This window comes from Loxodonta africana, chromosome 2, assembly GCF_030014295.1.
Source record: "Loxodonta africana isolate mLoxAfr1 chromosome 2, mLoxAfr1.hap2, whole genome shotgun sequence".
Taxonomy (NCBI): domain Eukaryota; kingdom Metazoa; phylum Chordata; class Mammalia; order Proboscidea; family Elephantidae; genus Loxodonta; species Loxodonta africana.
In genome coordinates, this window is record NC_087343.1 from 59,365,952 (window position 1) to 59,493,706 (window position 127,755).

Here is a 127,755-nt window from a genome sequence, read left to right on the forward strand (position 1 = left end):
TCCACCAGCTTGAGCGCAGAAGAACTAGATGGTGCCTAGCTACCACCACCGAGGTCTCTGACAGGGCTCATAATAGAGGGTCCTAGACAGAGTGGGAGAAAAATGTTGAAAAAAGTTCACATTCACAAAAAAAAGACCAGACTTACTGGTCTGACAGAGAACTAGAGGAAGTCTTGAGACTGGGGCCCCCGTACACTCTGCTACCTCAGAACTGGAGCCACTCCCAAAGTCCACCTTTCAGCCAAAGATTATACAGGCCTATAAAACAAACAATAACACACATGAGGAATGTGCTTCTTAGTTCAGTCAAGTATATGAGACCAAGTGGGCAACAGCTGCCTAAAGGCAAAGATGAGAAGGCAGGAAGGGACAAGAAAACTGGACAAGTGGACACATTGCAGGGATTTTAACCAATGTCACAATTTGTGTATAAATTTTTGAACGAGAAACTAATTTGCTCTGTAAACTTTCATCTAAATTACAATTAAAAAAAAAAACAAAAACTATTGGCTCAGGAAAGTTACAGTAAGCCTAACTGCGCCATAGGGTTTCCAAGGAGCTGCTGGTGGATTTGAACTGCCGACCTTTTGGTTGCCAATCAAGCCTTTAACCACTGCGCCACCAGGTCTTCATAGTAATGAAACCTAAAGTAAAATTCCCAGGTTCCTACCAGTCTGACCAAAAAGGGAAGCATGATTATACTACTGATCTTGCATTGGGTACTGGTTCATCATGGCAAAAACAAGACCCCAAACTGATTTTTGGCTCTACGTTTGAGAAGATTGTGTCAGGGATTGCAGGGGCTTTGGTGCAGCGTCCTTGAGTATTTCAATTGACAACTTTCTCAAACATCATTATTATTAAAAGCAGAAAAGCTCCTCTTATTATTTCTTAAATCAAGTCTCAAAAAAAAAAAAAAAGATAATTTCCTTAAAGGAGTTCATGATTCTACCTTAAATAAAACCAAGAATTAAACTTTAAAAAGAAAAAGAGAATTAAACATTTATCCTTTGAATTGGGAATAAGGGTTGTCTTTTTTTTAAAACTCAGAAAGGACAGAAACCAGAGGAAACAACAGATTTGATCACAAAAAATATTAGTTGTCTGTAGAAAAAGAGTGAACGGGCATGGGAAAATATTACTATAACCATAGTGGATTATCTACCTTATATCCTTTACATGTGGATTTGTAGGAATACTTATAGACTAATGGTCAAATGGCACAAACAGATCAAAAAGGAAAGTTCCACTAATAAAAATATGTGAAATATTTAACATATACTCTAAAATCTCATTTCTGGGAAAGGATAAATGAACGAAGGCGTTTGCATTGTTATTTGTGAAAACTTTGTGTCTTAATTTTCTCTTCCAGCATTTATAGACCACTCCTGTCTCATTTTTTCCATTTTCTCAAAGAGCTCCCTGGTCATAGCCATCCCGATTGCTTTTTAAAATTTTTTGAATTTGCTTGTTTTGTCAAATTAGCATTATAGCATTGCTGAACTGAATGTAAAAAAAGAAAATACATAATCCCATCACCATTATAAACTAATTGTAAATGTACTTGTGTTCAATTACATTCTTCGTCTCTAGGTATAGATTTGAATGATTTCCTTGAAAATTATCAAAGTAACAGATACACATATGATTAGAAAATAAAATTTTATAGAAGAATGTATAAGAGAGAGCAACAGCCCTCCCCCTACCTTTACAAATTGCCATCTCACATCCCAGAATCAAATGCCTGTAACTGTTTCTGGTGATTACTGTCATATATTCTGTTTTTTGACTGATCAAGTTTAGACATCTGTTAACTTTCTGCTATATGATAGATGATTTAACTCACTTCCTTGGTAACTTTAATATAGTTAGAAGTGTACTTTGTGAGATGATGATAAAGGCACCCTTTTCCTTCAATTTCTCTTTCTACGTCTAATTTTCTACATTTACATTTCCAAAGTTGACAATATTTGCATTCTGTTCTGTCACCATGAAGTCTCACTTGTTACATCTACAGGTTGATTATAAAATTGTTTGCTGCATGGGCCAATTAACATGATCTGATTAGTTTTCTTTTACTGTTTTTCCAATTTTATGACCAATGTGTTTCAAAGGAGAACTTTACGTGTCACGGTCAAATGAAAGTTCCTCAAAACTATTCCACATGCGAGTTTGCGTCAAATTTGAACCATGATCTTTCTGAGCAATTTGTTTGCTCTAAGTTTGCCTTTTTTTCCTGCTGGGAGAAGAAACATATGCCTTTAGCACCAGATTACCTTTCGAGGTTCAAAGTTAATGTTCTCAGGAAACTTCTGTGATCTTAAGGGATTCCAAAATATGTTGATACTCTTAAATTTTATAATGATCCTGAAATAATAATCCTGGGCAACACTTGGGGTAATTGAAAGTTTGTCTCCTTTTGGTCCTCGGAGTATTTTTGCATTAGTATTTCTACTCTGACACATGTTGCCATGAATCAGAGTTGGCTGGGCAACTGTTTGAGAGAAGGCAGCTCTTCATTTTGTTTGTGTGGGCTTTATAAATTTTAAATGTGTTGAAAACGTGGAACCTACTGAAGTTTTTTCAATTATCTGCCGAAGGACCTATTAAAATTTGTAAAGACTTGCTAGCCAGCATGCCGCTGTGGTCGGCAGTAGCAGTTTTTTGCTCAACGTCGGCTTTATATCCCTCCCCACTGCGTCTTGCGCGAGACTGTGCACCTTGTGCCTCGTTTGTAAACAGTTAGGACAGGGAGAGAGGAAGGGCGCAGTCTTTCACCCTCTGGAAGAGAAGCGAACCTTGGCAGTCAAGCGGCTGCTCTCGGCTGTGGCCGCTGTGAAGCTGCACGTCCGGGGACGCAGGTCTCGCCCGCGTCCAAACTACAGAGGTTGCTCCCAGAGGGCGGCCCTGACCTGGGAGTTATTCCGCCCTCCAGGACCTGGCGGCCCTTACTCCGGAGACGAGAATAACAGCGAGGGCTCGGAGAGACTCGACCCTGTGCGCGAGAGTCCGCGGGGTCGGAGCGGGAGGCTGCTCCTGTGGGACAGGACGAGCGGCGGTACCCAGGTGAGTGGCGCTGTAGGGAGGAGCGCGCCTGGCTCTCTGCCTTTCGAATTGCAATGCCTAATCTTTTGAAGTCACGTAAATTATAGACCCAACTTTTACATCGAGTTTCAGGAGATTTATCAACCTCTCCGGAACCCATTCATAGATGGTGGTGCTATTAGGAACTCCACGTCAAGAGGGAACTGGAACAACGAATTTAGCGTTTGGAGACACTGTGGATGCCGGAAATTGAAGTAAACAAGTGAGATTTGTCACAGAGTATGAGAGCTTGCGGTTCAGATAAACTAATTTCTTTACCTTAGCAATTCATTAATTGGTTTGCTGTAATTTAGGGGTGATTATCAAGCCGTAACGTAGGGCATCTGGAATTTTCTAGTAGGGATTTTGTGTATGAGAATTCCTTGAAAATTTGTTGTCTCCATCGGGTAGTGTTTTCTAGATTTCGAGTCTTGTGTTGGTGAATTTTTTCCCCCATCACTCAGGAAAAATAACTTTTTCCTCCCGTTTTGAAAATATGAACACAGTAATTATCCCAAAGTCTTAAATATATCTATTTTAACTTGATTTTCGTTTTTTTGCCGGGTGTGGGGGGGAGTGTTTGAGGTAACCATGTGGGGGCATTAAAAAATTCTCAAGAGAAATCTAAACACTGTAAAATAATAGGACATTTTGTATGTGTAGGAGGAGAAGCTCCTGTATAGCAAGCTGGGCATGATGTTTCATAATTAGTTGGAGTAGCCTTAACATTGGCCTTATTTGCTGACTTGTGTGGTGCCTAGCTTATTAATGATATGCTCTAGGCTTCAGTTTGCTTATGTATAAAAGGGCAGTTAACTAGATATTTCTCCACATTGCTTTCCAGTGAGGAAGCCCTAATATTACCATACGGTGCATGTGGTTACAATAAAATATTTTTGAACTACGCATCAATAAAGAACAATGAGGAATCTGTGGAACATTTCATAACGTGGAGGAATCTGGAAGGCATTATGCTGAGTGAAATTAGTCAGTTGCAGAAGGACAAATATTGTATGAGACCACTATTATAAGAACTCAAGAAATAGTTTAAATAGAGAAGAAAATATTCTTTGATGGTTACGAGAGTGGCGAGGGAGGGAGCGAAAGGAGTATTCACTAATTAGATAGTAGACAAGAACTGTTTTAAGTGAAGGGAAAGACAAGACAATACGGGTGAGGTGAGCACAACTGGACTAAACCAAAAGCAAAGAAGTTTCCTGAATAAACTGAACACTTCGAAGGCCAGAATAGCAGGGGTGGGGGTCTGGGGACCATGGTTTCAGGGGACATCTAGGTCAATTGGCATAATAAAATCTATTAAGGAAACATTCTGCATCCCACTCTGGTGAGTGGCATCTGGGGTCTTAAATGCTAGCAAGTGGCCATCTAAGTTGCATCAATTGGAATCAACCCACCTGGAGCAAAGGAGAATGAAGAACACCAAAAACACAAGGTAATTATGAGCCCAAGAGACAGAAAAGGCCATATAAACCAGAGATTACATCAGCCTGGGACCAGAAGAACTAGATGGTGCCTGGCTACAACCAATGGCTGCCCTGACAGGGAACACAACAGAAATCCCTGATGGAGCAGGAGAACAGTGGGATGCAGACCTCAAATTCTCACAAAAAGACCAGACTGAATGGTCTAACTGACACTAGAAGGGCCCTGGAAGTCATGGTCCCCAGACCTTCTGTTAGCCCAAGACTGGAACCATCCCCAAAGCCAACTCTTCAGACAGGGATTGGACTGGACTATAAGATTGAAAATGATAGTGGTGAGGAGTGAGCTTCTTGGCTCAAGTAGACCCATGAGACTGTGTGGGCAGCTCCTGTCTGGAGGGGAGATGAGAAGGCAGAGGGGGACAGAAGCTGGCTGAATGGATATAGGAATACAGGGTGGAGAGAAGGAGTGCGCTGTCTCGGGGGAGAGTAACTAGGAGCAGATAGCAAGGTGTATATAGGTTTTTGTGTGAAAGTGTGACTAGATTTGTAAACTTTCACTTAAAGCACAATAAAAATTTAAAAAAAATTTTTTTTTTTTTTGAGAGGCAGCCCTATAGAATGCAGGGTATCAGCTGAATGCTGGTGCACTTGTATTTTAATGCTCAAGTCTTACTCTGGTATTGCATTGGTTGTTCTATCAGTGTTAAATAGACACTTGGTTCTTTTCTTAAAAAAAAAAATACTGTGTTTTAGGTGAAAATTTACACAGGAAATTAGATTCTCATTCATCAATTCATATACCAATTTTTCCATGATCTTGGTTGCAATCCCTGCCATGTGTCTGCACTCTAACCATTTCCACCCCACCAGCCCTGTTTCCATCCATCCAGTTTCCCTGCCACTCCTTGTCTTCTCATTTTTGCTTTTGGGTAAATATTGTCTGTTTGGTCTCATATAGTTGATTGTTCAAAGAAGCACATTCTTCACAGGTGTTACTTATTTTATAGGCCAGTCTATTATTTGGCTGATAGGTGACCTCCGGCAGTGGCTTCAGTTCCAGGTTAAAAGGGTCCCTTAGGGCGATAGTCCTCAGGATTCCTGTAGCCACTGTCAGTCTGGTAACTCTGGTCTTTTTTATGAATTTGAGTTTTGTTCTACATTTTTCTCCCATTCTGATTGAGACCTTCTGTTGTGTCCCTTGGCAGAATGGTCGGTGGTGGTAGCCAGGCACCAATCTAATTCTTCTGGCCTCAGGCTAGAAGAGGCTGTGGCTCATGTAGGCCGTTGGTCCTTTGGACTAATTTCTTCCTTGAGTCTTTGGTTTCCTTCACTCTCCTTTGCTCCAGTTGGGAATAGACCTATAGTTGTGTCTTAGAATGGTGCTCACAAGCTTTAAAGAACCCAGACAGTACTCACCAAACTAGGATATAGAACATTGTTTTTTATGAACTAAATTGTGCCAATTGACCTAGTTGCCCCACAAGACTGTGGCCCTAAGCCTTCAAACCCAGTAAGTCAATCCCAAAAGGTATTTGGATATATCTAGGACATATTCCTAGTTGTGCCCCCCATGTGCTTTATTGTATATATGAATACATGCATACAAACATGTGTATACATATGCCTACAAATATATCTATGTATGTACACACATGCACTTGCATATGCCTTCCCACACCGATACACATACATATCTACCTATGTAACAACTCACATATTTTTGGCTTGTTATTGCTGTTGCTGCAAAGATTGTATATGTCATAGCATTTACTGTAGTTGCCCTTTATCCTTGTGTGCCTCTCAGTGTCTTCATGGGTCTGCCCTTCAGGTATCGATCACCTGTCCACATTGGTTACTGTTAAGATAGATGTGCTTCTCCCAGCCCACATGATCAGTGCCTTCAGAGCCGATGACACTGCTGCTGCTGCTGTGCCATGTGGTGGCAGGTTTTGTTTTGTTTTATTTCCCAAGGCTTAGAGGCCCTGTTCCTAAGGTCTGACCACCCTAGGTGTACCCTGTAGCTGTGCCTTTGAATCATGGCCAATGAGAGTGGCACAGGCCTCCAAACCTCTTAGAACCTACAAATCCTTGACCTCGCCCCAGTCTTAGGGTGGGCTGGGGTGGGGTGGGAGATTTCTCCCTCTTACCCTCTGCTTCCCTTCAGGCACTCCCTTCTCTCCTTCCTGAGTTATCTCTTCCGTGAATCTGGTTTGTCCCCAAAGACTGGAAGAGTCATTGACTTTAAGCGAATGTTTCTACCCAGAGCATATCTCTGAGGCAAAGAAGTAACAAGGATCCTGACTTCTTGCTTATAATGGGGAGGAGGGAAAACATTAATGTCTCAAAATTATCCAATTGGACAAGGTGTAAAGACAAAAACCCGTTAGACACCGTTTCAATATTGCTATTGCACTACGCTGTTAATGCTCTCCTTACTTAAATTTCTGCTTTCCTTGGCAGCCTGATCTCCTGAAGGATTGCTTTATACTTACACCTTCCCGCTTTTTGCTCATCTTAAGGTTGTCTGTGAAAGTGCTAAAGTGTTGGAAACATCCTTTTTCTACTTACTCTCAGCTTGCATTGCTCTAATTACTGCTGCGTGCAGCTGAGTTAATGCTGTTAGTTTCTCCAAGCAAAAGATCATCTGACCTGCAGAGGTAGCAATTCTTAGCCTTACCTTTTAACTCTTAATTACTGACAGATTATTTTAACAAAATGGAAAGATATTCTTAACTTTCTTAAGAACAACCCACCCTCCTTTCAACTGTCACCTCTATGACTTTGCTTTTCATTTAGAAATCTAAGGCCTTTTGGGTGAGGTTCACAAAAATATATTTACAAGATTTATCTATGGAACATTTTATTGCAAAGCAAATAAATATAAGAATTTAAACAATAAATAATTATAAACTTAAAAATTGTATTGTAGACAGAATCAAGCATTTATCTAGATGAATTCAGTTTTTGTCATCAGTCAAGGGAACACTAATTTTTATCAGCACACTCATCTCCTCATACTATCCTCTGAGATATAGTAATTGTCATTCCCTTTACCCAAAATACTCTTACTCCGTGAAGCCACTTTCTCTCTTCTTCCAAAATTCAGTTTGAGACCCATCACTCAATGACAGCTTTCCCTACTAGCTCACCTTAATGTAAGTATCGTATCACATTCTGCTTTGAGATGGTCTTTTGTGAGAAGAGACTGTGTAGTACCAGACATACATTTAATATGTGGGCGCACAATAAATGCTTGCTGGTCGATCATGCCAGAATCCCCCTGGTGTATATACTCATGCTACATTCTACTCCCTGCCAAAGGCATAGCTCCTAACATTTGTGCCTAGAGAGAAAGTGGAGGGAAGGACAACATGTGACCAGAGAAGGAAGCTCAGGTATCACAGAAAATGTATCTGACAGTAGAGAGGAAGCAATGTAAAATGTAATGATGAATTTTAGGTATGACTGCTGTTTGCCAATCTGATTTTGAGAAAATACCCTGCAATTCCAGGTCTTTAGAGCTAAAACATAGATTCTGTCCTACAAGGAACTCAGTTGTGGTATATCATCTCTAATACTCTGGGGAGGACTAGAGCTTGTCTCTGAACAATGCATATATCTCTTTTAATATTTACTTTTAAAATGTTTTCATTGTAGATGTTTCTTGTATAAGAGTTTGTCCTGTATCTCTCATTCATTTATGCATTCATGCATCCATTCATCCTGTCATGTGTCAGTGTGCTGGTCACTGAGGATACAAAGATGGGTAAAGTACAGTCCTAGCCCTCAAGCCTAGTGATGGAGCTAGACAAGCAGATATTTATTTTTTCTTAGATTTGTAAATTTATTAAATATAGATTTAAAGTTATTTTTAAAAATAACACAAAAGCAGGAATTTAAATGTATAAAACAAAAAAAAATCTCAGAACTTCTAAAGCAAGACTAAATCAAGAAGGTATAAAAGAAAAAAGTTGAAGTATTTAATAATATAAAAATGAAAACATTTCAAATAGAAAAATGTTTTATATGGAAAACCATACCATTATAAAAGTTAGTAGTATATAGATGATGATTGAGAACTTGCAGGAAGAGTGTGTAGAGAGGGCTGAGAAGGTGGTCCGGGACAAAACCCTGAAGGGGGTCAACATTTAGTGAATGGATAGAGTGGAGGCCTACAAAGAGAACTGAGGGGTAACCAGAGAGACAAATGCTGTGGGAAACACAGTAATGCATCTCCATCTCTACTTAAAAACTATCAAGGACTTATTTCATGATGCAAGAGGGAATATTTTAGGCAACATGATTTAGTTAACAGGTGGAATTCCTACTGGTTCTTAACTGCATGTTTTAAAAAATAAACCCTATTGTATACCTCTGGAATCAGACTTTCAAGAGGTTGGACCTGGGTATTTGGGGAAGAAGTCTTAGATGATTCTGATCAGCACCCCTCATTAAGAACCACATTTGCAGACGGGACCAGCTACATAGTTTGTGGGCTTAGTGCAAAATGAAAACGTGGGGTTGTTGTTAAAAAATTAAGAATTTCAAGACAGCAACAGCAAGGTATTAAATCAAACAGAGGACCCTTCTGAGTGTGGGACTCTGTGCAATGCCACTGCACAGGTCACCTGCCCTGTTTGTAGAAGATGAACAGGTAAGAAATAGAAAGTTGTGAAGTAATTGACCAAAAACAAAGATTCATTTATTAAAAATTGAAACCAAAAAAACCAATTACTTTCCCAGTACAATTTACAGAAAGTAAAATTAGACCAAATCTTCTTGGCCATGTGGGATACACAGATGACTGGCACTATCTTCTATATACCAAAGATATTAGTCAAGGAGGGGCACCTACTATGTGCTATTCAGAGCATTGGAATGGGGTCAGATTTTTATGTTAATCAAGAGTAGACTAAACAAAGTTAAGAAGCATGACTATAGAAGATGTATAAATTTAATAGGAATTTGTCAAGCGATTTGTAAGGCGTATACACTGATACATTCATTCATTCAACAAATATTTATGGAGTGCTGTTTTTTTTTTTTTTTTTTTTTAAATATACTGCCAAATGCCAATCTGCACAAAAATATGGCAGGCTTTCTCCAGTATCTTGAGAACTCCCCGTAGATGCTTTATTTTTGGGCGTAGCATGTTAGTCAATGCCTGAGAAAGGAGGGGGCAGAAGCAGCATTGGGGAGAGGGAGAAATCTAACTGAGGTGCAGGCCTGACAAAACTGGAGAGTCTGCATTTCTAACCAGGTTCCTAGTTAATACCAATCCAGCTGATCCGTGAACCATACTTAAAAAAAAATTATGAAGCCAATACAATAATTTTTATTGGAGACTACGTAGGAGAAAGGCAATGTAATTTGTATGATGGTAAATATGTATATAAAGACATTTGCATTTCAACATTTTTTACATGTACAATTTAGTGACTTTAATTAGTTTCAGCATGTTTCACAACAATCACCACTATCATTTTCCAAATTTTTCCATCACACTTCACAGAAACTCAGCGCCCCTAAGGAATGATTTGCCCTTACCCCTGCCTACCACCCCTGTTATTTTTATGTTGTTAGGTGCCATCAAGTTGGTTCCAACCCATAGCGACCCTATGTACGACAAAATGAAACACTGTCCAGTCCTGCGCCATTCTCACAATTGTTGTTATGTGTGCCCCATTGTTGGAGCCACTGTGTCAGTCCATCTCATTGAGAACCTTCCTTTTTATTTTTGCTGACCCTCTGCTTTACCAAGCATGATGTCCTTCTCCGGGGACTGGTCCCTTCTGATAGCCTACCCCTGGTAACCACTAATAAACTTTTGGTCTCTATACCTTTGCCTATTGTAGATATTTCATATATGTGAGATCATACAATATTTGTCCTTTTGTGACAGACTTATTCCATTTAGCATAATGTTTTCAAGGCTCATCCATGTTGTAGCATGTATCAGGACTTCATTTCTCCTTATGGCTGAGTAATATGCCATTGTATGTATATATCCTGTTTTATTTATCCATTCATCTGTTGATGGACATTTAGGTTGTTTCCATGTTTTGACTGTTGTGAATAATGTTGCTCTGAATATTTGTGTACAAGTTTCTGTTTGCTTTCCTGCAAACAGAATTGCTGGATAATTTTGGGTAATATGGTAGTATTGGGAAACCCTGGTGGCGTAGTGGTTAAGTGCTGTGTCTGCTAACCAAAGGGTTGGCAGTTTGAATCCACCAGGCACTCCTTGGAAACTCTATGGGGCAGTTCTACTCTGTCCTATAGGGTCACTATGAGTCAGAATCGACTCGATGGCACTGGGTTTGGTTTTGGTATGGTAGTATTGTGATTAAATTTTAGAAGAATCACCAAAATGTTTTCTACAGCAGTTGCACTATTTTACAATTCTACCACCAATAGATGAGGGTTCCAATTTCTCCACATTCTTGTCAACACTTGTCGTTTTCCTTTTTTCTGATCATAGCTGTTTTAGTGGGAGCGAAGTGGTATTTCCTTGTAGTTTTGATTTCCGTTTCCCTAATGACTAATGAAATTGAGGCTATTTCATATACTTTTTGGCCATTTGTATATCTTTTTTTGGTGAAATGTCTACTCCAGTCCTTTGCCCATTTTTTGATTGGGTTGTCTTTTTGTTGCTAAGGAGTTCTTTATATATTCTGGATATTAAACTCTTATCCAATGTATGGTTTCCAAAAATTTTGTCCCAGTCTGTAGGTTGTCTCTTCACTTTGTTGATAAAGCCTTTTGATGCACAAAAGTTTTTAATTTTGATGAAGTCTAATTTGTCTGTTTTGTATTTTTATTGCTCATGAGAATCTGTTGTCAAAAAAAAAAAGGTCTTGGAGCTTAATTACTATGTTTACTTCTAAGAATTTTATGATTTTAGTTTTTGTGTTTAGGTCCTTGATCCATTTTGAGTTAATTTTTGTATATGGTGTGAGGTATGGGTCCTGCTTCATTCTTTTGCATATGGAGACCCAGTTGTCCCAGCACCGTTTCTTGATAAGACTGTTCTTTCCCCATTGAATGACTTTAGCACCTTTGTCAAAAACCAAAATTGGCCATAAATTTTTGGGTTTACTTCTGGACTCTCAATTCTGTTCCATTGGTTTATAGATCTATCACTATACCAATATCAGACTGTTTTGATTACTGTAACTTTATGTTTTGGGATTGGGAAGTATAGGTCCTCCAACTTTCTTCTTTTTCAAAACTGCTGTTGTAGATTGAATTGTGTCCTCCCAAAATATGTGTTGTAAATTCTAACCTCTATGCCTGTGGTTATAATCTTATTTGGGAATGTTATTTTTGTTAAGTACATAAAATAGGATTAGTGTAGGGTGTATTTTGTGTCAGTCTTTTTTGAGAATTAAAGAGATTAAATAAGCAAGCGAAGAGCAGAGATAGAGGAAGAGAAATGCCAAGCTACATGAAGATCTCCCAGGAGCAAAAGCTCAGAAGAAGCAAGGACCTTCCTCCAGAGCTGAGAGAGAGAGAAAGACTTCCCCTAGTGCCAGTGCCCTGAATTCGGACTTCTAACTTCCTAAACTGTGAGAAAATAAATTTCTGCTTGGTAAAGCCATCTACTGGTGATATTTTTGTTGTAGCAGCACTAGGTAACCAATACAATTGCCTTGACTATTCAGGGCCCCTTGTAGTTCCAAATGAATTTGAGGATTGGCTTTTCCATTTCTACAAAGAAGGCTGTTGGAATTTTTGTGGGGTTTGTGCTGACATGGGCCACACTTTGAATAGCAAATCGACTGGTTCTTAGCTGTTAAAACAGTGAAGGAAGACATGAACAATCACTATCTGTGTGCATGGGTTCTTTTTTTATTTAATTTGCATTTCTTTTCTTTTTTTGATTTTTATTATGCTTTAAGTGAAAGTTTACACATCAATCAGTCTCTCATACAAAACCTTATATACACCTTGCTATATACTCCTGGTTGCTCTCCCCCTAATGAGGCAGCCCATTCCTTCTCTCCACCCTGTGTTTCTGTGTCCATTCAGCCAGCTTCTGTCCCCCTCGGCCTTCACAATTCCCCTCCAGACAGGAGCTGCCCAGATAGTCTCATGTGTCTACTTGATCCAAGAAGTCCACTCCTCACCAGTATCATTTTCTGTCTTGTAGTCCAGCCCAATCCCTGTCCGAAGAGTTGGCTTTGGGAACGGTTCCAGTCTTGGGCTAACAGAAGGTCTGGGGACCACGATCTCTGGGATTGCTCTGGTCTCAGTCAGACTATTAAGACTGGTCTTTTTACTAGAATTTGGGGTCTGCATCCCACTGCTCTCCTGCTCCTTCAGGGATTCTCTGTTGTGTTCCCTGTCATGGCAGTCATCGGTTGTAGCTGGGCACCATATAGTTCTTCTGGTCTCAGGCTGATGTAGCCTTTGATTTATGTGGCCCATTCTGACTCTTGGGCTCCTACTGAAGCTTGTGTCTTTGTTATTCTTCATTCTCCTTTGCTCCAGGTGAGTTGAGACCAATTGTTGCATCTTAGGTGGCCACTTGCTAGCGTTTAAGACCCCGGACGCCACTCTCCAAAATGGGATGCAGAATGTTTTCTTAATAGTTTTTATTATGCCAATTGACCTAGATGTCTGTACATGGGTTCTTGATGGTTTCTTTTTAGTCATGATCATGTGAAACAGCCGATGGTATTTGTTAGCTATGGTTAATTAGGGAAACCCTGGTGGCATAGTGGTTAAGTGCTATGGCTGCTAACCAAAGGGTCAGCAGTTCGAATCTGCCAGGCGCTCCTTGGAAACTCTACCGGGCAGTTCTACTCTGTCCTACAGGGCCTCTATGAGTCGGAATCGACTCAACGGCACTGGGTTTGGGTTTGGGTTTGGGTTTATGGTTAATTATGTGAAAATGCCAATCATATTTTCCATTCATGAGTCTTAAAGAAGCATTTTGAAGATTTAATTAATGAGGTGAATACTTGACAGGCTTGTAGAGTTTCCCAGAAAGCATTATACCACATTAGTGCTCGGCATGGTAATATAATGGAGTTCACTCTTTAAAATTTCCTTGGAAAGTTGTTATTTGAGTCTATTATGTTTCATAAAGGAGACTTTACAGAAACCTCACTTTAAAGTGCCTCATTCACATCACCGTTCTTACGAAGTGGGATTGTGTACACAGAAGTTTTAGCACTTTACTGCAATTTTTCTTTGTTGATTTAGTGGAACCACAGCCACAATCCCTGATTAGCCTATTAAGTAAGATCTCAAGCTGTGGAGCTGGGATTGTTGCTTCTTGCAGGTTTAATGTTGGGGTGAGAATTATAGAAAGTACAACTATACAGTTTAGAGATTTATTTAAAAAAAAAATAAACCAGAATTTATCAATCTAAAGGAGTGTTATCCCTCAAGGTGTCAGTTTATGAGATCACAGATGTATTTCAAGGATATTGTAATTGCTCAAAATTCAGAAATACCAACTACCTTTTTGGATGTCCATCTCTTATATGTTTATCACCTCTTCAACTGGCCTTTCTCAGTTGGGGTTCTGTGAGACAATTAAGCCAATGTCCTAAAGTCATACATTTATATAATTTTACATTGTATGTAATATGAATTAACTTCTGCACACCTAGAATGCTAATTATGTTCCATTCTTGGTAAAATCAAATAGTCACTTAAATTGTTTTTCTGTGTTTTATACCGGGGAAGCCAGTACAACCTGTATGAGGCAAGGTCATGGTAGCTCCATGGACACATCCAAACTTCCTGAGATACTGAATTGCATGGCTGAGGGCTGTGGGGACTATGATCTCGAGGAACATCTGGCTCAGTTGGCATAACACAGTTTATAAAAAATATGTTCTACATTCTACTTTGGTGAGTAGCATCTGGGGTCTTAAAAGCCTGTGAGCGGCCATCTAGGATACTCCACTGGTCTCACCCCTTCGGGAACAAGGAAGAAAGAAAAAAAGATACAAGGGAAACATTAGTCCAAAAGGACTAATAGACCACATCTGTCATGGCCTCCACCAGACTAAGTCCAGTAAAACTAGATGGTGCCCGGCTACCACCACTGACTGCTCTGACACGGATCATAATAGAGGGTCCCGGACAGAGCTGGAGAAAAATGTAGAACAAAATTCTAACTCAAAAAGAAAGACCAGACTTGTTCGCCTGACAGAGACTGGAGAAAACTCGAGAGTATGGCCCCTGGACACCCTTTCAGCTCAGTAATGAGGTCACTCCTGAGGTTTACCCTTCAGCCAAAGATTGAATAGGTCCATGGAACAAAACAAGACTAAAAGGTGCACCAACCCTGGGGCAGGGACTGGAGGGAACAGGAAAGCTGGTAATAGGGAACCCAGGGTTGAGAAGAGAGTGTTGACATGTCGTGGGATTGTTAACCAATGTCATACAACAATGTGTGTACTAACTGTTTGATGAGAAACTAGTTTATTCTGTAAACCTTCATCTAAAGTACAATAAAAGAAAAAAATAAAAATAAAGAGTAAAAAGAAAAAAAATTATTTTCTGTATCTTGTGGTTCAGTTAAGAAACCCTGATAAGAAAAGCTACCAGTGAGTCTTATAATTTTAATAGAACGGTAGTTATTAATATGCAAATTGCTGTGTAATTAGCTCCTGCCTGGTGGTGTAGTGGTTAAGAGCTGCTGCTGATAACCAAACGGTGGCCAGTGTGAATCCACCAGGGCTCCTTGGAAACCCTATGGGGCAGTTCTACTCTGTTCTGTAGGGTTGCTAGGAGTGGGAATTGACTTGATAGCAATGGGTTTATAATTCTTAAAGCAGAAAGAGGGAGGGAGTTTTAAGAAACAGTAACATATGTAACCTCCACTTGAGCTGTGCCAGGAAAATATTCCTTGATTCAACACCATACTTCTTGTATCCTCTTGAAATAATATCAAAGAGCTGAAGTTTTCAGATGAGTTCCATAAGAAGTAGGGTTTTTTCAGCAGTGAGCGTTTGAGAATAAGAATGGATACTACGGAGCCATCCTTGTCCTCACCAGGATCTGGTCCCTAGTCTGTCTCAGTAGCTGTTCCAAAATGTTACCACTGTCCTTACACTCACACTTCTTGTCTCAGCCCCTTCCTCTTAGCAGGAGACCATTTCTCCTATTGTAATGGGGAGACAGAGCCCCATCAGGTGGAAAGGGCTCCAATCTACAAAGGAATCTATATTCAAACCCATTTTTAAATCTGAGAGGATCTCTCTTCCTCTCCAGTGATGACTCCATTTATCCTGGCTCTTGAGAACTTGCTCTATCCGGTCTCTCCCATATCTCCTCTGTCCACCTCCAGTTCCTTTCCCATGCTTCTAGGGACAAACAAATACATTCTCTTCGTGGTGTGTCTGCCATCATATCCTTTTTCTTATCCTTCATTTCAGAGTTAAGCTTTTTCAAGAGACGTGCTACTTCCCTTCTCTCACTTTCACTCGCTCCTCTTCCCACTGCGTTCCCACTCCTGCTGCCAAAACCTCACCCAACTGGCTCCAAGAAGAGAATTTTCGAACAGAAAGTGGATTCACTTTAGGAAAACTTAAGATGAAAAACTTGGATGATTTTAGTATTAGACGAAGGTATATGCTCCTAGTGTCAATAGGAAAAATGAAAATAAAACTTCAGGAAAAATTAAGAACTGTACTAGCAAGTCAGTATCCAAATAGGAAGCAAACTAAAATGTGGTGTGATTTTGAGAAACTGCTGGAGTTTAGGAAAAGAGAGCCCAATTGACTTTGATTCTTGAAGTATACTCAGTCAAGCACTACAGTTTGAGGGGCATGGATAATGTTTCTTTTTCTACTGGTACAAAACGATTTTGCTCTGTTTGTTGGTTATATAATCACAATATCATAAATGCTATTTATTGATGCTTAAGTTTTATAATAAAGCATGAAATTCATAATGTAAAACTTATAAACCCTGAAGACATAAAAGAAATAGGATGGCTGACGATTTTTGGATGTGGAGTTGGGGAGAGGAGAGGTAGAGGCAGTTTTGGATTAAAACTCTAGATCAGCACAATCCAATAGAATACAATGAGAGCCACATTAAAATGTCTTTAAAAAAGTAAAATTAATTGTAATAATATATTCTTAACCTAACAAAAATGCTATCATTTCAATATGTAATCAATACAAAATTATTAATGAGAATTTTACACTTTCTTTGTACTAAGCCTTCGAATTCCAGTGTATATTGTACACTTCTAGCACATTTCAATTTGGACCAGCCACACTTAAAGTGCTCAATAGCTGCATCTAGGTAGTGGCTACCGTATTGGATAGCATAGCTCTAGCTGCTATAAAAAAAAAAAAATAGTAAAATAAAACTGTTTTTCAAAATGTCAAAGCTTAAAAAATATGCTAAAATTAAATATAGTTAAATTCTAGATTTTCTGATTTTTTTTTCTCTCCCTCTCCCTTCCCTCCTTGTTCCCTTACCCCCTTTCATCTAAGCCTCAGGGTGCTCTAACATGTAGAGGTCAGGGAGAAGAAGAGGCCCAAGTAAAGGTGACTGAAAGAAGCACTAGGGAGGCTGGAGGAAAACCAGGGGAGCTGGTGCCATGGAAGTAGTGGTGGGCTGGACCTAGCTTGTATTGGCTCTTGAAGGCTGATTGTTAAATTTTCAGGAGTTTAGGAAGCTGGTTGTCAAGCATGGTCATTATTAAAAATTAAATTATATAAACTTACAATTAAATAATTTGTACTAAAAACAACAGTAATAAATAGTCAAAACTCATTACACCCTAATTATTTCTAATATAATAATAATAAATATTGTTTCTAATACCTGTTCTTTTGAGGTTATTTACATCTGTTATATCTGTGTGGTAGAAATACTTTATAATGGTGGGCTACTGCACATCTCTTCAACTCCTCATTCAGTGACATCACACTGGTAGTTTGAAATTGCCCATGGTGAGAATAGTTACGCTACAGAAATCAGCAAATATTAGAAATCAAGGCTTTTAAATTTTTTCTTGGGGATCCTATTGTTAAACATTTACCAGCACACCATTGCTTGGAAGTCAAGAGAAGATAGAGTATCCAAGAGAGTGTGATCAGTGCTGTTACATGCTACTAAAAGGTCAATAAGACGAGGTCTGGGAATTGATCTGGGATGTAGCCAGGTGAATTTAACAGTGATTAAAAAAAAAAAAAAGACAAATAACAGCCTTCGTGGAACTTATATTCTCTTAACTGACCACTGAATTTAGCAATAGGGATTTAGCAATAAATAGAAAAAAAATCCCTGCTTTCATTGTGTGGTCCCTGACTAACACAGTGGACGTGTTGAACCACTTGCTGCTCTTGGTGTAAACTACATTCTCTCCACCTTCCAGACTTTGTACATTCTCTGTATTTAGAATGCCTTTCCTTCGCTTCCTTATGATGCTGCTGTGTGCCTGTCTACTCATTCTTGAGGATTCAGCTCCAGTGTTTCCTTCTTTGTGCGGCCTTCTCTGAACTTCCCAGGCAACGTTAAATGATTGCCCTGAATATTCTTGTGTTTTTCTCATTCCTGTATTTTTCATATTGCTGTAGTCATTGCCCATTTCTGCATCTGCCATACTGTGAGCCCACTGACTATCAATGAGTAGGATCTTTCCATCTTTGTATCACAATCCTTGGCACATGTTGTTGTTAGGTGCTGTCGAGTCAATTCTAACTCAAAGTGACCTATGTATAACAAGTGAAACTCTGCCGGGTCCTGTGCCATCCTCACAATCATTGCTATGTTTGAGCCCATTGTTGCAGCCATTATGTCAATCCATCTGGTTGAGAGTCTTCTTTTTCACCGACCCTCTACTTTACTAAGCATGATGTCCTTCTCCAGGGACTGGTCCCTCCTGATAACATGCCCAAAGTATATGAGACAAAGTCTCGCCATCCTTGATTCCAAGGAGCATTTTGGCTGTACTTCTTCCAAGACAGACTGGTTCTTCTGGCAGTGCATGGTGTATTCAATATTCTCGGCCATAATTCGAAGGCATTCACGCTTCTGACAACCCAAACTGCCACCACCCACCACCATTGACATCAGCCATACTGCGGGCACCACCAATACCAGCACACCTCCCAAGCCGCTGTCACTACTATGTATACTGCCGCCACCATGTACACTGCAGCTACCACCTGTAAGAGCGCCACCACACATACTGCTGCCACAACTTCATTTCTGTCATGAAGACCGTATTTTCCAACTGCAGATTCTTCTTCGTTTCCAACTTTCGCTTTCCAATCACCAGTAATTATCAGTGCACGTTGATTGCATGTTTGATCAATTTCAGACTGCAGAAGTTGGTAAAAATCTTCAATTTCCTTATCTTTGGTGTTAGTGGCTGGTGTGTAATTTCGAATAATAATCGTATTAACTGGTCTTCCTTGTAGTCGTGTAGATATTATCCTTTCACTGACAGTGTTGTACTTCAGGATAGATCTTGAAATTTTTTTTTTTTGAGGATGAATGTGACACTGTTCCTCTTCAGGTTGTCGTTCCTGGCATAGTAGACCATATGATTGTCTGATTCAAAATGGCCAACACCAGTCCATTTCAGCCTGCTAACGTCTAGGATACTGATCTTCATGCACCTCATTTCATTTTTGACAACTTCGGATTTTCCTAGATTTATACTTTGTACATTCCATGTTCCCATTATTAATGGATGCTTGCAGCTGTTTCTTCTCATTTTCAGTCGTGTCACATCAGCAGATGACAGTCTGGAAAGCTTTACTCTATCCATGTCATTAAGGTGGATCTAGTTTGAGAAGGCAGCTCTTCCCCAGCCATATTTTGAGTGCCTTCCGACTTGAGCGGCCCATCTTCCAGTGCTATATCAGACAATGTTTTGCTGCTCTTCATAAGATTTTCACTGGCCAATTTTTTCGGAAGTAGATGGCCAGGTCCTCCTTCTTAGTCTGCCTTAGTCTAGAAGCTCTGCTGAAACCTGTCCACAATGGGCGACCCTGCTGGCTTATCTTCCAGTATCACAGCAATACACAAGCCTTCACAGCACAACAAACTGACAGATGCGTGGGAAGGCATGTAGTAGATGCTAATAAAAAAAAGGAGCCCTGGTGGCACAATGGTTACGTGTTAGGCTAATATCTGAAAACGGCTCTGTGGAAGAAAGACCTGGTGATCTGCTCCTGTAAAGATTACAGCTTAGAAAACTCTATGGGCAGTTCCACTCTGGGGCTGCTATGAATTGAAAATCAACTCCCCAGCACCCAGTAATGACAAGATGCCAATAAATGTTTAAAGACCAAAGGAATCAAGTAATTAATCTGGCATGTAAGATATTGAGAACTACTCCAAGGCAGAGTGACCACAGACCTACCCCCATGGAGGGGTGGTAAACGGTGTTCAGTAGAGCTGTGCTTATTTCTGTCTCTGGACCATTTGATGTCCTCTTTTCCCTTTCATCCTGTCCTTTGGTTTGAATATCTAGTCTGGATCCAGAAATAGTCAACGTGCTATATTATAAAAGAAAACTTGTTTGTTTTCTATTCAGAGGGATTCCTTATTACTAAAATTTCCTACCTGTGTCCTTTTTCCTGATCAGTTTAATTTTTGAAATTATTCATTTGCTTAGTAATTTCTATTTTATTTCCATATCCTTATAGTTTCTTAAAGCCAAATTACTCCCAAGCATCATTGTTAACTGTAATCTTCCTTCTGGGGCAAGGAAGAAAAACTGGCTCAATCTAACTCAAACGGGCAGCAGATTATTACAACAATATAACAGGCTATGCCATAGACATCCAAGGGCAGATTAATACAACAGAGCCTCATGTGTTCCCCATGGCACCTGGGAAGTTGGTTGGGTATTGAACTGTCTATCATCATGTGGACCTTCATCTTTTCTTTTCTCTCTTCTTAACATACTTCCTTTTCTTGTATATCTAAAACATGGCTGCCAGCACCCATGGCCTGATAGTCTTTTTGTTCACCACCGTCGAGCTGACTGGGTCCCACTTCCCAGGTGAGAGAACTGATGGATCAGCCTGGCCTATGAATTAGATATAACCTGGGACCCAGTCCAGCCAGGTGGGTAGTCAAGGGTTCTAGCATGGGTTCTAGGCCCCATCCCAGGTGCCAATAATGTCTGGCAATTACACACCTCTACCAGGAATATTTGTTATTTTATCATTTTGTACATTTTTTCCCCCAACAACATGTTCCGCTAAATTGTCCCTTTCTTTTAGTGACTTTTTCCATTTCCTTCAGGGAGAAATTAATGGCCCCCTTTCCCATTTCCTTAGCACTTTATACACACCTCTTTGACAGCACTTGCCACTCTGTTTTACAGCACTTTGTTTACAGATCTTTTTTCCCACTTACATTGTGAACTTTTCCTAGGGGAGGACTCCACCTTACTCAGTTTTGTTTCTGCAGTGTCACCACAGGACCTGGCATTGAGGAATGCTTGTGCAGTTGAGTTCAAAGTACATGCATTGAGTCTGTTCCCCTCCAACCTCAGTGTGACTTTGTAAAATGCAGGTAATCATCCATTCCAACCAGTTCTGTCTGATAATGTGCTGTCTAATTCTCTGTTACTCAGATCTGCCCCAGTTCTTCCTTTCCTGCTGCCACCACGTGGTTTATCTGTCATCAACATGCTCCTGCTGCCCTACATGTTCAAGTCACCCCACCCCTCAGTCCACATCAATCTTCCCTATCACATGGACATATCCAGTCATGGGTCCATTTTACATGTTTAAAATTCTTCATTTTATGATGTAACAAAATAGTCCCTAATTTTGAAAAGCCAACACTGTTACTCCCTGACTTTTTAACGCTTGACCTTTGAACTCTGCATTTAAGAATGGTTAGGTATGCATAAACTTCCTTACCCTGACCCGCCAGAGTGAACCACTGCTCTTCGGGTTTTGTTTATTGCTATAACTGTTCATTCCGGTTCTAGTAAATCTGGATCATAGACACACACACACACACACACACACACACACACACACACACACAAATAAAGCTCATTGGTCATCCTACCTCTCAGAGATACTCTGTTAACAGTTTTATTTTTTAACCCAAAAGGGATCATGCATTTCTGTAGTCCACTGTTTCCCACTTGACAACATACTGTGAACATTTTTTTGTGTTATTAAATGTTTATTTATAGCATCATTTTCATGGGAATTGAGTATGGATAAACCTGTTTACTCAAGCAGGTGCACTAATGTACTTTCTGGATTTTTTCTTTTGAATAAACTTTTTATTTGAAATAATTTTAGATTTATAGAAAAGTTGCGGAGATAGTACAGGGAATTCCTATATGGGCTTAACCCAGTTTCCCTCATTGTTAAATCTTACAGTATATTTGTCAAAACTAAGAAACTGGTATTGGTACAACTCCCAACTTTCTTCCCAGAAAAAATCACTTTCAATTCTTGTAGCCATTTTTTTCTGGGGTTTACTTCCATATTTATAAAGAATATGTGTATATTGCAATTTTTTATTTTTAAATTTTGAACATTATTAATTTCCTATAATGGAAGACAAGGATTAGCTCTCTTATCAATCCCCCACCCACTTCTCTCATGATTTTTTCCCCTCCAGTTCTCTGTCTTCTTTTTGTGGAACTGCTCGTAGTCAGATGTATGACTATTCTTCATCTCTTTGTCTTTTTTCTTTCTGTCTTACAATGTTTCCCCAATTTTGTTTTCTAACCTTAATATTTCAGCTCTTACATTTTTAATTTCCAAGATTTCTTTCTTGTTCTTTGATTATTCCTTTTTCATAGCATCCTATTAATATTTTATGGGCACAATAGTCTTCTTATTTTACTCCGAAGATTTAATTTACAGTTAAATTTTTTTTTTTTAATTCTGTTCTCTATATTGCTCCAGTGTCATGGATTGACTTGTGTCCTCCCAAAATAGGTGTCAACTTGACTAGGCCATGATTCCCAGTATGTGTAGTTGTCCTCCATTTTGTGATTTGATTATCCTTCATTTTATGATGTTCCTTGTGGCGTAGTGGTTAAGAGCTATGGCTGCTAACCAACAGGTCAGCAGTTTGAATCCAGCAGGTGCTCCTTGGAAACTCTGTGGGGCAGTTCTACTTTGTCCTATAGGGTCACTATGAGTTGGAATTGACTCGGGGGCAATGGGTAATGCCTGTGGTTATGGCCCTATTTGAGAGTGAGCTGTGCATTGTGTTACTGAGGCAGGATTAGGTCATGTTAATGGGGATTAGGGTGGGATGCAAAACTCAGGTTACTCAGGTTACCACCCCGATCTGATGTAAGGGGAGTTTCCCTGAGGTGTGGCCTGCATCACCTTTTACCTTACAAAAGATAAAAGGCAAAAGACTTGAGCAGAAACAGAGGGACCTACTACCACCAAGAAAGAAGAGCCGGGAACGAAGTGTGTCCTTTGGACTGGGGGTCCCTGCGCCAAAGATCTCCTAGACCCAGGGGAAGATTGATGCCAAGAGTTGGAGATTTCTAAGGAAAGCCAGGCTTCTCTCAAAGTTGACAGAGAAAGCCTTTTAGCTGGCCCCTAAATTTGGACTCCTAGCCCCCTAAACCTTGAGAGAATAAATTTCTGTTTGTTAAAGCTATCCGCTTGTGGTATTTCTATTATAGCAGCACTAAACAACTAAGGGAGCCCTGGTGGAGCAGTGGTTAAGAGCTCAGCTGCTAACCAAAAGGTTATCAGTTTGAGCCCACCAACTGCTCTTTGGAAATTCTATGGGGCAGTTCTACTCTGCCCCATAGGATCACTATTAGTCGGAATTGACTCGATGGCAGCGGGTTTGGTTTAGTTTTTTGGTTTAGATAACTAAGACACCCTGTTTCCTCCAAATTTTTTTTTCCTCAGTGTCGTTGGGGTGGAAGAAGTTTAGTCAATTTGGCTTTGTGGGGTTGGGAAGGGGTTAGGGGTTTGTTTCTTCTCAAATTTTCAATCAGTCTTTCTATTTTCATTTTCCAGAGGTACCTTCCTGATGTCTCAAATTCCTGAGCCTTTATGAGAGTCCAAGACATAATTATGCTTGCTTCTTGTTGGCATCTCTTTTGCAAGCATTTTCAAGCTTCAGCTTTCTCATCTTTACCAGTTCAGTTACGACATGATCCACTTTCCATTTTCTAAAAGTTTGTTGACATCTCTTATTTGCTGTTGTCTTTTTTCCTGTTCTTTTTGTTTTTGTGGCTTTTTTTTTTTTTCTTTTTTAATACTTTTCCTGGAAACCCTGGTGGCGTAGTGGTTAAGTGCTATGGCTGCTAACCAAAGGGTCGGCAGTTTGAATCTGCCAGGCGCTCCTTGGAAACTCTATGGGAGCAGTTCTACTCTGTTCTATAGGGTCGCTATGAGTCGGAATCGACTGGATGGCACTGGGTTTGGATATGAATCGACTCGATGGCACTGGGTTTGGGTATGAATCGACTCGATGGCACTGGGTTTGGGTATACTTTTCCTATAATTTTTGTGGCGTTTCCTGAGGGAGTGAAGATAAATGCATATGTTGAGTCAGGCATGTCTTAACCAGAATTGTATTTTATATGCAACACCTTTAGTCAGGTGTTACGCATATACCAAAACCAAACCCATTGCTGTTGAGTCAATTCTAACTCACAGCGACCCTATAGGACAGAGTAGAACTGCCCCAGAGGGTTTCCAAAGCTGTAAATCTTTATGGAAGCGGACGGCCACATCTTTCTCCTGAGGAGCAGCTGATGGGTTTGAACCACTGACTTCAGTTAGCGGACTAGCACTTTAACCACTGTGCCACCAGGATGCCTCATTATGTGTATGTGTTTAATATGTAGTGGTTGAAAAATGAAAAAATGCTATTTTTAGCATTGCACACCTTCCTGATCAACAAATGTCAAAGTTTAGCTATCCTACATAGTTCATCATAATGGGATTTTTAACATCTCATAACTTAGTAGGTAGAAGACTACGTCTCTTTCCTCTCCTTATTTTTGCTAAATTCTCCTACTTAGTGGACCATTGTCTGAGGAAGATGGGGAATGGGTTTAAAAAAAAAAAAAGGCAGGAAAGCATACCTTGTTCTAACGCATAGAGTGGGTTTCGTTCCTTTTGCATCATAATCTCTTCCCTACTGCGTTTATTCTTTATGATTTTGTCAGTCAGTTGCAAAAGGTTGTAAAAAGGTAAAGTCATAGTGCTTTAAGGAATCCCAGAGGTCATCTAATTTAACACTTTGATTTATAGGAAACCAAGAGTCAGACTGCCTTGGTTCAATTCCTGCCTCCACCACTTTGGCCAAGTTTCTCAGTTGTTTTAGGCTCAGTTTTCTCATCTGTAAAATGGGAATAAAAAATACTATGTATGTCCTAGGAATATTGTGAAGATTAAATGAGATGAGTGATTTAAAGTGCCTAGCAACTGTGCCTGACACATAGTAAGAACCCCATGGATTATTAGTGACCTTATTATTACTAGTGGCTGAGCCAGGGCTTCTGACTCCTAGTTCACTGTGCTTTCCTTTAGACATAAAAAAAAAATTGTAGAGTCCTTTTTAGAGTAAGCTACCATTACTTTCTTTCCTTCATCTCCTTCTTCACTGAAAGATAATTACACTTTCATGTATTTTTCCTTTCAGGCTAAAGGCACTCTCAACATTTTATCCATTATCATAGTGGCAAGGACTTCCTGGATAGAAAATGCCAATTCAAAATTTAGTCTTTTTTTAAAAGTTTTTATGCTTTTTTTTTTTTTTTTTAAATCACAATAATGTACTCAACTTCCCAGCATAAATGGTTAAGAGCCACCCTGGCTCGGGCTGGGCTTAAAAGCAGAAGAAATCCCCTAGATAACCAGAAAGGAAATATTCACACATCTTTATGTGGATAAATTAAAGTCCAGCTTGCCCTCTCCATCCTGACTTGTGCTGTAGGGGGAGGAATGCCTTGGACGAGGGTCCTTTGAACTGGCAGGACATCTGTGGGGCACCACGTAGTATGTAGAGGTGAGTGCAACATTTATTTAGAAGGGTCTAATAACTCAAACGGTTGCAAATTCAGCCTCTTTTTCTAATATGTTAGGGTCTTTTTCTGTTTCTTCGGTGAGATTCTGTGTCAAATCCTGTCACATGAATTATTCCTTTGTTAGACTGGGAGTTGACAGAGGGAATCTAATCTTGTTGGTGGTTACCGTTAAAAAATGTTGGGGGTGAGAATTATGGGGTCAGAGCTCGAGCGTTGGAGAAAATTTCTGAACATAATATATGTATCTTTCAGGAAACTCTAGGCTAGAAAAAATTAGACCTAGGAAACTCAGAGGAAAAGCCTTGTGTGTCTTGGTCTTTCACAGCAGGAAGGTAATTCACTAATAGTTACCATAGAATTTTAGAGCAAGGAGTGTAGGCTTTAGGATAAGACAGTCAAGGGTTCAAATCCTAGCTAGGCCACTTATAAACTGTATGATTTTTGGACTGATTACTTAATATCTCTGAGCATCAATTTCCATATATGTAAACTGGAGATGATAATACCAACTCTATGGAATATTAGAAACCCTGGTGGCATAGTGGTTAAGTGCTACAGCTGCTAACCAAAGGGGCGGCAGTTCGAATCCGCCAGGCACTCCTCGGAAACTCTATGGGGCAGTTCTACTCTGTCTTATAGGGTCACTATGAGTCGGAATCGACTCCACAGCACTAGGTTTGTTTTTTTTTTTAATGGGAATATTGGAAGGATAGGATATAATGTGTGTAATGTAATTAGCACTCTTTTTTTTTTTTTTTTTAATTAGCTATCACAGAAAACCTGGTGGCATAGTGGCTAAGAGTTTGGCTGCTAATCAAAAAGTTGGCAGTTTGAATCTACCAGACGCTTTTTGGAAACCCTCTAGGGCAATCCTACTTTGTGCTATACGGTCACTATCGACTCAATGGCAATGGTTTTTTTTTTTTTTTTTTCTGGGGGGGGTGGTTATTAGCTGTCACTAAGGAGCTCAGGTGGTGCAGTGGTTATGTGCTCGGCTGCTAACCAGACGGTCAGTGGTTCAAACCTATCAGCCACTCCACAGGAGAAAGATGTGGCAGTCTGCTTCTGTAAAAATTACCACCTTGGAAACCCTATGGGGCAACTCTACTCTGTCCTACAAGGTTGCTGTCAGTTGAAATCCACTCGATGGCAACAGGTTATTAGCTCTCACTATTATGTCATGATGGTGTTTTTGCTAGTTTGTTGCTGGCCATGTCAGAATGCTTTTTGTATGAAGGCAGCCCAAATGAATTTATAGACTTTGAAATTGACTGTAATTAACTGGCAGCTCTTCATTTCTTCTTGGGCAAGCACTTAATCAATTTTGTCATCCAAAAAATTAAGGACTCTGTTAGTTTATTGGAACCCTGGTGGTGCAGTGGTTAAGAGCTTGTCTGCTAAACAAAAGGTTTGCAGTTTGAATCCACCAGCCGTTCCTTGGAAACCCTATGGGGCAGTTCTCCTCTGTCTTATAGGGTCACTATGAGTTGGAATCAACTCGACGGCAATGGGTTTGGTTTTTTTTTGGTTTTATTAGTTTATTAGGCTGAAATTGACTATTAGTCTGTTTTTACTTATGAAAGTAGCAATTTCATATAATTCAAGCTAAAAAATATCTGCCCCATTTACCTCAAAGGTGACAGGTATCAAATGAGATAATACATGTGAAAGTGTTTTGTAAACATAAGGCCATTATTATTACTATTACTATTATCACTGTAGGCTCCAAATCTTTGTTTAAAAGAGAATAAGAACAGAGGGTCCTTCTAATGATGAATCAGAGTAAAGCTATAAACCAAATCCTACTGGTCTGGGAGGAATTCAGAGGGATTGAGTGAGGCTGGGAGCCCTGGTGGCTCAGTGGAATGATTCAACAGCAGTGGGTTTTGGTAGCTGGTCACCAGCTAATTCATGAGGGTGCCAGAGCTAGAATCCAGGCAGTCCCAACTTCTAGGACACCAACATCTTCAGCTACTGCAACTTTTCCAGCTTTCTTTCTGGGTATAATGTGTTGATTTTTTTTCTAAAGTTCCCCTCCTCCCACACAAGTCCAAGAGTTGAGTATTCTCACTGTAAAGGAGTCAAGAAATATTTACTATTAATTTTTTAAAGAAAAAAATTATTCTTCATTGAAAAATTAAAGTTTCCCCTTCATTTTCATACTCATTTAAATCAAAACACTTATTTTTTGAGAGAATAACTACTGCTATTGATAAACATTAGGCAGTAAAATGTAACCAACCTCTTACTGTTTCATGATGATATTTTTGTCGTTGTAGATCCAAGTTCTCCTTCTGCTTTATTACCTAAGGCATTTTCAATTAGGTAGGTATTTCAACTGGTTTGTAGATGAGAAATTTCATCCCTGTGGTTTTTGCCAGAAATGCTGCATGTGAATTCTTCTGGAATGATTTATTTTGTCGAGAATTCTTTTTTCCTATAATGATGTCAGAAGAAAACGTAACATCATTTGTTTCTTCTGCAAATGAGTTACTGCTTTTATATTTGCTTTATGTAAATATATTCCCTCCCACTTCCGAATCTCACCTAGCATGAGATGAGGAGCCAGCAGTGTTGTTTTTTTTTATTTTTGCTTTTTTTTTTAGTTAATAATTACATTCAACAGGTGATATTGGGTGTCCACCATGTTCCAAGGAGCCTTGGTGGTGCAATGGTTAAGTGCTTAGCTGCTAACTAAAAGGTGAGCGGCTTGAACTCACCAGCTGCTCCACGCAAGAAAAGACCTGGCATTCTGCTTCCGTAAAGATTTCAGCCTAGGAAACCCTATGGGACAGTTCTACTCTGTTCTGTTGGGTTGCTGTGAGTCGGAATTGACTTTACAGCACACAACAACAACAACCATGTACCAAGCACTGCCTTAACTGCTGGGACTTCAGAGATGAGTAAGAGAGGTTCTACTTTCAGGAGCTCCCTGTATATGGCAAGATGCTATCCTGTGTAACAAGTACTATAGTGGAAATACAGCCGATGTGTAGTTGTAGGGACGGGGGCACAAAGAAGGGACTGACTAATTGGTCGACTCCATCCTTTCAGAGAAGGCCAGCCTTGAGATGAGTCTAGAAGGATGGATTAATTTCCCAGGAATAGGGTGGGAAGGATATTCTGGGTGGGGGTAACTGCATGTACAAAAACAAGATAAGAAATAACATGGGTATCTTGGGAAACTATGAGTTGTTCCACTTGGCTGGTTAGCTCCAGAACTGAGGTAGAGGCCAGAGGATGCCCTCAGCTCCATACAGACTCACAGTACTTTTTTCCTGGCACATACTCTTGGCAGCTGGTGTACTTTGCATGTTACATAGTGGAGTGGATTATGGATAAAAGGAAAATTCATTGTAACTGCACATTTTTAAAACATTGACTGGGGTTGATGTAATTGTGGAGTAATTGTGAAGGAATCTATGTGACAATAGCCAAATAAACAAATAACCCTTCACTTCCCCAAGGCCTAGAATCTGTTTAATATAACTAGAAATAGAGTTATTGAAAGAGATAGGAAGCAAACTAACTCTTGACTGATGACAGTTTCAGCTGTCTCCCCAGCCTGCCTGTGGTAACTCAGGGATGATGTGGGCCTCGGCACTGTGGATATTCCCTCTACTCTGCAGTTTCGGCCTGGCAGGTAGGATGGCTTGGGTCCTTTTATGGGTCATGTGATTCCTGTTACCTTCTCTGGACAAGAATTGTTAACTTCGGAACAAAGGAACACTTGGACCATGGACATCCACAGATGGCAACGGAGAATTTGTGAACCCTCTGAATTTGTGTGTGTGTGTGTATGTGCATTATACCTGTGGCTGTGATTATCTGGCACAATGGCCTATCATATTATCAAAGGAAGATGTGACCCCCAAAAGGTTTTAGAGCAATAGTAAATGCTTCATATAAAACACACACATATATACAAAAATACAATTTTCACACTATTTGCCATAAATTCCAAGAATGTAAAGGGAAATGATGAAGCAACATATTTCTACAAGTTCCAGTTGAAGCCAATGAGCCTACTGACTGCACAGTGTCTTGCAGATCTGAGATCCATTAGTTTGATCACATCTTTTTTTTTTTTAATTAAAACCAGAGAAAAGGATAGAAGTGGGGGTTGGGCATTGATAAGGTAGATTAGATACTATGAAGTAATTGGGAGTCACCAAGAGGGCGGTAGTGACCCAGAGAGTGAAAATGTATGCCAGACCTCAGTTCTGGCATGGCCTGCCTGCAGTCAGTCTCCTGGGGTTACACCTGTGGCACTCAGGAGGTTTGTAGACAATAGGGGCAGGTAGGCTAGTGTCTCATCCTTCCATCTAACCTCTCTTGGCCAGCCCAGGAACCAAAAATTGCTACTTACACAGTCTAAATTTCTAATTATGTGCATTGTGGCTCCCATCAAATTACTATTTCTTTTCTTTTCCTATCTTTTATCTCTGTCTCCTTCTCTTCTTATCACTCTTTACAATATACCATCTCCTACATAACAGGTTCCGGTTTCTACCCCACTTCCCACCTGAAATATCCTTTCCTTGGTGTCTGCTCAGGCCTGCCCTTTTCTATTTCAAGACATTGTTCAAAACACTTTGCAACAGCACCGAGGTGATATGAACCTAGAGAGCAAAAGGGAGATTTAGAACATCTTTTTAATTTTGAAAACAAAAGGGAAATTCTCTAATGAGCAAGAACAGAGGTAATGCATACTCTCCCATTCTTTCTTAGAGGAAAGTTAATGAATATTTCGCCTTATTTCTAGAAATAAAGAAATCGCTGTGTTTTATTTGAAGGTGTGGAGAAAGTATCGATAGAAGGGAGTGACACATCTAGCCTTCAGTTCTCCATTGTTCCGAAATAAATATTTTTATTTCTGAATAATTTTAGATTTACAGAAAGGTTGCAAAGATAATACAAAGACTTCCCAAACACCTCTCACCTAGTTTTCCCCAATTGTTAGCATCGTATAATATCCTGGTATTCTTGTCAAATATAAAAAACTGATATTGGTTGATACATTACTAAAAACTAAATTCAAGACTTTATCTCACCATTTTTTTTCCACTAGTATTTTCTTTTTGCTCCAGGACCCAATTCAGGGTACATATTGCATTGAGTTGTCATGTCTCCCCAGGCTACTCTGGTTTGTGACAGTTTCTCAGTCTTCCTTTGTTTTTCATGACCTTGACAGTCTTGAGGAGTACTGGCCAAGTATCCTGTGGAATGTCCCCCAATATGGGTGCAATTAATTACTTTTTTGTGTTGCCTTTCTAGCCATGGTCTTGTAACTCCCACCCACATGATTGTGTGATAGGGTAATTGTGGCCTACCAAGGGGATTAGTTAGTTTTTCCTTAAAAGAGAGCCAATTCCAGAGCAGAGAGAGAGATCCCAGCATCAGCAAAGAAGGAGAGACCCACAGGAAAGACCCGCAGGAGACGGTGCAGTGGGCTTCCTGGCCCATGGAGCAAGAAAGCTGAGTGCCTTTGGGCAGAGACTGAGGATCAAGGAGAAGTCTATGCCTGACCCACGAATTTGGGACTTGCCAGCTTCCACAACTGCGTGAGCCATTTCCATTATACAGTTTGTGAGTTCTGTGAGACATTGCAGCGAATTAGGGAACCCAAAGACAAGAGGGAAAGTACTGAGGTGAGAGGGAGTAGTTGATGTTAGACAGGATAGAGTGATACAGCAGCTTGGAAAAGTTAGACATTTGGGACATCTTCAACCCTGTCTCAGAGGAACCAGCTTTGTACTGATCCTTATAAAATAAATTATTCGTTTACTGGGCTTGTTTGTTGCTTTTCTTGTGATTAGGCTGGGATTATGTTTTTTTGGAGAAAGTATGACAGAGGTAAAGGGCCCTTCATTGCTTTGTCACAATTTTACACATTTGTGACAGCCTTCTGATGGAGAGTTGATATTCTGGCTAGAGATTAGTTGAATTAGAGTTAAAATAGGCACACTGATTGCCTGTTTAATTACAAGGAAGAAGAGATACTGATGAGCACTGGAAATATTGATGAGTACTTGTTTTGCATATACCACAAATCTCTGTAATCCCGATATAAAGTGGCCTCTGCAAGAATACTGCTCTCTCCTGCCATATGCCAAGCAGTACCTTAAAGACAATGGCAAAACACATGTAGCCCTATAAAAATAGCCCAGGTTGAGTGGAAAATCATTTATAGAGTCACTTTCTCTTCTCCTGATACCTGGTGACACTTAGGATTCTGGAATCCAGATATTTAATTCCTATTCTGGCCTACAATGTTTAATATCTGTTAATTAAAGCTTCTGAAGGAGCTAAGGAGGAGTATTCAGGGAAAAGCAGGAAAGACCAGGATTTACTGAGGCAGGCAGGATATTTGGATTCCTGCATTCCCATATTGGTTTTTCAGCTGGCTCACTTTGGAGTCAGCCAATGCAAGATAGAGTGAGAATGAAGAAGGAAATAAAATTGGTATCCTGAGGAGGCTGTAATGAGAATAGTATAAGACCAAAGAATATTATGAGGAGACAGGGAAAGACTTCTTTTTCTGTTTGACAGGAAAAGATCAATTTTGAAATCTTGCTAAGAGTTAGTGTCATTTTTGGGTATTAGTGAAATGAAGGTTGAGGGGAAGGCTACAATATATGAATATTTGTTAGACTTGGCTGAAGGACTTAGGAAACGTGCACACACACACACGCACACACACACACACACAGAGCCTGTGTTATCTCTGAGCCCTGGAAACAGGACATGCCTGAGTTGGACAATGAGAGAGTCACTTCTCCTGGGACTTGCTGGCTGACCCTCTGGCAGGATTTTGCACATCCCATTGGCGGCGGTGAGGTGTCAAATTTGTTAATATCCTGTTTGCTGACCCAAGGATCCAGCAGTGAAGGTTTCAAGCTGTGTGTGCTCTTTAAGGAATAAGTTAATAGTCCAGCTTCTAATCTCCATGTATGTAATGTGCCGTATTGTTTGGTTCAAGTCCAGTTAACTTTTGGTCTTTTTAAGCATTTGGTTTGGAGAGCACCAGTTTGTCCTTGGTTTTTAACATGTAAAATACCAAAGATAGAAAGTTTGTGTGACAACTGCTGACAGGTGGGTGCTTCAGGTGCCCAGCTCATGTGCAAGACTCAGAGGAAGGCAGCCTCTCTGGAAAGAGCCAAAAATGTTGGGACAACATTGGAGACACTTAGCTCTCCCTCACTCTTGTCATTGACAGTGGCCCCTTTACCAATGTGGACAATACTCATTTCACTGACCAAAATGTATAAATGTATACACACATACACACACACATTTAGAGCCTTTTTAAAAATCAGAAAATCTCCAAACTTAAACAAAATAATGAATGCCACTCATCCTAGAATGCTTTACTACTGACTTCCTGTTAAAAAACAGGAGGTAACAAATTTGTAACATAGTAATATATGTGCTTTTTTGTTAACACAGTAAATACTAACAAAAAAAAAAAAAAAAAAACCTGTTGCCGACGAGTCAATTTCAACTCATAGCGACCCTATAGGACAGAGTAGAACTGTCCCCGTAGGGTTTCTAAAGAGCAGCTGATGGATTCGAACTGTTGACCTTTTGGTTAGCAGCTGAGCTTTTAACCGCTGCGCAACCTAATAATTACCTTAATTTATGTCTAATAATTACCGTAACTGATAAACAGTGACAGTGGTTCTTGATATTTGAAGGTATCTGCAACAACTGTAATGTAGTATGAAAATAACTGTGATTTTTAGTGATGACAAAGTCACAAGTACTGATATCATTATAGTTTGTTACCTACATTCACAATGGGAAGAAATTCTGCATTTCAAGGACGTAAGTTCCCGTAGAAGTTTATAGACCCTTGAATTCTACCTATGGGCTCCTTGAAGGTCCAGATTCCTTTCTAGATGGCAGTGTCTACTCTTCTTATGAAGGGATGGATACTACTGGGTGGGGAACCAGAAGGAACAAAATTGGTAAGATGGGAAAATGCAGCTAAAGATATCAGAAATTTTTTCTATTATACACATTTCTAGGGAAAAATATTGATTTGTAAGGTTTAAGTGTGGCACAGTTAAGCAATTTGTATTTTTTTCTTCTGGCCACATCATTCACTACCCAATTATCTGGAATGGTTCTGCCATTTGATGTTTTACTTAGTATTTCACTAACACTTTATATTTGCCTGGTGCTTTAATTTTGGCTTCTCAAATGTTAATTTTGAGTATGAATATAGAAAGTTTATTTTTAACTAGAAATCTAACTCTTCAAAGGTAATAATTGGAGAAATGGAATTAGATACCTTCCATAGACCTGATAAGGGAAAAGCACTTGGCTGCTAACAGAAAGGTCAGTGGTTCGAACCCACCCAGTGGCTGCACAGGAGAAAAGACCTGGTGATCTGCTCCCATAAAGATTACACCTTAACCCTGTAGGGCAGTTCTCCTCTGTCCCATAGGGCTGCTATCAGTTGGAATCGACTCGATAGCACCCAACAACAAATTATTGATACCCAAAGACAACAACAAATCAACTCAATGGTACCTAACAGCTAAACAACAAACCTAGCTTTCAATTCATCTGCTTTCATAAAAATATTCCATGGTGACAGTATCTATCATGAACTGAAATTGTTGTGTCTGTGTAATTTTTTTTTTTAGCTCTGCCACATAAGCCTGAGAACATTTCTTGCATCTTCTACTATAGGTGCAATTTAACTTGCACTTGGAGTCCAGAAAAGGAAGCCTATGACACATGGTACACAGTTTACAGAACTTGGTAAGTAGGAGAAGCTTGTGTGCTATTAGTGGGAGTAAGGAGAGGAGGCAGAGTCTCCTGGTTTGTCATGATTCAAGTCACTTATGAAGTAAAACACTTTCTCAATGACAGCTTCTGGGTGAGCTTTATGCTGCATCTGGTGGCTGGGTGACTTCTTGGTTATTTAAAGCCATACTGACAGGTCTGCAGACACAGAGTTGAGGGAAGATACAGCCACATTATGGCCTGCTCTTAGGATTGCCTGATTGGCTTAGTGACCAGTTGTAAGCATAGCAGAAAAATCTGTTTACTTACTATATTCAATTATGCTCCTTCTCTTTTCAGAAAGTGTTATAGCACAATTCATTTTTCACAGATCCAGACATAGTAAGTAGGATAAATTCAGCACCAAGAAGCAAAATTAACTCAGTCTTCCACTAATTTGCTGTGTAACCCTTGTCAAACAGTATTCTACTAGGACAGTGATTTCCAAATTTTTCACTCTCTCAAGGATCCCTTTTTATTCTAATTTATTAACAATCCTGGCCAAAAGTTAGATGTCTTAGTGAGTTTGCACAGGGATTTTTTAAAATTCTGAAAATAGCTCGTAAAGCCCATTACTTCCTTCATGCTTCCTTAGGAATAAGAGGATCCATGTCAGGAGTCATTATAAGATGATCTTTAAGTCTTTTGCTGTTTATAAAAGAGAATCTGTAGTTCCAAGTTTTTTTTTCTATACAAGATCTTTATATGTACTCTGTGTGTGTGTGTGTGTTTCATCAGTCATTATTGCATTGCTGTCAAGTCGATTCCGACTCATAGTGATGCTATAGGACAGAGTAGAACTACCCATATGGTTTCCAAGAAGTGGCTGATGGATTTGAACTGCCGAACTTTTGGTTAGCTGCTCTTAACCACTTTACTCCTCATAAATTGGTAACTGGTGTTATAAGGGAAGTATACTGTATGTTTTAGAGCAGAAGAAAGGGAAAAGCAAATAATATTCTTAACAGTATCTATATGTTAATGAGTATCTTTGTCAAAGAGATACTTTAAAACAAGGATTGGCAAACTTTTTCTGTAAAGGGCTAGGTAGTAAATATTTTAGGCTTCTCAATCCATGTAGTTTCTGTCAAAACTACACAACACTACTGTTGTAGCACACAAACTGCTATAGACAATATGTGTGACTATGTTCCAATAAAGCCTTACTTATAGATACTGAAATTTGAATTTCATGTAATTTGAACATGCCACAAAATATTCTCTTTTTTTTTTTTGCAACATTTTAGCCATGTAAAAACTGTCCTTAGCTTGTGGGTCATATAAAAACAGGAGGTGGCCATATTTGGCCTGTAGGTTACAGTTTGCTGACCCCTGCTTTAGAAATTAAGAATGATAAAGGCCCAATAACACATGGTCCAAATGATTTATCTTTTCACAGAAGTGTTAGTTCTAGGCTCCATGTTGGACAAGAAGTAGCAATAGAATGAAAATCTGGAAACCTTAATTGACTCACTTCTATTTTTCTGCTTTTTCCTTCATCTCTCTTTATGGATTGTCATTATAGTCACCAGCTGGGCATGTAGAATACCCTGGAACCATTATACCCACTTCCCGTTGATGGCCCCAGGCCTGCCTAGACTTCTTGTATTCCTAGACTGGCTTGTATTTTTGTGAGTTTATCACCTAGAATATTTCTTCCAGGTAGAATGGTAGGATTTCCCTGTGGATAGTCAAACCTGTGCTTCAGGGTTGTATCCTTTCACCATACTTACTCAATCTGTATGCTGAGCAAATAATCTGAGGAGCTGGGCTATATGAAGAAGAACATGGCATCAGGATTGGAGGAAGACTTATTAACAACCTGCATTTACGCAGATGATGCAACCTTGCTTGCTGAAAGTGAAGACAACATGAAGCACTTACTGATGAAGATCAAAGACCACAGCCTTCAGTATAGATTACACCTCAACATAAAGAAAACAAAAATCCTCATAACTGGACCAATAAACGACATCATGATAAACAGAGAAACGATTGAAGTTGTCAGGGATTTCATTTTACTTGGATCCACAATCAACATCCATGGAAGCAGGACTCAAGGAATCAAGACACATTGCACTGGGCAAATCTGCTGCAAAAGACCTCTTTAAAATCTTAAAAAGAAAAGACATCACCTTGAAGACTAAAGCATGCCTGACCCAAGCCATGGTGTTTTCGATTACCTCATAGACATGGGAAAGCTGTACAATGTATAAGGAAGACTGAAGAAGAATTGATGCTTTTGGATGATGGTGCTGGTGAAGAATACTGAATATACCATGAACTGCCAAAAGAATGAAAATCTGTCTTGGAAGAAATATAGCTAGAATGCTCCTTGGAAGCAAGGATGACAAGACTACATCTCTCGTACTTTAGACATGTTATCAGGTGGAATCAATCCCTGGAGAAGGACATCACGCTTGGTAGAGTAGAGGGTCATCGAAAAAGAGGAAGACCCACAATGAGATCAATTGACACGGTGTCTACAACAATGGGCTGAAGCATAACAATGATCATGAGGATGACACAGTACCTGGCAGTGTTTTGTTACTATGAGTCAGAACCGACTCAATGGCACCTAACAACAGTCAACCCTGAGAACATATTAGGCTGGGTCAGTGTTATGAACAAAAACCTACCGATGCTCAAGACAACAGGAATTTATATTGCCTTGGGGAAAAGAGGAGGAGTTGGGGATGCCCTCCTGGAGCGGGTGGCTTTTGAACTGAGACTTGAAGGAGATCTGCAGGTATGGGGTAGGGGAGAAAGGATATATCTCAAGGTTACATCATGGGCAAACACAAAAATGTTCAACTATAGTAACGGTAATAACAATAATAGTATTATCTCACATTTGTTAACTACTTACTAAGTGCCTGCCATTTTTTAAATAATTTTTATTGTGCTTTAACTGAAAGTTTACAAGTCAAGTCAGTCTTTCACACAAAAACCCATATACACCTTGCTACACACTCCCAATTACTCTCCCCTTAATGAGACAGCCCACTCTCTCCCTCCACTCTCTCTTTTTGTGTCCATTTCACCAGCTTCTAACCCCCTCCACCCTCTCATCTCCCCTCTAGGCAGGAGATGCCAACGTAGTGTCAAGTGTCCACCTGACCCAAAAAGCTCACTCCTCACCAGCATCCCTCTCCAACCCATTGTCCAGTCCAATCCATGTCTGAAGAGTTGGCTTTGGGAATGGTTCCTGTCCTGGGCCAACAGAAGGTCTGGGGTCCATGACCACCAGGGTCCCTCTAGTCTCAGTCAGACCATTAAGTCTGGTCTTATGAGAATTTGGGGTCTGCATCCCACTGCTCTGATGTGTTGCTGTGATGCTTGAAGCTATGCCACCAGTATTCAGACACCAGCAGGGTCACCCGTGGAGGACAGGTTTCAGCTGAGCTTCCAGACTAAGACAGACTAGGAAGAAGGACCCGGCAGTCTACTTCTGAAAAGCATTAGCCAGTGAAAACCTTATGAATAGCAGCAGAACATTGTCTGATATAGTGCTGGAAGATGAGCCCCCCAGGTTGGAAGGCACTCAAAAGATGACTGGGGGAGAGCTGCCTCCTCAAAGTGGAGTCGACCTTAATGACGTGAATGGAGTAAAGCTTTCAGGACCTTCACTTGCTGATGTGGCACGACTCAAAATGAGAAGAAACAGCTGCAAACATCCATTAATAATTGGAACCTGGAATGTACGAAGTATGAATCTAGGAAAATTGGAAATCATCAAAAATAAAATGAAACGTATAAACATTGATATCCTAGGCATTAATGAGCTGAAATGGACTGGTACTGGCCATTTTGAATTGGACAATCATATAGTCTACTATGCTGGGAATGACAGCGCGAAGAGGAATGGTGTTGCATTCATCGTCAAAAAGAACGTTTTAAGATCTATCCTGAAGAACAACACTGTCAGTGATAGGATAATATCCATATGCCTACAAGGAAGACCAGTTAATACGACTATTATTCAAATTTACATAGCAACCACTAGTGCCAAAGATGAAGAAATAGAAGATTTTTATCAGCTGCTGCAGTCTGAAATTGACCGAACATGCAATCAAGATGCATTGATAATTACTGGTGATTGGAATGGGAAAGTTGGAAACAAAGAAGAAGGACCAGTAGTTGGAAAATATGGTCTTGGTGATAGAAACAATGCTGGAGATGGAATGATAGAATTTTGCAAGACCAACGACTTCTTCATTGCAAATACCTTCTTTCACCAACATAAACGGTGACTATACACATGGACCTCACCGGATGGAACACACAGAAATCAAATTGACGACATCTGTGGAAAGAGATGATGGAAAAGGTCAATATCATCAGTCAGAACAAGGCCAGGGGCCAGCTGTGGAACTGATCATCAATTGCTCATATGCAAGCTCAAGCTGAAACTGAAGAAAATCAGAGCAAGTCCACGAGAGCCAAAATATGACCTTGAGTATATCCCACCTGAATTTAGAGACCATCTCAAGAATATATTTGACGCATTTAACACCAGTGACTGAAGACCAGATGAGTTCTGAAATGATATCAAGGACATCATCCATGAAGAAAGCAAGAGGTCACTGAAAAGACAGGAAAGAAAGAAAAGACCAAGATGGATGTCAGAGGAAACTCTGAAACTTGCTCTTGAGCGTCGAGCAGCTAAAGCAAAAGGAAGAATTGATGAAGTAAAAGAACTGAACAGAAGATTTTAAAGGGCCTCTCAAAAAGACAAAGTATTATAATGACATGTGCAAAGAGCTGGAGATGGAAAACCAAAAGGGAAGAACACGGTCGGTGTTTCTCAAGCTGAAAGGACTGAAGAAAAAATTCAAGCCTTGAGTTGCAATAGTGAAGGATTCCATGGGGAAAATATTAAACAACGCAGGAAGCATCAAAAGAAGATGGAAAGAATACACAGAGTCATTATACCAAAAAGAATTAGCCGATGTTCAACCATTTCAAGAGGTGGCATGTGATCAGGAACCGATGGTACTGAAGGAAGAAGTCCAAGGTGCTCTGAAGGCATTAGCGAAAAACAAGGCTCCAGGAATTGATGGAATACCAATTGAGATGTTTCAACAAATAGATGCAGCGTTGGAGGTGCTCACTCGTCTATGCCAAGAAATATGGAAGACAACTTCCTGGCCAACTGACTGGAAGAGATCCATATTTATGCCTCTTCCCAAGAAAGGTGATCCAACCAAATGTGGGAATTATAAAACAATATCATTAATATCGCACGCAAGCAAAATTTTGCTGAAGGTCATTCAAAAATGGCTGCAGCAGTATATCGACAGGGAACTGCCAGAAATTCAGGCCAGTTTCAGAAGAGGACGTGGAAGCAGGGATATCATTGCTGATGTCAGATGGATCCTGGCTGAAAGCAGAGAATACCAGAAGGATGTTTACCTGTGTTTTATCGACTATGCAAAGGCATTCGACTGCATGGATCGTAACAAACTATGGATAACACTGCGAAGAATGGGAATTCCAGAACACTTAATTGTGCTCATGAGGAACCTTTACGTAGATCAAGAGGCAGAAGAAGGGGATACTGATTGGTTTAAAGTCAGGAAAGGTGTGCGTCAATGTTGTATTCTTTCACCATACCTATTCAATCTGTATGCTGAACAAATAATCTGAGAAGCTAGACTACATGAAGAAGAACGGGGCGTCAGGATTGGAGGAAGACTCATTAACAACCTGTGTTATGGAGATGACACAAACTTGCTTGCTGAAAGTGAAGAGGACTTGAAGCACTTACTAATGAAGATCAAAGACCACAGCCTTCAGTATGGATTACACCTCAACATAAAGAAAACAAAAATCCTCACAACTGGACCAATGAGCAACATCATGATAAACAGAGAAAAGATTGAAGTTGTCAAGGATTTCATTTTACTTGGATCCACAATCAACAACCATGGAAGCAGCAGTCAAGAAATCAAAAGACGCATTGCATTGGATAAGTCTGCTGCAAAGGACCTCTTCAAAGTATTGAGGAGCAAAGATGTCACCCTGAAGACTAAGGTGCGCCTGACCCAAGCCATGGTATTTTCAGTCACACCATATGCATGTGAAAGCTGGACAATAAATAAGGAAGACCGAAGAAGAGTTGACGCCTTTGAATTGTGGTGTTGGTGAAGAATATGGAATATACCATGGACTGCCAAAAGAACAAACAAATCTGTCTTGGAAGAAGCATGGCCAGAATGCTCCTTAGAGGCAAGAATGGCGAGACTGCGTCTTATACACTTTGGACATGTTGTCAGGAGGGATCAGTCCCTGGAGAAGGACGTCATGATTGGCAGAGTACAGGGTCAGTGGAAAAGAGTAAGACCCTCAACAAGGTGGATTGACACAGTGGCTGCAACAATGAGCTCAAGCATAATAATGATTGTAAGGATGGCTCAGGACCGGGCAGTGTTTCGTTCTGTTTTGCATAGGGTCGCTATGAGTCGGAACCGACTTGACGGCACCTAACAACAACATCCCACTGTTCTCCTGCTCCCTCAGGGATTCTCTGTTGTGTTCCTTATCAGGGCAGTCATCGGCTGTAGCCAGGCACCATCTAGTTCTCAGGATGATGTAAGTCTCTGGTTCACATGGCAATTTCTGTCTCTTGGGCTCATAATCGCCTTGTGTCCTTGGTGTTCTTCATTTTCCTTTGATCTAGGTGGGTTGAGACCAATTGATGCATCTTAGATGGCTGCTCGCTAGCGTTTAAGACCCTGGGTGCCATTCTTCAAAGGGGGGTGCAGAATGTTTTCTTAATAGATTTTATTATGCCAATTGACTTAGATGTCCCCTTGAACCATGGTCCCCAGACCCCTGCTACGCTGGCCTTCAAAGCATTCAGTTTATTCAGGAAACTTCTTTGCTTTTCGTTTAGTCCAGTTGTGCTGACCTCGCCTGTATTGTGTGCTGTCTTTCCCTTCACGTAAAGTAGTTCTTATCTACTATCTAATTAGTGAGTGCCCCTCTCCCACCCTCCCTCCCTTCCCCCTCTCGTAACCACAAAAGAATGTTTTCTTCTCAGTTTAAACTGTTTCTCAAGTTCTTATAATAAGGTCTTATACAATATTTGTCCTTTTGCAACTGACTAATTTCACTCAGCAGAATGCCTTCCAGGTTCCTCCGTGTTATGAAATGTTTCACAGATTCCTCACTGTTCTTTATTGATGCCTAGTATTCCATTGTGTGAATATACCATAATTTATTTATCCATTCATCCATTGATGGGCACCTTGGTTGCTTCCATCTTTTTGCTATTGTAAACAGTGCTGCAATAAACATGGGTGTGCATATATCTGTTCGTGTAAAGGTTCTTATTTCTCTAGGATATATTCCAAGGAGTGGGATTGCTGGATCCTATGGTAGTTCTATTTCTAGCTTTTTAAGGAAGTGCCAAATGGATTTCCAAAGTGGTTGTACCATTTGACATTCCCACCAGCAGTGTATAAGTGTTCCAGTCTCTCCACAGCCTCTCCAACATTTACTATTTTGTGTTTTTTGGATCAATGCTAGCTAGCCCTGTTGGAGTGAAGTGAAATCTTATTATAGTTTTGATCTGCATTTCACTAATGGCTAATGATCGTGAACATTTCCTCATATATCTGTTAGCTACCTGAATGTCTTCTTTAGTGAAGTGTCTATTCATATCTTTTGCCCATTTTTTAATTGGGTCGTCTTTTTGCAGTTGAGTTTTTGCAGTATCATGTAGATTTTAGAGATCAGGTGCTGATCAGAAATGTCATAGCTAAAAACTTTTTCCCAGTCTGTGGGTAGTCTTTTTACTCTTTTGGTGAAGTCTTTGGATGAGCATAGGTGTTTGATTTTTAGGAGCTCCCAGTTATCTAGTTTTTCTTCTACATTCTTTATAATGTTTTGTATACTGTTTCTACCATGTATTAGGGCTCCTAACGTTGCCCCTATTTTTTCTTCCATGATCTTTATCATTTAGATTTTATATTTAGATCTTTGATCCATTTTGAGTTAGTTTTTGTGCATGGAGTGAGGTATAGGTCTTGTTTCATTTTTTTGCAGATGGATATCCAGTTATGCCAGCACCATGTGTTAAAAAGACTGTCTTTTTCCCATGTAACTGTTTTGGGGCCTTTGTCAAATATCAGCTGCTCATATGTGGATGGATTTATTTCTGGATTCTCAGTTCTGTTCCATTGGTCCATGTATCTGTTGTAGTACCAGTACCAGGCTGTTTTGACTACTGTGGCAGTATAATAGGTTTCAAAATCAGGTAAAGTAAGGCCTCCCACTTTGTTCCTCTTTTTCAGTAATGCCTTATTTATCCAGGGCCTCTTTCCCTTCCATATGAAGTTGATGATTTGTTTCTCCATCTCATTAAAGAATGTCCTTGGGATTTGGATCGGAATTGCATTAAATGTATAGATCGCTTTTGGTAGAATAGACATTTTTGTAATGTTAAGTCTTCCTATCCATGAGCAAGGTATGGTCTTCCACTTATGTAAGTCTCTTTTGGTTTCTTGCAGAAGTGTATTGTAGTTTTCTTTGTATAAGTCTTTTACATCTCTGCTAAGATTTATTCCTAAGTATTTTATCTTCTTGGAGGCTACAATAATGGCATTGATTTGGTGATTTCCTCTTCGATGTTCTTTTTGTCGGTGTAGAGGAATACAACTGATTTTTGTATGGTTATCTTGTATCCTAGTACTCTGCTGAACTCTTCTATTAGTTTCAGTAGTTTTCGGGAGGATTCCTTAGGGCTTTCTGTGTACAAGATCATGTCATCTGCAAATAGAGATGCTTTTACTTCTTCCTTGCCAATCTGGATGCCCTTTATATCTTTATCTAACATAATTGGTCTGGCTAGGACTTCTAGCACAATATTGAATAAGAGTGGTGATAAAGGGCATCCTTCTCTGGTTCCCGATCTCGGTGGGAATGTTTTCAGGCTGTCTCCATTTAGGGTGATGTTGGCTGTTGGCTTTGTATAAATGCTCTTTATTATGTTGAGGAATTTTCCTTCTATTCTTATTTTGTTGAGAGTTTTTATCATGAATCAGTGTTGAACTTTGTCAAATGCCTTTTCTGCATCAATTGATAAAATCATGTGATTCCTGTCTTTTGTTTTATTTATGTGGTGGATTACATTAATTGTTTTTCTAATGTTGAACCATCCCTGCATACCTGATATGAATCCCACTTGGTCATGGTGAATTATTTTTTTGATATGTTGTTGAATTCCATTGGCCAGAATTTTGTTGAGGATTTTTGCATCTACATTCATGAGGGATATAGGTCTATAATTTTCTTTTCTTGTGGTATCTTTACCTGGTTTTGGTTTCAGGGATATAGTGGCTTCATAGAATGAGTTTGTTGTATTCTGTCCTTTTCTATGCTCTGAAATACCTTTAGTAGTAGTGGTGTTAACTCTTCTCTGAAAGTCTGGTAGAAATCTGCATGAAACCGTCTGGACCAGGGCTTTTTTTTTGTTGGGAGTTTTTTGATTACCTTTTCAATGTCTTCTTTTGTTATGGGTCTATTTAGTTGTTCTACCTCTGTGTTAGTTTTGGTACGTAGTGTGTTTCTAGGAATTCATCCATTTCTTCCAGGTTTTCAAATTTGAGTATAGTTTTTCATGGTAATCTGATATGATTCTTTTAATTTCAGTTGGGTCTGTTGTAATATCTCCCATCTTATTTCTTATTCGGGTTATTGGCTTCCTCTCCTGTTTTTCTTTTGTCAGTTTGGCCAGTGGTTTATCAATTTTGTTGAGTTTTTCAAAAAACCAGCTTTTGTTCTTGTTAATTCTTTCAATTGTTTTTCTGTTTTCTACTTCATTTAGTTCAGCTCTAATTTTTATTATTTGTGTTCTTCTGGTGCCTGTGGGTTTCTTTTGTTGCTCTCTTTCTATTTGTTCAAGTTGTAGGGATAATTCTTTGATTTTGGCCCTTTCTTCTTTTTGGATGTGTGCATTTATTGATATAAATTGGCCTCTGAGCACTGCTTTTGCTGTGTCCCAAAGGTCCTGTTTGGAAGTGTTTTCATTCTCTTGGATTCTCTGAATTTCTTTATTCCATCCTTAATGTCTTCTATAATCCAGTCTTTTTTGAGCAGGGTATTGTTCAGTTTCCAAGTGTTTGATTTCTTTTCCCTGCTCTTCCTGTTATTGAGTTCCACTTTTGTGGCCTTATGGTCAGAGGAGGTACTTTGTAATATTTCAGTGTTTTGGATTCTGCTAAGGCTTGCTTTATGACCTAATATGTGGACTATTCTAGAGAATGTTCCATGTGCACTAGAAAAGAAAGTATACTTGGTCGCTGTTGGATGGAGTGTTCTGTATATGTCTACAAGGTCAAGTTGGTTGATTGTGGCATTTAGATCTTCCGTGTCTTTATTGAGCTTCTTTCTGGATGTCCTGTCCATCACCGAAAGTGGTGTGTTGAAGTCTCCTACTATTATTTTGGAGCTGTCCATCTCACTTTTCAATGCTGGTAGAGTTTGTTTTATGTATCTTGCAGCCCTGTCGTTGGGTGCATCAATAATTAATATGGTTATATGTTCTTGGTGTATTGTCCCTTTAATCATTATATAGGGTCCTTCCTTATCCTTTCTGATAGATTTAACTCTAAAGTCTATTTTGCCAGAAATTAATATTGCCACTCCTGCTTTTTTTGATTGTTGTTTGCTTGGTATATTTTTTTCTATCTTTTGAGTTTTAGTTTGTTTGTGTCTCTAAGTCTAAGGTGTGTCTCTTGTAGGCAGCAAATAGCCGGATCTTGTTTTTTAATCCATTCTGCCACTCTCTTTCTCTTTATTGGTGCATTTAGTCCATTTACATTCAGGGTAATTATGGATAGGTATGAATTTAGTGCCATCCTTTTGATGTGTTTTTTTGTGTGTTGACAGTTTCTTTTTCCCCCTTGATTTTATGTGCTGAGTAGATTTTCTTTATATATTGTCCTTTCCTCATATTTGTTGTTATTGATTTTGTTTCTGCTGAGTCTGTGTTTTTCCCTTGTATTTTATTTTGATGAGTAGGATTGTTTGTCTCCTTTGTGGTTACCTTATTTTTTACCCCTATTTTTCTAAATTTAGAACTAACTTTTATTTCTTTGTATTGCCATATCTTCTTCTCCATATGGAAGGTGTATGATTACATTTCTTAGTCCCTCTGTATTATTTTAATGTTGTCTTCTTTTATATAATAACATCGCTGTTAACCCTGTTTTGGGCTTTTTTTTTCCCTTTCTTTTTTTTTATAATCTTGCTTTGTTTTTTTGGATTTCCCTGTCTGGGTTGACTTCTGGTTGCTCTGCCCAGTGTTCTAGTCTTGGCTTGATACCTGATATTATTGATTTTCTAACCAAAGAACTCCTTTTAGTATTTCTTGTAGTTTTGGTTTGGTTTTTACGAATTTCCTCAACTTGTGTTTATCTGGAAGTGTCTTAATTTCACCTTCATATTTAAGAGACAGTTTTGGTGGATATATGATTCTTGGCAGGCAATTTTTTTCCTTCAATTTTTCAAATATGTCACCCCATTGACTTGTTACCTGCATGGTTTCTGCCGAGTAGTCCAAGCTTATTCTTATTGGCTCTCCTTAGTAGGTGACTATTCGTTTATCCCTTGCTGCTGTTATAATTGTCTCTTTATCTTTGGTTTTGGCAAGCTTGGTTATAATATGTCTTGGTGACTTTCTTTTAAGATCTACCTTATGTGGAGTTTGATGAGCATCTTGGGTAGATATCTTCTCATCTTTCATTATATCAGGGAAGTTTTCTGCCAACAAATCTTCAACAATTTTCTCCATATTTTCTATTATCCCTCCCTGTTCTGTTATTCCAATCACTCATAGGTTATTTCTCTTGTTAGAGTCCCATGTGATTCTTAAGCTTTCTTCATTTTTTTTAATTCTTTTATCTGATTTTTCTTCAAATACATTACTGCCAAGTGATTTATCTTTGAGTTCAGAAATTCTAGCTTCTACTTGCTCAATTCTGCTCCTCTGACTTCCTATTGAGTTATGTAATTCTGTAATTTTGTTGTTAATCTTCTGAATTTCTGATTGCTGTCTGTCTATGGATTTTTCCATCTTATTAAACTTTTCATTATGTTCCTGAATAATCTTTCTGATTTCTTCAGTTGCTTTGTCTGTGTGTTCCTTGGCGTGTTCCACGTATTGCCTCATTTCCTTCCTGATGCCTTGAAGGGTTCTGTGTACTAAACTTTTGTATTCTGCATCTGGTAATTCCAGGAATGCACTTTCATCTAGAAAATCCCTGGATTCTTTGTTTTGAGAGCCTGTTGAGGTGATTATGGTCTGTTTCTTTATGTGGCTTGATATTGACTGTTGTCTCTGAGCAATCTATAAGTTATTGTATTTAGTTTATGCTTGCTTACTGTGTCATAGCTGCCTTCTTTGTTTTGCTTTGGTATACCCCCTATGGGTTGCTTGAGTGAGCTAGCTTGATTATTTTCACCTTTGGAGGTCTGGTGTCCTGTCCCTAGCTGGCTAGAGCTGTTATCAGGTATATCAGTCTAGGAGTCCATTCCGTTTTCTTGTGTGAATTCAGCTCAGGTTTCCAGGTAGCTGACCATCAAGTATGTGGTACAGGCTCTGTCCTACAGTCTTAGAGGGGCAGGGGTGATTGGCATATATACTGGTATGTGATTGCAGCAGGGGGTCATGCTCTGAACAAGGCAGGGGGCTGAGAACCAACCCCCAAGTGTCTCTGAGGAAAACGTGTCTCTGTTCCCTAGAGCATGCTGGTGGGTGGGTTTTAGAGAGGGACCGTGGGCACTCAAAGTTTTTGGCTGTAAGGGCTGGGAGGTACCAGTTATCTTTGGACCCCTGTTGCAGGTGGCTGGGTGACGTGAGTGGAGCTACCAGTCCTTAGGTCCCTGATGTGGGTAGGTGAGGACCTTGTTTAATAGGCAAAGCAATGTCAAACCTCAAACACCCACCTCTCCACCACACAGCTGAAATGGTAGGAGTTTGCCAACAAGGGCCTATTCTCCCAAAATAGGCCCACACAGGTCCATGCAGAAGGGAAAGGTGCTCAAGGCCCATGCACAGTTTATGCATGGACAGGAGCCGCTTCTGTCCTGAGCTCCCCCGGTTAATGGAGCTAGCAAATTATCTTTTTCTGCCAACTGCAAATTTTTTCCTTCCCCAAGGCCGGGAGGATGGCTCCAGGTGCTCACCAGGGTCTATCTCAGTCCCAGGAATTCAGCCACTGAAGCCAGCTTGGGGGTGGGAGGGGGCACGGTAAAATATACGTAAGTACTTAGCTTTTGCCGAGAACGCGGTTCTCCTCAGGTTCCAGAAATGTGAATAGGCTGTGTGGCTGGCTGCTTATCCCTGAGGAAACTGTGGCCGAATGCTATTACCCGCCCACCGCTGTTGCCGCCACCACCGCCGTCCCAGGAATGGTGCCTGAGTGCTCCCTGCGATTCAGGTCCGGTAACTCTTCTCCACTTCTGAACGGCCTCTCCCTCCCCCTGCCCCTCAGTTCCTTGTCCAAGCTTGCCTTTGATGCTCAGAGCTCCCAGCTTGTCACAAATATACTTGTTTCACTTGTTTTTTTGGGTCTTTGTTGTAAAGAGGGCTGGATTGAAGCAGCTGTCTATTCCGCCATCTTGACTCTGCCTTCCTGCCTGCCATTTTTAAAGTGCTTTACATGTGTTAGTTCATTTAACCGTCATGACAATTCCTGTGTTATAGGCATATTACTGTCTTCATTTTACAGATGCAAAAAAGGCACAGAGAGGTAAGATATTTTCCCAAGGCAAAGGGTTACTAAGAGGCAAAGCCAGGATTCAAACTCAATTGGCTTCCAGAGCCTGTACGTGAAACCACTGTACAGCATAACCCAGGGGGCCATTTTTGCACTGCCAGCAACCAAAGACAACCTTTGAGGTCTTTTCTAGTTTCAAGATTCCAAGATTCCTGTGTCCAAGCTCCGTTCCCTCTGCCTGTTACCACAAACACTGACACCCTGCTTGGTGGTCCCCTTTGCTGCTCTCACCCTTTCCATCTTGTCCACCATCCCCAGGGACATGTGGACCATAGCTCGACACCTATCCATCTGATTATTACCAATATATGCACTTGTTTTCATTAAGCTGTAGCGCAATAGCTTTTAAATATTTATTTAGGAATATAGCTTTAATGCATTTTCTAAAAATAATAATATATGTTAATGTTAAAAAATTCAACCTGAGTTTCTGGCCAACATGGCATCATAGACAGAAGCACCACATCATACCTCCACAGCAAAGACCCAAAAAACTAAGTAAAGTAGAGACAAATGTCATTATTGGAACCTGAAGTGTCAAATGAAGAGATAAAGAACTCAGCCAAGCACCGAATGGAATAAGAAACTGACAGATGACAGAGAGTGAGGAGTAGCACAGATCCACCATCTTAGACTCCTGTCAGGGATTGGCGGACAGGGAACATGGGAAAGCAGCTTCACCAAGCTCCCAGCAGGAGACAGAGCACCTGGTAGCCAGAGATATACACTTTCCCATCCCCAATCCTCTCCCCACTGCTCTACCTCTAAGCTTCCTGGCTGGCTGTGGTGGTTCTGCCGGCCAGGAAGTGCACTGTCTGTGCCGCTTAGATTTGCCCCACCCACGTTGGAGATCAGCGGACAGGGAGTATGGGAAAGCAGCTTCACGAAGTTCCCAGCAGGAGACACAACACCTGGTAACAAGCATTATATGCTTTCCTAACCCCCACTATTCTCCCCCAACCCTGTTCAGCCTCCTCTGCTTCCTGCCAGCTGCAGTCTCTTGGCTGGGAAGCAACTGCTTCCACCCAGGCCACTTGGATTTGTCTCACCCACAACTGAGCTGGTTTTGGTTTTTTCCATTTCTTTCGGTTTCTTCTGTGCCTCCCACCACCTTCTTTTGCCATCTTTGCTTCTTCTTGAAAGGCTGTGAAGTCCTGCACGACTGGGGAACCACTCCCCTGGCCTGTGACACCATGCTTGTGGGATCCCTGGAGCATTTTTTTTGCTTGTTTTGTTCTGTTTGTTTTCTTTTTCATTTTGTGGCTTGGGAGCCCCTTCTAGCTGGGCTGCACTGCCTGGCTTAGAAGCCACTCCCCTAGTCTGTGCAGCCATGTAGGTGGGATCCCCAGGTGCACTTCCTGGCCGGCAGAACCACCACAGCCAGCCAGGAAGCTTAGAGCTTTTTTTGTTTTTTTCTTTTCTCTCTCTTTTTCCCTTTCTGCCTTGCTTTGTTTCTCAGTTCTCATCTCTCTACATTTACCTTCTTTTCCTGTCTCCTGCATACCTGTTGCTGTATGACTTCTATACCTGCTCTAGCCAGGCTATACTGCACAGACTGGGGGCCACTTTATCAGTTTTTGCAGCCCCACCTGTGAGACTCTAGGACTCCTGGGGGGCTTTTCTTTCTTTCTTTTTCAAATTTTTATCTGGTTATTTTTTTCTGTCTTTTTGCCTTTTTCTTTCTTTCTGCTTTTCTCCATCTCTCAGTTTCTCATCTCTCCACTTCAATGGCAAGCTCTCTTAGCACCTTTTTTTTTCTTTGTTTGCTTGTTTGTTTTTGGCTCCTGTTTCTCTCTCTTCTCTCTCTCCTCTTTCCCACACCCCTATATTAGCTCCACAGATCACAACCTTCCCACTCCTTCCTGCCTACCTGCACCATGCACTGAACATCACACTCCCGAGCAGCATAGGCACGGCCTACTGGAACCTACCCAGCACCAATTCCTGGCCTGCCCTGTCAGCCCTAGCACATGCCACAAACAACCCATCCCAGCATCTCCCCTTCGGCTGGACCTGCCCTGCTGCACCATAGCTGAGTGATTGGCCCTGCCCATTGGACAAGGAGGTGAAAAGCATCATGTCTACAGACAAGCAAACAACAAAGAATGCACAGCCCACCTGCTCAGACATAACCAAATAAAACAAAAAAGCGGGATGAAACAAACAGATCTACAGTCAAGAAACAAAGAAAATAACTACTGAATGTCCCGAAGACGGCAGACAATCTCAAAACATTAAAAAAAAAAAAAGGACAAGATGGTTCCAGTAGGCATCCAAAATAAAACACCAGATGACTTTCCAGTCGAAGAAAAGGCACTAGAACTACCTGACAGGGAATTCAGATCTCCAACATTCAGAGCGATCAAAAAGTTGAAGCAAAACCAGATAAAAATGAGGAAAAAATAGACAAATTTCTGTAAAAGGCAGACAAATTCATGGAGAATACAGACCAAAAAAATGGAAGAATTCAGGAAAATAATACAGGAATGAAATGCCAAAATAAGTTCACAACTAGAAATCATGCAAAAGTGACAATTAGAAATCCACGAGATAAAAAACAAGATTTCAGAAACGGGCAATGTCATAGAAGGGCTGAGGAGCAGGTTTGAAATGATGGAAGACAGAATCAGCAAAATTGAAGACAAACACTTGGATACAACTCTGAGGAAAAATCAGAGAAAAGGGCAAAGAAAAATGAAGAAACCTGAGAATTATGTGGGATACAATCAAAAGCAAAAATTTGAGAGTGATCAGAGTTCCAGAACAGGGAGAGAAAATGGGAAACACAGAGAGGATCGTTGAAGAATTGCTGACAGAAAACTTCCCTAATATCATTAATGATGAAAAGCTGACCATCCAAGAATGTCAACACACCCATATAAGATAGATCTCAAAAGAAAAACATCAAGGCATATCATAATCACACTTGTTAAAACCAAAGACAATGAAAAAATCCTGACAGCAGCTCAAGAAAAACGAAATGTCACAAACAGAGGAGAAACAATAAGACTAAGCTCAGATTATTCAGAAGAAACCATGCAGGCAAGAAGGTAATGGGATAACATATATAAAACCTTGAAAGAAAAAAATGACCAACCAAGAATAATATATCCTGCAAAACTTTCATTCAATTGTGATGGTGAAATTAGGATATTTCCAGATAAACAGAAATTAAGGGGCTATGTAAAAACAAAACCAAACTTATAAGAATTACTAAAGGGAGTCCTTTGGTCTGAGAACAAACAACATCAGACCACAGCCTGAATCTGGACACAAGATTGTACCAACCAGATACCAACCGAGGAAGTGAACTCTCAAGGACTATCCAAAACCAAAAGAATTACAGCAGGGACCAGAGAGGTTAATCTGTAAATAACAACAATGTCAGAACAATAAAAGAGGGAATAAACAGTATAGGTATAGAACTTTCTAATGGAGAGGAAGGCAAGGCAATACCAAGTAATAATAGACTGGTTCAAACCTAGGAAAATAAGGGTAAATTTCAAGGTAACTACAGAGAAAGTTAACAAACCTACTCATCAAAATAAAGAAGAAAAACATGAAGTCTCAATAAAAACAATCTACAAAAACAAAAGAAATCCACAAACAAGAGGAACTCAGCACAGGAGAGTAAGAGGAAAAAAGAAAATATTAGCATCACAAAAAAAAAAAGCACTACAAAATGACAGCAACAAACTTACGTCTATCAATAGTAACACTGAATGTAAATGGCCTAAATGTACCCATAAGGGGACAGATAGTGCTGGAAGTCCTAGCTAGAGCAATAAGGCAAGAAACAGAAATAAAGGGCATCCAAATTGGTAATGAAGAAGTTGAACTGTCCCTATTTGCAGATGATATGATACTAAGAAAACCCAAAAGGCCCCACGAGAAAACTACTGGAGCTTTTAGAAAGATTCAGCAGAGCGCAGGATACAAGATAAACATACAAAAATTAGTTGGATTCCTATACACCAATAAAGAGAGCAATGAAAAGGAAATCAGGAAAACAATACCATTTATTATAGCCCCTAAAAAAATAAAATACTTGGGAATAAATTTAAGCAGGGATGTAAAAGACCTATACAAAGAAAACTACAAAACGCTACTGCAAGAAACCAAAAGAGATCTACGTAAATGGAAAAACATACCATGCTCATGGATAGGTAGACTTAACATTATGAAAATAATAATTCTACCCAAAGTGATTTACAAATACAATGCAATACTGATCCAGATATCAATAACATTCTTTAAAGAGATGGAAAAATTTATCATTAAGTTTATATGGAAAGGGAAGAAGCCCCGGATAAGAAAAAGAATAAAGTAGGAGGACTCGTACTACGTGACCTCAGAACCTGCTATACAGCTACGGTAGTCAAAACAGCCTGGTACTGGTATGACAACAAGCTACGTTGACCAATGGAACAGAATTAAGAACCCAGATGTAAATCCATCCACCTGTGGTCACCTGATCTTCGACAAGGGCCCAAAGTCTATCAAATGGGGTAAAGACAGTCCTTTTAAAAAATGGTGCTGGCAAAACTGGATGTCCACCTGCAAAAAAAATGAAACAGGACCCACACCTCACAACATATACAAAAACTAATTCAAAATAGATCAAAGACCTAAATATAAAGCCAAAAACTAGGAAGTTCACAAAAGAAAAGATAAATGCTAGAGGCCCTAATACATGGCATTAACAGGATACAAACCACAACCAACAATACACAAGCTGCAGAAGATAAGCTAGATAACTGGGATCTCCTAAAAATTAAACACTTATGCTCATCAAAAGACTTCACCAAAAGAGTAAAAAGAGAACTCATAGACTGGGAAAAAAAATTGGCTATTACAAATCAAAGATCTAATCTGTAAAATCTTCAAGAAAATCCAACACCTCTATAACAAAAAAACAAATAATCCAGTTAAAAAATGGGCAAAAATAAAGAACAGACTCTTCACCAAAGAAGACATTCAAGCGGCCAACAGACACAAGAGGAAATGCTCACAATCTCTAGCCATCAGAGAAATGCAAATCAAAACCACAGTCAGATACCATCTCACCCTGGCCTTACTGGCAGGAATCAATAAAACAGGAAATAACAGATGTTGGAGAGACTGTGGGGGAGATTGGAACTCTTATGCATTGCTGGTGGGAATGCAAAATGATACAACCATTCTGGAAAACAATATGGCACTTCCTTAGAAAGCTAGAAGTAGAAATACCTTATGATCTAGCAATCGAATTCCTAGGAATATGTCCTAGAGAAATAAGAGTTGTCACACGAATAGATACATGTACACTGATGTTCACTGTAGCACAGTTAAGTGTTTTGCAATTCTCATTCTTTGCAATGTCATCCATAGTTTGTTACGATCCACACAGTCAAATGCTTTTGCATAGTCAGTAAAACACAGGTAAACATCTTTCTGGTATTCTCTGTTTTCAGCCATTACCCATGTGACATATGCTATTATATCCCTTTTCTCTATGCGTAGTTACGTAAATGTTTATTAAAGTTTATAAAAATAAAAAACCTGACTGTTCTGTGGATGATATGGATCGTGCTTCTTTCCCCAACAAAAGCATATGCACATCTTTTCAGAGCAGTAAATATAGATGTATTAAAAATCATTTTAAATTCTGTCTACCATAATTATTTAATGAATTCTGGGTTTTTTTGTTAAGAATAAATTCTCAAGGCAGACTCTGGGATTCTCTGTGGTCTGTTGATTATTTCTTATAGTAGGAAATACATTGCTAGTGCATGGGCTTACTGGAGGTTCCGTGGCTCATGACATCTCAAACTGGCTGAAAGCAGGAAACTTATCTGTCCTTGCAGGTGAGGAAGGAATTGGGAGAGTGGGGCCCAGATACTGAACTGTACACTTCTCAGAGAAACCCAGAGTGTAACTAAGAAATAATATGCATAATGTCTTAAGTAGGGCTGTGTTCAAACTGCTGTACGAAACTCATGTTGAATTGCTTTTTTCTTCAAAGCTTTTATGGAAAAGAAAGTGAGATTTGTACAAGTGAAAACCATGCTTCGTGTGTTTTTTTCTATCCAAATGTAACAAACCCAAATATTTGCAACATTGAAGTGGAAGCTCAAAATGCAGATGGTAGAATTAAATCTGAAACGACAGCGTGGAGTTTAGATACCATAGGTAAGTATTATTTGGTATCTTTATACAATCTTTTATTAAAAGATATCCTTTTTTAAAAAAAATAGTTATCTGTGAACTCAAAAGTAGAATCAAAGCTCAGGGATATGGTAGGTGTGTGTGTGTGTTATGGATATACAGAAAATTTTTTCTTATTGAAGACGAAGAAAGAAAATAAGGAAAGAAGGAAGGAATGAAGGGAAGGGAAGACAAAGCATATTAACCAAATGAGAAAAAAGAATGACAACCAAGAGACGTCTTGCTAGTCCCTGATTCGTGTACAAGTTTTTGTGTGGACGTATGCTTTCAGTTTTCTTGGCTATGTAGGTATATACCTAGAAGTGAAATTATTGGGTCATGTGGTAACTCTATGTTTAACTTTCTGAGGAGCAGCCAAACTTTCCCGAAGTGGTCACACTCTTTTATATTCCCACCAGCAAATATGAGAGTTTCAGTTTTTCACAAATTTGCCAATACTTATTATCATCCTCTTTATTATAGCCATCGTAGTAGGTGTGAAGTGATGGTGGTGTAGTGGTTAAGAGTTCGGCGGCTACTCAAACAGTCGGCAGTTCGAATCCACCAGGCACTGCTTGGAAACCCTATTGGGCAGTTTGAGTCACTATGAGTCAAATTGACTCGATGGCAATGGGTTTGGTTTGTTTTTATTTTTAATGACTAGTGATGTCAAGCATCTTTTCATGTGTTTATTGGCCATTTGTATATCTTATATGGATAAGTGTTTATTCACATCCTTTGTGCTTTTTAAAATTGGGTTATTTGTCTTTTTATTGTTAGACTTTAAGAGTTCTTTATGTATTGCGTATAAAGATATGTGATTTGCAAATATTTTCTTTTTTTCTGTGGTTTGTGCACTTTCTTGACAGTGTCCTTTGAAGCACAAAAAATTTTAATTTTAAGAAGTCCAGTGGTTTCCTCTTCTTTCTTTCCTTCTTGGCGTAGAATCTGATCTAATCAGCAAAAGGCTGCTTTGCAGAAAAATTACAGGAATGTGTCCTGTCTTCATTGGGCATTCCTTTTTTGTACTTCCTTCCTAACGTCACCTGCATGTGGTAGACTACAAACAATGCACTGTCATTTTGTATCTAGGCTTTTTCTTTACTTTTTTTCTTTCAGTTTTGTGTGGACCTTATTAGGACCTTCTTGTCTTTTTGGAAATATAAGAACTATATGGTTTTTATTTTCAGTGAAAACTGAGCCACCTGAGGTTTACTATGTGAAACCAGCTTTGGGTGTCAAACGGATGGTTCAAATAACATGGAGAAGGCCTAGTTTGGTGCCTGTTTCATCTATTGTAAACTACATGCTTCGATTCAGGATGGTAAATAGTACCAAGTGGGTAAGTTATGTCATTGTAGTATTTTTATTAGGGGACTCAAGGAAGAGAGAATCATTGACAAATTTTGTTGACCTAGAGTCATCATCTTCACTTTCTACATTGATAGTAGAAGACAGGCAGTAGTGAACACTTTTCTTCTGTTTACCATTTGGGTTTTCCAGTTGGAAAAAAATGTTCTATTTATTATAGACATTTTGCATTCTAAGCACAGAAACATTAATGAGTGAAAAAAAAATTTTGCCTTCTACCCTGGTTTATGTCTAGCTACTTTGGTCAGTTGGGGATTCTATGGCATAGTCCTTTCCTTTTTAATTTTTGAAACTTTTGTAAAATTATGAAATACAACATTAAAAAGTGACAAAACATACATGTTAAGTTCAACAAATTATTAAGTCAATGTTCATATAACAACCACCAAGAGTAGAATATTGCTAGCACCCCAAAACCCCTTCTTGATTACAACTCCCTCCTCCCCTTAGAGCTAACTATTATCCTGATTTTCATGATAATCACTTCTTTACTTTTTATTATGGTTTTACCATTTAAGCATGCATCCCTGAACAATATAGTTTGAAACTTTATATAAATTACATCCATACTTTTGTGTGTATTTGGCCTCTTTCTCTCAATATTGTCTTTTTAAGATTCGTCCATGTTATATAATCCTGGGAGTCCCTGTTACTTGCTCAGGTACCATGCTCAGCTGCTAACTGAAAGGTTGGGGGTTCAAATCCACCCAGAGGCACCTTGGAAGAAAGGCCTCACAGTCTGCTTCCAAAAAATCAGCCATCGAAAACCCTGTGGTGGACAGTTTTACTCTGACACACATGGAGTCAGAATCAGCTTGATGGCAACTAGTTTTATATAATTCTGTAGTTTACACATTTTCATTATGAAAATAATGTAGTATTCCATTGTATGAACATAATGGAATCATGGCTTTAATTTGCATTTCCCTTTCATTGAGGTTGCACACTTTTTCATATATTTTTTTGTCCGTGTGCATTTTTTCCTTGTGAAGTACTAATTCAAGTATTTTACTCATTTTTCTATTGGGTTGTCTGTCAATTTTTAAATTGATGCGTAGGAGTTCCTTATATATCCTGGCTATGAGTCTTTTTATTTTTTGTGTGTATAGCTAACATCTTCTACTGTGTGGCTTGCTTTTTTACTCTCTTAATGGTGGTTTTCAATGAACAGAACTTCCTAATTTTAATACTGCCAAATTTTATCATTTTTTTCTTAGTGATTAATGCTTTTATGTCCTAAAAAATATTTTCTTACTTCAAAGTCACGAAGACATTCTCCTCTTTCCATCAATGCACCTTGACATTATATCAACTTTTGTTGTTGTTGTTTTTTTGTAACCACCTAACATTATTGGTTCTAATTGAGCTTGTAGCCAATTAAATCAATTAAATTTTCAAAAATCTCTGCCATCCACAATGTCTCACTATCTTATAATTTGTATAGTTAGTTTTTAACCAAGTAATAAGTCTAGGCATTTTATTTGTTTCTGTTGAATTTCTTCATGTTGGTCTTATCCATCATTCCAGCCTACTTAATATCTTTATGCTGTCACCCAAAACTTATGGTTACCTTTCCAGCTTTTCAATATCTTTGATTTGATAACACTTCTATACCTTTATGTAATTATTAATAAAAATATTGACTACCTCAGAGCCCTGTGGTAAACCAGTAGAGACTATCCAGAGATACCAGCCTTTTCACCCTTCCTTCTTTGTGTGTGGTCACTTATTCAGGCTCCCACAAATATGCCTACTTTTGTCTTGTCCATGAGGCTATCATGAGACTCTTTCCTTCATTGAAACTCATAGACACTATGTTTATTGGATCCTTTCCTAGTCTAGAACTCTTCCAGAAAAGAAATTTAGTTAAGCTTCACTTTTTCTGTGTTCAAAGAGATGATGTTGGCCACTTCTCCTTGCAGCGTCCTTTCTTAGCTCGGGAATAATTTTCCCAGAACCTGATGACATGTAACACCCGACTCACTGATTTATAGTTTCTGTAACCCAAAAGGAAACCCCTAAACGTGACAGTCCGTGACACAGCACAGGCTCAAAGAGCTCATCTTCTTTCACACCATGCTTCACGGTCTCAGTGAAACTTAGGGACTTCTGGAGTGGTCTCTGAGCTAGTAACCCTTGATTCCTTCTAGTTGTCTGGGTTCAGAGTCACTGCAGCTGCTAGAATAGGATTTAAAGTGCATTATTAAGCAAGAAAAACAAACCAGGATCTATGTCCTTCTGGAAAAATTACTAGACTAAGTGAGACCAGCAGGTATGAACCACCCCAACTCTCTACATCCTTTACCCCTACCTCTTTGACAAACTCAGCTATGTATGCACTCACCCTTGCCTCCTTCCTTTAAGTTCCTGAGATGAGATGTCCCTTCTGTTCTCGTAGAGAATGTGGAAAGGAAGGTGAAATGTGCAGTATCCTCTCTCTCCTTTCAGCTTTCAAGCACAATCAAGCCTTTTCAGTTCTAAACCCAACTAGACCCGACCCAACCTTCTATTGATGGTTTCCATTATCTATGGAATAAGATCCAAATACTTAACTCCCCAAGACCTGGGCCCTTACTCACTCCTCCCACCTCATCTTTCATCATCCTTGCTTTTCTAGTAACTCTGAATTGCTTGTTTCCCTTGCATCATGTCTTTTCCTTATTCTGTGCCTCCACCTAGAACATCCTCTAATTTTGTACTTCTTTTCCTACTCCAAACCTTGCTAAATCTATTCATCTTTCCGGACTTAGTGTTGACATATTTCCTTCTGAGAGCCTGAGCCTTCTTTCTGTGCATGCCCTCTCATTGCATTTGACCACTAGCACAATCATTTAAACTTATCTCTCTCCACATTAGACTGTAAGCTACTCAGAGACAGGCACCTTGATTTTCGTCTTTGCTTTCCCATTGCCTGGCATATGCCTGTGCTCAATCAATGTTCGTTTAGTTGAATTAAACCTTATAAAACTATCTTAAAATTCTAACATGTCCATATATCAAGACCCATATTTGCAAGATGTTATATGGTTTACAAAGTGCTTTTTTTATACCCCAAACTATTTAATCTTTGCATATCTTTAAATAGGCATGGCTGTCTTTATTTTTTACAGATTAAGAAATCGAGATTTAGAGAGCGTAAATGACTTGTTCAAGATCACAAGGTTCTGATTCCAAGTCCAGTTGTCAATGTGACTACACTGCAACCTCCAAGCCACCTTCCTGTAGCGCTAAAGTGTTTCCACCTTTACATAATGGAACCATGTGACTGCCTTACAAAGGGATCTCAAGACTCTTTTTGAGAGTTTGAGTTAGGCTTTGCACCAAAACTTTTGACTCATTTCTTAAAACTTTGGATGAGCTAGGATTTGGCACAAAGTATAGAGTGTCAGAAACAAACCAGATGAAGCTAATTAGTGTTTGGGTAGGATTCCGTTGCATATGTTGAGTTGGGGAAGTTTTAGATCTAAGGCTGAATATGAAGGATTCGTTGATCCTGGGCTCTGTGAGGGCCAAAGGCACTAGCTTGGACAAAAAGCCAAGTTAAAGGAGCCTTAAAGGAGCCCTTGTGGCACAATGGTAAAGTGCTTGGCTGCTAACTGAAAGGTCAGAAGTTTGGACCCAGCAGCCACTCCACAGGAGAAGGATGTAGCAGTCTGCTTCTGTAAAGATTACAGCCTTAGAAACCGTATGGGGCAGTTCTACACTGTTCTTTGAGGGTTGCTATGAGTTGGAATTGACTTGTTGACAGTGGGCTTAGTGTTGACTTAGAGGCACATTGTTTAAAATAATGAGCAGCTTTTTGTTTCTTCCAAGTTTGGGGCTGGTAAGAAAAGGCTTAAATGTTTACACTGGGCAAAGCTTTCTGAGCATGGCTGTGAGGAGACCCACCAGGCAGGCCAAGCATGTGCTGAGAGTACCAGCAAAGCATTAGAAACATTAGAAACATGTTTTTGAAGAACGTGATGTTTTTGAAAAAGCATACAAAGTAAGATAAAAGTCTATTAGACTTCTGACATTTATTTTATGAATTACTATTGTTTTTATTTTGTATTACATATGGAGGTAATGTGGTTGTGCCTCTCCTAGAGGTCTTCATCCTGTCGCAGCTGTACCCTTTAAGTAAGGTAACTTGGGGAGGATGCTTCCCCAGAAATGATGGCTTGTCCCAAATTATGCTCCCCACAACCCTCATCTGTTGCCACAACATCTCCAGGGGGCTGTTTGGAATAGTGTACTCCAGGAGCCTGGGATTCAGCAGAGAATTTACCGTCACCACTGAATCCTCCCTCCTTCTCTGAGTCCATCTCACTAGGCTGGGAGACCAGACGTGTCCAACTGCAGCTGGGATGCTCAGCCTTCTCCCAAAGACATACTTCCTCCATTTGCTCAACTTCCTTTAGGCTCAAACATGTAATTATGTACTTTTCATAGCTGTATATACACATAATATCAGGACTTCCTTCTCTTGCAAGGTTCCGTGAGACTATGCAGTATGCATACTAATAAATGGATATGCCTATTAATGCAGTGTATTTTTATTAATCAAGTCACTTTGTTTATATAAACCAACAGCCAAAACTGTATTACAGCAACTATGACCATGCTTAGACAGGAATGGTTGAATTTTTAGTTTTTCTTGGAGGGCTGGGTCCAGAAAGGACTTTAGAGATTATCGAGTGCAACATGCTCATTTTACTGATGAGGAAACTGAGGTCTAGAGAGAAGTAGTGTGTTTGTCACCCTCATCCTTCAAAGGGTGTCAAAATCAATGTATACATCCAGGCTGCCAAGTCATTTAGCAGCTTAAGTGATCACCCAAAGGCCAACATTTGGAAATACGTGTCCTGATGGTAGTTCTTCCAGTAACAAATGCTGAGGTTGTCTATGGACAACACTTAATTCTTTTGGATTTCATCTATGACGTGATGGTTGATGCCTTTAAGGTCTCTGTCACCTATTGTTCCATGAGGCTGCATTTCTAGGTGTTGGAGTCACCCCCAGAGTTTAAGCCCCTGCCAAGGATGCCCTTGGTGACAAGGCTTCATCTTGCATCTTCCAGAACAACAAGCATTAAGGATTGCTCATTCAGCCCCAGTCCAGAGGCATGAATCCCACCTAGGGATGAATTACCCAATAAGCAAGGTACCACAGGCTTACTTGCGCTTACTTACTAATCTGTAGGGCACGATTTCACCTGTTATTCACCACATCTTTGATGTGAAATTCTGCCCTACAGATTAGTAAGTACACAAAAATGAGCCTTGCTTACTGGTTAATTGGCACCTGATCACATGCTTAGAGACAGGAAATCGGAAGGGAGGTGCTGGCTCATGGGGCGGTTTATATCTTTTTAGGTGCACATTTCCCCAGGCACATGTGGAAGTTTATTTATATATGAAAAATAAACTTTATATAAAAAATATAAAAAATAAATTTTATATAAAAAAATAATGTATTTTTAAAATTTGAGATGCAGTGTTACTAGTTCTGAAAAGGTAAGAGTGGGTTGGGGAGTGAAGAGGAAAAATGGAGAGAACATGTACTGTCTCCCTTTCAGCTCAGAGTTGTCTTTGCCTTTCAGCTGGAAGTCAACTTCACCAAGGGTGATGCGCATACAATCCAAACATACAACCTCACAGGGCTGCAGGCTTTTACGGAATATGTCGTAACTCTACGATGTGCGGCTGAGGAGTCAAGGTTCTGGAGTGACTGGAGCCAAGAAAAAACGGGAACAACTGAGGAACAAGGTCCTTTGAAATTCCTTTGTGCCTGCTGTGGGTGAGGGTGCCTGGGTATAGCCTTTTCTGGTTTTGTCGAGTGCCGGACTCAGTAATCATGGAATCCCAGAGCCTGGAGAGTCTGTTTGGTCTCTGCCCACAGGGCATGCACTATACCCACCTTATCCCACAGGAGTAAGCCTACCCTCTTCTGCTGGTGTTAGTTCTCTTAGCAGTCCAGGTTCACATAAACCCAAGCCTCCAAAAGGCAAAAGTCTATTCGATGACCATGAAGGCAGGAAAGAGAAAGGGAATGAACACTGATTGAGCACTTATGAGTCAGATGCAGGGGCCTATGTAAGGAAAATAGTGCCTAGTGCAATTAGTGTTAAATTGCTGAATGATCTCTCATAGCTAGTGATGGAAACTGTGATGGCCCATAGAAACTGCTCATTGGTGCCCCACCTTAAGCAGTTCTCAGGACACAAAACGTGGCACTCAGGGCACACACCCTACCTGGACACCTTAGTTAGCCTCTGGTCAGATGTAGTTATTAAGGACAGTCGGTGGGCTTGGCTTAAATCTCAACCTGGCTTTAGGCAAGATGGCAGGTCAATCTCTAAACTTTAGTTCCCTATTTTTTCCCCTTTTCTATATTGGAATATAATTTGTACAATTGGGTCAATAGTAGTACCTGGGTTTTGGTATTATTGTAAGGACTAAATAAAATAATGTGTTCACCCCATAGTAAACATTCAATAAATTCCAGGTTTCCTATTATTATTAACCCTCCCAAGAACCCCACCCCCCCACCCTGCCGTGCTTTGGAGATAAAGAAGCTGAGTTTCAGAGATGTTAAATAAATGTGCTCATGGCCACTCAGTAATCAATCATTATTCCTATTATTCTAACCCAAGTTTAACCCAAGATGACCAAGTTTATCAAAGCTGTGCCTTTTCCATTATGCCAAGGATAGCACAGGGGCTCTCAGGTGGTGGGGGAGCCTAGTGGGCAGACACTATTCTTTGTGAATCAAGAGCCTTGCCTAGTGCTTGAACCCCAGTGGATGAGCAATATATGTTTGATGAATGTATTAGTTTCCCAAGGCTGCTATAACAAATTACCACAAACTTTGTGGCTTAAAATAACACAGATTTATTCTTTGACAGTTTTGGAGGTCAGAAGTCTGAAATTAGTTTCACTGGGCTATATAAAGTCAAGGTGTCAGCAAGGCTGTTTCCTTCTGAAAGCTCTGAGGGAAAACCTGTTTCCTTACCCTTTTTGACTTCTAGTGGCTGCCTGTATTCCTCGATTTGTGGCCCCTTCCTCCATCTTCAAAATTCATCACTCTAATCTTTGCTCCTCCATCATCACAGCACTGTCTTCTCCTCTTTTGTGTCAAATATCCCTCTGCCTCCCCCTTATAAGGACTTGATATTACATTTAGGGTCCACCCAGGTAATTCAGGATACTCTTTCCATCTCAAGATCCTTAACTTAATCACATTGTCGGAGTTTCTTTTGTCATATAAAGTAACATTCATATGACCTGGATATCTTTGGAGGCCATAATTCAGCCTAATACAATGAATGAATGATTAATAACTGAATGCTTGGTGATGCCCACACAACTTCTGAAAAGTGGAAATAAATACAAAAAATGGAGACTCTTCTAACCTTCCTCTCAGGCTTTAACATTGTTTGTAAGAGATGTGGATTTTGGACCATGAATTCCCTCGTGGCCATGATTCAGGCGGTTCTTATTCATTCTCATAGTCAAGTCCCCCTCAGGTAATATCTGGGATCAACTTCTGTGTTCCCTGGTCTATATGGCAACAATTTATTCCTCTGGATTCTGGTTGAATTTCCCATGAGACCACAAGTTAGTATTAATAGATGTGTGATGTGTTTACCCACATGGGTCAGATGTCTGGAACAATCAGATGCTTTCTGAATTTCCAGAGACTTACCTGAACCTCTCATTGGAGGTGTTCATGTTTAGTCTCACCACGCCTTGCTGGGTGTGGTTCCAAAACAGGAATTCATGTAGCAGACGAAGAATTGGGCTAATTGGCCTCCTTCTCATCCAGAGATTCCATTCTTCTATGCCATTCAGTTAACTCCTAAACCTGGTAGTAGTATGGGAAAAGGTCACAGAAAATTCCATTCATTATGTGTTTAAGTTCTTAGAACAGTGCCTCACACATGGTCAGGGGCATATAAGTTTTAAATAAATAAAAATACATGCATGGTTAAAACAACTAATCCAGATATGGATTTAATGTAAACGTTTGGTAAAAATCACATTCAATATTTGGGAACACATTCTGTAGACATCATCTAAAATGTCCAATGAATACAAATATAATAATTTAGATATATCAAACAGCACATTAATTGTATAGTAAAAAATGGCCCGAAGATTACAGTATGTTGGAATAGTCAGTTCCTTTTGTCTATGTCTTGGCTGAGCCCTCCCTTCACAATGAAGCCCCTACAGCTTCTTGTGCTACACCTGCCAGCCTGCAGTCTGGGTGATTAAATGCTTTGCTAGGGGTGACCTTGTTTTGCTCAGCCAAGATTTACTACTTCAGCTGATTGATTATTTCAGCTCTCTTGGTTAAGATTAATTAGTAAAACACTAGTGTTCTCTGTGCTGTTTGCTAATTGAATCAAATCAACCTTATTTATCAAAGTCAACATTAGAGAACTTTTGCATTTATGTCTTCAGTTTTTTAGTAACCCAGATGAAATGGGTGAAAATGCAGCCCCTCCCCCCAACAAATCCTAATGTCTTCTTTTCCAATTCATGTCATTTTTTTCCCTATTTCACGGTGAAATGCAGGTTGTTTAATATGCACCACCTCAAACCTTTCCAATTGTTTAAAACTTTCTATACTTAATGTTAAAACTAAAATCAAACCTTCTGCCATCAAGTAGATTATGATGCGTAGTGACTCTACATGACAGTGTAGAACTGCCTCATAAAGTTTCCTAGGCTGTAATCTTTACGGGAACAGATTGTCCAGGTCTTTCCTCCCATGGAGTGGCTGGTGGGTTCCAACCACTGACTTTTCGGTTAGCAGCCAAGCACTTAACCACTGTGCCATCAGGGCTCGCTTTCTAAATGTTAGGCGCTACGTATTTTCTTTTGGATTCGAATGTATTGATTATTAGGGTTATTTACTTACATTTAAACATATAAATGCCTGCTACACAAAACAGAGTTAGACTCAAATTCCGGCTTTATCACTTAAAAGCTTGTGGCACTGAGCAGTTGCTTAACTTCTCTGTGCTTCAGAAATGAGGATAATAATATTGTTGTACCTAGTATGGGTGTGAGGTTCAAATGACTTAAGCATAATTCAGGCAAAATGCTTAGCATGATTGGAACAGGCTGCTCAGCCGTATCTTGAACAGAACCTGTGCCATTTTTACTTTCCCTAGTCTGTCTCTGTCTCCACATATGAGTTTGCTGTTAACTCCTATAAAGGTTAAATGTTAGCCAATATTTCCCCTAGGACTGTAGAAAAACAAGCGATATCGATCTAAGGCTGTCAAACAGGACGATGCTCTCAGGATAGCACCAGTCATCCCCTGGGTTAATGGGATAATGGCAGGGAAAGATCAACATGTTTGAGACATGATCACCTAAACCACACAGAAAGAGAATGGACATTCCACAAGTTCCTAAAACTCATGTCCTCTTTTCCCTATAAAACCCCAGCTGGACTGCAGTTTCTCAAGACAGACAGCTTTAGCAGGAGATCATTCCCCTCTGTCTCCATCCAAAACAAAACCAAACCCAATGCTGTCGAGTCAATTCTGACTCATAGCGACCCTTCAGGACAGAGTAGAACTGCCCCCACAGAGTTTCCAAGGAATGCCTGGTGGATTTGAACTGCTGACCTTTTGGTCATTAGCCGTAGCACTTAACCACTACGCCACCAGGGTTTCCTCTGTCTCCATAAACCGGTATATATAATAAAGCTCCTGCTATCCACCTCACCCCGTCTCAAGAATTGGCTGTTTGCAGCAGGCAGCTATAATTTGCGAAACAGCGGTAGCATGATGACACTTGATAAAAGTTAGCTGTTATTAAAGAGCTTGTCTGCAAACCAGAAGTTCAGCAGCTCAAATTCACCAGCCACTCCTTGGAAAACCTGTGGGGGCAGTTCCGTTCTGTTCTGTAGAGTTGCTATGAGTTTGAACCAACTCAACAGCGATAGGTTTTTTTTTTTTTTGGTTTTAGCAAAGGAACCAGTATGTATCTTATGTGTCTGATTGGTAGTGTTGTGGGGATTCCCATATTGTAATAGAAACAGCATAACATCCAATTGCTACTATGTTAGTCCAAATGATTGATAGTTTTGAATAGGTAGATATTTTGGCTGATTGGAAAAAAATTAAATTTTGTTCTTTCATAGGTACAATAAACTGTAAATCCATGATCAGCTCATGGATAATGGAGAATTGGCTGTAATAATCATAGAAGATGTACATGCTAATCAGGCACGGATGTTACTAAAAGCTGCACCTGTGGGAAGTCTATATTGGGCAGACCGTTCCTCTTTGGGCCATATCTGCAAGAAATAGTGGCCTCGGTGAAAGAGAAAAGTAACTGATAAAACTCATTTATTGTCACCATCTATCTCAACTAAGTGACTACCCTATGAGATAAATCTATGGAGAATTTTACTCATATTTCTAATTAAGTGACTGGAATGATTGAGTATTTAATAATTAGTTTATTTTTGTCTGTATTTATCCTTGAAATGGGTATTTGGGACTGGATTGAAATGAACACTTTGCTTTTAGATTTTTTTTTTCTTATTCTCAATATTACTGCTCTTGAGTCTGACTATTCACCTAACTGAAACAGAGATTCTGTAAGGACAGATAGAGTGAGAGTCATTCCAATTTGTGAGTCACCTTTCAAGTCTAATGACTTTGTAGCCCCTTGCTAAGGCTGTCTTCTGGGAGAAACTGCCTCTGCGTAAATTTCATTGGCATGTAGACAGGCTGAAACCAACCTGTTAGCTCTATGTCTGAGGAAGTCAAGTCCTGGCCATTCTATCTTGTGATTCAGTTAAAACCTTTGGAAAATCAAAAAACTCCTGGAAGAGCATTTAAGACAACACTTTGATAGAATGCAGATGAAGTCATATATAATGTCTAAAAGTTCTAATTTCCTTATACTCAATTTAAATGAAATTATAATGATCACCTAAACCACACAGAAAGAGAATGGACATTCCACAAGTTCCTAAAACTCATGTCCTCACATTGGGAGACCCTGGGCCTAACAGGCAGACTGTGTTACCCACACTTTGGCTTCTACAAGAGTAATTTCAGAATTGTGACTGTCCGTTGATAAGGAGACAATTTATTGACTTAATTGCTCACTGGCACATTTTTCTACATTATAAGGTTGTCTTTTGTTGGGGTTCAGTATTTCCACTTTAAAACACTCAATCACATGAAATTTAAAAGATCTCCGAAGATAGTCTAAGCACTAAATTAGTTTAAATCTCTGCTTCAGTAGTAGACCACATTCCCTGGGGGCCTAGTTGCATTGTCTCCAGCCATGTGGCTTTCTCAAGAAAAGATTCAGAGCACAACAACTACGGCTTCAATTAAGGACATTTCTTCTCTTCTCCAAATTATAAGCCTTTCCCATGTTTCTGTCAGTCTGTCATACTATGGTGCCTTGCATGTTCCTGTGATGCTGGAAGTTGTGCCACTGGTATTTCAAATATGAACAGGTCACCCATGGTGGACAGGTTTTAGCAGAGCTTTTGTAGACTAAGACAAAGAAGAAGGACATGGCAGTCTACTTCTGAAAAAATTGGCCAGTGAAAACCTTATGAGTACCAGCAGAACATTGTCTGGTATAGTGCTGGAAGATGAGCCCCTCAGGTTGGAAGGCACTCAAAATATGACTATGGAATTGCTGCCTCCTCAAAGTGGAATTGACCTTAATGAGATGAATGGAGTCAAGCTTTTGGTACCTTCATTTGCTGATGTGGCACGACTCAAAATGAGAAGAAACAGCCGTAAACATCTGCTAATAATTGGAACATGGAACATATGAAGTATGAATCTAGGAAAACTGGAAGTCATCAAAAATGAAATGGAACACATAAAGATCAATATCTTAGGTATTAGTGAGTTGAAATGGAATCAGACAATCATATGGTCTGCTCTGCTGGGAATGACAAATTGAAGAGGAATGGCATTGCATTCATCATCAAAAAGAACATTGCAAGATCTATCCTGAACTACAGTGCTGTCAGTGATAGGATAATATCCATACGCCTACAAAAAGATGAGTTAATTCAGCTATTATTCAAATTTACTCACCAACCACTAATGCCAAAGATGAGGAAATTGAAGATTTTTACTGACTTCTGCAGTCTGAAATTGATCAAACATGAAATCAAGATGCATTGATAATTATTGGTAATTGGAATGTGAAAGTTGGAAACAAAGAAGGATTGGGAGTTGGAAAATATGGCTTTGGTGATAGACATGATGCCAGAGATCACATGATAAAATTTTGCAAGACTGATGACTTCTTCATTGCAAATACCTTTTTTCAAACAACATAGACGACAACTATATACATGAACCTTGCCAGGTGGAATACACGGGGATCAAATCGATTACATCTGTGGAAAGAGATAATGGAGAAGCTCGTTATTATCAGTGAGAACAAGGGGCTGACTGAGAAAGAGACCATCACTGCTTGTATGCAAGTTCAACTTGAAGCTGAAGAAAATTAGAATAAGTCCATGACAGCCAAAATATGACCTTGAGTATATCCCACCTAAATTTAGAGACCATCCCAAGAACCAATTTGACGCATTGTACACTAATGACCGAAGAGGAGAGGAGATGTGGAATGACATCAAGGACATCATACATGAAGAAAGCAAGAGGTCGTTAAAAATGACAGGAAAAGAAAGAAAAGACCAAAATGGATGTCAGAAGGGACTCCAAAACTTGCTCTTGAATGTCAAGTAGCTAAAGTGAACAGAAGAAATGATGAAATAAAAGAGCCAAACAGAAGATTTCAAAGGGTGACTCGAGAAGGCAAAGTATTATAATGACATGTGCACAGACCTGGAGTTAGAAAACCAAAAGGGAAGAACACACCCAGCATTTCTCAAGCTGAAAGAACTTAAGAAAAAATTCAAGCCTCGAGCATTAATATTGAAGGATTCTACTGGGAAAACACTGAATGATACAGGAAGCATCAAAAGAAGATGGAAGGTGTCATGGATTGAATTGTGTCCTCAAAGAATACCTGTCAACTTGGTTAGGCCATGATTTCCAGTATTGTGTAATTGTCCACCATTTTCTCATCTGATATGATTTTTCTGTGTGTTGTAAATCCTATCTCTATGATGTTAATGAGGCGGGATTAGCTGCAGATATGTTAATGGGGACCTCATACCACCAAGAAGGCAGTGCCAGGAGAAGAGCACATCCTTTGGACCCGGGATTCCTGCTCTGAGAAGCTCCTAGACCAGGGGAAGATTGGTGACAAGAACCTTCCACCAGAGCCAGCAGAGAGAGAAAACCATCCCCTGAAGCTGGTGCCTGGAATTCGGACTTCTAGGCTCCTAGACTGTGAGACATTAAATTTCTGTTTGTTAAAGCCATTCACTTGTGGTATTTCTGTTATAGCAGCACTAGATAACTAAGACAAAAGGAATACACAGAGACACTGTACCAAAAAGAATTGGTTGATGGTCCACCATTTCAGAAGATAGCATATGATCAAGAACTGATGGTGCTGAAGGAAGAAATCCAAGCTGCTCTGAAGGCATTAGTGAAAAATAAGGCTCCAGGAAATGATAGAATATCAATTGAGATGTTTCAACAAACACTGATGAAGTGCTGGAGGTGCTCACTCATCTATGCCAAGAAATTTGGAAGACAGCTTCCTGGCCAACCAACTGGAAGAAATTCATATTTGTGCCCATTTCAAAGAAAGGTGATCCAACAGAATGTGGAAATTATCAAACAATATCATTAAATCACACAAGTAAAATTTTGCTGATGATCATTCAAAAACAGTTGTAGCAGTATATCAACAGGGAGCCGCCAGAAGTTCAAGCCATATTCAGAAGAGAATGTGGTACCAGGGATAGTATTGCTGATGTCAGATAGAGCTTGGCTGAAAGCAGAGAATACCAGAAAGATGTTTACCTGTATTTTATTTACTATGCAAAGGCATTCGACTGTGTGGATCATAACAAATTATGGATAACGTTGCGAAGAATGAGAATTCCAGAACACTTAATTGTGCTCATGAGGAACATATACGTAAACCAAGAGGCAGTTGTTTGAACAGAACAAGGGAATACTGCATGGTTTAAAGTCAGGAAAGGTGTGTATTAGGGTTATATCCTTTGACCATACTTATTCAGTCTATATGCTGAGCAAATAATCCATAAAGCTAGACTATATGAAGAAGATTGTGGTATCAGGATTTGAGGAAGAATTATTAACACCCTGTAATATCTAGATGACACAACCTTGCTTGCTGCAAGTGAAGAGGACTTGAAGCACTAACTGATGAAAATAAAAAACTACAGCCTTCACTATGGATTGCACCTCAAAATAAGAAAAACAAAAATCTTTCCAACTGGATCAATAAGCAACATCATGATAAACAGAGAAAATATTGAAGCTATCAAGAATTTCATTTTCCTTGAATCCACAATCTACACCCATGGAAGCAGCAGTCAAGAAGTCAAACAATGTATTGCATTGGCAAATCTGCTGCAGAAGACCTCTTTAAAGTGTTAAAAAGCAAAGATGTCACTTTGAGGACTAAGATGTGTCTGAACCAAGCCATGGTATTTTCCATTGCACCATATGCATGAGAAAGGTGAACAATGAATAAGGAAGACCAAAGAAGAATTGATGCCTTTAAGTTATAGTGTTGGTGAAGAATATTGAATATACCATGGACTGCCAGAAGAATGAACAAATCCGTCTTAGAAGAAGTATAGCCAGAGTGTTCCTTAGAAGCAAGGATGGCGAGACTTTGTCTCAAGTACTTTGGACATGTTATCAGGAGGAACCAGTCCTTGGAGAAGGACATCATGCTTGGTAAAGTAGAGGGTCAGCAAAAATGAGGAAGACCCTCGATGAGATGGATTAACACAGTGACTGCAAAAATGGGCTCAGCTCAAGCATAACAAGGATTGTGAGAATGGCGCAGGACTAGGCTATGTTTCATTCTGTTGTACAAGGGGTCACTATGAGTCAGAATTGACTCGACGACACCTAACGACAACAACAAAGCCTTCTGGTCAGAACTTCAGAACTCTATCTTTTTTCCTCTCGTGGGTAAAGTGTGCAGGCCATTCTTTAATTCGCAGCCCAGAATTTTGACTTTAGGCACATGTCAGACCATTCAACCATAAATTGCCATTGACCCACCACTTGCTGTAACTTGCTTGGGGCATAATATTTGAGAGCTTTAGTCCAGAGATCAGGTTAGATATAAATATTCTTTGTGTCTGTAAGCTTTATCCTCGTATGGTTAGATCATCAAAAGCCAACGTACTTGGACGATGTTATCTAAGTTCACTGAAGGAATGCATGAGTCAAGATTTAACATTAGGCCCTTGTTTTTTATAGAAGACAACCATGAGAAATGAACATATGTGATATTTCTGTACTTTGGCTCAACTGTGGTTATAGACATTGGCCATTATGTTACTCAGTATCTGTGTTGAGTGGATCCACATAAATTTCCTTTATGAGTTCAGTGCCCATAAATTATAAAATAGTTGCCTCTTCATATGATGTTCTATGGTTCCTTTTTATCAGACCATGAGAAAGATACAATTCAACATGATACTTTTTTACTTTTGCTGCCGAGGAGTTCAGCCTTAAATTCAGAGCTCAGGGAGGGAGCTAATGGTGATTATTTCTTTGTTCTTTTCTTATTTAATTTTTTTCTTATATACATTGGGTCGCTATGAGTTGGAATTGATTTGACAACAATGGGTTTGGTTTTTGGTATGTATGTATGTGTGTGTGTATATATATGTCTATGGAGCTCTAGTAGTGCAGTGGTTAAAGCACTCGACTGCTAACCAAAAGGTCGGTGGCTTGAAACCACCAGTAGCTCCACAGGAAAAGATGTGGAGATTCTACTTCCGTGGAGATTTATAGCCTTGGAAATCCTATGGGGTCACTGTGAGTCAGAATTCACTTGATGACAATGGGTTTCATTTGTTTTTATATATATGTATATATATACACACATACATACACACATATACACACGTGTATATACACTCATACATGTATATGTATATATTGTTGTTGTTAGATGCTATTTAGTCAATTCTGGCTCATAGCAACCCTATAAGAAAGAGTAGAACTGCCCCACAGGGTTTCCTGGGCAGGTTACCAGGTCTTTTTTCCCCGCGGAGCTGCTGGTGTGTTCAAACCGCTGACCTTTTGGTTTGTAACTGAATGCTTAACCATTGTGCCACCAGGGCTATATATGTGTGTGTGTGTGTGTACTTTATATATTTTAGTTATCTAATGCTGCTATAACAAAAATACCATAAGTAGGTGGCTTTAATGAACAAAAATTTATTTTTCACAGTTTAGGAGGTTAGAGGTCTGAATTCAGGATGTCGGTTCCAGGGGAAGACTCTGTCTCTGCTCTGGGGAAAGGTCCTTGTGTTTTTTCAGCTTTTGTTCCTTGGCTCCTTGGTGATTGTCATGGATTGAATTATGTCTCCCAAAAAATGTGTGTGCCAATTTGGCTGGGCCATGATTCTCAGTATTGTATAGTTGTCCTCCATTCTGCGATGGTAATTTTATGTTAAAGAGGATTAGGGTGGGATTGTAACACCCTTACTAAGGTCTCATCCCTGATCCAATGTAAAGGAAGTTTCCCTGGGGAGTGGCCTCCACCACCTTTTATCTTACAAAAGATGAAAGGAAAGGGAAGTGAGAGTAGGGGGGTAGGTGGGGGACCCTCATACCACCAAGAAAGCAGTGCTGGGAACACAGTGCGTCCTTTGGACCCAGGGTTCCTGTGCAGAGAAGCTCCTAGTCTAGGGAAAGATTGAAGACAAGGACCTTCCTCTGGAGCCAACAGAGAAAGCCTTCCCCTGGAGCTGACACCCTGAATTTAGATTTGTAGCTTACTAGGCTGTGAGAGAATAAATTTCTCCTTGTTAAAGCCATCCATTTGTGGTATTTCTGTTAAAGCAGCATCAGATGACCAAGACAGAGACCTTCATATGGCATAGCATCTATCTTCCCCAATCTCTTCTTGCTTCTCTGTGCCTAATCTGCTCTTTTTGTGTCTCAAAGGCAATTGGCTTAAAACATACCCTATGCTGATACAGCCTCTTAATATAACAAAGAAAACCCATTCCCAAATGGGATTATAACCACAGGTATAGTGGTTAGGATTTACAACACGTATTTTGGGGGGATGCAATTCAATCCATAACTATATATATATGTGTATATATATATATATATATATATACACATGGTCTTATATATATATATATCCATCCTTATCTGTGTCATTTCCCTCTTTTATATCTTAGAGAAGATGAAAGGGTCATACTTAAATCCAGATTGATGTGATAAATTATATTACAATGGGGTCTACTGTACTTTCTTTTTACCTTCAGTGTATCATCAGACTCGAAAGCAGTTTTATTTTTTTTTATCTTTGGTTGATTCCAATCCTTTGACTATCCCCCTGCTTTCTCCTGACTCCTACTGACTCTCTTAAGTGAATGCTTCCCAACTGTATTGTCTCAAGGCAGCCCAGCTAACTTTCACCATTTCCTGTTGTAACTGCTTTCTCCCTAAGTTGAGCACCTCACTCGTTTTTCCTCACAGCTCCATTTGGCCTGGATCTGTGGAGAGTCCTGAGACCAGCTGAGGCAGATGGAAGAAGGCCAGTGCAATTGTTGTGGAAGGTGAACTTCTTCTGCGTTTTATTTATTCATTCATACATTTAGTTTGAAAACCCTTGATCTCTTACTCTTCCAAGAAAGTAACCTTTCATCTCTTGATTTTCCTTTCTTTTAATACTTTATAATGCCCCAAATTTTTCAGTTTTCCCAGACTAAAATAGCCACACAGTTCATCTTGCAGATGCCCCAACTTTGCATTACAGACCCTAGCCTACCCCTTCCTTTGGTCTGAAACATTAGCAGTTAGGATAGGGACAAAGTGCAAATGCAGGAGGGACCTCAACCTTCTTGAGAAAACCTGGCTGGCCTTCCCTAAGACAGTGTAAAATTCTGTAGCCCCCACCCTCAAGTCTGAGAAGAGCACTGATCAGATGTCCTCAAGGTCAGTGCTTGCTGAGCAAAAGCACGGAAACAGATATTGCAGAGGCAGAAGAAGAGCTCAATGGTCCTGGGAATGAAGAATAAAGGAAAAGGTTGGTGGGTCATTCACTGAGAAGAAGGGAGGGATAGGAAATAAGAGAAGATCAGAAAAAAGGAAGACGTAATAAACAGGCAATGAAAAATGCAAACAGAGGAGGGGGAAAAAAAACCCAGGAAACAGAGAGAAGATGGAGAAGTTGAGGAAAGAGGAGAGAAGAGTGAGATCCCGAAACTCTTTAGTATATGTCTCCAAAATTCTCAGGAAATATTATCTCACACTTGTTAAAGTCCAGGCAAGTTTAAAATCCATTTGACAATGGAAAAATGACCCCACTTTGCCAAATTGCTTTCCAATCCCAATTACTTCAGAGTTGGAACATCCTCCTACCTTTGCCGTGATTACTGTGTATAATCAGTAACAGAAAGTGAACAACTGGGAAGCTCTGTAATTCCAGGAAAATACTCCACATGCTGCCTCCTAAGCAGAACGTCTAGTTAGTGGGTTCAGGTTGAAGACAAGAGTTTGTCTTGAAGCCCCTGGAGCCACCTTTTTCTTCTCAAGGGTTTGGAAGTAGTACCACCCTGAATGTTTTAGTCCTTTTAGCTAGATTGCTTGGGTTGCCTGATTCAGGGGTAAGCAAAATGGCTTTCTTGATCCGTATAGGAGGCCCTGGGCTTCAGATTAGAGCGGGAGGTGTAGAGATTAAAGGCAAGGACAGAGAAACTCTCCAACTCTTGTATGTTTGTAGGTAAGAGCTGACCCAGGGCCAGAGCAGAGTTGGGACTGGTTTAGAGGGAATGCCTTAGTTTTTAGTTTATACTCCTCTGCTCATATGGGATAGAGAGAGAGGCATAGCCAGAAGAAAATGGGGGTGACTTGCTTAGTTTAGCTTGGACATTTCCCTAGCTTTGCCTCATGGAATCAGACTTCTGTTAAGGGCTGATGCCAAGGTATCATTTCATAAATCCCCTCTTCTGGAGCTTGAGAGATTTAATAGTACAGTGCGCAGGGTATGTTATTCATCCCTGGAGGCTAATTTCCTGATTGCTGTTTAACTCCAGTAGTTAATATCACCCCCACCCCCAACCACCACCACCCTTTACCTCTGTCTCAATGTTTTTCTTTTGTTGTTGGCAATAAACTTTGTTTCCTTTGGGTTCAGGCGGCAAGAGGAGCACCAATCTTGGAGAAGACACTTGGCTACAATATATGGTACTTTCCAGAAAACAGCACTAACCTCACAGAGATAATGAACACAACTAATCAGCAACTTGAACTGAATCTAGGAGGCGAGACTTATTGTGTGTCTGTAAATTCTTACAATTCTATTGGGAAGTCTCCAGTGGCTACCCTGAGGATTCCTGCTATTCATGAAAAGTGTAAGTAGAGTGTGAACTTCTTATTTAGATGCCTGGCCCCATCCCAATCCGGGAAGGAGCAGTCCCTATCTCCTCAAGGGTATCTGTTTCTCTTGAGTCAAAATGGAAATAGAATGGAGACTTATATTTTAGAGGGAGGGGGAGAACAGAATTACCAATGTTGGTAATTAATGAGCCCCTTGTTTTCTTTTTTTGAAATGAAGTTCTTTTGGAACAAAGCCTGTGTTAGCAGAGACTTCATAAATCATGCAATACAAAGTCATAAGCTTAAAAGTTCTACCTGCAGCTTTTATTTGTAATGGTCTTACTGAATGTAAACTGAGGTTGAGACATATAAAAAACAGTGAGGTATGTCAAATTTGTCCTCAGGGGCTGTAGCCTCTCTTTTGAAATCGTCTCCTCTGGATGGTTATTGAGCACGTTCTCAACCTTGGCTTAATGCTCATCTTCCTGTTTTCTTCTCTTTTTCCTCTCCTATCCACCTACCAAATCATGAAAAACTCTGATGTTTATACATGCTAATAAATTGGCTCATTACACTGTTGACTAAGTAGTTTTTAACATTTTACTGTTCCTAGACATTTTAGACAAACTCATATTTTATATCCTGTTTTGGAATAAAATACCTTCTTTGATTCTTTTTCAAAGATTCTAGGCAATGAGTTTCCTCTCCTGTGCTTTATTTTTCTCTATAAAACTTATTGCTATCTTTCATTCTACAGATTTTCTCATTTATTTTATCATCTATCTTGCCCTCAATGATGTAAGTTCCTTGAGGGCAGGTATTTTTGTCTATTTAGTTTACTTAATTTCCAATGCCTAGAATGGGCATAGAGCAGTTGGCAAAAACAGGTACTCAGTAACTATTTGTTGTAACAAATGCACTCTCCAAGCAACCACCTCTCCCTGTTTACTTAGACCTGGACTGTTTCGGGCACTTACACTACCAGCTTTCTTCTTTCTTTGCTTCTTAAACTTAACCCATTTCTTCCCTTTCCTCACTTTAAAATTCCTGGATATGTTGTGTTTTTAGCTATACTTGATATTATTTTAAAAACCAGTTGCCATCGAGTTGATTCCAACTCATAGAGACCCCATGTGTGTCAGAGTAGAATTGTGCTCCATAGTGTTTTCAATTACTAATTTTTTAGAAGTAGATCACCAGGCCAGTCTTCTGAGGTGCTTCTGGTGGACTCAAACCTCCAGCCTCTGAGTTAGCAGCAAGCAGCAAGTGTGTTAACTATTTGCACCGCCCAGGGGCTCCTGGTGTTATTTTTGTTAGTATTTAATAAAAAAAAAAAAAGTATTTAATAGTATCCCCCAAAGTACCTAGTTCCTGACAGCCTAGTTCCTGCCCATCCAGTACTCCTAGTGATGAAGTTTCTTACAAATGATTATGTCATTGAAATGCACATTCTTTGTTAATGGAGGTCCTGCTAATTTGTAATCTAAGTTTCCTGGTGCGGCCCAGGAGTGGGAGACCGTAAAGGGTAGGGGATAAAAGCTGGGCTTTAGAGTCCAACAGCCCTGAGTTCCAATTTTTGCTCTTCCACTAGATATCATGTAACCTTGAGCAAGTTACCTTGCTTTTCTAAGCCTTAACCTACTTGTAAAATGTGGGTATTACATAATAGTACCTACCTCATAGAGCTGTTGTGAGGATTAAATGGGATTGTGCATGAAAAATGTTTTGTTTAGTGCTAATTATTTTCATTCTTAGTAAAAATTCTGAGAAATTAAATTTCTACTGACGTGGATTAACAATTTTAAGACTATTATGAAGTATACTTTAAACTTCATGCTAAATTCATTTAGTATTTTTCCCCAGCTGTAAAGGTACTTGCTCTGTGTCAGAAGTATCAGTATGATCATCAGTTATAACTGCTTTAGCCCAGGGGTCGGCAAACTATGGCCTATGGGTGGCATTTGGCCTGACATCTGCTTTCGTAAACAAAATTTGGTTGAAACACAGCTACACCTGTTTGTTTATGTTAGTGACTCCTTTCACACAACAGTGGGAGAGTTGAGTAGTTGTGCCTGACACCATCTGGCCCTCAAATCCTAAAATATTTAGTATCTGCCCCTTTACAAAAAGCATTTACAGACTCCTGTTCTAGACATATAAGAAAGTAGTGTTCTACAGAACTTTGTTTAATGAAATAGGATTAATTAGAGAATAGTTATAATAATAATTATTTTAAGTGTGCATCATTTTGCTAGATGATATAGCTTCACCCTCAAAATGACATTACGAGGTATGTGCTATTAGATCCATTTTATAGCTGATGAAGCTAAGATTCAAGAAAGCTTAGTTATTTGCTCAAAGTCTCTCAGGTGGGACTCAAGGTCAGGTCTGCATGATTCCAAACACGTACGATATACTTTATCCAGAATTTTGGACTTTGTATTATCAAAGTGACTTAGAGGTCTGGTCACAGATACTGTGTGACACTGAGCTGGCTCTTTACCCCTGTGGCCCTCCATTTTCCCATCTGCAAAATGAGGGATTAGCAGAGATAATCCTTTAGATTCCTTCTGACCTGAATGTCTTCTGAGTTCTACAAGATCTTAGCCAGTAGGCAGTGGTCTGAGACAGGCCTAGAATAGCACAGCCACTGAGTAGGAGGTTGGGACTGAGTTGGGGTAGAGACCGGGTTGGGCTAGGAGAACTGGCAAAGGTGAGCCACCACCAGTATCTGCAAACTGTGATAGATTGTGAGTGATTGCTTTCACGCAAATCAAAAGAAATAACTGATGTTCATGCTCAAAACCCCTTTCCCTTCTCCTAGGAAGGATCTTCTACCTTCTGTATTTCCCACTGCACCTGGGGAGGTATTGTATTTGAGTCATTGCTCAAAAAGTTCTTGTTGAATGATGGAAGGAATCAGTAATTAGTTTATATTCAGTAGAATGATAATTTGGAAACTTCTCTCACAGCACACTTAATGTTGCCCACCCCTTTAAGGTTGGCTCATGGCTTAATTGAACCTTTTCCACATTCCTGTGGAGCAGAGCCAGGTCTTGTTTCCCTCAGCCCCTGGAGCGCATTTGACCCTTTGAATCCAACTTCTCCTATTCCTCAGAATTCCAATACTGGTAGAAAGAAGGAGTTTGGAGTTAGGAACTGACAATTGTTCCAGTCTTCAGGTCAGGATTTGTGTGCTAGTGATTTACGGAGAAACTGCCTCCAGGAGGATTAGGAAAGGAAGTGAGGGAAGCTGAACCAAAAGTGTGATCTAAGATAAAATTCCTGCAAAGGTCCAACTCAAAAAGAAAGACCAGACTTGCTGGCCTGACAGAGACTGGGGAGACCCTGAGAGTATGGCCCCTGGACATCCTTTCAGCTCAGTAATGAGGCCACTCCTGAGGTCCACCCTGCAGCAAAAGATTAAACAGGCCCGTGGAACAAAACAAGACTTAAGGGACGCACCAGCCCTGGAGCAGGGACTGAAAGGTAGGAGGGAACAGGAAAGCTGGTAATAGGGAACCCAGGGTTGAGAAGGCAGAGTGTTGACATGCCGTGGGTTGTTAACCTGTGTCATACAACAATGTGTGTACTGTTTGATGAGAAACTAATTTGTTCTGTAAACCTTCATCTAAAGTTCAATTAAAAAAAAAAAAAAAAAATTCCTGCAGAGGGTGGTTTCAGCCTGAGCCTGCAGGGGGAATTGGGAGTGTAAGTTACTTCTCAAAATTATGCCAAATCAAGCAAAATACACAAAAACAATAAGAAGGACTCTGACAGAACCTAGGTGGAGCACCAATGTTGTCTCCTGTAAGAGACTAGGTGGTTACAAGGGCTCCAGCAATGACTTTCAGCCTGGACTGGAGCTGCAACTGAGAACCCATAGAGGTTATGAACAGGGGCAGGCAAGAGGGGGAAATGGGAGTCCTAGGGGTTAGGTAAGATTCATTTCCTGGCTCTGTCCCTCTTGCCTGGCTGGCCCCTGCTCCTACTCAGCTTCACATTTCCTTCATGCCTCCCTTGCCCTTCCTCAGAGCAATCTTTCAGATTGCCAAATCACTTGGCCTTTCTTCTAGGACCAGCGACTGGAGTGTCTCATGAAAGCTCGTTTTAGAAAATGACCTATTGATGGTGACTTACAAGAACAGAGACTTGTAAACATACACACGGCCTGCTAGGACTTATCGCTTAGGAAGAGCAAGACTCACCACCCGCAGCCCCTACCTAAACTCCTACACTTGGCCCAAGATTCCAGCTTCGAAAAGCTTTTTGATTTATTTGAGGGACACAACGTCTTCTGGAGTCCCTGGGTGGTGCAAATGGTTAAACATTCAGCTACTAACCAAAAGGTTGGTGGTTTGAATATACCAGAGATGCCTCGGGGGAAAGGCCTGGCAATCTACTGCTGAAAGATCACAGCCATTGAAGACCCTATGGAGCATAGTTCTACTGTGGAGCTGGAATTGACTCAGTGGCAACTGGTTGATTGGTCTACTCTTCTTTCCCCATCTAGGATTGTCTTTGATGCTCATTTAAACATATTTCATGTGGATTCCAGTTTTGAAGGCTGGCTGTCTTGTGCATGGTAATCAGCGGATGGGAGGAGAAATGTATGCTGATTTCCTAAACCCCACCCACCTCATGCCCTCCGTTTCTGCCTCACTGCACTTACAGTGATGGCCCCATTGCTCTAAATAGTGCTTTCATCTGAGTAGTCAGAAATTTTAAATAATATATCTCTCTGATCCTAATTAAATCCCAAATTGAATTGGAAGCCACTTGCTCAAATTTTCTATTAAAGGAATCCTTGTGGTCTGTTTCCAGAGATGAGTTTTCTGCCAAGCCTGCAGAAAACGTTGAGATTTACGTATGTGTCCGTATCTAAGCGCTTTGGATGGGTGTTATTCTTTCTGGTGCAAACACTATTCTTACTGGCTTGAGGATAGAAATCCATATCTAATTTGTGTGGGACCAGCCTGGACCAGTGAGGTTTGAAGGCATCTCCCAGGTATGATTTTAGGGTCACCATCTCCCAGATCCCCAGCCGAGAAGTTACTGGTGCTTGAAATTCTATTGTTAGAGATTCATTCTTTGTCTCAGATTTGGTTTCCTTTTCAGTTGCAGAGACTCCTGTGAAAGGTAAGTCTTTTTAGTCATCAACTCTCTAGTGAGATCCTTTTCTGGGAACAGGTAACTTTTTGATAGGTTAAGAAGGCACTTAATCATCAGAGGTGTGGGGTAAGGAAAAGGGATAATAAAGGGGATGAAAATAGCACAATAAGGGGAGGCTACAGTGGAGAACAGTTCTTTGGTATTGCAAACAGTTTGTGGTTGGCTACTAACCAAATCCACCCAGCAGCACCGTGGAAGAAAGGCCTGGTAATCTACTTGTGTAAGATTATGACCATTGAAAACTTTGTAGAGTGCAGTTCTACTCAGAAACACGCGGGGCTACCATAAGTCAGAATCAGCTGTACGGCAGTGGGCAGTGGAGAAGCTGAACTATGATCTTCTTTGCGATTTTGTGCAATGAATGGGTGCCAGTGTGGTTAGTGCATGTAGGGGATGAGCTGGGTAGCTGTGGAGCAATTCTTTTCTTGCCTTTCAGCATTTCGGTGCATTGAGGCCATGCAGGCCTACCTCACTCGGGACCAGCTGGTGGTGGAGTGGCAAAGCTCTGATCCGGAGGTGGACACATGGATGGTTGAGTGGTTCCCAGACTTGGACTCAGAGCCCTCCACCTTTGCCTGGGAATCTGTATCTCAGGCTAGGAACTGGACAGTCCAGCAAGGTAGCCAATGTGGAACCCTCAAACACCTTCTGTGCAGAATTCAATTTCGTTTTCATCTTTAACTGTGGCTTCAAGAACTGTAAATATGGTTAATAGCATTTGGCAAGCTGGTACAGCAGTTCAGTGAAGCAACACACTTGTTGGCATTTCCTAGCGAGGCTGAGACAGGAAGCTGTGGGCACATTTGTCAGTGGCTGAAATTCTAGGGAAGCCCGTGAGTGTCTTTTTTTTTTTTTCTTTTTCGGTCTGACATATGAAGGAATCTGTACGCCTAAGGCCAGGGTGAGGAAAAAGCCTCCATGAGCAAGGGCAGAGTTGGGAAGTCTTCAGAGCACTGCCAGTCCCAAATGAGTTTAAATAAATGTGAAAGACAGAAAGGAAACCACCTTTCTTATTAACCAACAAACTCCAGACTCTCCAATTAGCCCAGAAAGGGTCTCTCTGAGTGGGGAGAGAGCTCAACAAGAGGCCCCAGGCCTGCCCCTTGAGAGTCCTCTTTCCCTTCAAATCCTCTCCGGGCAGGTATTGCTGGTCCTCTGAGATTCCCTATTCCCCTTGATAGTGATGCTCCAACATGGACACAAAATTTTCCCTACAGTTCTTTTAGCTCAGCTGGTTCAGGCTGTTACGATGGCAATCATAATGACATTGTATTGAGTGTTGACTCTGTGCAGGACCCTAGGCTTACCTCAGTTAACTTTTATAAAAACCTTTAAAGTCAGGACTGTTATTGCCTCCATTTTACACTTACCCAAGAACACATAGATACGTGGCAGAGTATCCCAAACCCAAGTTTGCCTGACTCCAGAATCTGAGCTCTTACCTGCTGTGTTCAACACTGGCTTGCATTCTCTCTACTAAAGTTTTGAAAAACTGTGTATTTCCTTACAATTTTTAATTTGACCTAAACCTATTTTAATCTTAAGCTTAAATCTTGCAAAAGATATAAGTATTTTAAACAATACTGTTATAGCACTTTTAAAAAAAATATACCAGATGGAATCTAAATATCACAGAGGTTTGATAGCTACCATCACTCATTTAAAAAAATACATTAACAAGTTCTTTAAGAGTCAGAATTTTTTAATCATCCGTTTTGCTCCTTGAACTTGTTTTTCAATTCCATTCCTGACAGTATTTTATTATATTTTATATTTCAAAGACTTTTGTTGATGATCCTATCATATTTCTCTGCAATAAAATTTGTGTATGCGTTGAAATCTAACATTTAAAAAATTTTGTGTGATCCTGGACCTGCACTGCTGAAAAGATTTTCTGCTGGATTGTATTTGCATTACAATTATTAACATCACACAATTGATAAAAACAACATGCATATGTTAGAAATTTGGATAAACCAAACCAAACCAAACCCGTTGGCATCGAGTTGATTCCGACTCATGGTGACCCTATAGGACAGAGTAGAACTGAAATTTGGATACAGATTATTAACGATAAAAAGTAAAACTTCATTGGAAATACATTTCCTAATGAAATAGGAGGAGGAGGTGTTTTCTCCATTAGTTCTTTTAGCCTTTGATGATGACTTTTTACTGGTAGCGTTCAGCATCGACTTTATTCCAATTTTTCATTTTTATAAATGTACACGTTCAAAAACATTGCTCAGTACGTAAGTCGATAGGGTTGGATGGAGCTTTGTTACAGCAGTGCCACCTAGTTCTTTGAGCTCTTTCTGAGACAGGTGCCAAAAGTTACAAAGTGGTCTGCCTTCAAAAATGATGTTTCACGATCTGTCAGCTGACAGCTTGATGAAGTCAGGGAACTTTGTATAGTTATTCTTGATTCTTAGCTTTTCGTTTAGCAATGTTAATTCACATAAGGTTTCCAAAGTGGGCTCGGTGACTGAGTGAGAGTGCGAACCTTATTTACAGTTTTCCTTATAGCCTTGTCTTCACAAAAATATAGTTTTTAAAGAGTCTGAATATATTGTTAAAAAAAAAAAAAAGATGAGATGGCAAGCAAGATGGTTTCATCTTTCTTGGCAGTACCTTTAGGAAACTCACCTTCAGGAATGATACCTTAATTGACAGTAGACAAGGAATGGAGGTAGAAAGATCATTAAACAAAAATTCCGTCTCCCTGCCACTTCACTCTACAATACATCTGAATTGAGAAATTCCAGCATGGGTCAAAATATCCAGTTTCTTATGCTATTCTCTGCCCTAGTAGAAATATGTGTAAGGCGAGGAAATAAAGACTACTGCAGGTTTATCCAAAACCAAACCTGTTGCCATTGAGTCTAATCTGACTTATAACGACCCCATAGGGCTTCCCCATGGGGCTTCCAAGGCTGTAACCTTTATAGAAACAAACTGCCACATCTTTCTGTCTTTGGAAGGGACACTTTTTGTATTTCAATTTTTATTTGCTATTGATCTTCCTTCCCATTGGGACACAATATAGCAGTGGTTCACTCAAGCTGGGCTACACATACTCCTGGACATACTCAAAGACTTTCCAAGGGTACCTGGGCGTGCCTGGGTCAGCTTTCATTTGTCCTCTTGAGAACTTGCGTGTGGTAGAGGAGTTGGTGCCAGTTTTCCTCATCTATCTTCCACTTTACAAAAGAAAGCCACTCCTCTCACCCATGCCTAATTTGACTATAATGCATTCCCAGAGCAGCTGCTGACTTCAGACAGCCAAACCTTTCAGTTAGCAGCCGAGCTCTTAACCACTGAGCCACCAGAGCTCCTTACAGGTTTATAGTGCCTTGATTAAGAAGGCTTTCTGACACCAACACTTCCAGTTGCCCTGGGGGAATGCATTATAGTCAAATTAGGCATGGGTGAGAGGAGTGGCTTTCTTTTGTAAAGTGGAAGATAGATGAGGAAAACTGGCACCAACTCCTCTACCACACGCAAGTTCTCAAGAGGACAAATGAAAGCTGACCCAGGCACGCCCAGGTACCCTTGGAAAGTCTTTGAGTATGTCCAGGAGTATGTGTAGCCCAGCTTGAGTGAACCACTGCTATATTGTGTCCCAATGGGAAGGAAGATCAATAGCAAATAAAAATTGAAATACAAAAAGTGTCCCTTCCAAAACAGATTTCTGATCCTACTATAGCTGACTGGTCTTCTCTCATCTTTCATGGAAATTTTGTGACATCTATCTTCCTACCCCAATGAGTCAGTGTAATTTTACAGGCTCCTTGACTGAATTCCTTAGTTCCTTGATCCCAGCCTGTCTCCAGGTGGAAAACACTGTTTTAACACCCGCCATCATCAGAGACTCCTTCCCAGATACCTTGCTTATCCTGTGGATAAAACTAGAGCTTGGATCCTGTCTGTCTTCTATCCGTAACATTCCTTTATGTTCTGATTGCTGTTTAAGAGCTAGGCCCCTTCACCAAGTACGTGATGCAAGGAAGGAATGGCCTTCTTTACAAAAACTCTCCTGCCTCATGTAGACACAAGTAAGGCTTTATATTTTCAGTCCTATCAGTCCAACCACTTCTTAATATTTAATAGCATCTTGGAGCCCCGCTAACCAAAAAGTCAGCAGTTCAAATCCACCAGCAGCTGCTGGGAAACCCTGTGGGGCAATTCTACTCTGTTCTGCAGGGTTGCTCTGAGTTGGATTGACTAGACGGCAATGGGTTTTGTTTTTTTTTTTCTTATGTTAATAAGTATACTCATGCAGGGATGCAGGAAGACAGAGGAGCTAGAAATTATGCTGTTTGAGTTCTCCAGGGTGGTGTGCTATTGACAGAGGATTAAGCTTTATTCTGCAGCACTTTCAGGTCGTATGACAAAATCAGTGACAGAGAAGGGCCTTGATCTCTTACTTCTCCCTTCCTGGATGGCTCTGTGGTTCTGACAGGGAGGTACAAGATTTAGCTCTAAGAATCAGTTAGGAAGTCTTAGAGCTGAACTGGAATAGATAGATATGTATATTTTTTGATACTATTGTAAATGGAATTGTCTTAATTTCATTTTCAGATTATATAGAAATACAACTGATTTTTGTATGTTGATCTTATATCCGGTAATTTTGCTGAATTCATTTATTAGTTCTAATAGTTGAGTGTTTGTGTGTGTATATTCTTTAGAATTTTCTATATATTGAATAGACATTAGAGACCATCCAACCTAACCCCCTTATTTTACAGATGTGGAAACTATAGACAAATAGAATATCTTGCTTAAGAGCCATAACTCTCAGTAGAGAGTTCCTTCTATTATGCCATGCTTGGCACTTAATGCTCTCCCCCTGCCCTTTTTTTTTTTTTTAACAGATAAATTAAAACCTTTCGTGTGCTATAACATCTCTGTGTATCCACTGTCTCAGGACCGAGTGGGTGAGCCTTACTCTATCCAGGCTTATGTCAAGGAAGGAGGTATGTGTGGTCAGGAACCTGTGGGAGAAGGGAAACATTGGGGCTTACCCAGTATTCAGATAAGGCTGTGGATCCCTGGAGCTCATTCATGGTCTTCTTGTAGCCCACCCCTGCTGTACCTTCGGCTTATATTAAGCTATTACATTTGACACAATTGTGGTCAGGGTATAGATTCACTAAATTTCGAAGACAGGGTAGACATTAGAAATCAAGTCTAATCCCCTGATTTTCCAAATGGAAAATTGAGGCCCAGAAAGGTGAAATAACTTGCCCAAAGTGACACAGAAACTTAGGGTAAATAGCGCTCCAACCAGAAATAACATTTAATTAAGACCAATGTAGGAGCCCTACAGAGTTCATTATATATTAGGATGTTAGAAAATTATTTTTAATTGTGTAGTAATAAACAAGGGTTTTACTGGTGAAATGCTCAGACTTTATGTTTTTGGAAGTTAACATCTTCCAAATGCACCCTTCCATTCAACATTGGAAAAAATCTCCTGTCTTTCAAAAGTAGCCCATGGAGGCATATTCTTGAACTATTTGATAATGTCTGTATTTCACAGGTATGAATGAAAGAGCTAGGTGCCAAATTGTAGTGAGAGATACATAAAAAAAGTAGTTTTTCTCTGGTGTCGACACCTCTTTCCTTCCTTTTCATGATGGATGACTGCAGAAGACAATTTTCTCAAACAAGTGGATTCATTAATTCCCTACTCGGTTCCCATCTAACACCCCCAGCGCTGTGCTTTCGGCCTGACTAGATTTGGGTGTACATCAGAGCTTTTGTGGAGGAAGGACTTTCTGGGGCATGATTGAGTTTCTTTAGCTTTCTATCCTTTAAAGTTCCATCAGAAGGTCCTGTGACCAAGGCAGAAAACATTGATGTGAAGACAGTCACAATAACATGGAAGGAGATTCCTAAGAGTGAGAGAAATGGCTTCATCAGCAACTACACCATATTTTATCAAGCTGAAGGTGGTGAAGAATTTTGTAAGTGCACCCATAGCCTGGTTGAAAAACAAAACCCCCAAAAAACCCTATGGATACACTTGCCATAGAAGTGGCTCCTATGGTTGGGAGGAAGCATGTTCCTTCCACATTGGTTCAGAGGTGGATTCCAGATGATGGGCTCTGCTTTCAGGAAGGAAAATTCATAAAGGCTGTCCTAGTTTTATTCTCTTTGGTTAGAAATCCTGGAATAAAATTTGGATCTCATACAAGGCTACATACTAAATTTATGATGAAGATGATTGGAACTGAGTTATGATACAGATTGATAATGTCCATTTATAATTTTGCCCTTCCTTTGTTAATGTATCTGAAGAATATATGCTGCTATAAAATAGAGCAGATAATATTCTTAAAAGTTATACTGAATTGATGAAATGTGAAATAACCTCTTGATCCAGGTTAATATTAGTCTACCCTGGCACCACCAGGTACATTTATCAAGACCTTTTGGGTATAAAGTCACTGAGCTGCACAAATAGTTTATGATTAATTGCTAATCTAAACATTTGTGGTTCAGACCCGCCCAAAGGCTCTGAGGAAGAAAGGCCTGGTGATCTGCTTCTGTGACGATTACAGCCAAGAAAGCCCCATGGAGCAGTTCTACTCTGTAACAAGTGGGATCACCATGAATTGGAATTGACTCGACAGCAACGAGTTAATGGGTTTTGGGGTATAAGAAACTTCAGACCAGGCAATTAGTCTCTGGGGAAGAGGCTGATCTCTTTTGCTTTTGATGATACATTTTTTATTTTGATTCCTAAGTCAGTTAAGCTACTGTAGTAACAAACTAAACCTGAAATCTCAGTTGTTTAACACAGCAAAGTTTTGTTCTTGTTCACATTACAGTCTGATGTGTTTGGGTGGTCCATCTGCTTGTAGCTCCTCCGTCTGAGGCACGAGGCTTCTAGCATTGCTGTGTCAGGCAAGACGAAGGAGATACATTGGCTTATAAGTGCCGTGGCCTGGAAGAGACACACAACACTTCTGCTCACAGTCCGTTGGCCAGAATTGCTCACATGGTCCCAATATAATGCCGTAAAACCAAAATCCACTGCCATCGAGTTGATTCCTACTCATAGCGACCTTATAGGATCATAATTTTTTGTTGTTGCCATTTTTGCTGTTTGAAAGTACAATTCAGTGGTAGCTGAGTACCTTCACAATGTTGTGCAACAGTTACCACTCTCCAGTTTCAGAACTTCATCACCCCAAATGGAAACCCTGTACCCAGTCACTTTCCATTTCCTTCCAGCCTCTGGAAGCCACTAATCTGCTTTCTTGCTCTATGGATTTGCCTATTCTGGATATTTCATTTAAATAGAATCATACAATACGTGACCTTTTGTGTCTGACTTCTTTCACTTATCATAATGTTTTCAAGGTTCATCTATGTTGTAATTTGTATTATTACTTTATTTCTTTTTTATGATGGAATAATATTCCATTGTATGGATATACCATATTCTGTTTATGCAATAGTCAGTAGATGGATGTTTGCATTGTTTCCACCTTTTGGCTGTTGTGAATATTGCTGCTATGAATATTTGTGTACGAGTTTTTGTTTGAACATCTCTTTTCAGTTTTGGGGGGAAATATCTAGGAGTGGACTTGCTGGGTCATACGGTAATTTTATGGTTCACTTTTTTTTTTTTTTAATAACTTTTATTAAGCTTCAAGTGAACGTTTACAAATCCAATCAGTCTGTCACATATAAGTTTACATACATCTCACTCCCTACTCCCACTTGCTCTCCCCCTCTTGAGTCAGCCCTTTCAGTCTCTCCTTTCTTGACAATTTTGCCTGCTTCCCTCTCTCTCTATCCTCCCATCCCCCCTCCAGACAAGAGTTGCCAACACACTCTCAAGTGTCCACCTTATATAATTAGCTCACTCTTCATCAGCGTCTCTCTCCCACCCGCTGACCAGTCCCTTTCATTTCTGATGAGTTGTCTTCAGGGATGGTTCCTGTCCTGTGTCAACAGAAGGTCTGGGGAGCATGGCCACCGGGATTCCTCCAGTCTCAGTCAGACCATTAAGTTTGGTCTTTTTATGAGAATTTGGGGTCTGCATCCCACTGATCTCCTGCTCCCTGAGGGGTCCTCTGCTCTGCTCCCTGTCAGGGCAGTCATCGATTGTGGCTGGGCACCAACTAGTTCTTCTGGTCTCAGGATGATGTAGGTCTCTGGTTCATGTGGCCCTTTCTGTCTCTTGGGCTCTTAGTTGTCGTGTGGCCTTGGTGTTCTTCATTTTCCTTTGCTCCAGGTGGGTTGAGACCAATTGCTGCATCTTAGATGGCCCCTTGTTAGCATTTAAGACCCCAGACGCCACATTTCAAAGTGGGATGCAGAATGATTTCATAATAGAATTATTTTGCCAATTGACTTAGAAGTCCCCGCAAACCATGGTCCTCAAATCCCCGCCCTTGCTCTGCTGACCTTTGAAGCATTCATTTTATCCCGGAAACTTCTTTGCTTTTGGTCCAGTCCAATTGAGCTGACCTTCCATGTATTGAGTGTTGTCTTTCCCTTCACCTAAAGCAGTTCTTATCTACTGATTAATCAATAAAAAACCCTCTCCCACCCTCCCGCCCTCCCCCCCTCGTAACCACAAAAGTATGTGTTGTTCTCAGGTTTACTATTTCTCAAGATCTTATAATAGTGGTCTTATACAATATGTGTCCTTTTGCCTCTGACTCATTTCGCTCAGCATAATGCCTTCCAGGTTCCTCCATGTTATGAAATGTTTCACAGATTCGTCACTGTTCTTTATTGATGCGTAGTATTCCATTGTGTGAATATACCACAATTTATTTACCCATTCATCTGTTGATGGACACCTTGGTTGCTTCCAACTTTTTGCTATTGTAAACAGAGCTGCAATAAACATGGGTGTGCATATATCTGTTTGTGTGAAGGCTCTTGTATCTCTAGGGTATATTCCTAGGAGTGGGATTTCTGGGTTGTATGGTAGTTCTATTTCTAACTGTTTAAGATAACGCCAGATAGATTTCCAAAGTGGTTGTACCATTTTACATTCCCACCAGCAGTGTATGAGAGTTCCAGTCTCTCCGCAGCCTCTCCAACATTTATTATTTTGTGTTTTTTGGATTAATGCCAGCCTTGCTGGTGTGAGATGGAATCTCATCGTAGTTTTAATTTGCATTTCTCTAATGGCTAATGATCGAGAGCATTTTCTCATGTATCTGTTGGCTGCCTGAATATCTTCTTTAGTGAAATGTGTGTTCGTATCCTTTGCCCACTTCTTGATTGGGTTGTTTGTCTTTTTGTGGTTGAGTTTTGACAGAATCATGTAGATTTTAGAGATCAGGTGCTGGTCGGAGATGTCATAGCTGAAAATTCTTTCCCAATCTGTAGGTGGTCTTTTTACTCTTTTGGAGAGGTCTTTAGATGAGCATAGGTGTTTGATTTTTAGGAGCTCCCAGTTATCGGGTTTCTCTTCATCATTTTTGGTAATGTTTTGTATTCTGTTTATACCTTGTATTAGGGCTCCTAGGGTTGTCCCAATTTTTTCTTCCATGATCTTTATCGTTTTAGTCTTTATGTTTAGGTCTTTGATCCACTTGGAGTTAGTTTTTGTGCATGGTGTGAGGTATGAATCCTGTTTCATGTTTTTGCAGATGGATATCCAGTTATGCCAGCACCATTTGTTAAAAAGGCTATCTTTTCCCCAGTTAATTGACACTGGTCCTTTGTCAAATATCAGCTGCTCATACGTGGATGGATCTATGTCTGGGTTCTCAATTCTGTTCCATTGGTCTATGTGTCTGTTGTTGTACCAATACCAGGCTGTTTTGACTACTGTGGCTGTATAATAGGTTCTGAAATCAGGTGGGGTGAGGCCTCCCACTTTCTTCTTCTTTTTCAGTAATGCTTTGCTTATCCGGGGCTTCTTTCCCTTCCATATGAAATTAGTGATTTGTTTCTCTATCCCCTTAAAATATGACATTGGAATTTGGATTGGAAGCGCGTTAAATGTATAGATGGCTTTTGGTAGAATAGACATTTTTACTATGTTAAGTCTTCCTATCCATGAGCAGGGTATGTTTTTCCACTTAAGTATGTCCTTTTGAATTTCTTGTAGTAGAGCTTTGTAGTTTTCTTTGTATAGGTCTTTTACATCCTTGGTAAGATTTATTCCTAAGTATTTTATCTTCTTGGGGGCTACTGTGAATGGTATTGATTTGGTTATTTCCTCTTCGGTGTTCTTTTTGTTGATGTAGAGGAATCCAAGTGATTTTTGTATGTTTATTTTATAACCTGAGACTCTGCCAAATTCTTCTATTAGTTTCAGTAGTTTTCTGGAGGATTCCTTAGGGTTTTCTGTGTATATAATCATGTCATCTGCAAATAGTGATAACTTTACTTCTTCCTTGCCAATCCGGATACCTTTTATTTCTTTGTCTAGCCTAATTGCCCTGGCTAAGACTTCCAACACGATGTTGAATAAGAGCAGTGATAAAGGGCATCCTTGTCTGGTTCCCGTTCTCAAGGGAAATGCTTTCAGGTTCTCTCCATTTAGAGTGATATTGGCTGTTGGCTTTGCATAGATGCCCTTTATTATGTTGAGGAATTTTCCTTCAATTCCTATTTTGGTAAGAGTTTTTATCATGAATGGGTGTTGGACTTTGTCAAATGCCTTTTCTGCATCAATTGATAAGATCATGTGGTTTTTGTCTTTTGTTTTATTTATGTGATGGATTACATTAATGGTTTTTCTGATATTAAACCAGCCTTGCATACCTGGTATAAATCCCACTTGATCAGGGTGAATTATTTTTTTGATGTGTTGTTGGATTCTATTGGCTAGAATTTTGTTGAGGATTTTTGCATCAATGTTCATGAGGGATATAGGTCTATAATTTTCTTTTTTTGTAATGTCTTTACCTGGTTTTGGTATCAGGGAGATGGTGGCTTCATAGAATGAGTTGGGTAGTATTCCGTCATTTTCTATGCTTTGGAATACCTTTAGTAGTAGTGGTGTTAACTCTTCTCTGAAAGTTTGGTAGAACTCTGCAGTGAAGCCGTCCGGGCCAGGGCTTTTTTTTGTTGGGAGTTTTTTGATTACCGTTTCAATCTCTTTTTTTGTTATGGGTCTATTTAGTTGTTCTACTTCTGAATGTGTTAGTTTAGGTAGGTAGTGTTTTTCCAGGAATTCATCCATTTCTTCTAGGTTTTCAAATTTGTTAGAGTACAATTTTTCATAATAATCTGAAATGATTCTTTTAATTTCATTTGGTTCTGTTGTGATGTGGTCCTTCTCATTTCTTATTCGGGTTATTTGTTTCCTTTCCTGTATTTCTTTAGTCAGTCTAGCCAATGGTTTATCAATTTTGTTAATTTTTTCAAAGAACCAGCTTTTGGCTTTGTTAATTCTTTCAATTGTTTTTCTGTTCTCTAATTCATTTAGTTCAGCTCTAATTTTTATTATTTGTTTTCTTCTGGTGCCTGATGGGTTCTTTTGTTGCTCAGTTTCTATTTGTTCAAGTTGTAGGGACAGTTCTCTGATTTTGGCTCTTTCTTCTTTTTGTATGTGTGCATTTATTGATATAAATTGGCCTCTGAGCACTGCTTTTGCTGTGTCCCAGAGGTTTTGATAGGAAGTATTTTCATTCTCGTTGCTTTCTATGAATTTCCTTATTCCCTCCTTGATGTCTTCTATAACCCAGTCTTTTTTCAGGAGGGTATTGTTCATTTTCCAAGTATTTGATTTCTTTTCCCTAGTTTTTCTGTTATTGATCTCTAGTTTTATTGCCTTGTGGTCTGAGAAGATGCTTTGTAATATTTCGATGTTTTGGACTCTGCAAAGGTTTGTTTTATGACCTAATATGTGGTCTATTCTAGAGAATGTTCCATGTGCGCTAGAAAAAAAAGTATATTTTGCAGCCGTTGGGTGGAGAGTTCTGTATAAGTCAATGAGGTCAAGTTGGTTGATTGTTGTAATTAGATCTTCCGTGTCTCTGTTGAGCTTCTTACTGGATGTCCTGTCCTTCTCCGATAGTGGTGTGTTGAAGTCTCCTACTATAATTGTGGAGGTGTCTATCTCGCTTTTCAATTCTGTTAAAATTTGATTTATGTATCTTGCAGCCCTGTCATTGGGTGCATAAATATTTAATATGGTTATGTCTTCCTGATCAATTGTCCCTTTTATCATTATATAGTGTCCTTCTTTATCCTTTGTGGTGGATTTAAGTCTAAAGTCTATTTTGTCAGAAATTAATATTGCTACTCCTCTTCTTTTTTGCTTATTGTTTGCTTGATATACTTTTTTCCATCCTTTGCGTTTTAGTTTGTTTGTGTCTCTAAGTCTAAGGTGTGTCTCTTGTAGGCAGCATATAGATGGATCGTGTTTCTTTATCCAGTCTGTGACTCTCTGTCTCTTTATTGGTGCATTTAGTCCATTTACATTCAGGGTAATTATAGATAAATAAGTTTTTAGTGCTGTCATTTTGATGCCTTTTTATGTGTGTTGTTGACAATTTCATTTTTCCACATACTTTTTTGTGCTGAGGCGTTTTTCTTAGTAAATTGTGAGATCCTCATTTTCATAGTGCTTGACTTTATCTTAGTTGAGTCGTTACGTTTTTCTTGGTTTTTATCTTGAGTTATAGAGTTGTTATACCTTTTTGTGGTTACCTTATTATTTACCCCTATTTTTCTAAGTAAAAACCTAACTTGTATTGTTCTATATCGCCTTGTATCACTCTCCATATGGCAGTTCAATGTCTCCTGTATTTAGTCCCTCTTTTTGATTATTGTGATCTTTTACCTATTGACTTCCATGATTCCTGTTATGTGTATTTTTTTTTTAATTAATCTTAATTTGTTTGTTTTTGTGATTTCCCTGTTTGAGTTGATATCAGGACATTCTGTTTTGTGACCTTGTGTTGTGCTGATATCTGATATTATTGGTTCTCTGACCAAACAATATCCTTTAGTATTTCTTGTAGCTTTGGTTTGGTTTTTGCAAATTCTCTAAACTTGTGTTTATCTGTAAATATCTTAATTTCGCCTTCATATTTCAGAGAGAGTTTTGCTGGATATATGATCCTTGGCTGGCAGTTTTTCTCCTTCAGTGTTCTGTATATGTCGTCCCATTCCCTTCTTGCCTGCATGGTTTCTGCTGAGTAGTCAGAACATATTCTTATTGATTCTCCCTTGAAGGAAACCTTTCTTTTCTCCCTGGCTGCTTTTAAAATTTTCTCTTTATCTTTGGTTTTGGTGAGTTTGGTGATAATATGTCTTGGTGTTTTTCTTTTTGGATCAATCTTAAATGGGGTTCGATGAGCATCTTGGATAGATATCCTTTCGTCTTTCATGATGTCAGGGAAGTTTTCTGTCAGGAGTTCTTCAACTATTTTCTCTGTGTTTTCTGTCCCCCCTCCCTGTTCTGGGACTCCAATCACCCGCAGGTTATCCTTCTTGATAGAGTCCCACATAATTCTTAGGGTTTCTTCATTTTTTTTAATTCTTTTATCTGATTTTTTTCCAGCTATGTTGGTGTTGATTCCCTGGTCCTCCAGATGTCCCAGTCTGCATTCTAATTGCTCAAATCTGCTCCTCTGACTTCCTAGTGCGTTGTCTAATTCTGTTATTTTATTGTTAATCTTTTGGATTTCTACATGTTGTCTCTCTATGGATTCTTGCAACTTATTAATTTTTCCAGTATGTTCTTGAATAATCTTTTTGAGTTCTTCAACAGTTTAATCAGTGTGTTCCTTGGCTTTTTCTGCAGTTATCCTAATTTCATTTGTGATATCATTAAGCATTCTGTAAATTAGTTTTTTATATTCTGTATCTGATAATTCCAAGATTGTATCTTCATTTGGGAAAGATTTTGATTCTTTTGTTTGGGGGGTTGGAGAAGCTGTCATGGTCTGCTTCTTTAAGTGGTTTGATATGGATTGTTGTCTCCGAGCCATCACTGGGAAACTAGTTTTTCCAGAGAATCCGCTAAAAAAAAATGCAGTCAGATCGCTATCAGAGTTCTCCCTCTGGCTCAGGCTATTCAGATGTTAATGAAGCCGCCTGGGGAGGGTGGGGGAGGGAACAGAGAGATAGGAGAGTAGCACCTCAGAATATAGCCAGAGTTGCTTGTCTTGCTTGGAATGACTATTATATCTGAGATTCCCGCGGGCACGTCGCCTATGTGTGCTGGCTGTGTGGAGATTGCCCCCGGGGGGTCTGGCCCACTGGAGTCACGGTCAGATCCTCCGCTTCCAGCCCCACGCCCAGCGTCAGTGCTCCCCTACTGGGACGGTGCACTCTGGACTCCAAAATCAGTCGCTGCCTCCCGGGGACTTCTCGTCCCTCCAGCCGCGTGGCTGTGCCGCCTCCGAGAACCAGTTGGGCCTCCTCCCCGGGTTAGTTCAGATGGGTGGAGCAGCTCCCCGTGCTTATGCCGTGACCAAGTGTCCCGGCTGGGACGCTGTTCTCCCCGCTCCAATACCAGTCGCTGCCTCCCGAGGACTTCTCCTACCGGCTGAGTCCCACGCCGCCCGCGCAACCCGGCTGGTCCCCTTCCCGGGGTTAGTTCAGGAGGGTGGAGCAACTCTCCGTGTTTATGCCGTACCTGCGTCCAGTCCAAATCCCTGCGGGACGGTTCCCCGGCTCGGATGCTGCTCTTTCTGCTCCAAGACCAGTCACTGCCTCCCGGGGACTTCTCCCACCGGCTGCATCCCACGCCTCCCGTGGAACCGGCTGGTCTCCCTCCCGGGGTTAGTTCGGGGGGGAGGAGCAGCTGTCTGTGCTTGTGCCGTACCTGACTGGTACACTGGCTCCAGGCTCTGGAAACAATCGCTGCTTCCCCGTATTAGTTTGTTCTCCGTCTCTAGATCTGTGTTTGTTGTTCAGGGTTCGTAGATTGTTATGTATGTGATCGATTCACTTGTTTTTCCGTGTCTTTGTTGTAAGAGGGATCTGAGGTAGCGTCTGCCTAGTCCGCCATCTTGGCTGCGCCCCCTATGGTTCACTTTTTGAAGAGCCACCAGAATGTTTCCCACAGCAGTTGCATCGTTTTATATTTTCCTCAGCCATGTATGAGCGTTCCAAATTTGCCACATCCTTAACAACACTTATTCCCTGCTCCCTTAAAAAAAAATTATTATGGCCACCCTAGTGGGTGTAAAGTGGTATCTCATTGTGGTTTTGATTTGCATTCCCTTAAGGAGCCCTGGGGAAACCCTGGTGGTATAGTGGTTAAGCACTACAGCTGCTAACCAAAAGGTCGGCAGTTCAAATCTGCCAGGTGCTCCTTGGAAACTCTACGGGGCAGTTCTACTCTGTCCTATAGGGTCGCTATGAGTTGGAATCAACTCAACGGCAGTGGGTTTGGTTTGGTTTGGTTTAAGGAGCCATGGATCAGAATCGGCTCAATGGCAACGGGTTTGGTGTTTTTTTGGTTTAAGGAGCCCTGGTGGCACAATGGTTAAGCTCCTGGCTGCTAACCAAAAGGTTGGCAGTTTGAATCTACCAGCAGTTCCGTGGGAGAAAGACCCAATGATCTCCTTTTGTAAAGATCATAGCCTTGAAAGCCCTATGGGACATTTCTACTGTGTCCCGTGGGCTTGTTATGAATTAACACCCAAGAACAAGAGCAACAGTGACTAAAAGGAGTCCCTGGGTATTGGAAACAGTTAACACACTCAGCTGCTAACCAAAAAGTTAGAAGCCTGCGTCTACCCACAGGTGCCTCTGAAGAAAGGCCTGGCAATCTGCTTCCAAAGAAAATCAGTCATTAAAAACTGTGTGGAGCACAGTTCTACTCTGACATACATGTGGTCATCATGATTTGGAATTGACTTAGTGGCTACTGGTTTGGTTTTTTTGTTATTGTTGTTGTTGATGACCAATAACGTTGATCATCTTTTCATGTGTGTATTGGCCATTTGTATGTCTTCTTTGGAGAAATTTCTATTCAAACCCTTTGCATATTTTTTAATGAGGTTGTTTATTTTTTTGTCGTTGAGCTGTAAGTGTTCTTAACATGTTCTGGATACTAGACTCTTATCAGATATATGATTTGCAAATATTTTCTTCCATTCTATGGGTTGTTTTTTCACTTTCTTGATAGTGCCTTTTGATGCAGAAAAGTTTTTAATTTTGATAAAGTTCAATTTATCTATTTTTTCTTTTGTTACTTGTGCTTTTGGTATCATATCTAAGAAACTATAGCCAAATTCAAGGTCATGAAGATTTACCCCGATTTTTTTCTAAAAGTTTTATAGTTTTTGTACTTATATTTAGATCTTTGATTCATCTTGATAGGCTTATTTTAAACAGAAACAGAACAGAACAAGGGGCTGGCATATGAGATGTACAGGCTTCGGAGTCCAGGTTCTGACGATTTTATTTTTATGCTACTAAAACACAGTTTTCAGTCAGTCTTAGCTGTGGTGACTGACTTCCATATTTTTCCTTTAGCCAAGACAGTCAACTCCAGCATCCTGAGGTATAACCTGGAGCCCCTGACACGAAACACCCCTTACACTGTTCAGATCATGGCCAGGACCAGTGCTGGAGGAGCCAACGGGACCAGGATCAACTTCAAAACATTGTCAATTCGTAAGTATTTCCTCCAAGCCCTAGGTACTCCTCCTGGACGTTTTCCTCAGGTGAGTTGAGGATGACCTTTCTCAAAGGCAGGAGGAAGCCAAGTAAAAGACACAGTGCTTCAGTGAGAAAAACCATCCTGCTTCCTGGCTCACTGATCTTGGAAGGGCTATGGGCAAGGAAGAAGTATGGAGAGCAGGCAAATTGAGAGCTGAATTTGGAAAGACTGGTCATTTTGCTGCTTCTTCATGGACAGCCTCAAATCATGTAGAGGAAGAGGGATCAAGTTAATGCCAAGTGCAGCCTTAGCACTAAATCAGCACCCACCTCAAGGCTGTCTTCAAGATCTCAGTCACCAATTTCTATGTGTTGGAGGCTAGTGCACAATAGGGCCTTGGAGAGAAAACCTTGGTCGAACACGGACTGCCAACCCAAAGGAAGAGACTTAATCTCATCATTTGTGTAGTCTTTTGGTCAAAGGGGTGCATAGTATGTTCTACTCACCAGCTTTTATATTAAAAAACAGAACAAGAAAAATTTAATAAATTAAAAAATAATGTAAAATATAATGTAGTATCATATGATGACTTCCCCAAGAGGAGAAGACAGAATGAAGAGGAGATACAGAAGAAATAAGTTAATTTTTGCCAAATTCTTGAGTAACACAGATTTGATTTTAAGGATATACTAAAACTTTTTAAAAATGAACAACCTTTTACATTAAAAATGGAAGAACATGCCAAATTTGCAATAAAATAAAAGCTGGAAATTGTGTCCTCAAAGTATTCTTGAAAGCCCCTTGTTTATCACATTTCCAAAAGAAAAAAAATATCTTTGTGACTCTGGAAAATAAAAGTATGGCATATGTTGTTACAAAGAAAACATGTTCTGTTTTTAAGGACTAACATTGCTTTCTTAAGATACTTTTTGACATTGCTTTTAAAATTTTTTTTAAATCGTTGTATTTTCACAACACTAGGCACAAATTAAGGAACACATGTGGCACAATGGTTAAGTTCTTGGCTGCTAACTGAAAGATCGGCAGTTCGAACCTACCTAGGGAATCTGTGGGAGAAAAGACCTGGCTATCTGCTCCCATAAAGATTATAGCCTGGGTTTGAATCACTGAACTTTTGGTTTGTCAAAGAATACAAGAGGAGTCCTCTCTGTAAGGTAATTTCAAAGTTAATTGAGCGCTATTGAGGTAATATAACAGTTCAAACCGGGACAGTGCAACCACAGGGTTGCAGAAGCACTCCCAATTGACAGAGGTTCTGAAGAAGCTTTTATAATAAAATATCAGGGACTTACAGTGGATTTTTCTGGTTGGTTGACATTTAAAGCACTATGCTTCAGCAGTTACAAGACAATCACAGGATATTCATTTTTCTTATCAGTCATGTACATAAATCACAAGGTGGTCACAAGATGTTGGTTAAAGTTTCTTATCTATGTTTATCATATATTTCCTTGGAAACATTCTGCTGAGTATAACAAAGAGATGAACTTCTTCACAATGTACATAGGCAAAATGCCTAAGCAGGAATTATGTATCTAGAGGAGAAGAAGAACAACAAAATGGTTTCCGAATTGAACTAGCTGTCGGCCATTTTGGTCATGCCAGTGCAGCACCTCCGATTAGATTTAAAATGTTCTTGTTCAGGTTAGCAGCCGAGTGCTTAACCATTGCCCCACCAGGGCTGCTTTACCCAAAATGCCTCATTTCCCACAAATAACATGCCCACACATATAATGCGCCTAGGAAAATACTGCATGAGGGGGCTGTGCAACTGGCAAAAAAACATATAACACGCATGTTATTTGTGTAAAAATATGGTAGTGTTTAGTGCTCAGTAAATATTTACTGAATGAATGAAGGAGGATGGACCTAGTGATCATAAACCAAAACCAAACCGTCTGCCATCAAATCGATTTTGACTCATAGTAACCATATAGGACAGAGTAGAACTGCCCCATAAGGCTTCCAAGGGGCACATGGTGAATTCAAACTGCCAACCTTTTGGTTGACAGCCATAGCTCTTAACCACTATGCCACCAGGGTTTCCAGTGATTGTAGTGCCTATCAGTATTGTGCAGGGAGAAAAACACTAGCTTGGGGAGCCACAAACCCCAGAGTTTAAAAATTTTTTTTTAATTGAAAAGAATTGAATTAAAAGAAAACTAATAAGGAATGCTGTCTGAGTTACCTAGTGTTGCTGTAAAACAAATACCATAAGTAGTTAACATTAAAGGACAGCATTTATTTCCTTACAGGAGGCCAGAAGTCTGAATTCAGGGTCTTAGCTCTAGGAAAAGAGAATTGGCTCTATAGGAAGATCCCGTCTCTGTCAGCTTCTGTAGCGCTGGCATACCTTGGTTCCTTGGCGATACATGGCATCTGTCTTCCTCTGTTTGTGCTTGCATGTACTGCAGCTTATATCAGAAGTGATTAGGTTTAGGACATAACCTACACTGAGATGGTCTATTAACATAACAAAGAAAACCCTATTCCCAAACAGGATTATGCTCACAGGTATTACTCATTGCCATCCAGTTGATTCTGACTATAGCAACCCGACAGGACAGAGTAGAACTGCCTCACAGGGTTTCCAAGGCTGTAATCTTTACGGAAGCAGACTGCCACATCTTTCTCCCACAGCGTGTCTGGTGAGTTCAAATCACCAACATTTCAGTTTGCAGCCAAACTCTTAACCACTGCACCACCAGGGCTTCTTATCCACAGGTATAAAAATATTCCGAAACCATCTCATAGCCATTGAGTCAATTCCAACTCATAGCGACTCTACAGGACAGAGTAGAACTGCCCCCTAGGGTTTCCAAGGCTGTACTCTTTATGGAAGCAGACTGCTACATCTTTCTCCCACAGAGCGGCTGCTGGGTTTGAACTTCTGACCTTTCAGTTGGCAGCTGAGCTCTCAACCACTGTGCCACCAGGGTTGCTTCCACAGGTATCAAACCAAAACCAAACCCACTGCCATGGAGTCAATTCCGACTCATTGCGACTCTACAGGACAGAGTAGAACTGCCCTACAGGGTTTCCAAGGAGCACCTGGTGGATTCAAACTACTGACCTGTTTGGTTAGCAGCCGTAGCTCTTAACTACTATGCCACCAGGGTTTCTGCGGCTTTAACAAATGTGTTGCCGAAGCTATTAGAAGACAAAGTTAATCTTTGGTTTAAAAACATCAAGAAAATGAGGAGCAAAATCTACTACTGACTTTTGTGTTCTCCTTTTTCCAAAGGTGTCTCTGAAATCGTCCTTATAACTTCTCTGGCTGGAGGAGGTCTTCTTATTCTCATCATCGTGATGGTGGTATATGGTCTGAAAAAACCCAAGTGAGTTTATAGGCAACAGTGCTGTCTTCTATATCAGAGGTGGGAAGCAATAGGAGAGGGCACTCTACCGTTAAGGTGGTGTTTATTCATCTATTAAGTTAGTAAATATTTATAGAGATCATTATAGGCCACACCATGTGGCTCATCAGAATTCTGACCAAACAAGAGAACCCTGCCCTTCACAGCCCTATATGCAAGGCCTAGGCCATTTTGAGGCCAGGGCAGTGCTAGCTGCCACACAGGATTTATCTGGTGTGTTTGCCATTTGAGATGAGACTAGGAGAGGAGACCCTTTCTCTCACTGTCTAGATGGGGCTCTGACAGCAGTACGAGGCCTGAGGGCCACTGGCCTCTCTCAGGCAGAGCAGGGATTTGTGTTCCCATTGAGTAATGGCCAGTTGTATGCCCAGCACAAACTTGTTCCTAGCTTGTACTGCAGTCTTGGAGGGCTGTCTGCAATGGCATTTGTTCTGCCTGCCCTGGCCACTGCGGGGAAGGAAGCTTGTCTTCAAGGTCTTGTGCTTTCCTTCCCTCCATGAGCCTCGTGCTGCATGCCCTGATGGTCAGGGGTCTCTCCTCAGTAGAGCTCTTTCTCCAGAATTGAACAGTTTTAGGCTTCTCTGCCAAGCAGCTACTCTTAGTGGTCAAAATAACGTCAGCCTCAGTCTTAACCCTACTTTGGTTCCCACCGGTAGGTTCTAACCAAGTCACCAGTGCAAATTCTCATATTATCACTCACGTAAGCACTCATTCTCAATTTTTAGCAAGTGTCAGAATCAGACCCACCCAAGGGTTTCTGATTCAGTGGCCCTGGGGTGTAAAACAAGAATTTGCATTTCTAGCAAGCTCCCAGGTGATGTTGATGTAACTGATTGGGGCCACACTTTGAGAACCATGGTACTAAAGTGTGGGTAGCTTGTAAGACTTAATGTGTTGCTATTCCTAAGGAATAAATCTCAGAGATGTGGCTGTGATGGTGTGATTTCAGATATCAGCACCAGGTGTGGAAATGAAGGGGCAGGAGAGAGGGTAGGGGCAGGAATAGCTTTGCATGAAGAGAGGTCTCCTCCCTTCTCAGACTTCCAACTTCACCACCCAAACTGTTTTTCACTCTCCTTAGCAGGCTGAGGCTTGCCCTTATTTAATGAGGAAACCATACAAGTCCCTTTAACAAAGCCCCCTCCTTGGGCTCAGCCATACTAGGTGTATAAATTTCTTCTTGGATTCATTTTCTGTTTTCAAATCTTATCTCTTATTAGCAAATTGAAACACCTGTGTTGGCCTGATATCCCTAACCCTGCTGAAAGCAGTCTAGCTTTGTGGCGTGAAGATGATTTCAAGGTAAACTGTTCTTGTTTTAAGGAAATCATTTGGGCAATCTAGTTTCAGGAGATGGACAAGTTAGATGAAAGTGGGAGAAGTTGTGGACTGAGCTTTTTACAGAGTTCACACAAAGAGAACTCAAGGTTGAAAAGTTCCAGGGAACGATTGGCAGGGCAGATGGAATTGGCCTTCCACGAACTACTTTAACCCCCTGCTTTGGACAAGAGGAAAGGGCACCCCCAGGCTCAAGAGGACCCACTGTATGCCAGCATAGAACTGGTACCGTAAGGGATGAAACAGATCAAAGATACACACCGTCAGGATCTGATGGTCTAATTAGAAAGAGAGAGAAAGCCTCACCACAGGATTAAACAAACAAGCAAAAAAGCACCAAACCAGTTGCCATCCAGTCGATTCCCACTCGTGTCCCTCAGAGTAGAATTGTGCTGTATAGGGTTTTCTGTGGCTGTGTTCTGTTGGAAGTTAATCACCAGGCCTTTCTTTCAAGGTGCCTCTGATGGATTAAAACCATCGACCTTTTGATTAACATAGGATTTGAGGCCATTTAAAATCTTCCAAGAGGAATTTAATCTCTAGGCCACCTAGAGCCTGAGGGGACACTGATGTGCACAGTTGACCACAGGCTGAGGCAGTCTTCCTCAGACTGTGTTTCTCAGAATGGGGAAGTTATAGTCAAACTTTGCTTAACAGGCAGTGGGGTTTTATGGTTATAAGTAAGTAGAAACCTTCCTTTTTCAAAATTTTTTAAATTGAAAACTTCTGATTTTAGATTGGATTTCTTGCTTAAAAAAAAAAATTAGTAAGCCCAATCAGATATACTTTTAGATCCTTATTATTGAAAGACTGTTCCTATTTTTGCCTTGATAAAGGAATTTAAAAAGATTTTTTAAATTGTGCTTTAGGTGTAATTACAGAGTAAATTAGCTTCCCATTCAGTAATTTGCACCTTCAGTGTTCCATGACGTTGGTTGCATTGCCCACAATGTCTCAGCACACTCCCCATTTCTGCCCAGGTTTCCCTGTTTCCTTGCATCCAGATTTTCTACCCCTTCCTGCTTTCTTATCTTTTCTTTTGGGAAAGTGTTGCCCTTTTGAGTTTGTATAACTGTTGTAAGGAGCACATTCCTCTCAGGTGATATTGTTTATTTTATGGCCCTGTCTGTTTGTTGTTTGGCTGAAAGGTGGTCTCTGGGTATAGCTTTTGTTCCAGGTCAGAAGGATATCATAGGTTTCCTCCAGTCTCTGTCAGACCAGTAAGTCTGGTCATTTTTGCAATTTGATTTTTTTCTGCATTTTTTTCCTGCTCTGTTCAGGACTTTCTGTTGTGAACCCAGTCAGACTGGTGGGTATTGGTAGCTGGGCACCACCCCGTTCTTCTGGTCTTGAGGTCATGTAATCTGTGGTTCATGTGGTCCATTAGTCCTTTGGACTAATTGCTCCCTTGAGTCTTTGAGACAGATAGGGTTAAATGTGCTGCTGGAACAAAAGACCTTTTAAAAGATTACCATCTGGAAGTTGGGTAAACAGGAACCACAACTTGTCAACATGAAATAGGTTGAAACAATTCTTAAATTACTTCTTAGTGTTTTTCTAGTCCCTTCCCCCTTTACAGGCTCCGCATGTACAGAAGAACAAAGTGTGACTGCTGTTTAACCTTCCTTAGCCCTCCAGAGGTGGCAATGTAGTGCCGAAGATCAGTGTGCTTGTGCTATATCCCATAATAAGTGATGCCAAGGGCTGCCAAGAGGACTCCATCTTGAATATCAGCAGGTTCCATCTTGGATTCCAGATATGTGCACAACATAATTAGCATGCATTGCCATTTTGAGAAGTACCTGCCCCTTAAAAGAAGCCCACTAAATATTCATTACTCTGTTGTCTCCACCAAACCCATATAAGCCCTAGCCTTACTTCCCTTTTTGAGTCAGTCTTTTGGAGAGGCTTAGTCTCCCACTGACTCCTTTTGCTTGACTCAAGCAAAATAAAGCTTACTGAAGATAAAGTTTGTCTTTCGCGTGTATTCTTACTTAGGAAAAGACAAGGACCCTTTGTGTCAGATTGGCAATTGGTAACATCTTGGTTTTCTTCACTCTTCTTTGCTATGGATGGGAAGAGACAATAGCTGTATCTTAGATGGCCTCTTGCAAGCTTTTAAGATCCCAGACACTACTCACCAAAGTAGTGGCAGAACATTATCTTTATAAACTATGTTGTGCCAGTTGATGGAGATGTTCCCTGAGTCTATGGTCCTTTGCCTTCAAGCCTAGGAACTTCATCCCATGAGGTGTTTGGTTATGTCTAAGAAGTTTCTATGACTGTGCCCCTTGAGTGCTCTGTTGTCTATGTTAGTATGCAGCACCTACAATTATGAACAGGCATGCATAGTTTTATTGTGCCTTGCAGGTATTGTGCTTTTTATAAATTGAAGGTTTCTGGCAACCCTGTGTTGAGCAAGCCTATTGGCGCCATTTTTCCAACAGCGCATGCTCATTTTGTGTCTCTGTATCACATTTTGGTAATTCTTGGAATATTTCAAACTTTTTCATTATTATTATATCTGTAATTGTGATCTGTGATCAGTAATCTTTGATGTTACTATTGTAATTGTTTTGGGGCACCATGAACCGTACCCATATAAAATGGTGAACTTAACTGATAAATGTTGTGTGTCTTGCCAAGTAAAATGAAATACTTGACAACTTCAGTCTTTTCTCTGTTTATCATGATGTTGCTTATTGGTCCAGTTGTGAGGATTTTTGTTTTCTTTACATTGAGGTGTAATCCCTGCTGAAGGCTGTAGACCCTGATCTTCGTCAGCAAGTGTTTCAAGTCCTCTTCACTTTCAGCAAGCAAGGTTGTGTCATCTGCATTATGCAGGTTGTTAATGAGTCTTCTTCCCATACTGCACTCCCTTAAAGTCTGTTTTATCTGAGATTAATATTGCCACTCCTGCTCTTTTTTTAATTATTTTATTGATATATTTTTTTGCATCCTTTGAGTTTTATTTATGTCATTATGTCTAAGGTGTGTCTGTTGTAAACAGTATATTGATGGGTAGTGTTTTTTGTTTTTTTTTTGTTTGTTTTTAATCGATTCTGCCACTCTGTTTCTTTACTGGTGCATTTGAGCCATTTACATCCAGTGTGACTATTGATAGGTATGAGTTTACTGCTGTCATTTTGTTGTGATTTTTTTTTGTGGTGTTGACATTTTCTTTGTTCCGTTTTATTTTCTGTGCTGAGTTCTTTTTGTTTGTGTATTTTCTTTTCATTTCTGTTGATTTTGTGTTTGCTGAGTCTTTGTGTTTTTCTTCTTTTTTATTTTGATGAGTAGGTTTGTTAGCTTTCTTTGTAGTTACCTCGAAATTTACCTTTATCTTCATAAGTTCAAAGTAATCTTTAATCCCTTGATATTGCCGACTTCCTCTCCATATGAAAGTTGTATAACTATACCATTTATTCCACCTTTTTGTTTCTATGTTGCCGTTATTTATTTATCGCCATATCTGGTTCCCTGTTTTCAGTCTTTTAGGTTTTTCTTTTCTTTTTTTTTTTGAGACTTCTTTATCAGGGTTGGTATCTGGCTAATGCTGTCCTGTGTCCTAATCTCAGGTTATTGTCTGATGCTATTGGTTCTCTGAAGGACTCCCTTTAATATTTCTTGTAAGGTTGGTCTGATTTTTCACAAATTCCCTTAATTTCTGTTTATCTGAAAATGTTTTAATTTTGCCATTGTATTTGAGAGTCAGTTTTGCTGGATATATATTTCTTGGTAGGCAGTTTTTTTCTTTCAAGGTTTTATGTATTTTATCCCATTGCCTTCTTGCCTGTGTGGTTTCTGCCAAGTAATCAGAGTTTAGTCTTATTGGTTCCCCTCCGTAGGTGACTTTTCATTTTTCTCAAGCTGCTCTCAGGATTCTTTGTCTTTGGTTTTGGTAAGTTTGATTATGATGTGTCTTGGTGACTTTCTCTTGGGGTCTATGCTCTATGAAGTTTGTTGAGCTTTTTGGATGGATATCTTTTCATCTTTTATGATATTAGGGAACTTTTCTGCCAGCAAATACTCAACAATTTTCTTTGTGTTTTCCATGGCCTCCCCCTGTTCTGGAACTCTGATCATGTGCAAATTTTTCCTCTTAATAGTCTCTCAGATAATTCTGAGGCTTTTTTCATCATTCTTTTTTTTCTGATTTTTCCTCAAAGAAATTGGTGTCTAGGGATTTGTCTGCTATTTTTCCGATTCTGTCTTCCATTGACTCAACTTTGCTCTTATATCCTTCTATTGAGTTATCTGTTTCTGAAATTTTTTTTTGTTAATCTTTTGGATTTCTAGGTGCTATTTTTATATTTTGTATATGGTGTCTAATTGTCTGTTTAATTTGTCATTTTGTTCTTGTATTGTTTTCCTGAATTCTTCTATTGCTTTGTCTATGTTTTTCTTGATTTCGTCTGTGTTTTCCTTTGTTTTGTCTCTGTTTTTCTTGATCTGTTTCTTAATCTCTTACCAAAAAAAACCAAACCCAGTGCCATCGACAGAACCCTATATATTAGTCTTTTGAATTCCTTATAAGGTAGTTCCATTACTGTTTCTTCCTCTGAAAGGCTTTCCGGTTCTTTATTTTGGTCACTTGCTGGGGCCATCTTTTTTTTTTTTTTTTTTTTAATAACTTTTATTAAGCTTCAAGTGAACGTTTACAAATCCAATCAGCCTGTCACATATAAGTTTACATACATCTCACTCCCTACTCCCACTTGCTCTCCCCCTCTTGAGTCAGCCCTTTCAGTCTCTCCTTTCTTGACAATTTTGCCAGCTTCCCTCTCTCTCTATCCTCCCATCCCCTCTCCAGACAAGAGTTGCCAACACAATCTCAAGTGTCCACCTGATATAATTAGCTCACTCTTCATCAGCGTCTCTCTCCCCCCCGCTGACCAGTCCCTTTCATGTCTGAGGAGTTGTCTTCGGGGATGGTTCCTGTCCTGTGCCAACAGAAGGTCTGGGGAGCATGGCCGCCGGGATTCCTCAAGTCTCAGTCAGACCATTAAGTTTGGTCTTTTTATGAGAATTTGGGGTCTGTATCCCACTGATCTCCTGCTCCCTGAGGGGTCCTCTGCTCTGCTCCCTGTCAGGGCAGTCATCGATTGTGGCCAGGCACCAACTAGTTCTTCTGGTCTCAGGATGATGTAGGTCTCTGGTTCATGTGGCCCTTTCTGTCTCTTGGGCTCTTAGTTGTCGTGTGGCCTTGGTGTTCTTCATTCTCCTTTGCTCCAGGTGGGTTGAGACCAATTGATGCATCTTAGATGGCCGCTTGTTAGCATTTAAGACCTTGCTGGGGCCGTCTTGTCCTACCTTTTTGTGTGATTTGTTACTGTCTGTTGTGTCCGAGGCATTAAGGTGCTATTATATTTATTTATTTATTATATGTTTGTTTGTTGCATCCTAATTTTTTCTTTTGTTTTGCTTTGATATATCCAAGTTGGCAGGGCATGTGTGGTACTCTGGTCCCTAGTGTGGCCTCCCTGGAGCTCTTACCACCTGTCTCTGGGTCAGTGGGGCAGTAGTTGGGTATGTGAGCATGGTTGTTTGCTGGTCTTATAGGGCAACTTATAGAATGTAGATGGCATTGCTAGTGAGATGATGTGTCTGTCTAGCTGGTCGCCTTTGTGTGGGTTCAGGGAGCATTCTCACTGTTTGCTATGTTGGGTTTTGTATGTGCACACTGCCAGTTGCCAAATGGTCAAGGCGAGGGTCTCCAAGTTGTCGGTCATCGGGTGGGTGATACAGAAACTCTCACTGATGAACTCAGGTGGTCAGGGCTGCATGGGGTAGTTGGAGCAGGTCCAAGCTTCTAGTTACAGGGAATGGTGTGAGGGGCGAGGCAAGTGGGATGCCACCAGTCCAGAGGCGCTTTCTTGAAGGGAGTGCCCCGGTCCACTAGAGCATGAGGCAGGGGAGGGTGTGTCACCAGTCCTTGAGCCCCCAGTGCAGGTGGCTGGAGGGAGTAGGATGCACTGGTGGCTGTGTGGGTGTAGGAGCGAGTGTCTCCACTTTGTGGGTTCCCAGCACCAGTGGCTGGACAGAGCAGCATGTTCCACTAGCCACCATCCCCCAGTGGGGGTGACTGCACATAAATGAGCTGTCATCTCTGGTCCTCAAGTCCCCAGTGCAGTTGGCTGGGCAGAAGAGGAGGTGCTGCCGGTCTCTGGGCCCACAGTGCTGGTGGCCAGGTGGAGAGGAGGATGCTGTGGGTTCTCAGGCCCTGGCACAGGTGGCTGGGCTTAGGAGTGGGCGCCGCCAGTCTGCAGGCCCCTGGCGTGGTTGGGTGGGCAGGAAAGGGGGCACTACTGGACCATAAGCTCCTGGTGTGGGTGGGTGGGCAGAAGAGGGGCCACCACCCATCCACGGGTTCCTAGCACAGGTGGCTGAGTAGAGAAGCAGGTGCCATCAGATTGCAGGCCCCCACTGCTATTGGGGGAAATCCTGGTGGCACAGTGGTTAAGAACTACGGCTGCTAACCAAAAGGTCAGCAGTTTGAATCTACCAGGCGCTCCTTGGAAACCGTTCTACTCTGTCCTATAGGGTCTCTATGAGTTGGAATCAGTTCGACGGCAATGGGTAAAATGGGTGTTGCTGTTGGGTGGGCAGAAGAGGGGATCTGCCAGTCCATAGGCCCCCAGTGCATATGGCTAGGTGAAAAAGTGGGAGCCACCATTCCTTGGGCCCCTGGTGCTGGTGGTTGGGAGGAGAGGTTAGTGTGTAAGTCTGTAGGTCCTTGGCACGAGGGGCTGAGTGAAGAGGAGGGTGCCGCTGGTCTGTGCACCCTCAGCTTAGGGGTCAGGGCAATGGTGGGTGCCACCAGACCATGATTGCTTGTAGGGAGGGTGCATGAGGAGAGTGGGGGGAACAGCGCAGGTCTGTGGGCCTCAGCACAGAGGGCTGGAGTGGGTACATTGGGTGAGGGGAGTGCACTTAACTTTCACAGGGTGGGGAGCACTCCTTCCTGGCTCTGGATGTGGCTGCAGAGTCACTGCTGCTTGGCTGTGCCAGGTGATCAGATCTTCAACTAGGAACGCTGCTTGCTTTGTCTCAGTATGGTCATGCTGTGCAAGTCCAGCTGGTAGGGTGCCGGCGATCTGTAATTCAGTTTTTGTACAGTCTTTCCTTCCACTTGGCACTCAGTCAAATTCTTCAGCCTTGCCTTTGCTGCTCGGGGTTCCAAAGTTGTCATCTATATCCGATTCACTTGTTTTCTCAGTTCTTTGTTTTAAGAGGGATGTTATAAGGTGTCTGACTATACCACCATCTTGGGCTGCCCTCCAATAAAGAAATTTTTAATATTAGCCCCTTTTCACCTGAGAAATGTTTTTTAATGTGGACATTTTTTGTTACAATGAGTTTTATTTCTATTTTCTCCTCTCCTTTATCTGTCTTGTATTTTCCTACTTTTTACAAGTTATTAAGAGAGTAAATGAATTCATAGGCCCAGTGTTGTCTGATGGCTAAAATGCAGTTTTGAATAACTTGTAGGTCTGCCCTCTATAGCAAGCACTTATTGATCACCCACTGTATGCCAGATACTAGGCTAAGACCTGAGGACACAGAGATAACAAAGACACTGCCCCGTGCAACATTTTGATGTACCCAACTTACCTGAAATTTTGTGAACATAGGATTGTGTGGATATAGCCCTGAGCTCTCCAGAAGAAAAAATTGTTTGAAAACAGCATGCTGTTTCTCAGAAAATGGGCCACTTTTGTCAAGCTCTTATGGAAAGTCATGCGGAGGTGACTGGTCACCACTTCTAGTATCTGGAAGGAATGTGGTGGTGGTGGTGGTGGGGCTATACTGGAGGTGTGGGTATTTGGTGTCCATAGTCTAATGACCTTTCGGTTACATTATATGTAACCCCTGAATGACCATTTCGGGTGTCCCTTTTTCTTTTTCCAGAATAAGCTAAATCTGAAGAAGGTTCAGTTTGATAACTCTGTGAACACAGAAGAAAATGGGATTCTAAAACCATGTTATGCCCCTAGTGACCTTATTGACAAGTTGGTGGTGAGCTTTGAGAATTTTCTGGAAGAAGTTTCCACAGAAGAACCTCTGAAGCATCAGAAAGACATTGTTGGAGGGGAAAAGAATGAATATGTGACCTCCCTCTACATGCCTTCTTGTCCCCTGGTAAAGGGCTTCCAAGAGTCCCTGATTTCAGCCAAAATTCTACCCATAAAATCCCAAATCCTGTGTGTGGGAATGCCAAAAGAGACCTGCTTGGAAGCCAAAGAGCAACTTCTCTTTGATCAGAGTTTGGGGCCAGACCATTTCTGTGATGAAGGAGCATCAAATCCATACTTGAAAAATTCAGTGACAACAAGAGAATTTCTTATGTCTGAAAAACATCCAGACCAAACCAAGGGAGAACTTTAAATGCCTCCATGACATGAGTCCCGGTCCATTTCAGTGTAGATGACTCTTGATGAGAGATGATATCAAGATTTGACAAGAAGCCCTTCCTTGGTCCCCTCCCCATTCTGCATGTTAAAGAAAGTCTCTCATGCCCCTGAGCTGCCAGTTGAGCTTGGTTGGTATAGATGTGTAACTTTGTGCTGGAAGAAAAAGGGCTTTGTAGAGGAAACCAATTTATTTCAGATAACAAGCTCTCGTTGAGACCTTCGGACAGATCAGTGTCAAAGGACAGGCCCAGGTTCTGTGCCCAATGGGCCCTTGACGTGGATATACCTGGCTTTCCCTAGGAAATGGGTCATGGTCACAGCCTTTGCTGGGGCTGTTCCTCAGAGTTCAAGGAAAGAAGGTTAACATTTCCTGTTGCCAAAAGACAGCTGTTTAATTGGCACTTGGCTGGTCTGGTGGGAGTGGACAATCTCTCCCTTCACTCTGGCCTTCTCTGGGTTCTGGGTTTCTCTTGTGGCAGCCCTGAAATCTCACTCTCAATGTAGAGGCTGGGGACGTGGAGGGGGCCTTCCGGATGGTGTGACTGAGGTGCCTCATTCATGAGTTGTTGTTAGTTGTCATCAAGTTGAATCCGACTCATGGTGACCCCACACGTGCAGAGTAGCACTGATCCGTAGGGTTTTCAAGGCAGTGACCTTTTGAAAGCAGATCACCAGGCCCGTCTTTCAAGGTGCCTCTGGGTAAGGTTGGAACCGCCGACCTTTGGGCTAGTAGTCGAGCGCTTAACCATTTGAGCCACCCAGGGATTTCTTCATTAATGAGAACCCTCATTAAATCTCAGTGTCTGCGGCAACCTCTCCCCCACCCCCCAGCAGGAGTCTTCACCCCTAGTTTACGGCACACTGACTGCTGATGAATCAAGGAATGAAGGTGGCCCGAGGCAGGGCATTGGGTAACAGGACTCTAGGTCCCAGGTCCACCCTACTCTCCAGGCCATTCCACCAGCCCTGGTAACATTTGCCGGGAGCCTTCCTTGCCCCTCTATCTTACATCCAAGCCTGGGAGCAGAAAAGCACCAAACACTGCAGAACCTTTTTATACAGGGATCCTGGCCCCTCGCCTTGGCTCAGAGCCCTGGAATGCTTACTGAATACACCCTTACCAGGCCTCTTCCCAGAAGTAGCTCAGCAGAGCCTGAGAACATGCTGTGCTAGCAACTTCGCTGTTACAACATGAGGACCCCTCCTCCTCCACCCAGCTTGGCACAGAGCATGTAGCCCAAGTGCCGATGGCAGCATTTGCTGCAGAGACATGGGGAACTGTGTGGCTGGCACCAGGGTTGCACCCTGACCATGACAATGCCAGGTGACTTCCTGGTGTGTAGCTGTATCCCTGTATCCCTGTATGGCCCTGGAGGAGGTCATTGGGAGCCTGGTGAGATCAGGGGGACGGGAGGCAATGAGTGAGCAGCCCAGGGAAGCAGTATGCCCAACATTTTGCCAGCCAGGAAGGCCAATGGTGTTATTCCCAGGAAAGCTTTGAAAAGTCAATACTTGTGGAGCAGGCATGAACTTCACAAGCCACCAACTCGGACATCACTTTATTTTCCTATATTTAAACTTAATCTCTAGCCCAAGCCCCTGATATTTTGAGGTAACCTCAGTCCACTTTGGTGATTCCTCTGTTGCTTTGGATGACTCTGTCAGAACTTTGGCCCTCCCTACCCTCCTTGGGGAGGAGCCCTGGTGGCACAATGGATAAGCACTTGGCTGCTAACTAAAAGGTCAGTGGTTCAAACCCATCAGCTGCTCCATGGGAGAAAGATGACAGTCTGCTTCAGTAAAAATCACAGCCTTGGAAACCCTGTGGGGCAGTGCTACTCTGTCCTGTAGGGTTGCTTGGTTGCTTTGAGCTGGAGTTGACTCAGTGGCAACAAGTGTGGTTTTATTATCTTTATGGAAGCAGGTTGCCAGGCCTTTCTTCTGCCGCACTGCCAGGTGGGTTCAAGCCTTTAGGGTAGTAGTCAATTGCAAACTACTCGCATCACTCAGGGACTACAAAATACCACAAAATACATGGCTTTAAAGACCTTTTTTTTTTTTCCTCACAGTTAGTGGAGCTACAAATTAGGGTATGACTGTATTGATTCTTCCTGGGAGTCTGAGAGAGGAACTGCTCCATACTTCTCTCCTGGTTTCTGGTGGCTGCCAGCAATTCTTGGTGTTCCTTTGCTGCTTATGGATACATCTGCCTCCGGGGTCACATGGGGTCTGTTTTTCCCATGTCACTGTTTCTGTGTCTGTCCTTTTTTTTTTATAAGACACTATTCAGAAGGGATTAGGACCCACCCTACTTGGTGTGTCATTGACTTAACTGATAACATCTGCAAAGAAAATCTGTATTTCCCCATAAAGGCTAACATTCATAGTTACAGGGGTTCACTTTAATTCATCTAAATGAAAAAAAAAAAACACAAAAAACCAAACCCATTGCTGTTGAGTCTGACTCATAGTTGGAAAGAGTAGAACTGCTCCATAGAGTTTCCAAGGCTGTGATCTTTACTGAAGCAGACTGCCACATCGTTCTCCCGGGAGCAGCTGGGGAGTTCGAACCACCGACCTTTAGGTTAGCAGCTGAGCACTTAACCACTGTGCCACCAGGACCCCAGTCCTCGTTAAATCTCAGTGTCTGCAGCACCTCCTGTGCCCCTCCGGCCCACTCTGGACTCTTTGCCCCTAGTTGACCGCGCACTGACTGCTGATGAGGAAGGGATGAAGGAGGCCCAGCCGGACATTGGGTAACAGGACTCTAAGTCAGTCCTTGCTGACCCTCTGTCTTACACCCAAGCCTGGGAGTCGAAACGGACCAAACCAAAGGGAACACCAGATACCCATGCTGCCAGCAGGATTTATCTGTTCCCATACTTCCTCCGTCCCCCACTGTTGTGACTGGGGCACAGACTCTTAGTTCCAGACGGGGCCTTGTCTACCCCTACCTTTGGATTTGTGAACTTTATTAAAGGGAGGTTCTAGCCAAAGGTACAGGTATGCCCACATCTGTTCTCTCATTCCCTTCCAAAACTTGACCCTCCTGCTTACCTCCAGCTGGGAGATTGTCTTAGCCATCTAGTGCTGCTGTAACAGAGGTACCACAAGTGAATGGCTTTAAAGAACAGAAATTTATTCTAGTCTAGAAGGCTAGAAGTCAGAATTCAAGGTGCCAGCTCCAGGTGAAGACTTTCTGTCTCTGTCAGCTCTGGGAGACGGCCCTTATTATCAATCTTCCCTCTGGTCTAGGAGCTTCTCAGCGCAGGAACCCCAAAGGACGCGTGCTTCTGGCTCTACTTTCGTAGTGGTGTGAGGTCCCCATGTCTCTCTGCTGCTTCTCTCTTTTATATCTCAAAAGAGTTTGAATTAATACACAACCTAATCTTGTAGATTGAGTCCTGCCTCATTGACATAACTGCCACTTGTCCCACCTCATTAACATCATAAAAAAAAAAAACTAAATCGTAGAGGTAGGATTTACCACATTTAGGAAAATCACATCTGATGACAAAACAGTGAACAGTTACACACAATACTGGGTATCATGGTCTACCCAGGTTGACACATATATTCGGGGGGCACAGTTCAATCCCTGACAGGGTTCTTCTCAAGTTCCGTGCGAGGCGTGTAGGGAAGGGAACACCTGGAATACTCCTCCCAATATCACCTGTCTCACACCTGTAGGAGACTAACTCAAAATCCAAGAATTTGATGGCTGGGGAAGAGAGGGGTCCCAAATAACTCCTGTGAGTGGGTTCCTTAGGTGAAGCTGTTTCTCCTGGTTCTCACCTGCCCCACCTTCTCACTTGTTAATTCCTGAAGTGTATTCATTGAGATGTTGCAAAGGCCACACTCCTTGCCAGACTTGGTCTCGTTTCTGCTTCCCTTTCTCACTTCCCTCCTTGCCTCCTTTCCACCTCTTTTTTCCCATCACTCCCAGCAGCTTCTTGCCTTTTTTGTTTTTTCTTGTTTCTTTTCATTCCTTGCTCTCCTTCCCACCAGCCTCTCTCTGTCACTTTCCATATTTACTATTGCTATTTTGAGAGGTAAGAAAATCAGCATGCTGTGTTTTGTTCCAGATGGGACCCGTGGTATTTTCCTGGGAATCAGCGTTTCCTGCCCACAACAGGGACAGTTTTCCTGGAATCCCAGGACCTCATTCTGTGGGTCACACGCTTCGTTCCCAGAGCATATGCACAAGACACAGGCCTGAGGGCTCCAAAGCCACCGGTGACCTTCTGCTCCTGGAACTGTGTCCCTGATGGCCCCACTCCTGGTGCCCTGGGCTGCTTCTGAAGAAGGTCCCCTGTGCTTTTTTTTATCTGTGTTTACTGTCAAAGAGATGGTTTGAGGTCACAGGAAACAGGAAAATGTGTTTTAGCGAGGTCATAAAAATGGATAAAGTTCCTGTTAAAGATGTTTTCTGGGACTCTGGGAACAATGCAAACAGCTAGGTTAGGGATGTATTAATGGCCTTTCCTTGACAATTGAAAACCGGTTGCTATCAAGTCAACTTCAAATCATGGCGACGCCCCGTGTGTCAGAATAGAACTGTGCTCCACAAGGTTTCAGTTGCTGAGTTCTTGGACTTTTTTTTTTTTTTTAGATCACCAGGACTTTCTTGCGAGGTACCTCTGGGTAGACTTGAACTGCCAATCTTTTGGTTAGCAGCTGAGTGTGTTAACCATTTGCACCACCCAGAGACTCCTCTTTTACACTAATACTAGAAAATTTAAATGGAATGACAGAAAAATCAATCTGTGGCTTAAAAAAAAAAAAAAAGACTGTAGCTTCATATTACTCCAGTAGGGTCGCTTTGAGTTGGAATTGACTCGATGGCAATGGATTTTTTTTTAAATAGCTGGTTTCTTAGGAGGCAGCAGTGTGAAAACACTCCGTCAGTTTCAGAAGTGGTAAGAGATGGGGAGGTGACAAAGGAGAGACAGTCCAGCAGGGACCCCCTGCTGCCCCTCCCTGTGCATGGGGAGAGCCAGTGCGGGTCTGTCTGGTCACCCTGGGTCTGATTAGTCCCCCTTTCCACCATGCCCGTAGCTGTTGCTGCTGCTGCTGCTGCTGCTGGCGCGTTCCAGCTGGGGATCGGCACAGTGCAACCAACAGGCCAAACCTGGCCCACAGCCTGCCTTTGTACGTCCAGTGAGCTAAGAATGATTTTTACGTTTTTAAGTGGTTGAAAACAAAATCAAAAGAAGAATATTTTGTGACATGTGAAAATTAAATGAAATTCAAACTTCAGTGTCCATAAATAAAGTTTTATGGGAACACAGCCATGCTCATCATTTATGTATCACCTATGGCTGTTTTCCCCACAAAGGCAAAGTTGAGTAGTTGTAATGGAGACAGTATCCTGCAAAGCCTAAAATGTTTACTTTCTGGTTCTTTACAGAAACAGTTTGCTGGCCCCTGAACTAGTCCACAGAAATGATGCTCTGACTGCACCACATTGGCTCACAAATTCTTTTAAATTTGAATTAACTGCTGATGATTTTTTTCTTTTTTCAAACAGGATATGCCACTCCGGATATCCAGCTGAGTAGTCGCTGTCCCCTTTAGAAGGGGCACACGCTCTCTGGCTCCCTCAGGCCTCACAACTTTCCTGTCCACTACCCACAGGTGGAGGACTGGTGGCTCTTCATTACCCACACCATCGGTTCTCAGTTGGGGTGATTTTTGCCCCCACCCCCAGATATTTGGCAATGTCTGGGCACATTTTTGATCGTCAGGACTGGGGGTGGGAGTGCTATTGGCATCTAATGGGTAGAGGCCAGGGATGCTGCTAAATATCCTACAGTAAACAGCAGCCCCCTCTGCAACAAAGGATTATTTGGTCCAAAATGTCAACAGTACCAAGATTCAGAAACCTTGGCCTGAACTAACCTGCTGTGGACCCATAGTATTCACCATGGGTGCGTCTCAGTGTCTATAGATAGTTCTAAGTGTCCCTTAGAACACTTTTTAATTAAAAAATTTAAAAATTTTTTAATTTAAAATTTGTATTGGGCAACTTTATAATATCAACAACAAAGAAATTCCTAGAGTTCTAGACACTATTATTTAGAGCATTCGTAATTCATTCCTGATATTCATCTGTATGAACCTATACACATTTTCTTCTAGTTGCAGGTCATATATTCATTCTATCATGTTCTCCCTTTGCTTTCACCCTTATTTCATGTATACAGCCGTGCATGAACATCGTTTGCGGTGGTAACACTTGGGCTGGCCTCCCAGAGCCCCGCAGTGTTCCTTGCGTACTCTGGTTTGCTAAGGCATCCTTTAGTTGAGAGGTTGGTTTTAAGTGCTCTCCTGGTATAGAGAGCAACTGCAAAAAACTGCTTTGTACACAGTTTTCCTTTCCCACCTTTGGGCTATCTCCTTGGAGCTATTTCCAAAAGTGGAGTCACTGGGTCAGAGTTTTATGGTTATTGTCACATACCGCACAGCTGCACCCCAGAAAGGCTCAGCTGATTTCCAGTATCGTCAGAGATATCTGAGTCCTTTGTCCATATCCACTGACAATCAGCTGTATATTGCCATAAACATGATTCGGTCAATTTATGGGGCATATTTAATGACACCTCATTGTTGTTTGTGTTGCTGTAATCATTGTGAAGCTAAACTTTTCCCATCTATATTTCCTTGTCTGCATGTCCTCGTATTTTGATCTCATTCAAAGATAATGAGACGGCTTTTTCAGTTCGCATAGGCAGAGATGCTGGTTTCTTTTGACAAACATCCCAGACATTAGGAACACAGATGAGTTCAGGAATCTTCAACACAGACCCGGGGAGTCCTGCCCAATGAAAACTATGCTTCTATCTCTCACGTCTTTCTGGAGTCTATTATGGGTGCCGCCCGGACTTTCCTTGTGTTTTAGTGAAGTAACAGTGCTTGCTGTGCTCTGCCTTTGAGTACCTTCTCAGTAGCACATCAGTGTCACTGCTGAGTTTAAAATTTGCGTCACGTTTAGCATATTCTCAATAGTAAGTTTTTAGTCCTTTTACTTATAATAGTCATTTCACTCACTGCTGCTTTCTTTATATTTCAGTCTTGTTACCCTTCATTGTTCAGATGTTTTTACATTTTTAGATAATTAAACCTCCTCCTTGTGCATTAGTTTAGGAGATTCCTGTAGGATCAACACCATCCCTGCTCCCCATGCCTGCCTGCCCTTAAAATGCCTGCTTCTTTCTTTCTTTCTTTCCTGGATGTGACTGGTGGTGTTTCTACATCTCCCTATACTCCCTGCCGCCTATCCCTTTGAACTTAGAACACTGCATGCCGGTCCTTGAGCTCTCCGATGAAGGTAGCAAAGATAGTTGTGGCCTGAGTTAAATATGGAGGAGATAAACCTGTTGACAGGGCAGAATCTTCTGCCTTCAAGCTCCTAGTCTGCTTGTTAGAAATTAAAGGCACTTAGTAGGACTTTAAGGAGTCCTGGTGGCACAGTGATTAAAGGTCTCAGCTGCTAACCGAAAAGCCAGCAGTTTGAACCCACCAGCTGCTCCACAGAAGAAGGATGTAGCAGTCGGCTTCTGTAAAGATTTACAGCCTTGGAAACCCTGTGGGGGCATTTCTACTTTGTCCTATAGGGTTGCTATGAGCCGAAATTGACTTGATGGCAACAGGTTTGGGTTTTTTTTTAAGCAGGACTTTAGAACAATCAATGGACTTTGTATCTGTTTAATTATTTAAGATACTAGGTTTTGCAGGGCATTAAAAAAAATTTTTACTCTGATATATTTTGATAATTGTTTTATGTAAATGGTAATTACTGATAGTCCCTGAGTGGTATAAACAGTTAATGCACTTGGCTGCTAACTGAAAGGTTGGAGGTTAGAGTCCACCAAGAGGTACCTCGGAAGAAAGCCCTGATGATCTCCTTCCAAAAACTCAGCCATTGAAAATCCTGTGGTGCAGGATTCTACTCCGACACACATGTGGTCACCATGCGTCAGAATCCACTTGACTGCAACTGGTAACAAGTTACTGATAATGCCTGTTGGGCACCTAACAACATCATTTTAATTAAAGTGCGCTGCCTTGTTGTTATTTTGGGGAATCCTGAAGGACAGAGTGTGACAAAAGGTTATTACAGTCCCCGCTCACTCTGCGGCTTCCACTAAACTCTGGGTTCAGTGGGGAGAGAGATTGTTTAGAAGCATAAACAGCTCTTGTCTGTGTTTGGACACCCTTCACCTCAGCACTGAGCTCCTCGTGGGCTGACCTGTCCGAATGCTTGCCGAGCGCTCCTGAGAAGAGGGGATAACTCCATGAGAGGGCAAAACCTGCAGCCAGCAAAAGCACAGATTATTGTTCAGGGAGCTCTAGATGCACATACTGCTGATTTCATTTTTAGGAATAGAATTCTCTGTCCTGCCCAAGTTCAATGCACCTGTGGGGGTTAAATACCAGGAAGGTGTCCCGAGGGCTGAAATTTGAAATAGAAACCAAAACGTGCAAACCAGAATGGATGGGCAGATTAGTCTGAATGATTACTACTCACCAGGAAGACCGAGCCTGTATATCCCAGGCATCCATCTCCATAGGCCGGGCATGCTGTTTTCTCCATATATTGTTCATATATCCATACGATATGTAATGCATGCACATGAAAGTTCTGTAGTCTTAAGTAGAGTATGAACATACGGTTATTGCAATGGGATCAGCCTTTAAAATGCTTCATAATAAATGCAATTGTATTTTGACCTTTCAGATAATAAAGCTATAATGTCATGCAATACTTCTGTTCTAGAGTTTTACCTCACCCATGTGTCTGTCAGTTCATCGTACTGTGGGGGCTGGTGTGTTGCTGTGATGCTGGAAGCTATGTCACCGGTATTCAGATACCAGCAGGGTCACCCTTGGTGGAGAGGTTTCAGCTGAGCTTCCAGACTAAGACAGACTAGAAAGAAGGATCCAGCAGTCTATTTCTGAAAAGAATTAGCCAGGGAAAACCTAACGAATAACAGCAGAACATTGTCTGATATAGTGCTGGAAGATGAGCCCCCCAGATTTGGAGGCACTTGAAAGACAACTGGGGAAGAGCTGCCTCCTCAAAGTAGAGTCGAGCTTAATGATGTGGATGAAGTAAAGCTTTTGGGACCTTCATTTGCTAATGTGGCATGACTCAAAATGAGAAGAAACAGTTGCGAACATCCACTAATAATTGGAGCATGGAATGTACGAAGTATGAATCTAGAAAAATTGGAAATCGTCAAAAATGAAATGGAATGCATAAACGTCAATTTCATAGTCATTAGGGAGCTGAAATGGACTGGTATTGGCCATTTTGAATCAGACAAGCATATGGTCTACTATGGCAGGAATGACAGCTTGAAGAGGAATGGCATTGCAGTTATCGTCAAAAAGAATGTTTCAAGATCTATCCTGAAGTACAGTGCTGTCAGTGATAGGATAATATCCATATGCCTACAAAGAATACCAGTTAATACTACTATTATTCAAATTTATACATCAACCACTAAGGCCAAAGATGAAGAAATTGATTTTTACCAGCTTCTGCAGTCTAAATTGATCAAACATGCAATCAAGATGCATTGATAATTACTGGTGATTGGAATGTGAAAGCTGGAAATAAAGAAGAAGGATTGGTAGTTGGAAAAGATGGCCTTGGTGATACAAACGATGCTGGAGAGCCCATGATAGAATTTTGCAAGCCCAACAATTTCTTCATTTGTAAATATAAACAGCGACTATATACATGGACCTCCCCAGATGGAATACTCAGGAATCAAATCAACTACATCTGTGCAAAGATGATGGAAAAGCTCAATATTAGTCAGAACAAGGCCAGGGGCCAAATGGAACAGACCATCCATTGCTCATATGCAAGTTCAAGTTGAAACTGAAGAAAATTAGAACAAGTCCATGAGAGCCAAAGTCTGACCTTCAGTATATCCCACCTGAATTCAGAGACCATCTCAAGAATAGATTTGATGCGTTAAACACTAATGACCGAAGACCAGACGAGTTGTGGAATGACGTCAAGGACATCATACATGAAGAAAGCAAGAGGTCTTTGAAAAGACAGGGAAGAAAGAAAAGACCAAAATGGATGTCAGAAGAGGCTCTGAAACTTGCTCTTGAAGGTCAAGCAGCTAAAGCGAAAGGAAGATTTCAAAGAGCAGCTTGAGAAGACAAAGTATTATAATGACATGTGTGAAGACCTGGAGACAGACAACCAAAAGGGAAGAACACACTCTGTATTTCTCAAGCTGAAAGAACTGAAAAAAAAATTTAGGCCTCGAGTTGCAATAGTGAAGGTCTATGGGGAAAATATTAAATGATGCAGGAAGCATCAAAAGAAGATTGAACGAATATACAGAGTCATTATACCAAAAAGAATTGGTCGATGGTCAGCCATTTTAAGAGGTAGCATATGATCAGGAATCAATGGTACTGAAGGAAGAAGTCCAAGCTGCACTAAAGGCATTGGTGAAAAACAAGGCTCCAGGAATTGATGGAATATCAATTGAGATGTTTCATCGAACTGATGCAGCCCTGGAAGTGCTTACTAATCTATGCCAATAGATTTGGAAGACAGCCAGCTGGCCAACTGATTTGAAGAGATCTATATTTATGCCTCTTCCCAAGAAAGGTGATCCAACTGAATGTGGAAATTATGGAACAATATCTTTAATATCACATGCAAGCAAAATTTTGCTGAAGATCATTTAAAAGCAGCTGCAGCAGTATATCTACAGGGAACTGCCAGAAATTCAGGCTGGATTCAGAGGAGGACATGGAACCAGGGATATTGCTGATGTCAGGTGGATCCTGGCTGATAGCAGAGAATACCAGAAGGATGTTTACCTGTGTTTTATTGATTAAGCAAAGGTGTGGATCATAACAAATTATGGATAACATTGCAAAGAATGGGAATTCCAGAACACTTAAAATTGTGCTCATGAGGAATCTGTACATAGATCAAGAGGCAGTTGTCTGGATAGAACAAGTGGATACTTCGTCGTTTAAAGTCAGGAAAGGTGTGTGTCAGGGTTGTATCCTTTCACCATACTTATTCAACCTGTATGCTGAGCAAACAATCCAAGAAGCTTGATTATATGAAGAAGAATGGAGTATCAGGATTGGAGGAAGACTCATTAACAACCTGCGTTATGCTGATGACACAACCTTGCTTGCTGAAGAGGACTTGAAGCACTCACTGATGAAGATCAAAGACCACAGCCTTCAGCATGGATTGCACCTCAACATAAAACAAAAATCCTCACAAGTGGGCCAATAAGCAACATCATAATAAAGGGAGAAAAGATTGAAATTGTCAAGGATTTATATTACCTGGATCCACAATCAATAACCATGGAAGCAGCAGTCAGGAAATCAAAGATGCATTGCATTGGGCAAATCTGCTGCAAAGGACTTCTTTTAAGTTTTGAAAAGCAAAGATGTTGCCTTGAAGGCTAAGGTACGCTTGACCCAAGCCATGGTAATTTCAGTCACATCATATACATGTGAAAGACAATGAATAAAGAAGACAGAATAATTGACACCTTTCAATTGTGGTGTTGGTGAAGAATATTGAATATACCATGGACTGCTAAAAGAACGAACAAATCTGTCTTGGAGGAAGCACAACCAGAATGCTCCTTAGAAGCAAGGATGGCAAGACTACATATTACGTACTTTGGACAAGTTGTCAGAGGGATCAGTCTCTGGAGAAGGAAATAATGCTTGGTAGAGTACAGGGTCAGTGGAAAAGAGGAGAACCCTCAACGAGATGGACTGACACAGTGACTGCAACAGTGGGCTCAAGCATAACAAAATTGTGAGCACAGCGCAGGACAGGGCAATGTTTCATTCTGTGGTACATAGGGTGGCTATGAGTTGGAACCAACTCGTCTGCACCTAACAACAACCTGACAGAGTTTTACCTACTCAGATGTCTAAAATGAGACTCCATGTTGAATTGGTGTGTGCTTTGCTGTGTATATTCCTAACAACAACAAATAAATTATTATTAAAAAAAGAGAGAGAGAGAGAACAAAGTGGCAGGCCTCACTCTACCTGATTTTAGAACCTATTATACTGCCACAGTAGTCAAAACAGCCTGGTACTGGTACAACAACAGATACATAGGCCAATGGAACAGAATTGAGAATCAAGACATAAACCCATCCACAAATGAGCAGCTGATATTTGACAAAAACCCCAAATCAGTTCAATGGGGAAAAGACAGTCTTTTTAACACATGGTGCTGGCATAACTGGATATCCATCTGCAAAAAAATGAAACAAGACCCATACCTCACACCATGCACAAAAACTAACTCAAAATGGATCAAAGACCTAAATATAAAGTCTAAAATGATAAAGATCATGGAAGAAAAAACAGGGACAATGTTAGGAGCCCTAATACATGGCATAAACAGCATACAAAACATTACTAACAATGCAGAAGAGAAACTAGATAACTGGGAGCTCCTAAAAATCATACACCTATGCTCATCCAAAGACTTCACCAAAAGAGTAAAAAGATTACCTACAGACTGGGAAAAAGTTTTCAGCTATGACATTTCCAATCAGCGCCTGATCTCTAAAATCTACATGATACTGCAAAAACTCAACTACAAAAAGACAAATAACCCCATTAAAAATTGGGCAAAGGATATGAACAGACACTTCACTAAAGAACACATTCAGGTAGCGAACAGATACATGAGGAAATGCTCACAATCATTAGCCATTAGAGAAATGCAAATCAAAAAAACTACAATAAGATTCTATCTCACTCCAACAAGGGTGGCATTAATCCAAAAAACACAAAATAATAAATGTTGGAGAGGCTGTGGAGAGACTAGAACACTTATACACTGCTGGGGGGAATGTAAAATGGTACAAACACTTTGGAAATTGATTCGGTGCTTCCTTGAAAAGCTAGAAATGGAACTACCATTTGATCCAGCAACCCCACTCCTTGGAATATATCCTAGAGAAGTGACAGCCTTTACACAAACATATGTACACCCATGTTCACTGCAGCACTGTTTACAATAGCAAAAAGGTGGAAGGAACCAAGGTGCCCATCAACGGATGAATGGATAAATAAATTATGGTATAGTCACACAATGGAATACTATGCATCACAGTGATGAATCCATGAAACATTTTATAACATGAAGGAATCTGGGAGGTGTTATGCTGAGTGAAATTAGTCAGTTGCAAAAGGACAAATATTGTATGAGATCACAATTATAAGAACTTGAGAAATAGTTTAAACAGAGAAGAATATATTCTTTGATGGTTTTGAGAGGGAGAAGGGAGGAAGAGAGGGAGGGGGTATTCAATAATTAGATAGTAGATAAGAACTACTTTAGATGAAGGGAAAGACAACACATAATAAAGGAGAGGTCAGCACAACTGGAGTAAACCAAAAGCAGTTTCCTGAATAAACTGAATGCTTCAAAAGCCAGCGTAGCAGGGGAGGGGGTTTGGGGACCATTGGCTCAGGAGACATCTCAGTCAATTGGCATAGTAAAATCTATTAAGAAAATATTCTGCATCCCGCTTTGGAGAGTGGTGTCTTGGGTCTTAAAAGCTTGCCAGTGACCACCTAAGATGCATCAATTTGTCTCAACCCACCTGGAGCAAAGGTGAATGAAGTACACCAAAGACACGGTAATTATGAGCCGATGAGACAGAAAGGTCCCCATAAACCAGAGAATACATCAGCCTGAGACCAGAAGAACTAGATGGTGCCTGGCTACCACCAATGACTGCCCTAACAGGGAACACAACAGAGAACCCCTGAGGGAGCAGGAGAGCAGTGGGATGCAGACCCCAAATTCTAATAAAAAGACCAGACTTAATGGTCTGACTGAGACTAGAAGGACTCCAGTGGTCATGGTCCCCAGACCTTCTGTTACCCCAAGACAGGAACCATTCCCAAAGCCAACTCTTCAGACAGGGATTGGACTGGACAATGGGATAGAAAATGATGCTTGTGAAGAATGAGCTTTTTGGATCAAGTAGATACATGAAACTATGTTGGCATCTTCTATCTGGAGGGGAGAGATGAGAGGGCAGGGGGGTCAGAGGCTGGTGGAATAGACATGAAAAGAGAGTGGAGGGAAGGAGTGAGCAATTAGGAGTATACAGCAAGGTGTATATAAATTTTTGTATGTAAGACTGACTTGATTTCTAAATTTTCACTTAAAGCAGAATAAAAATTCAAAAAAAAAAAAAAAAGAAATGAGACTTCCAAAGTTTGAACATCCAACTTTGTTAGCGAACAGGGAAGTCTGATGGCTATCACAAACATGGAGGATCTACATGTGAGCAGGAGACAGAAGGTCAGCACACCTTTCGATGTACAGAATCACTCTGCCAAGGATTCAGTGGAACTTCACACTGTGTTCCTATTTTTCTGTTTCATTTCTCATGGCAGCATTTCCAAACTCCTTCCAGTCACTCAAGTCCCCAGTCTTCATTATCTTTGACCTGGATCTGTGAGTAGTCTCCTCACTGACCTCCTTGCTTTTAGTCCTTCCTCCTGCCCCCAAGTTTTCCCCCCACATTACTTCCATAGTGATGTTTCTGTGCACAGATCTGACTCTGCCTCTCACCTGCTTCCTAACTCCATACGACCCATGGATGAAGTCCAAACTCCTTAGCCTGGTAATGGGGGTGAGGTTTCTTTTAAATTATTAGCACATGTCTACACTTTCAAAGATTCCAAAGAATTAATTAGTGTCATCGATTGAATTGTGTCACCCAAAAATATGTGTATCAATTTGGCTAGGCCATGATTCCTAGTATTGTGATTGTCCATCATTTTGTCATCTGATGTGATTTTCATGTGTGTTGTAAATCCTATCTCTACGTTGTTAAAGAGATGGGATTAGTGGCAGTTATGTTGATGAGGCAAGACTCAATCTGTAAGATTAGATACTGTCCTAAGCCAATCTCATTTGAGGTATAAACGAGAGAAGCCAGCAGAGAGACAGGGGGACATCATACCACCAAGAAAGTGGAGCCAGGAGCACGTGTCCTTTGGGCTCAAGGTCCCTGCACTGAGAAGCTCCTAGTCCAGAGGAAGATTGATGACAAGAACCTTGCTCCAGAGCCAACAGAGAAAGCCTTCCCCTGAAGCTGGCACCCTGAATTCAGCTTCTAGCCTGCTGGACAGTGAGAGAATGAACTTCTGTTAAAGCCATCCACTTGTGGTATTTCTGTTATAGCAGCACTACATAACCAAGACAATTGGTATTAGCTTTCTATTGTTGCTATAACAGATTATCACAAATTTAGCACCTTAAACAACACAAATTTGTTTTTAAAATGTTCTGTAGTTTAGAAGTCCAATATGGGCCTCACTGGTGTTGGCAGAGCTACATTCCTTTCCAGAGGCTCTAGGGGAAAATCCATTTCCTTGCCTTTTTCACCTTCTAGGGGCCACCCACATCCCTTGGCTCATGACCTCCTTCTTCCATCTTTGAAGCAAGCAATGTTGCATCTCTCTGACTGTTCTTCTGCTGTCACATCTCCCTCTGATCACAACCAGAAAGATTCACAGGTTCTGGGGATTAGGACATGAACATCTTTGGTTGTTCTTCCTACCACAATAGGTCACACAAAATTATCAGAGTTCTAGCCCTCCATCCATGAATATAGACAATAACCAATCCCCAGCCCCTAGGGTTGAGATCACAGACAAAATCCTGTTCCCAGAACTAGGTCCTAGGGTTGGCCAAAAGGAGAATAGATGGGGAAATTTCCTTGGTTTCAGTCTTATGCCAGCTGTCTGGACACTGTCAAAAACCTAAATGCTTAGAGAAACACCAAAACTTAGTGTAGCAGAATATATTTATTTTGAGTAGATAGAATTTGAATTGGGTTGCATCACCCACACATGTTGGGAAGGCGCTCCAAAGAGGCAACAGTGAAAGTGGGTTATATAGGTCTTTGTTATGTTACTCTCTCAAGAGATAACATCAGAGCACTGGGCAGGTTATTGAAACAGCCATCAATGACATTCCATACATGCTGAAACAGCCTCTGGTTGGACCCTGGGGTTCCTGCTTCTCAAAGCAGGCTGCACATAGATAATTTTCAAAACAATTCCAACCCCTAAGCCTAAATGGTCTCTGTTGAACTGCTTATTAGGCTATTGCCTGACCCAAAGGTGACTCCAGGAACCCAGTTCCTATAGGGTTCAAAAGGGACACCCAAGGGCAGATAGCCTGGGTGGGTTAATACAGAAATCTGGATTCCAGGAGACTCAAAACAATTTTGTCAACACCATGACCTTGCCTTGAGAAAAATGCCTCAGTAGGGGTTAGTTAAGGCACCGTGTTTACCGTGTGCAAGGGGAAAATACACTGAAGGCTTCTTGTATATTTTAGAAATATGCAGTGGAGGCAGCCCTAGTCGTCAGCTTTTATTTGAGTTGCCAGCTGTATTAGTTTCCTGCAGCTGGCTGTCTTAACAAAGTACCATGAGTGGGTGGCTTATGAGAACAAATCTATTGTCTCATAGAGCTGTGGGCTAATATTCTGAATTCAGTGTGTCAGGAGGGCACGTTCTCTCCGAATATTCCAGGGAAAGGTCCTTTCTTGTCTCTCCTGGTTTCTGGTAGCTCCAGGCATTCCTTGGCTTGCAGTATAACTTCATCATCCCATGGCTTTCCTGTGAAGTCTCTGGGTATTCTCTTCGGTATTCCTCTTTGGTTTGTGAGAGATAGCCTCTAAAACCTTGGAATTTTCCCAGTGATTGAATTGTCTTTGATCAGGCCTCCAGACCACACCTAAGGGTTCATGCTAATGAGATGACTCCAGTAGGGACTGGCTAACCCAGAGAAACCACCTCCTGATACCAGCCTCCCTCAGGTGAAGTGGGCTAATTCAATCAATCATGATTAGGTAATGAGGCCCCAATAAAGGCTCTGGACACGGAAGTTCCTTGGGCTTCCTGGTTGGTGAAAGACATTGATGCACTTGGGGGGAGGGGTAGCACGGCCCTTTTTGGAACCCTGCCAGACCTCACCCTATGCATCTCTTTATGCTGGTCCTGAGTTGTAGCCTTTTAGCTGTGATAAAACTATAATCAGAAGTATAGTGCTTTTCTGAGTTCTGTGAATGATTCTAGCTAATTATGGAACCCGAAGGAGTAGTAGAAGCCAGCAGGTCAGAAGCAAGCGGGGCTGAGAACCCTGGAGCTTATGGCTGGCATCCTGAGGGGGTAGAGGATTTGTAGCCAGAAGGTCAGAAGTGAGGGAGCCTAGAGGGCCCCAAGCCTGTGGCCGGCATCCTGAAGGAGTCATGGAAAAACTCCAAATTTGTAGTCAACAGTGCAGAAGTGAGGGTGTCATGGGGACTCTGAAGCTTGCAGCTGGCATCTGAGGGCTAGCACTGAGCTGGCAGTCTGAGGACTGTGCTTCATAACTGGTGAGGTCTGATGCAGCTCCAGGTGGTCAGCATCAGAGGGAGGAATGCTGCAGTGCAATCGGTGTCAGAAAAGAAGTGGAACCAAATTGATAATAAATTGATTTTGGGTTGATCAACACAGTTTGGTATCAGGGAAGTGAGAAGTGGGGTTTTGATAATTTCCACTCCGACTTCAACGTATGTTTTGGGGGGATACAATTCATTCCATAACAACAGTATAGTAAAAATCTCTTAATGTCTATTTCCATCTGAGCACCAAGTTTCTGACACTCCAGTGCTTCATTGCACACAGGGTCTCTCTAGAGC

General features: G+C 40.8%; 1 protein-coding gene across 1 annotated transcript; it reads left to right on the plus strand.

Annotated features, from left to right (window-relative positions):
- Positions 1 to 28,502: 28,502 nt before the first annotated feature.
- On the plus strand, positions 28,503 to 110,138 carry IL31RA (interleukin 31 receptor A). Its single transcript, XM_010588146.3, has 14 exons — positions 28,503 to 29,161; positions 34,173 to 34,290; positions 54,106 to 54,272; positions 55,478 to 55,629; positions 61,240 to 61,405; positions 73,282 to 73,361; positions 74,942 to 75,158; positions 80,732 to 80,914; positions 85,170 to 85,271; positions 86,118 to 86,264; positions 96,724 to 96,864; positions 100,116 to 100,209; positions 101,469 to 101,550; positions 109,498 to 110,138. The coding sequence occupies exons 1-14, from the start codon at positions 29,104 to 29,106 to the stop codon at positions 109,972 to 109,974; spliced, it is 2,184 nt and encodes a 727-aa protein (XP_010586448.2). The 5' UTR covers positions 28,503 to 29,103; the 3' UTR covers positions 109,975 to 110,138.
- Positions 110,139 to 127,755: the final 17,617 nt, after the last annotated feature.

Coding starts and splice junctions, on each gene's coding strand:
- IL31RA (XM_010588146.3), top strand. CDS start 29,104: ATGATGTGGGCCTCGGCACTGTGGATATTCCCTCTACTCTGCAGTTTC. Junction 29,162..34,172: donor CTGCAGTTTCGGCCTGGCAG/GTAGGATGGCTT, acceptor TTTTTTTTTTAG/CTCTGCCACATAAGCCTGAG. Junction 96,865..100,115: donor CTTCAAAACATTGTCAATTC/GTAAGTATTTCC, acceptor CTTTTTCCAAAG/GTGTCTCTGAAATCGTCCTT.